The sequence below is a fragment of the Amblyraja radiata genome, chromosome 30 (assembly GCF_010909765.2).
Source record: "Amblyraja radiata isolate CabotCenter1 chromosome 30, sAmbRad1.1.pri, whole genome shotgun sequence".
NCBI classification, from domain to species: domain Eukaryota; kingdom Metazoa; phylum Chordata; class Chondrichthyes; order Rajiformes; family Rajidae; genus Amblyraja; species Amblyraja radiata.
The window spans coordinates 11716074-11860252 of record NC_045985.1 but is presented as its reverse complement, the minus strand read 5'-3'; positions in this window follow the sequence as shown (position 1 = coordinate 11860252).

Sequence of the window (144179 nt, the reverse complement as noted above, 5' to 3'; positions counted from 1 at the left end):
ACAGTGGTGTGCAATGTTGGAGCCCCACAGGGAACGGTTCTGGCCCCGTTCCTCTTCACCCTGTATACAGCAGACTTTAACTATAAGTCTGACACATGCCACGTACAGAAATACTCAGATGATACAGCGATTGTGGCATGTGTAAGGAACGGGCAGGAGGAGGAATACAGGAACTTGACCAGTGCCTTTTGTGCCTGGAGTGAAGAGAACTGTCTCACCCTGAACACAACAAAGACTAAAGAGATGGTGGTTAACTTTGGCAGGTCCAAGCTCCCCCTTCAGACGGTCAACGCTGCAGGGGCTGACATTGAGGTGGTGCAGACATATAAATACCTTGGAGTGCACCTTGACAACAAACTGGACTGGTCTGTCAACTCTGACTCCCTCTACAAAAAAGGCCAGAGCAGACTCTTTTTCCTCAGAAGGCTCAAATCCTTCAATGTGTGTAAGGATATGCTGCACATGTTTTACAACACAGTGGTCGCAAGCGTTATTTTCTACGCTGTTGTCTGCTGGGGCAACAGCATTAGTGCAAAAAACAATAGGAAGCTGGTCAAACTGGTTAAACGAGCTAGCTCAGTGCTGGAGGGGAGAGTAGACTCTGGGATGGAGGTGCTTGAGAGGCGTATGAGGCGCAAGGTGCAGGTCATCCTGAAAAATCCCGGGCATCCCCTCCATAAAATTCTGGAGAGTCAAAAGAGCACTCGGAACAACAACCGGCTCCTCTCCCTGCCCTGTAGAACGGAGCGGTTCAGGAGATCCTTCACCCCTGCAGCCATTAGATTTTATAATTCGGACCGCTAGGCTGTAGGGGGATGCATTTTGCAATTATTAATTTTTAACTGTTAATTATTGGTCTTTTTAAGTATTTATTGCTCTCAGGTAGTGTCCACATTGTATTCTATGTATTTTCTGTCTGCGTTCGTTTTGAATCTGTGGGTTTGTTGGTTGGGAGCTTCTGGACATCTGAATTTCCCTGAGGGAATCAATAAAGTATTTATTATTATTATTATTATCTGATATCTTTGGAACCCAATGGGGTCTTATCAATCGCTTTTTTCCAGCCAAGTAAAGATTGTGCACAGTCATTAGTTGAATAACCCATTTTTGATCAAATTATATGGTAACTGATGGTCTCCTCATGCTTTCAGATCCTAATATAGTCCGCGCTGAATCTCCAAACTAAAACTAAGGTCAACTCGGCCCTGACGACGTAACCACAAAGAAAGGCGGCACAGTGGCGCAGCGTTTGAGTTGTTCTCTCACGACCTTCGAGATACAGCGCGCTAAACAGTCCCTTCGGACCATCGAGTCCGGGTCGATCAGCGATCACCGTATAGGCAGCAACGGCAGTACCGATGGTAACGGCAGCATCCTATCGAACCCTGCCCGCTGGTGCTGTAAGGCAGAAAATCTACCGATACACTACTTTGCTGACCTATCAGATCACTGAACGAATAGAAAGGCAATCATCTATCAATGGTTTGAAGAAGGGTTTCGGCCCGAAACGTTGCCTATTTCCTTCGCTCCATAGATGCTGCTGCACCCGCTGAGTTTCTCCAGCATTTTGTGTACCATCTATCAATGGGTTGGTTTATGTTTCGTATATTTGCCAAATAATATTCACATTTATTCAATTACTAGTGGATGTGGTTCGGCAGTAATAGTTTCATTTAGTGTTTTTGAGTTTCTTAAAATGTTCAAGTAATTTTGAACCAGCCTTTACATATTTTTGATAATCGGTGACCTTTCAAATCTTTGCTCGGGCGTTTTACAGCGGCGAACTGTGAAAATAATCTCAAGGTGATCCTGAGAACTTGTTTCAAGTTGGTTGTAGATTCGAACCTTCCAGGCCAATCAATCCCGCAGTCGGTGAACAAGATACATGCGGCTGGATCCAAAAGAGGATATGACTGCAGTTGACAAATTGGTCAATGAATCTAAACACATGCAGGATGCTGATCTCCAGAGGCTCTGTTGCTTTTCCATTCCAATCTAGTTAACAATATACAAACCTAAACATATATTGTGCATAATGTTGCGCGTTTCAGCGTCTCTTCTTCCTGAGGAGACTGAAGAAGGTCCATCTGTCTCCTCAGATTCTGGTGAACTTCTACCGCTGCTCCATCGAGAGCATCCTTACCAACTGTATCACAGTATGGTACGGCAACTGCTCTATCTCCGACCGGAAAACACTGCAGAGGGTGGTGAAAATTGCCCAACGCATCACCGGTTCCTCGCCCCCCTCCATTGAGTCTGTCCAAAGCAAGCGATGTCTGCGAAGGGCGCTCAGCATCGCCAAGGACTGCTCTCACCCCAACCATGGACTGTTTACCCTCCTACCATCCGGGAGGCTACAGGTCTCTCCGTTGCCGGACTAGCAGGACCAGGAACAGCTTCTTCCCTGCGGCTGTTACTTACTTAACTCCCCCCCCCCCCCCCCCCCACTCCGGACACTCCTTCTCCCAGAAAAATATCACTGCTCCGACTGCATGTACGTATATATATTTATTGCTCATATTCTATGTTCGCTCTTCTGGGGAGATGCTAACTGCGTTTCGTTGTCTCTGTACTGTACACTGCACAATGACAATAAGGTTTGAATCTAAATCTGAATCTGATAAATTGTCTAAGCTGAAATTTCATATAAATTTATGTTCCAGTGAGACAGCTACTCCTTAAAGACATAGGTAAGGAGATGTAGAATCTATGACGATTCTTTAAAAATGCCTGTTTATGTGGAGGACTTTGTTAATTGTTGGTATTATTGCTACAGCTGATTGCTTGCTGGGTGAGGTTCCTCCTGTCAGTTAATTGACAAAGTGTTCAAATTGGTGGGAGGACAATTATCTATTTTCAGGCTTTGCCATTCAACCTGGAAGTATTGCAGCACAGACAATTTCCCGTTCTGGTCATAAGAATTCGTATGTATTGCCTGCACTGTTCTATCATGTTCAGGCGTCAGGGTGTATTCTTTAAGCAGTTAGCGAGGGGATATTTTTAACTCCGACACGAATTCGCTCGCAGTAGAGTTTTGACTGCAATGACGAGGATATAGTAATTACTTTTGAGGCTGCAGTGCGACAGAAAATTCGTTTCCCTTAAAATATTCAGCAGGGTTCTTTTCTATTGATTGGCCATTATAATTGGGTTATAGGTTGTTTTTTTTCGAGGATTTCACCAATTCCTTGACAGGTAGATCAATATTCGCGCGTTTCAGAAATGTATCCTCGTAGTTAGAGTCGAAATATTTCGCACTTGCTCATGCATGCCATTGTATGAACGTCTGGTATTGCTTTGCTAATTGCAGGAATCTCCCCAAGAATAAATTGTACTCTATTCATTTCCTATCTCCGTTCATGCCTTGCCAGAGGCATGTTATACTTTGCCAGAGTCTATATAATCAAAACGACACGTGGTTCAGACTGATAATACGACCAGCTTTTTTTCCGAGAGGACTGCTGAGAACAATTCGATTAATATTTCATGCTGAATCTGTACGTTAAATCAGATTCCGTAGAGTATTATTCTTTAAATATGTGCCATTATAAAACAACTAAATTAACTGTATAAGAGGATTCGGAGTTGAGTATTTGGCGATAGCAACGTTCTTCATTCTTGTAATTATCAATAATTGTCGTTGGGAAAACCATATCTTGGGGTAATGTCAGCCAGAGCGCAGACGAAATCCTATAAATAACCAGAAGTTATGATTCATTAAATGACTACGAAGAAGCTGCAGATGTTGATTTGAACCGAAGATAGAAACAACTGCCGGGGTAACAAATAACGACCATAAAAGGCCCGTTGCATTTTTCATCGTTACTTCTTTGCATATTTTTCATTCATTTCTTCTATATCTCCACACATCACTGTCTATATCTCTCATATTCCTCTCCCCTGATATGTCTCGACCGAAAACATCTCCCATTCCTTCTCTCCAGAGACGCTTTCTGTCCCGCTGTTACTTCTGCATGTTGTGTTTATTTTCGTTACATTTCATGAATTGAATTAAAAGCTCTATTTTGTTTTCATTATAACTTATTCGACCTCTTGTTAGCAAACGCGAATCTGAAGGTAAACCTCTTCCAAAATGTTGTAGTAAAGGCAATAGAGTTTCACAACATTGAGAATAAATGCGATAAAATAGACTGTTTTAATTAACCATCGTAATAGCAGTAAATATGTTTTGTCCAGAAATCAAAAATCTATGTTGATGTGTCGTTACAGAAATTGGCGTCCTAAAGGCAAAGCTGGAAGCTGCTGGTGAGAAATTCAGGTCACAATTATGTTTCTACTCCGCATTCAATTGTTTGTGATGCTTATGAATCTTGACACAGTTTGTTTAGATATACAACAGAATCTTCGAATGATGACACAAGGAATGATCATCAAAGAGGAGTGGGGCTTTGGAAAATAGATCCCTACATGTTTCCAAAGCATTAAACCATTTATTTGTGTAAATAAAGTTCAGGAGCGCTTTACACGATATCCAACCGTACCCATGCCTTTTTCATATAAACATAACTCACCAATGGCTATTCATATAGCAAAGTGACCAGCGGAGCTCGATCAGTGGTTCTTTAATTTTGGAAGGTTTATTATATATTTAGTGCTTTTGATTAATATTGTCTTCAAATATGAATCAGGTCTTTGAGAACTTACCAAATGTTTGGCACAGAAAATAACGAGTGGAAATTCCATTACATTTTGAGCGAGCGGCCACATTTAACCGACACTGTTGCAAGGAAGGTCGGGACTGCTATTCGGACAATCGCATTAATATGACCGACTAATTGAATCCAGAGCATAACTTAAATCAGAAAATATTGGTCCTTGGTTTCAGGGATATACATTCCAGACCGCAAGACAGAAAGTTCAGGTAAGAACACACAGACAATTATTTACTATTCTTGACAATATTAGATGTAATTTGATGTTGTGAGCACAGCGCTCACAGAGCACAGAACATGGGCGGTCACGGTGGCGCAGCGGTAGAGTTTCTGCCTTAATACGAATGCACCGCAGGAGACCCGGGTTCGATCCCGACTATGGGTGCTGTCTGTACGGAGTTTATACGGCTCCCCGCGACCTGAGGGGGCTTTCTCCGAGATCTTCGGTTTCCTCCCTCACTCCAAAGACGGACAGTTTTGTAGGTTAATTGGTAAATGTAAAAATTGTCCCTAGTGTGTGGAGGATAGTGTTAATTTGCGGGGATCCGAGCTCGGCGCAGACCCAGTGGGCCGAAGGGCCTGTTTCCACGCTGTACCTCTAAACTAAACTATACTAAGCTGGGGACTTTGTTCACACGGTACTATGCCCTCCTGTAGATTATACGCATGATTGGATACAACCGAAATAGTATATGAGGCAGTTTCACAGACAGCAGCTCCGTACAATACAGCTGTCCAATAGACAGTGGAAGCGATGTGTACTATTTTGCATCCTGTCGCATTATTTTTTTAAGTTTGTCATTTTGGTAATGCATTTTTTGCATTAATTCATTGAAGTCCATTGGCAACGGATGCAAATGCCTCCCATGATAAATACAGGGAGGTACAGGGATGACAAATACAAGCCGAGTAGGCAAAAGCCGATTTAAATGATAATGCTAAAGAAATAACGATGAATGTATAAACCAATAGAAACATTTACTAGTTACATCAGTGGACAATAGCGCGTTTCTCAGCGAGACCGTAAGCCGTCGTTCAATCAATTTATAATGGATACTCAATGAGCGCTTGAAATTAACTGATAATTTAAACAATTTCAAGAAGAAGCAATAACTGTTGTGCACGCTTCTGCTTTTCCGAATAAGCAGAAGTACAACACGTCTTAATGGTCAGAAAGTGTCGCACGTATTTGGCATGACTGCGGCACAGTAGTGCTCCTGTCTTACAGCATCAGCGACTTGTCTTCGACCCTTGATATCCGGTGCTATCACGCCTTGGAAATTCTACACCTAACCGAAGAGAGAGAGACGTACAGCATCGCCACGTTGTTTTTATTTTTGATATATTTCATGAGAGGGCTTGCGTTAATATATTAATTTAAATCTCTGTGACTGAACTTTAAAGTTAATATTCCCCGGTATGTTTAATTGTCTTAAAATGTGATAGGTATTGCTTGAAGTAAAAAAAGATCACCAACAATGTCACTGTTATGTCCGAAATAGAGAGACTGAAAGAAGCGCTCAAAACTTGTGGTAAGATGTTTGAAGTTCAGGTTCAAAGAATGCGGAAAGATTATCTGACCAGACATCTCAGTGAACAAGGTCAACTAGAACTTTGTTCTCTTCCTTAAATTGGTTTATTTTATTTCCTTATCCCCTTCAACGAGGTGAAGCGCTGATCTGATACCCCAAAATCCAGCTGCGACCTTTCTGACAGTTTCTTACTGATCTGTAAGTATACGGGAAAAAGCAGAAATTCCATCAATCTGTCGATGGGACCACAAATAAGAGGCGATTCATTTTCATCAGGGCCGGATTTACCTATAAGCTAGACAAGCTTAAGCTTAAGGCCTCGAGGTCTAGGGGGGCCTCCGGCCAAGGCAGGATACCTAGACTAAGACTTTGCCTCCATCACAGTGAGGATGTGCTTGGTGAACTCACTGTGGTGGATGTTTAATTTGTGTTTATTGTATGTTTTGTTATAATTGATTCTGTGTATGACTGCAGGCAACATAATTTCGTTCAGACCATAAGGTCTGAATGACAATAAAGGATCGATCTATCGATCTATCGATCTATCGATCTATCGATCTATCTATCTATCTATCTATCTATCTATCTATCTATCTATCTATCTATCTATCTATCTATCTATCTATCTATCTATCTATCTATCTATCTATCTATCTATCTATCTATCTATCTATCTATCTATCTATCTATCTATCTATCTATCTATCTATCTATCTATCTATCTATCTATCTATCTATCTATCCATCCATCCATCCATCCATCCATCCATCCATCCATCCATCCATCCATCCATCCATCCATCCATCCATCCATCCATCCATCCATCCATCCATCCATCCATCCATCCATCCATCCATCCATCCATCCATCTATCTATCTATCTATCTATCTATCTTTCTATCTATCTATCTATCTATCTATCTATCTATCTATCTATCTATCTATCTATCTATCTATCTATCTATCTATCTATCTATCTATCTATCTATCTATCTATCTATCTATCTATCTATCTATCTACCGTTCAACTCTGGGCGGGCCCCCCTCTCTATCTCTCTCTCTCCATCTCCCCCCGCTATGCGGGCTCCGCTCGCTTCTCATCCGCCGGCACGGCAGGCCGCCTTGCACATGCGCACTGCTGCGGCCTGCACGTCCTCCCCTCTGCACATGCGCACAACCACGGCCAGCACATCATCGGTCGCCCTGCGCATGCGCACTGCAACGGCAACTGGTCGGCGCTGGGCACTTTCTCCCTCGCTTTGAATTGTGGGAGATTTGTCAGCCATGGCTGTCCGGTCGCTGCCTCCCCGCTAGCGCTGAAAACCAACGCGGAGGGGGCCTCACGTGAAACAGCTTAGGGCCTCTCTTCATCTAAATCCGGCCCTGATTTTCATCCATTATATTCCAAATCTCATAATTCGCAAATCATGTGTTTGATGGAGTCTACCAAATCAAAAATATAGGCGCATTGCTTTCCCCAAGCGAACTCGAAAATAATCAAAGACATTGTATTTTAACAGAGGATTTGTTGACCAGAAAAGCCATGGGCAAGTACAATTACTGCTGCGACACATGTACGGCAATATTTTAACAGTGGACATATTCTTTCTAAGTCACCTTTGCAAACTGCCCATCCAACTCAATACAGATGAGATATTTAAAAATTGAAAGCGCTGCTGTTAGATGGGATATTGATATGACGACGTTTATATGGACTATGGTTTTTTTTACGTGTATGCTGTTAAATTCCCAAACAATCAAAAACAGTTACCTCTGGTTCTTTATAAGATCGGAGTATGTGAACATTAGATGCTTACTCTCCCAATGAAATTCCATTTCAAATTCGAAATGTCTCCTGAAGTACCTTCCTTCGTTATTGATTAATCTCGATCTTTAGCAGTATACGAACTCTGTTAGCACGCGGGACTGTGAAAAGCAATAAGCATCATTTTATTCTCGGAAAATATATCAAAGGGCAAAACCAGCACGATACTTTTCAATGGCGAACCTCAGGTTCACATCTTGTACTATATTTTAAGCAATATTACATAAATAGGGCAATCTCCATTATTAAGGACCCCTATTATCCATCACACCACATCTTCTCCATTCTGCCATCTGGGAAGAGGTACAGGAGCATCAGCTGCAAAACCAGCAGGATGCTACACAGCTACTTTCCACAGGCAATAAGACTGATTAACGGACTGTGTCCCCTCCCCATATATCGTTCACCAACACATCTAACCTCGCCCATACTTTGACAGCGAGGCACCTGTCAAAGCAAAGCCACTGTTCGGTCTGAATGTCTGTTTTTATTTCATTTTTTAAGCCTATTTTAGATATGTTAATTTTAATTTTAAAGCTATATGTATGTATTCCGTTTTTATTAACTGTACTGACGGGAACTGATTGAGAAACAAGTTTTCGTTTCTTCTGTGTATGCAAGTACTCAGTTAAAATGGCATTAAAGTAAATACTGAATACTGAAAATTGCGCAAGGCGAAAAGGGAATTCGAAACGTTGAATCTAAGATGAAACATTTCTTCCCTCGGCTTAATTTTCGATATTGATAAATTATTCGCCATTGTTCTTCATATTGGTCACTGTTATCGTCAGTTAGCTTGCACAGTTTTGAATACTGCTTTCGACCGTTCCTTTACAGAAATTTTCGTTCTGAAAGAAAACGTAAAAACACTTGGTGAGAAAAGTAATGTATCATAGAACATATAATTATTCATAGAACATATACTCTGGAATTGAGAAGGATGAGAGGGTTCTTAATGAAACATATAAGATTATTCACAGTTTGGACACGCTAGAGGCAGGAGACATGTTCCCGATGTTGGGGGAGTCCAGAACCAGACGCCACAGTCTCAGAATAAGGGGATGGACTTAGAACGGAGATGAGGACACATCTTTTTCACACAGAGAGTTGTGAATCTGTGTAATTCGCTGCCTCAGAAGGCAGTGGAGGCCAACTCAATGGATTCTTTCAAGAGAGAGTTAGATAGGGCTCTTAAAGATAGCGGAGTAGGTAACATGGCGAGAAGGCAGGAACGGGGTACTGATTGTGCATGGTCAGCCATGATCATATTGAATGGTGGTGCTGGCTCGAAGGGACTAATGGCCTCCACCTGCACCTATTGTCTAGTGTCTATTGTCTAGAAAATACAACAGTACTGCACAAGAACATGCCTTTCGGCATCCAATGCCTGTGCCGAACATGATGCCACGATATATACTTATCTGCTTGCACATAATCCAAATATCTTCATCCCCTGCATATCCATGTACATATCCAAACGCCCCTCAAATATCACTATTGTATCTGCCTCAACCACCACCCGGCAGTTTGCTACAGGTGCTCAGCACACATTGTGGGAAATAAATGTGGCTCGCATATCTCCTTTATACGTTATCCCTCTAACTTTAAATCCATGACTTCTTGTGTTTCAGTTTTCCATCCTGGGGGGAAAAAAAGGTTCTGCATGTCTATCCTATCTGTGCATCTCATGGTTTCTTGTAATTCTATGAGGTCTCCCTATATCGTTCAGCAGAGAAGAATGGTCCAAATCTATCCAGTTTAGCCCTGTATCTGTCACCCCCTAATCCACGCATAATCTCCTACAGCACAGGGTCATTGCATTTTGGTGAGTATATCTAAGTTGACGAATTGTCGACCATTACTTAGTGAGGCCTACAGATTCGCTGGGCTAGTTGTTAGGAAGATTGGAAATCGCGAGGCTAGCCACAACATCCATGACACTAATAATGGAGCTCTTTCGCGCTAAAAGCATTAATTAAATTATTTCGCCTTGCCGAATTCCGTATTTTCAGCGGAATGGTTTGCAGATAGATATCTGAACTATTTATGAAACATCCTTCATGAATTTGAATGTTTTATTTTAACAGAAGCAAAGTTGGCTGCAATTTCCTCCGGTAAAGTATTGCAAGTCCAATTTGCTAATTATTCATTTCTCAATGATACAGCTAGACGTGGTACAATCATTCGCGGTTTATAAAAGATATCTTGCAGGCACGGGAAATAATTCGAACGTTCGGGGTTATTTAGTTTAGTTTATTGCAATGTGCGCAGAGGTGGAGCCAAAGGCTGTTAGAGCCAAAAATTACTGTGATAGGAACTTACAACAGCGTAAACATGCAGGTACAGCAGGCAGTGAAGAAAGCTAATGGCATGTTGGCCTTCATAACAAGAGGAATTTAGTATAGGAGCAAAGAGATCCCTCTGCATGTGTACAGAGCCCTAGTGAGACCACAACTGTAGTTTTGTGAGCAGTTTTGGTCTCCAAATTTGAGCAAGGACTTATTTGCTATTGAGGGACGACAGAGTAGGTTCACAAGGTTAATTCTTGAGATGGCGGGATTGTCATATGTGGATAGAATGGCTGCGGCTGGGCTTGTATACGCTGGAATTTAGAAGAATGAGAGGGGATCATATTGAGACATATAAGATTATTCAGGGAGTGGACACGCTAGAGGCAGGAAACATGTTCCAGATGTTGGGGGAGTCCAGTACCAGGGTCCACAGTTTAAGAATAAGGGGCAGGTCACGTTGAACAGAGATTAGGAAAACCTTTTCACCCAAAGAGTTGTGAATCTGCCTCAGAATGCAGTGGAGGCCAATTATTTGGATGCTTTCAACTGAGAGAGCTCGAAAGAGCTCTTAAAGATAGCGGAGTCCGAGGATATGGTGAGAGGGCAGGAACGCGGTACTGAATGTGGATTATCTGCCATGATCACAGTGAATGGCGGCGCTGGCTCGAAGGGCCTCTTCCCGCACCTATTGTCTATTGTCTATTGTCTAATGGTGTACTTCAGTCATGTTGGTGAGATCCCATCAGGAGTATCATGGAATAACCACATTGATAAGATTTGCAATAAGACACAACAACAAAAAATGGTTTTTCCGCCGACTAAGGTCATTCGGAGCAAGTAAACAAATCCTTTTATTATTTTTTACTGTCGCGATAATGAGTGTTTTGTAACACTACTTGGTACAATAGTCTGTCTGCCACTTCTAAATCAAAACTGCTCCATCAAATAAAAATGTGCTCAAAGATTGTAGGTCAACCACTACAAAAATTATATCGATCATCCTACCTTAAAAACATACTAAGGATGGCCATTAACCTTTCCTCTGACACCAACCACGTTCTGAATAGTGAGTACAATGTGTTACCAGCAAAACGGAGATATAGGGTTCCAAAATTTAATAAGGTTGGAATGGGGGGCTCTTTTGTGCCCCAGTCAATCCTTGAACTAAACACGGCGCTTAATCTCAGATCAAACGTACTCTGAAGTTTCGAGTAACCGCAGTCTCGGGTTTGTTTGTGCTTTAATTTAGGTGTGCTGTTCAAATAGTGAAATCTATACTTTATATTCTTTTTGTCACCTTAGACTATGACAAACACAAGGGCGGCGACGGTGAGCTACACAAACCTACACTGTGGTTTACGTAAACATTTGTTTTTTGCCTGAAACAATAAGTTTGTAGCTCTTAAAAAATATATACATGGACAGACACACAACATTCCACTCCATCATTGATCATAGGTAGCTTTGCTGACTTTTCCTGACATTACGCTGCCAAAGTGCCTCTCGGATCTACGGGAAAGTCAGGTCAAAGGTCCAATTGATTCTGGGAATGCAGAGTGAAGGAAATTGAAGTTTTAATTGTTTCGATCAATTCTGCACGTTTACATTTTCGAATAAGCTAATAACAGTTTTCACATATTTTCGTGATTTTCGTGAATTTTAGTTTGAGGTATATTGGAACATTTGCGTCATTGAAAAGATTGTTGAATTCTGTGCCAAATTTCATGGGAAAATCTGCTGTCAGCTTCGCTTTCTGCTGGTGCCAATCAGAGTGATTTGGTGCCTGGAGCTCTGGAGCATGCGGCCGTTGGTCCAGTCATTTTGCGCAACTATCGTTGCCTCTGACGGAGGAGGCCAGTGGAGTGATCATCCATATCTGATCCTGTTGCCTATGTATGAAGAGGACACTGGCGGCGAATAACTCCAGCCGCATGGTCGCTGAGTTCAAGGTTCAATGTTCAAGTTATGAAAGCTTCTGAACTTCTTTTTTGCTGTTCAATTCGACTTTTTATATCTTGAAATGATGACCGGATTCCTAAGTAATCATGTTAACCACGAAATAAGCATATCATTACATTCAGACGTGTTTATATATTGCAGAATCTAAGGGAAAAGAGGCGAAAACTGGTAAATTGCTAAGTTCATTTTCATTTGGAGAGGGTACCCCTGTCCCACTTAGGAAACCTGAACGGAAACCTCTGGAGATTTTGCGCCCCACCCAAGGTTTCCGTGCGGTTCCCGGAGGTTTTTGTCAGTCTCCCTCCCTGCTTCCATTACTTGCAACCTCCGGCAACCACCTGCAACCTCCGCGAACCGCACGGAAACCTTGGGTGGGGCGCAAAGACTCCAGAGGTTTCCGTTCAGGTTTCCTAAGTGGGACAGGGGTAATTTTAATCGCAACCTGTTCCTCAACAATTGAAACAAATGTTGCAATCGTGTTAACGCCGAGTCAAAGGAATACAAAGGGAGACAAGGCGGTTAAACATTATGTCCGGGGAAGGGGATGGCAGTTTTGACTAAATCAATGTCGGGAACTATGTTTGAGTTCATGATTGACATAATTTACTTGGTAACACCGGAATTAGTAATCTAGTTGAGGCTGAAAAGAAATCAGCAAACACTGACACTGTGCATACCTATCAATTGTTCACCGATTCCTATAAATTAAAGCCAAAACGTAGTTCAACGATATCATAGAAACATAGAAACATAGAAAACAGGTGCAGGAGTAGGCCATTCGGCCCTTCGAGCCTGCACCGCCATTCAATATGAACATGGCTGATCATCCAACTCAGCATCCTGTACCTGCCTTCTCTCCACACCCCTTGATACCTTTAGCCACAAGGGCCACATCTAACTCCCTCTTAAATATAGCCAATGAACTGGCCTCAACTACCTTCTGTGGCAGAGAATTCCAGAGATTCACCACGCTCTGTGCGAAAAATGTTTTCCTCATCTAGGTCTAAAAAGATTTCCCCCTTATTCTTAAACTGTGACCCCTTGTTCTGGACTTCCCCAACATCGGGAACAATCTTCCTGCATCTAGCCTGTCCAACCCCTTAAGAATGTTGTAAGTTTCTCTAAGATTCCCCCTCAATCTTCTAAATTCTAGCGAGTACAAACCGAGTCTATCCAGTCTTTCTTCATATGAAAGTCCTGGCATCCAAGGAATCAGTCTGGTGAACCTTCTCTGTACTCCCTCTATGGCAAGAATGTCTTTCCTCAGATTAGGTGACCAAAACTGTACGCAATACTCAGGGGTGTGGTCTCACCAAGACCCTGTACAACTGCAGTAGAACCCCCCTGCTCCTATATTCAAATCATGGAGAAGATGTGTTGCAATGTATGTTCTTATTTCTAAATATGGGGCAGTTATCTTGCAATATTTTGGATTACTTTAAACAGAATGGCAAGGCTTAAACATATTTAGCGTTTCTGTCAGACAAAATAAAATAAGTTCAACTGTGCGTAACTGTTCTACTGCTGTTAACAGGCTTATCGCTGCATCCAAACTAACCTGAAAGTTTCGTTGTAATATCTGTTCCAGAACTGGAGATATTAGAATCAATTCTCAAAGATGTCGGTGAGGTCTATGGCTATGGGTCGGCTTTACTCATTTGTTTATGTTCATGCATAAAATAATACGATGTGTATATCAACTTTTATTTCATATGGCTAGACAATTAAAACAGTCAGTTACATTAAACGTTAGTGAATATTTATTAACACAAGGTAAGCAGGACATATTCATTGTGCATACTGAAAACATATATTTGGTGCGACATTGTATTATCTAGTTATATTTGGTTTGATGACTATGCTTAATATTAACTTAAGTGTCTCCATTTTAAAATGTCACGGTACTACATTGAAAAATGTTTTAGGTCATTGAAAAACAAAGCTATTATCGAAAATGCTCATTCCTCGTTATATGTAGAACCAGAAAAAAAAAAAAGAACTTCGTTATTACAATGAATCCGCAAAATCAACACTTAAGTGCGCCCTTTAAGTCCAGGTTAATCAGGGGGAATTACCGTGCGTGGTCATCGGAAATCGAACCGGCAGCAATTTACTTTACCCTCATAGTTATCGTCTGAGCTATTGAATTCCTCCAGCAGCCTGCTGTTGTTGCCTCATCTAATGAACAGTTGAAAGAGATCTTCAGTAGAATGACCTCAGCGCATTTTTCATTGGTATCCGAGGCCCTCCTGAACCTAGATCAGGGGACCCCATGCCTTAATACTTTACATATGGTTCTCGATTCGGTTGTAAATTTTATAGTAAACCACTGCAAGAATCGATAGGTAGTATCGAAGACCGGAAGCATCGCCTAACAATTTTCTCCAATACCACGTGTCTTCGTTTGAATAAAACAGGGCATTCAACCTATCTCAACGTTGATGTCCATTGTTCTTTTCGTTCTGTTACAATGTATATAATATCTCTTCACACCTTACCAATGTCTGCTTGTATAAAAAAACTATTTGACTAAATTTCAACACATTTACACTGCAGATGGCTTTCGTCAAATCTTATTTCTGATATTTGTTATTGCACATCTTTCCACAGAGGAGCTTCTACGTTTGAAAAATGAAGGTGAAAAATAAATAGCAAATAATTCAATAGTTATTGTCACTTGTTGCTAGACATAGTGAAAAACTTTTTGTTTGCCTGCTATCCAGTCAATGAAATGACTATACGTGATTACTAACAACCCGTCCACAGTGCACAAGGGGTACACCATTTTGTGCAGTATTAGGTCCGATAAGTCGTAACGGAAGGACGGCCAGTTGATTCCCTCAGTCAAAATCAATATGGAACGCTGACGAAAAAATAATGGAACCATTATGAATCTGCCTTCTCGGCCATTTCCCTGGTACTTTATCGCGCCTTCTTAATATACAATATCCTCCGACTGATAAAATGCAGGATATTTCAGAGAGGTCCAAAACTATTGCAAGTTAATGCAATGAAAGCATAAAGATAAGCGAATTATTTGAGAGTCTTGAATGTGGATGGTGAGCAATGGCTTAGCATGTAGTGTTGCAGCGTCACGTCTTGGGATCGATTCTAACCTTCGCTGCCGATTGTGCTAATCCCCACGTGCCTTGGTTTTGTTACACCATATAACCATATAACCATATAACAATTACAGCACGGAAACAGGCCATCTCGACCCTTCTAGTCCGTGCCGAACACGTATTCTCCCCTAGTCCCATATACCTGCGCTCAGACCATAACCATCCATTCCTTTCCCGTCCATAGAACTATCCAATTCATTTTTAAATGATGAAATCGAACCTGCCTCCACCACCTTCACTGGAAGCTCATTCCACACAGCCACCACCCTCTGAGTAAAGAAGTTCCCCCTCATGTTACCCCTAAACTTCTGTCCCTTAATTCTCAAGTCATGTCCCCTTGTTTGAATATTCCCTACTCTTAGTGGGAAAAGCTTATCCACGTCAACTCTGTCTATCCCTCTCATCATTTTAAAAACCTCTATCAAGTCCCCCCTTAACCTTCTGCGCTCCAAAGAATAAAGCCTTAACTTGTTCAACATTTCTGTGTAACTTAGTTGCTGAAACCAAGGCAACATTATAATAAATCTCCTCTGTACTCTCTCTATTTTGTTGACATCCTTCCTATAATCAGGCGACCAAAATTGTACACCATACTCCAGAATTGGCCTCACCAATGCCTTGTACAATTTTAACATTACATCCCAACTTCTATACTCAATGCTCTGATTTATAAAGGCCAGCACACCAAAAGCTTTCTTTACCACCCTATCTACATGAGATTCCACTTTCAGGGAACTGTGCACAGTTATTCCCAGATCCCGCTGTTCAACTGCATTCTTCAATTCCCTACCGTTTACCATGTACGTCCTATTTTGATTTGTCCTGCCAAATACATCCTATTGTTATGTTAGACATCCTAAGGAAGATTAGTTTACTTGGCTAATCTATATCATGCTTGGTGTGGACGGGTACTCTGGGTCTATATGATGACCACGAGAGAAAATAGGTAGTTTAGTTTAGTTTAGAGATACAACGCGGAAACAGGCTTATCGGCCCAACGAGTCCGCACCCGACCAGCGATTCCCGCACATTAACACTATCCTATTACTAGGGACAATATATACATACACCAAACTAATTAACCTGCAGTCCTCTACGTCTTTGGAGTGTGGCAGGAAACCGAAGATCTCGGAGAAGACCCACAGGGTCACGGGGAAAACGTACAAACTCCGTACAGACAGCACCCTTAGAAACATAGAAACATAGAAAATAGGTTCAGGAGGAGGCCATTCGGCCCTTCGAGCCAGCACCGCCATTCATGGTTATCATGGCTGATCGTCCCCTATCAATAACCCATGCCTGCCTTCTCCCCATATGCCTTGACTCTACTAGCCCTTAGAGCTCTATCTAACTCTCTCTTAAATCCATCCAGTGACTTGGCCTCCACTTAGACAGAATCGCCGGCATGGCAAACGCTGTAAGGCATCAACTCTGACGCTGCGCTATCTTGCCACCCATAAATAAATAAATAAATACACGTGGAATTACAACTGAGAACCACGTTGGAATGAATGGTCTCCTTGTGTGACCTTAGAAAAATATTGGGAGTAGTTTCCGCTTAGTTGTTCATACCGACCATGTACAATTTTCGCGACGAAAGCATGAAAGAGATCCTTCTTTTTGTTCGTGCTAAAAAGTGTTGAGAAGATTACTTCACGATATAAGAAAGACGTGACATCCATCTAGAATGAAAATGACATTACACGAAGTACCTGATGCCTTTATTACATTTGGATTGTGATTATTTTTGTTATTTTCTTTAGAATTGTATGTTCCTTATTTTATCATGTTTCTTTCCATTCAGAAATGAAAGTAATCATCAACAAAACTGGTAACCGTCAAGCCTTTAGCACTCTAGTACTTCTGCTTTGTCATTTCCAGTGGTCCAGTAACCGCACATTATTTTGCTCTTTATATATCTGTTGAAAGGGTTGCTAAACGTTTCTTATATTGTTGGCTAATATATCTTCATGATTCATCTTTTTATCCCTCATTTCTCATTCCTCTTTTAGTAGCTTTCTGGTGTTTTATAACCTTCTGGGTTCATACCAACCTTTGATATATTATACGCCTTATCTTTTTGCATGTATGCCATCTTTCACTTCATTTGTCAGCCACGTCGGACTTTTCCCCCCTTGGTATGTTTTTTCCTCTTTGGGATCGAATAAACGGGGACTTCCAAATTACTGTCCAACACTCTTGCTATTTGTGTAGCATCGTCATTCAGGCTAGATACCCTTTCCAATAAACTGTAGTCAGCTCCTCCCTCGTGCCTGTTTCGTTACCTTTACTCAACGGTAATACAGAAACGTCTGATTTCAGCTCCTCCCCCTCAAACTGCAGGATGAATTTTATCATATTGTGATCACTGCCTCCTTCACTTTATACCCCTCATCATTCATGACAGCGGCTTGAACACAACAACACTTACTGACAGAAAGAATTGTCAATACTTTTCACTCCTTCACTGCTCCTGCTATCATGTCTCATCGCATTGCATAGATAACAGAACATCGTTCGTCCATAATGTAATGGTAATACTGTCATGAAATTAGATGATAACAACTGATTCACATCTGAGATTACCTACCCACTTAATTCGAGGAGTTATAAATTAATCGCCGATTTGAGGCACTTTGGATTAACTCCGATTTCCACGTAATTGCATTAAGCTTTTTATCTGTCAAGTCAACTTTATTTGTCATATGCACATACAAGGTGTACAGTGAAATGAAAGTGGCAATGCCTGCCAATTGTGCAAAAACTGCAGAACAGAATGGAACAGAATCAGCATTTACATGTTAGAAAAAAAACAACAATTTTAAAAAGAGACAATAGTAAACAGTACAGAAAATTAGACCCGGGTGAGATCAGAGTTTGCAGTCCTGATGGCCTGTGGGAAGAAACTCCGTCTCATCCTCTCTGGTTTCCCAGCAGAGGCGGAGGCGTTTGCCTCACCGTAGCAGCTGGAACATTCCGTTGCTGGGGTGGTATGGGTCCCCCACAATGTTACTGGCTCTGGATGTGCACCTCCTGGTGTACACGTCCTGCAGAGGGCGAGTGTAGTTCTCATAGTGCGTTCGGCCGAACGCACTACTCACTGCAGAGCCTTCTTGTACTGGGCAGACCAGTTCCCAAACCAGATTGTGATGTTGCCGGCCAAGATGCTTTCTACAGCCCCAAAGTAGAAGCACTGAAGGATCCTTAGAGAGGCTGAATTTCCTCAGCTGCCTGAGGTGGTAAAGGCGCTGCCTTGCCTTACTCACCAGTCTGCTAGCTAATCTCGCAGTAGAAAGAGGAAACGTCTACTTTCTGCAACATGGAATCACTTTACAAGATAAATAGAAATCACAGCAGACCATCACACCTGACACATGAATATAATTGCGTCTAGCATATGTCTTCCCTTGGGAAACAAAAGTGAGGTTGAAAATTGCTGTCGAAACGTTCGTATTTGCGCAAGTAAATGTCTTTAACAGAAGTCTGGGTAAAAGTGACTGTTATCCACATTGGGGGTCGAAATTATGTGTGTATTTTCCGTAGAGAGATAGCTCACTTCCTTTGCACGTCGGGTGATAGGAATGGATTAGTTAATAGTTAAGTTCACACATTTAAACCTGCAACTGTACAATCTTCGCATTTTTTTAATAGAAAGCCTGGCAACAGTTAGACGAAGCAGAAGTAAGTGATTTTAAATAATTTTGATAGTCATAATATAGGTGTCTTGTAGCCCTGCGCGACGTAACGAGCAAATATTCAGAGCAGAGATATGTTTTGTGGTAGAATTATTGGAATTGGTATTTGAGGTTATCCAGTCAAATTATATGGAATAGAAGATAGCACTGTTCGCTCTCCATCTGACGAGTTCCAAACTGTAGCAAGAATAGGAATGATTTCGAAGGTTCATTTAACCTTTCGTCCCGCTGTTGTGTTTGGTTGCACTCAGCTTTCCGTCCAGCCACATGTTCACAATGAACGCCATTGTAGGTCAGCCAAACTTTATGACTGATCATTCAGCATTACGGTAGCCATAAATGATGGTCTGATATGGTTCAATCCCGTTGAAGGGAGAAGACGATTTTAGTGAAAAGATGCATCAAAGTAAATTGTTTCTTTGAACGATATCTTAATGAATATTATATTTTTATATATTATACATTCCTATTGATAAATTATGTGTGTGTTGTTCAAATGTCCCTAAATGTATTTTATTGACAGAAGCATTTAGTAAGCACAAGCTCTTTAATGGATTTAACTGAAGTTTGTGGGCGCACCTTGCTGTTCAGTCGTAGCATTATAGGACCATCGGAACTGAGAAACTGGGAGATCAGTGGGACCCACATGGGGCCTACGCAGAACGTCCCAGCCTTATCAATAGTGTTTTACGTTTATTTGTTGACAATCTCACTTCAATTTTATCTATATCTCTTCGTTGTTGATTTTGATTCCAATTTAGTAATCTTTGCTTTGTCACAGTTATCATGTATCACCCTTAAACGTGTTCTGTTATGACCATCCCATAGCGGGCTGGATAGACTCGGCTTGTACTCGCTGGAATTTAGAAGTTTGAGGGGGGGTTTTACAGAAACTTACAACATTTTTAAGGGATTGGAGAGGCTAGATGCAGGAAGGTTGTTCCCGATGTTGGGGAAGTCCAGAACAAGGGGTCACAGTTTCAGGATAAGGGGAAAGTCTTTTAGGACCGAGATTAGAAAAACATTTTCACACAGTGGTGAATCTCTGGAATTTTCTGCCACAGAAGGTAGTTGAGGCCAGTTAATTGGCTATATTTAAGAGGGAGTTAGATGTGGCCCTTGTGGCTAAGGGGATCTGGGGGTATGGAGAGAATGCAGGTACGGGATACTGAGTTGGATGATCAGCCATGATCACATTGAATGGCGGTGCAGGCTCGAAGGGCCGAATGGCCTACTCCTGCACCTAATTTCTATGTTTCTACTTTTTTATATATCTGACTTCGCTTACCCGCACCAATTGATGTCCAGTATTGATCCAACAGCGAAACTGCCCTAAAGGCTTTTATATGTTGAGTCCAATGTTTCCCAAAGGGACTGTCCTTTACCGACCTAATTGTTTAATCAATACTGGGGTTATTGATAGCCTCTACGATTATTATGAGATAGTGTTGGTATGTGATGGTGGGCGGAAGGGGAAATAGGGAGCAGGATAGGGTTGTGATCTGCAGGTAGGTTGGGGAATGTGGTGACCTGGGTTGAAATGGGGCGTTTGGCACAGACGCGAGTCTTAAAATTGTATGAAGGATTAATTGACCGAGAATGGCTGCCTGCGCTAGATTCCGGCACAAGGCACTTTGTCGGATTACTTCCACTGTCTTTCCTCTGGAGAAATCCTCACATGGATGGTCGAAGCCTGCTTTCGTGCTCGTACCCCTGACCCGCTCTGGGCTAAATATATCGAATCCAAAAACGAGGAGGTAAGTTCTAGATGGAGATTGTACATATAGGTTGTCCGGTATCGTCCGTGCCTTCTGTAGACTGAAAAATCTACTTCATTATCCACAACACCACCTATCTTCTGCATACTTACTAATCCAATTTACCACACCATCATCCAGATCATTGATGTATATGATAAACAACAAAGGACCCAACACAGATCTCTGAGGCGCCCCACTAGTCACCGGCCTCCAACCGGACAAACAGTTATCCACCATTACTCTCTGGTATCTCCTATTCAGCCACTATTAAATCCATCTTGCTACTCCACTATTAATATCCAACAATTGAACCTTCTTAACTAACCTTCCATGTGGAACCTTGTCAAAGGCCTTACTGAAATCCATATAGACAACATCCACCGCTTTACTCTCATCCATTTCCCTAGTAACCTCTTCAAAAATTCAAGAAGATTAGTCAAACATGACCTTCCAGGCTTAAATCCTTGTTGACTGTTCCTAATCAGACCCTGTTTATCCAAATGATTATATATATTATCTCAAAGTATCCTTTCCATTAATTTGCCCACCACTATGGGTGCTGTTTGTACGGAGTTTGTACGTTCTCCCCGTGCCGTGCGTGGGTTTTCTCCGAGATCTTCGTTTTCCACCCACGCTCCAAAGACGTACAGGTTTGTAGGTTAATTGGATTGGTAAACGTAAAAATTGTCCTTATGGGTGTAGGATATTGCTATTGTGCGGAGATCACCGGTCGGCACGGATCCGGTGGACCAAAGGGCCTGTTTCCGCGCTGTGCCTCTAAACTAGACTAAACTAAACTAAATATTGTGGAACATATTTGCATGGAATTTTTATTGAATAATGTAGCACATAACAGGCAAATGGTCTGATTTATAGGCACGTCATTCATGCATTTAATTAAATCATATTTTTTTATTTCTCTAGTTGTTCTCAAATTGGATCCAGCGACTGCAGATCCACGATATTTGATTTCAAGCGATTACCTCAGTGCTCGGTGGGTTGAGAATCCATGGGAGATCACTTCAAGTCAAAAGAAATATACCGGAACGTACCTTATTTGGGGAACAGATGGGTTCATGTCAGGAAAACAGTATTGGGAGATACAGGTGGATGAGGGAACAGTCTGGTCTGTCGGGGTATCGCCGCGGAAAATGACAACCAGAAAATGGGTTCGAGCTTCAAAAGAAGAACAGTATTGGACTGTGTTGCTGTGGAACATAGGGACCAGCGAGGTAGAAGCAAGGACAATGGGTCACTTCGTCACCATCGTTCAACTTCGCAAGATTGGAATTTACTTAAGCTACGAAGAAAGAAAAGTGGCATTTTACGATCTCGCCACAGAAAAACTTGTTCACCAATTCGCCGGTCAATTCGAAGGTGTATTTTATCCTGTGTTTAGGTTTTTCTTTGGAACAACCAGAAATACATCGTTGACAATTATTTAGTATATTTAAAATGTGGCCGGATGGAAGCACACACCGAAGGAAGTTGCAAAAAAGTCCCTTATTAATTCTCGTTGAATTGACCAATGAACGTGACATACAGAGCTGCGAATGAAGAGCTAAAATGGATATTGTTAACGATAGTCCGCATTTGTCCGTTTATGCCTATCTGTCATACCGGTAGTAATATCATTTACCCTCTACCCGTCTGCCTGTCTGCCTCTCTGTTTAACTTTCTTTCTTTCTGTCTGTCTGTCTGTCTGTCTGTCTGTCTGTCTGTCTGTCTGTCTGTCTGTCTGTCTGTCTGTCTGTCTGTCTGTCTGTCTGTCTGTCTGTCTGTCTGTCTATCTAACTAACTATCTATCTGTCGGTCTATCTATCCATCCATCTATCCGTCCGTCCGTCCGTCCGTCCGTCTGGGTGTCTGTCTCTGTCTGTCTCTAACTGTCTGTCTTGTCTGTCTGTCTCTGTCTGTCTGTCTGTCTGTCCGCCTGTCTGTCTATATCTATCCGTATGTCTATGTTTAGAAATATTGGTTCTTCTACAGAAAGGATAGCATTTTTAATGAGAACGGTAGCTGGCCTGAGGAGGATCCCGACCCGAAACGACCCCGACGCATTTCCTCCCGAGATGCCGTCTGCCACACGGAATTCCTCCGGCATTTTGTGCTTTGCTCATGATTCGGGCACATGCAGTCCATGTAGCCGCGAAAGGGAGATGTTTGTTAACTATGGATATGAAGGATACGAAGCTGGGGGGAGGGGAGGGGGGGTGCGGGAGGGGGTTGCGTGTGAGGGGGGGGGGGGGGGGGGGGGGGGGGATTTTGTGTAGTGCATTATCAGCTACTATCCAAATAAACTTGGCTAGCGATAATTTAATCTTGTTTATCGTGCTTCTTTCTTTCAAAACTGTTAACGTGCATGTAATTTGATATCCTGCGCAATAAGTAGGGACTTTAGAAAATCGAAGCTCGTTGCCTTCTTGAAACTCTTCCTTCTGCGTTTTGTATGAGAAGTTAATTTAGTTATAATTAAAAAACAAGCGATGAAAGCTAATCAATAAATGGTAGTGATATTTTTTTAATTTGTTATTTTTGTATAGTTTCCATTCATTGCCACAATTGATTTTTGTATACCTTCCGTTCATTGCCTTCATCCATTCTTACTATAACACAAGGGTTTAATACGCTATAAATAAATATCGAACTAAGCGCTGTAGATTCAGTGAGTATAGTTTGGGTTTTATTTCATTTTTTCAGAGGCATACCGGTTGGGAGACCGTGGGGGGAAACCGGGGGGAGAATATACCAGGCGGATCGGGGGGAGGAGGGACAGGGCGGGGGGTGGACCGGGCGGGCGGGGGAGAGACTGGGGGGGGGGGGGGGGGGGGGGGTGGGGGGGGGGGAGGGGAGGTAAACCTCAAGCGCTATCGAACCGCCACTGGGCCGTCCCTGTCAACCCCATCCCCCACTCAAGTGTCCCATCAGCGCCCGGGGGACGGCCGGAGACTGGTCAACGGCCCCCAGGCCCTGCGCGGAGAAGCGCCAACCCCAGCTCACAACCGCCTCTCCCGCCAGGCCAACAGACAGCCCGGATCGACAACACCAGCGGCCCCAGATCCACAGAACCCACAGATTCTCCACATCCCTCCACGTCTACCTTAAGATTTCACGATATTCCATAAATTCATCAACTGAAGACCAGCGTTAGCTTGGATGTCAAGAAGAAAATATTACTATTAATCACGGAACTTTGAAGTTGAAGAACAAAAACTTCATTTTTATTAAAAGGCATGTGCGACTACTTCAACTATAGTTTCGTTTACGTTAGTATATATTTGTATATAATGCAAATACCTGGGCCACCTGGCATTGTGCGATTCCTTTCAACCATAAGTTGGCCAACATAGAAACATAGAAATTAGGTGCAGGAATAGGTCATTCGGCCCTTCAAGCCAGCACCGCCATTCAATATGATCATGGCTGATCATCCAACTCAGTATCATGTACCTGCCTTCTCTCCATACCCCCTGATCCCTTTAACCACAAGGGCCACATCTAACTCCCTCCTAAATATAGTCAATGAACTGGCCTCATCTTCCTTCTGTGGCGGATAATTCCATAGATTCACCACTCTCTGTGTGAAAAATGTTTTTCTCATCTCGGTCCTAAAAGATTTCCCTCTTATCCTTAAACTGTGACCCCTTGTTCTGGACTTCCCCAACATCGGGAACAATCTTACTGTATCTAGCCTATCCAACCCCTTAATAATTTTGTAAGTTTCTATAAGATCCCCCCTCAATCTTCTAAATTCTAACGAGTACAAGCCGAGTCTATCCAGTCTTTCTTCATATGAAAGTCCTGACATCCCAGGAATCAGTCTGGTGAACCTTCTCTGTACTCCCTCGATGGCAAGTATGTCTTTCCTCAGATTAGGAGACCAAAACTGTACGCAATACTCCAGGTGTGGTTTCACCAAGACCCTGTACAACTGCAGTAGAACCACCCTGCTCCTATACTCAAATCCTTTTGCTATGAATGCTAACATCCCATTCGCTTTCTTCACTGCTTGCTGCACTTGCATGCCTTCTTTCAATGACTGGTGTACCATTACACCCAGGTCTAGTTGCATCTCCCCTTTTCCTAATCGGCCACCATTCAGATAACAGTCTACTTTCCAGTTTTTGCCACCAAAGTGGATAACCTCACATTTATCCACATTATACAGCACCTGCCATGCATTTGCCCCACTCACCCAACCTATCCAACACTGGAGCTATTAATATAACATTTTTCATGATCAATGGCTATGCAACGATTTGACAGATTCATGTATGAAAGCACCACTAGGCACAAATGACCAGAGAGAATTCCGACGAAAATATTTATCACTGGAAGCACATCGGCACTTTGTGTGACAATAATATTCAGTAAACGCAATAATTCAAAAATTATTCTTAATTATGGCAACGGAACAAGAAGAGTGAAAGTTGTCGATACTTCGTTTGGTCTGCATCATTCCCTCTCATGCTCCGCGGCTATGAGTTCACAATATTGAAATCTGAACTGTTATGAGGATTGTTAATGGCTTCTCTGGGCCTCCCTTTCATTCTGAACACAAGGCGTGGGTTCCTCTTGATTCCCATTTTAAGGCATTGGAGTTAAGAACACCTTCACATATAAAACATATACATCTTTGAGTCATGAGCCTTTCGCTTTATGTATTTCTGTGTAATATTTACGAAAATAAACCGAAGCCCAGAATAAAATACATATTTTAAAATAGTGCTATTCTTCATGGCTTCAACAACAAACTGCCATTAGTTAGCACATATTTGTTTATATGCGAATTCATTCAGGATAGTTTCCATTCATTGCAAATTCCCACAATGCTGCTAACGCAGTGAGCATCTTTGTGCGGATAACCAATACACACAGTATGCCGAAAGTAATGTAATATGCCATGACATTTTAAAATATACTAGACCAGGTGCGGATCCGTTGGGCCCGTCCCCCAAGGCAATATTCCACCACCGATCATAGTCCACAACTCCCCAGGCGCGGCTGTGGGGTTTCCATGGTGACACCAGAGATCACCGTTGTGAAGCGAGCCACGGCAACCCTCCCCAAACTGCGCCTCGCCATTCCTCGTCCTACCCCTATCCTGCTACGTTTCCCCCCCGTCCTCCAGCACCCCCCCCCCTTCTCTTCACCCACCATCTTCTTTCCCCTCTCCTCCTCCCCTGCCCCACATACTCACCCATCTCCTCTTTCGTCTCCTTGCCCCTACACTCAGTCACTCCATCCGTCTATAACCCATCTCCCCTCCCTACACCACTCCTATCCCTCTATCTCCCTGCTCGCCCACTCCTCCCTCCCCTTATTCAACCCCCACTCTCCATCATCACCTCCCTCACTGCCCTCCTCTCCTTCTATCCCCCATTCCCTATCTCCCCCACTCCCCCCTCCTCCCCATCTATCCCACCTCCTCCCCCACTCTCCCTCCTCACCTTCCCTATTTCCCCTACTGTAATGATTGAAGTACCACAGGTATTCAGTTTAAGTCATCTTTAATTATAACACATGGTATAGCGGTGCGGCAGGTTGTTCGTTAATCACGACCGCTACCAAGACTTCCTAATATAGGAAGTGGGTGTTAATATAAAGTATACATTAAGGTGGGGTTAATGATGCTACTCTATGATGATTGGTTCACACGTAATAACCAAACTACATCCTTCCCCGTATTTATTTATTTAACGAATGCAAAGTCCTTTAGCCAAGCAGTTGCCTCTTGATCTGCTGTATGAAGGGTGACAAGTCCTCCTTTGAGTCTTTGTTGAGGGCATGCTTCAATGATGTGTTGCATTGTTTGCTGCTCTCCACAAGCACACCGTGGGGTTGGACTGCTGCCCCATTTGTGAAGGCTGGCCAAGCAGGGGCCATGGCCAGTCCTGAATCTATTCAGCGTCGTCCACTGCTTCCTTGGGAGATTGGTGCCAAGGACCGGTAGGGTGGGGTCTGACACCAGATGTTTATTTGGGACGTCCTTGGACTCCCATTCCTTTTTACAAGCTGATTGGATGGTGAAATCAGCTGGTGGTAGGTTCTTCCAAATTGGTCGTCTAGATGGAAGTCGAGCAGTGGGTGGGTTGAAGATTTCCATGTGAATTGGCAGGTGAGGGGAGTTTTTGGTCTTTTGGAGCATCCTTTGAGTGAGGACTACTCGCCGGATGTGTGGAGGGGTTATGTTGGATAGGACAGGGAGCCAGGGGAGTGGTGTTGAGCGGATTGTTCCTGTGATGATCCTCATTGTTGAGTTCAATTGGGTGTCCACATGGTGTGTGTGGAATGACCTGGACCAAACAGGGGCACAATATTCGGCTGAAGAAAATGCAAGGGCTAGTGCTGAAATGCGCAGTGTGGGGGCTGCTGCCCCCCACTTTGAGCCAGCAAGCTTACTGAGGAGATTGTTTCTGGACTTCACCTTAGCTGCTGTGAAGAGTAAAGATGGTTAGGCAAGAATGTCCTTCCTCAAATTAGGAGACCAAGACTGCACACAATACTCCAGGCGTGGTCTCACTAGGGCCTTGAGCAACTGCAGAAGTACCTCTTTCCACCTTTACTCAACTCCTCACGTTATGTAGGCCAACATGCCATTCGATTTCTTCACTGCCTACTGTACCAGCATGTTTACTTTCAGTGACTGGTGTACAAGGACACCGAGGTCCCTTTGCACTTGCAATTTTCCTAATCTCACACCATTGAGATAACTATCTGGCTCCTTCTTCGTGCCGCCACAGTGGAAAACCTCACATTTATCTACAATATACTGCATCTGCCATGCATCTGCACACTCACTCAACCTGTCAAAGTCCCCCTGCAACCACCCAGTATCCTCTTCGCAGTTCACACTGCCACCCAAATTTGTGAGAGTTACTTTTAATTCCATAATTTAAATTACTAATATATAAATTGTAAATAGTTGTGAAACCAGCACCGAGCCTTGCAGCACTCCACTCGCCACTGCCTGCCATTCTGACAGGGACCCGTTTATTCCTACTCTTTGCTTCATGTCTGCCAACCAATTCTCTATCCATGTCAATACCCTACTTCCAATACCATGTGCTCTAATTTTGCCGACTAATCTGCTGTGTGGTACCTTATCGAAGGATTTCAGAAAGTCCAGATACACTACATCCACTGGCTCTCCAACTTCATCCATTTTACTTGTCACATCATCAGAAAAATCCAGAAGATTGGTCAGGCAGGATTTCCCCTTCATAAATCCATGTTGACTTGGACCAATCCTTCTACTGCTATCCAAATGCGCAGCTATTACTTCTTAGACTCCAGCATCTTCGCCATCACCGATGGCAGGCTAACTGGTCTGTAATTCCCCGTTTTCTCTCTCGCTCCTATCTTGAAAAATTGGATAATATTAGCTACCATCCAATCCACAGGAACTGATCCTGAATCTATAGAACATTGTAAAATCATCACCAATGCGTCCACTATTAGTGAAGCCACCTCCTTGAGTTCCAGTCTAGCAGACCCTGTGGATTTATCACCGCTCAGTCCCATCAGCTTACCCAATACTAATACTCGCCTAATGCAAATTTCTTTCAGTTCCTCTGTCTCCCTAGATTCTCTGTCCTTCAGTACATCTGAGAGATTGCTTGTGTCTTCCTTAGTGAAGGAAGAACCAACGTACCTGTTCAACTCTTCGACCATTTCCTTGTTCCCCGTAATAATCTCACCTGTTTCTGCCTTCAAGGAACCCGCATTTGTCTTTGCTAATATTCTTGGCCAGCCTACCCTCGTACTTTATCTTTTCACCCCGTATTGCCGCTTTGGCACCTGCTTTAAATTATTCTACCTCGAGCGAGAGTAAGTTATCTTCTCCAGTATTTCGCCTCACCCCACGGGCAATGTTCCTTCTAATTTTCATGTAGTTCGTGCGCGCAGAAATCTTCTATTGTGCAGTTTTTTATGCTGTTACAAATGTGTGTGCGCACTGAAATCTTGTGCAAATTATATGACCTCATGGGCTTCTGGTGAAGCAGATTTCATACTTTCGTTAAGCCATTCAACTTTAAACCAGCTTGCAGTTCTTTTACGCTTCACACCTTTTGCATCCTTTGAATTTTAAATGGTGAATCAAAATGTATTTCAATAAAAACTCAATAAACCAGCTACAGAATTTCAAATGGTAAACGGTACAATAAAGTCAATATGATTGTGAGATTTGTACGAATAAGAATAAATTATATATTGTATAACACTTTAATTATTGGTTTCTACATGTTATGTAACATTGTAGTGTCTATGACATACAGACTCTTGAATGTTTTTGCAAATGAAACAGTTCTTTAGTTAAACATTGTAACTAGCACCCCTAGCCATCTATTCTCCCCCTCTCTCCTCCATCTCTCCTCCCACTCTCTTCACCATCTCCCCGTCTCTCCTCCACCTGTCCACTCCCCCCTCTCCTCCCCCTCTCTCCTCCCCTCTCTCCTCCCCTCTCTCCTCCACACCCTCTCTTCACCCCCTCTCTCCTCCCCCTCTCCTCCCCTCACTCCTCCCCCTCTCTCTTCTCCCTCTCCCCTACCCCCCTCTCTCCTCCCCTCTCCTCCACACCCACTCTTCTCCACCTCTCCTCTCCTACACTTCCCCTCTCTCCTCCCCCTCCTCCATTAAACCTCTGCCCGCTCTCTCCCACTCTCTCCTCCACCCCGCCTCTCTCTCCATCCTCTCTCCTCCCCCTCTCGCCACCTCTCCGCCTCTCCCCATCTCTCCTCTCCCTCTCTCCTCCACCCACCTCCTCTCTCCTCCTCCCTCTCCACTGCCCCTCTCAACCTCTCCCATCCCCCTCTCTCCTACTCCTCTCGCTCCCCCCTCGCTCCCCCCCTCGCTCCTCCAGCCCCCTCTCTCCTCACCCTCTCTCACCTCCCTCTCTTTTCCAGCTCTCCCAACCTCTCTGCTTCCCCCTCTTTCCTCCACCTCTACACCCTCTCTCCTCCCCCTCTACGACCCCCCTCTCTCCTCCACTTCTCCCCCTCTATCCCCCCTCTCTCCAAACCTCACCCCTTCTCTCCTCCCCTCTCTCTCCACCTCCCCCTTCTCTCCTCCTCCCTCTCCTCTGCCAATTTCTCCCCTCCCCTTCCCCTCTCTCCTACTCCTCTCCCCCCTCGCTCTTCGTCCTCACTCCTCCATCCCCTCTCTCGTCTTCCTCTCTCATCTCCCCCTCTTTTCCCACCCTCTCGTCCTCCCCATTTCCCCTCCCCCTCTTTCCCCCACCTGTACATCCTCTCTCCTCCCCCTCTATCTCTCCTCCTCTCTCCTCCTCCATCTCCCCTCCGCTTCCCCCCCTCTTCCCCCTTCTCACCCTCTCAAATCGCTTCTCCCCTCTCTCCTTTCCTTTCCACATTCCCTCTCTCCCTTTCCCCCACCCCCTCCCTCTCCCTCCTAACCAAGGACCAATCCCGTCAATTTAGCGCTGGGTTCCTGTATAGCAGCGCAGCTATCTTTGAGGATGTCGGCCCCGGCCGAAGATCATGGCCCTGGCCCTCCCCCGGGTGAAGCGCAGGGAAAGATACGGCGCCCACGGACCGGATTCCCCCGATGCCAGAACGGGCTGCAGTTGTCCCAATGCCGGAACGGGCCGCGGACTTTGAAATTCGGAAAAAACCCATCTCCGCTATAAGATTTCTCCGCTATCATTTATAACGGCGATTTTTTTTTCCGATTTAAAAAATACTTTGTGCGTACATAAATGTTCTTTGTGCGCTGGTTTCAAAACTTGTGTGCGCGCTTACACACGCGCAGCTTAGAGAAAACACTGCCCACATGCCTATTGATTGAGCGTGAGTCAGCAGCCAGTTAAGATAAGTTGCCTGGGGGCTCTCCCTGCTTGCACTGATCCTGCCGACTATTACAAATTATGTGGAAGAAATTAATTTAGATGGAAATTAAAGGAAAATGAAAAGCGGGTCTACGCAGGTTTCAATCAAGCGACTTAATTGCATGATATTATGGAGAGGTGACGGCAGTTTACTGCTCACCAGTTCTCTGAGTTCGCAGCAGAATTAGCCGACAGCCACACTGTGCAGTAACTTCTGTTTTTTGTTAGATACAACTGTTCAAAAATACACTATCTACTACATGGGTATCATAAATTACCAACATCCACTCAGGAGTGCTGAGTGGGTGTTGCTAATTTAACATCAACTTGCCTTATGCCCATAACTAAAAGGAGAGCGTTTGCCTTTTAATGATGCTATGGCCGTCGTTGCCTCTTTACTTGTATTGGGAAATCTAGTATTCACCTCCACTGCACTTTATCATAAAAATTAAAACAACACCGTTTGCATCTTAAAAATCATACATTTATTCATTTAACCACCAAATGTACATGGGCTTAACGGGGAGCTATTGATCTAGAAGAGACCAAAGAGACTGTTGAAAGGTTTAATGAGGTTGCATTTAGCGACAAGAAATTCAAGAGACTGCATATTGAGGAAAACAAACTGCTAAAGCGGGCAGAAGCGTCGATTTATGGAAATGGACCGACGATGTATCGGATAGAAACATAGAAACATAGACAATAGGTGCAGGAGTAGGCCATTCTGCCCTTCGAGCCTACACCGCCATTCAATATAATCAGATCAATTCATCCAACTCAGTATATGTACCTGCCTTCTCTCCATACCCCCTGATCCCTATAGCCACAAGGGCCACATCTAACTCCCTCTTAAATATAGCCAATGAACTGTGGCCTCAACTACCTTCTGTGGCAGAGAATTCCACAGATTCACCACCCACTGTGTAAAAAATGATTTTCTCATCTCGGTCCTAAAAGACTCCCCCCCTTATCCTTAAACTGTGACCCCTTGTTCTGGACATCCCCAACATCTGGAATAATCTTCCTGCATCTAGCCTGTCCAACCCCTTAAGAATTTTGTAAGTTTCTAGAAGATCCCTCCTCAATCTTCTAAATTCTAGCGAGTACACGCCGAGTCTATCCAGTCTTTCTTCATATGAAAGTCCTGCCATCCCAGGAATCAGCCTGGTGAACCTTCTCTGCACTCCCTCTATGGCAAGAATGTCTTTCCTCAGATTAGGAGACCAAAACTGTACGCAATACTCCAGGTGTGGTATCACCAAGACCCTGTGCAACTGCAGTAGAACCTCCCTGCTCTTATACTCAAATCCTTTTGCGACGAGGACCGCCTTTGAGACTGCAGACTATTTAACCACAGTATCGCTAAACAAACGTCGCATTCTACTTGTGTCGGTTAAAGTTTCTATCTGGGATAAACAAGAGCTGCATTTGCAAATAAACAACCACTTTTCATAAAAACAATGAAACATTTCTTCTTGAGTAATAGCATTGTTCATTTATAAGCAGAATTACAATTTTCAAGGACACCGTTCAAATTCCATGCAGTTGAGTTATCAGATCATAAATCACCGGCCGCTTATTTCGCGACGCTCATTCAGCATTTGTAAAATAGCAATTGAATTATTTTATTTTTACTGGGCGGAGCAAACAACGCCGCCGAACAATAGTGCATTGTTCAATGATGAATTGTTCAGATGAATTGCTACTGTTCAAATATCATATCGTCATACGTTTCATACTCTCACTGTTACCAATTGCATAACTTGTAACCCTTTCTTGTCGTCGTTACGTGCACGTTACGTTGGCCTTGCACAACTAACATAGCGGTTGACAGTTGGAATAGCGAAAGATAAGCAGTAATAAGTGATATGGTCTCAGTCGCAAGAACAAGAAATAGGTCAGTGCTCTTCAACGCATTGCTCCGGTCACAATTCGGCAGTCGGCCTACGAACTCCAATATTTTAGCTGGAAACGTGCAAAAAACGTAAAGGTAAAAAATATTAAAGTACGGCAGTTCATTCTTGGATATTTGAGCCATTTACCCATTACTATTTACGTATGTCTGTTTGGGTGGCAGTGTGAACTGTGAAGAGGATGTTAGGAGGTTGCAGTGTGACCTGGATAGGTTGAGTGAGTGGTCAGATGCGTGGCAGATGCAGTATAATATAGATAAATGTGAGGTTATCCACTTTGGCGGCAAAAACAACGGGGCAGATTAGGTAAGGTAAGGGGGAGGCACAGCGAGACCTGGGCGTCTTTGTACACCGGTCATTGAACGTTGGCTTACAGGTACAGCAGGCAGTGAAGAAAGCTGATGGAATGTTGGCCTTCATAAGAAGAGGCTTTCAGTATAGGAGTAAAAAGGTTCTTCTGCAGTTGTAAAGGGCTCTGGTGAGACCACATCTGGAGTACGGTGTACAGGTGACCTAATTTGAGGAAGGACATCCTTGTGATTGAGGCAGTGCAGCGTAGGTTTACGAGATTGATCCCTGGGATTGCGGGGCTGTCATATGAGGAAAGATTGAAAAGACTAGGCTTGTATTCATTGGAGTTTAGAAGGATGAGGGGGGGTGTGTGGTCTGATACAAACATATGCAATTATAAAAGGACTGGACAAGCTAGATGCAAGAAAATGTTCCCAATGCTGGGCGAGTCCAGAACCAGGGACCACAGTCTTAGAATAAAGGGGAGGTCATTTAAGACTGAGGTGAGAAAATCTTTTTCACCCAGAGAGTTGTGAAATTTATGGAATTTCTTGCCGCAGAAGGCAGTGGAGGGCAAATCACTGGATGGATTTAAGAGAGAGAGTTAGATAGAGCTCTAGGGGCTAGTGGAGTCAAGGGATATGGGGGGAAGGCAGGCACGGGTTATTGATAGGGGACGCTCAGCCATGATCGCAATGAATGGCGGTGCTGGCTCGAAGGGCCGAATGGCCTACTCCTGCACCTATTTTTCTATGTATCTATATTCTATGTTTCTGTGACTCGTTTACGCCCTGTATCTCTAAATTAAGCTAAACTAACCTAGTAACTGTTATAATGCATCAGATACATACGCGAGTGCTGTGCGATACATACATATATTTATACCTTGCGACAATGGTAAAAACAAATGCAATAGTGCAGTCGAACGTAGTGTTAAAATGTTCAACATTTTATAGTGGGTTATTATACAGGAAGAAGAAACTGGCCATGAATTTAGTTTGCAATTTTTGGATGCCAAGGGTGGTAAAGAAAACATTTGGTGTGCTGGCCTTTATAAATCAGAGCATTGAGTATTGAAGTTGGGATGTAATGTTAAAATTGTACAAGGCATTGGTGAGGCCAATGCTGGAGTATGGTGTACAATTTTGGTCGCCCAATTATAGGAAGGATGTCAACAAAATAGAGAGAGTACAGAAGAGATTTACTAGAATGTTGCCTGGATTTCAGCAACTAAGTTACAGAGAAAGGTTGAACAAGTTAGGTCTTTATTCTTTGGAGCGCAGAAGGTTAAGGGGGGGGGGGGGCTTGATAGAGGTCTTTAAAATGATGGGAGGGATAGACAGAGTTGACGTGGATAAGCTTTTCCCACTGAGAGTAGGGAAGATTCAAACAAGAGGACATGACTTGAGAATTAAGGGACAGACGTTTAGGGGTAACATGAGGGGGAACTTCTTTACTCAGAGAGTGGTAGCTGTGTGGAATGAGCTTCCAGTGAAGGTGGTGGAGGCAGGTTCGATTTTATCATTTACAAATAAATTGGATAGTTATATGGACGGGAAAGGAATGGAGGGTTATGGTCTGAGTGCAGGTAGATGGGACTAGGGGAGAATACGTGTTCGGCACGGACTAGAAGGGCCGAGATGGCTTGTTTCCGTGCTGTAATTGTTATATGGTGATATGGTTATAGGGTTATTTCTGTTAATATTTCTGCTGTTTTCGGCATACGTTTTAACCATGTTTGCATGATTATTTATTGTTTATTTACGCATCCCCCCCCCCCCCCCTTCACCACTCTTACCCATTACATTCACCTTGAGGAGATGCGTAAACTTTGGAATAACGATCCACACGCTCATTCTGTGTGAATGTTCAAATCGGTATCAGCGAGTCGGTTCTGCTCATATCATGTAAATGTTACATCTACAGTATAGTGCATATACAAACCGTAAGGAGATTGTTGCGCATGTAATGGAGAGTGCGGCGAAGGAGAGGCATCATTGAGCGTTTACACTGGGAGGGTTCAATTGTCATGTTTGTTTGAAACAAATTAATGATATTTATCGAAGAAATGAAAAGACCTGCCATCATCACGTTATAATGTATTTATAGAAATTAAAACAATAACAAATATATATTGTTCTTTACTTTGCAGAATGGATAGTTTCAAAGGTAGGTTCTGAAAATATATAAGACATTTGACAAAGAAATTCGCCAACATTAATACGGCTAACTATTGGTTGAAGATCTTCATATGAAGAAAGACTGGATAGACTCGGTTTGTACTCGCTAGAATTTAGAAGATTGAGGGGGGATCTTATAGAAACTTACAAAATTCTTAAGGGGTTTGACAGGCTAGATGCAGGAAGATTGTTCCCGATGTTGGGGAAGTCCAGAACAAGGGGTCACAGTTTAAGGATAAGGGGGAAATCTTTTAGTACCGAGATGAGGAAAACATTTTTCACACAGAGAGTGGTGAATCTCTGGAACTCTCTCCCGCAGAAGGTAGTTGAGGCCAGTTCATTGGCTATATTTAAGAGGGAGTTAGATGTGGCCCTTGTGGCTAAAGGGATCAGGGGGTATGGAGAGAAGGCAGGTACAGGATACTGAGTTGGATGATCAGCAATGATCATGTTGAAGGGCGGTGCAGGCTCGAAGGGCCGAATGGCCTACTCCTGCACCTATTGTCTATGTTTCTATGTTTCACCGATATCAGTTCAGTTTACTTTATTGTCCCTTGCACCAATGCACAGTGAAAAGCGTTTGTTGTGCGCTAACCATTCAGCTGAAAGACAATACATGATTAAAATCGATCAATTTGCAGTGTATATGGATCGATCTCTCCCCCCACCCACCACATAAAACAAGACCCCCAACAAACACTTTGTTTTAACAGGACTAAAAATAAAAATTAAAAAGGGTGAAAGGATGGACTGCAGGCAGAGACAAAACAGATCAGTCACAGACATGTCTGCCATAAATTCGCCGTTTCAAATGTAAAAGGTCGCTTTTACCTGATATGTGAACATATTTACACCGGAATTCCGCACCGCACTTCGGCAATTGGAAAATAAAATTTGTTTGCCATATTAGAGCAGATGATCCTCATCAAGATGGTTGGGGAAAAGTGCGGCAGCATCCTAATCGATTGGCCGGGTGTGCTGAGGAATGATTGATAGAGTTTAACGGAGAGAAATGTGAGGTATTGCACGTGGGAAAGTCCAACATGGGCATGAGCTACACAGTGAATGGTTGGGTTCTGTGTAGTTTTGTGGTGCAGAGGGATCTCAGAGAGCAGTTGCATGGTTCATCGAAGGCGGAGTTTCAGTTAGATTGGGTGGTTCAAAAGCATTTCGGCTGGTTGGTCTTCGTGAGGCAGAGTATTGCTTATATGAATAAGGTAGACACAAAATGCTGGAGTAACTCAGCGGGACAGGCAGCATTTCTGTAGATAAGGAAATGGGGACGTTTCCGGTCGAGTCCCTTGTTCAGTCTGATCTGATTCTTCAGACAGATTGAGTATCTCAGTCAGTTTGCAGTTGTATAAGATGTTGATGAGGCCGCATTTAGAAGATTGTATTCCCTTCTGCGCATCGTGTTATCGGAAAGAAGTTGTCAAGCTGGAAAGGGTACAGAGAAGATTTACGACGAAGAAGGGTCTCGACCCGACAAATCACCCATTCCTTCTCACCAAAGATGCTGCCCTTGCCGATGAGGTACTCCAGCGTATTGTGTCTATTTACGAGATTGTTGCCAGGACTAGAGTGTCTGAGTTAGAGGGAGAGGTTGAGTAGGCTGGGGCTGTATTCTTGGAGCGCAGAAGGAGGGTGGGTGATATTATAGAGGTATACAAGTTCATGAGCGGAACGGATCGGGTAGATACACAGAGTCTCTTACCGAGAGTAGGTGAATCGAGTACCAGTGGACATAGATTTAGGTGAAGGGGGAATTATTCAATAGGAATCTAAGCGGTAACATTTTCACGCAAAGGGTAGTGGGTGTATGGAACTGGCTGCCAGAGGAGGTAATTGAGGCAGGGACTATCCCAACATTTAAGAAATAGTTGGACATGTAAATAGATAGGGCATGTTTGGAGGGTTATAGACCAAATGCGGGCAGGTCGGACAAGTGTAGATGGCAGATCTTGGCCGCCGTAGGCAGCTTAGGCCGAGGCGCCTATTTTCATACTGCATCACTCTAAGGCTGTGACACAATCAAGATTTATGCGAAGTGATTATTTGTGGCAACATATTTATTCATCAGCATGAATTCAATGCTATATTTAGTGTTATATTGCCTTTAGCGAGACACGATTCACATAGACTAATATTATACAAGTAGAACATATTATTTTTAGTCAGTACTTTAGTCAATAACTCATTATATGAACAGAACTGGTTGAAAATGATCAAATGATTTACATCCCGATACAAACCGTATAATAAAAAGATTGGTTGAGAAGTTAAGCGCAGATAAGATTCGATGAGAGTTGTATTGATCATGTAAACAATCATTTCGTATTTGTATTTTGCTGATTATCAATATCGGTTCGCCATTTACTGACACATGTGCTTTCTTTTTGCACGATAAAGTTGAGCAACTGGATAAAAATGCAGGTAAGGTAAAATGATCGCACTATATTTCATTGCGGCAAGTATAGTTAATACAGGACACGAAACACAATGTTATGTGTGATATTAATCTCTGCTCCTCCACTTCAACCGTTCAACAATTTTCAGTTGTATTTTAGTAATAAAGGGCATGCGACTGCAAACCGGAAGCTGGGGACGCGCGGGGGCCGCGCGGAGGTCGAGTGATCCCGTACGAGTTGACGTGAAGATCGAGCGAAGTCCGCGGGAAGTTCGCGCTAGGCGTACGCCGTCAAGACGCTGCGTACGGCGTCAAGACGGTGCGTATGCCCGTGGAGGCGGTGCGTACGGATTCAATGCGGCAGCGGGCCGGCAGGCCGTTGCCGCGCGGAATTTGTGGACAGTGTCAGTTTTTCGGAGCCTCGCGCGATGTCGGGACCAGCTCCGCACAACTTCATACGGCTCCGGCGATCGAAGTGGGACCTGCCCCGCGAGGCCGTACGGCTCAAGCGGCCACGTTAGGTCGCGCTTGCCGCATGCAGTCGCATGCTCGCGGGACAGGCCCTGTTGTCCGACTATTTCTATTCCACTCGTATTCGTAGACTTCCGAATCCTTTGCATATGTCGTGAACAATTTGGACTATTGTTCACAACGGTTGAGCAAATGCAATTGACAACACAATCAATTCACAACCGTTACATGAATAATGGGTGACCTTTGTTGACCACTTTTTATATGGAAATAAATTTGGAAAAAGTATACGACTTTGAATTCATGATGTTTAAGAAGGAACAGCAGATGCTGGAAGATCGAAGGTACACAAAAATGCTGGAGAAACTCAGCGGGTGCAGCAGCAGCTATGGAGCGAAGGAAATAGGCGACGTTTCGGGCCGAAACCCTTCTTCAGACTGATGGGGGGTAGGGGGGGGGGGGGAGAAGGAAGGAAAAAGGGAGGAGGAGGAGCCCGAGGGCGGGGGGATGGGAGGAGACAGCTCGAGGGTTAAGGAAGGGGAGGAGACAGCAAGGGCTAGCTAAACTGGGAGAATTCAACGTTCATGCCATCCGGACGCACGCAACCCAGGCGGAATATGAGGTGCTGTTCCTCCAATTTCCGGTGTTGCTCACTCTGGCAATGGAGGAGACCCTGGACAGAGAGGTCGGATTGTGAATGGGAGAGGGAGTTGAAGTGCTGAGCCACCGGGAGTTCAGGTAGGTTATTGCGGACTGAGAGGAGGTGTTCGGCGAAACGATCGCCCAACCTCCGATGGTCTCCCCGATGTAAATTAGCTGACATCTAGAGCAGCGGATGCAGTAGATGAGGTTGGAGGAGATACAGGTGAACCTTTGTCGCACCTGGAACGACTGCTTGGGTCCTTGAATGTAGTCGAGGGGGGAGGTGAAGGGACAGGTGTTGCATTTCTTGCGGTTGCAACGGAAAGTGCCCGGGGAAGGGGTGGTACGGGAGGGAAGGGAATAATTGACAAGGGAGTTGCGGATGGAGCGGTCTTTGCGGAAGGCAGACATAGGGGGAGATGGGAAGGTGTGGCGAGTGGTGGGGTCACGTTGGAGGTGGCTGAAATGGCGGAGGATTATTTGTTGTATTTGCCGGCTGGTGGGGTGAAAGGTGAGGACTAGGGGGACTCTGCCCTTGTTGCGAGTGCGGGGATGGGGAGAGAGAGCAGTGTTGCGGGGTATGGATGAGACCCTGGTGCGAGCCTCATCTATGGTGGCGGAGGGGAATCCCCGTTCCCTGAAGAACGAGGACATTTCCGATGCCCTGGTGTGGGACGTCTCATCCTGGGAGCAGATGCGGCGTAGGCGGAGGAATTGGGAGTAGGGGATGGAGTCTTTACAGGGGGCAGGGTGGGAAGACGTGTAGTCCAGATAGCCATGTGAGTCAGTTGGTTTGTAATGTATGTCGGTCAGAAGTCTGTCCCCTGCGATGGAGATGGTGAGGTCAAGGAATGGTAGGGAAGTGTCGGAAATGGTCCAGGTGTATTGGAGTGCCGGATGGAAGTTGGTGGTGAAGTGGATGAAGTCAGTCAGTTGTGTGTGGGTGCAAGAGGTGGCCCCAAAGCAGTCGTCAATGTAACGGAGGTGGAGGTCGGGGATGGGGCCCTGGTACGTATTGAACAAGGATTGTTCAACGTACCCGACAAGAGGCAGGCGTAGCTGGGGCCCATGCGTGTGCCCATAGCTACGCCTTGTGTTTGGAGGAAATGGGATGCGTCAAACGTATAGTTGTTGAGGGTGAGGACCAACTCCGCCAGTCACTCTATACCTCCATCCCCCACCAGGATTGCCTCAAAGCCCTCCGGTTCTTCCTCGACCAGAGGAGCAACCTATACCCAGCCACTGACACCCTCCTCCGCAAAGACCGCTCCCTCCGCAACTCCCTTGTCAATTCTTCCCTTCCCTCCCGTACCACCCGCTCCCCGGGCACTTTCCGTTGCAACCGCAAGAAATGCAACACCTGTCCCTTCACCTCCCCCCTCGACTCCATTCAAGGACCCAAGCAGTCGTTCCAGGTGCGACAAAGGTTCACCTGTATCTCCTCCAACCTCATCTACTGCATCCGCTGCTCTAGATGTCAGCTGATTTACATCGGGGAGACTAAGCGGAGGTTGGGCGATCGTTTCGCCGAACCCCTCCGCTCAGTCCGCAATAACCTACCTGAACTCCCGGTGGCTCAGCACTTCAACTCCCCCTCCCATTCCCAATCCGACCTCTTTGTCCTGGGTCTCCTCCATTGCCAGAGTGAGCAACACCGGAAATTGGAGGAACAGCACCTCATATTCCGCCTGGGTTGCTTGCGTCCGGATGGCATGAACGTTGAATTCTCCCAGTTTTGCTAGCCCTTGCTGACTCCTCCCCTTCCTTAACCCTCGAGCTGTCTCCTCCCATCCCCCCGCCCTCGGACTCCTCCTCCTCTCTTGTTCCTTCCTTCTCCCCCCCCCCCCCTACCCCCCATCAGTCTGAAGAAGCGTTTCGGCCCGAAACGTCGCCTATTTCCTTCGCTCCATAGATGCTGCTGCACCCGCTGAGTTTCTCCAGCATTTTTGTGTGCCTTTGCACTCATGATGATCACCAGCATGAAATGAAAGTAGATGGGCGCATTAATACCTCATTGTCTCTCTGTAATGGTTTCAATGAGCATTTATGTTATTGCCGTATGGAATAGAACCGTTATCTAATCACCAAGTATACGTTATTTCCAGGATCAATATATAATCCTGAAGAAGTGTTTCGGCCCGAAACGTTGACATTTTCCTTCGCTATATAGATGCTGCTGCACCCGCTGAGTTTCTCCAGCTTTTTTGTGTACCTTCGATTTTCCAGCATCTGCAGTTCCTTCTTAAACTCAATGTATAATATGTTTACCCCGTGTTATTTAATGAGCATAGGTCTGGAATGCGCGGTGGACCCCTTTTCACCGCCCAGGTTTTCGACATAATAAATATCGCGAAATTACTGTAATTTGCCTCTCAGTCTGATTGCAGGAGTGTGTTTATCAAGGACTACTCGATCTCCTGATTGCCAAACATTTAAATCATATTCCATACTCATACTGACATTACTGTCTTGGGCCTCCCCCATTGCCCGAGTGTGTCCACACGCAAACTTGAGGAGCAGTAACTCATATTCCGCTTGGGTAGTTCAGTGCAGAACTGTATGAACATTGATCTCTCCAATTTTAGTTTATCGCTAAACTACCCCCTCCTCCCCGCCTCTCTCTTAAGCCTCACCTGGAATCTCACCTGTTACTGCACTTCCCTCCAATTCCACCAACATTTATTTCTCAAGCCAAGAATCAAGAATCAAGAGGGTTTTATTACCATATGTCCCGAAACGGAACAATTACATATTTGCTTGCAGCAGCACAACAGATATCTAAATATAGTACACTTTAAACACCATAAATAAACAACAAAAATAAGTTCAGTATATGTATATAAAAAAAGCAAACAATAAATAATATTGCAAAGACAAAAAACAATGTCCCCAAGTCCATTTATCCGGTCATTGTTCTTGATTGTTTCTCCACTTAATGTTTTTAGATTTGGAAAAACTTATCGCGGAGAGCAGTGAGTACAGACTTTTATAAACGAATATATTTTGTAGGAGATAAATATTCACAGAACTGAGAATTAAAGTCCAGCAAATTGTTCTATTTTGTTTTTGGTTTATATTACTTTGTCCAAAGATCAGAGGAAAGAATGGTTTGATTACTTTTTCTTTTACAATTCTTACAGTGAAAAAGATGCTTGCGAAAGACCTAGGTAATGTTTACCCTCGAATACTAAATATATTTCAGATTATACTACGTACATTTTATTTTAAAAAATCAATGGCAGTGTCATATTTGCAACAAAAAAAACTATTCTGGAATGTTCTTAAACGAATAAAGCGAAATGTTCCGCTTCGCATGAAACAAACGCCCTAGTTTATTTCATAATTATATTCGGTATTATTAAAATATCGTTCCGTTTCCGAATGAGCTAATCCATAACGCCCGAATCCATGCATTCCTCGCCCATGTTTATTGTAAATCAACAATTTTCTGAAAAATAACATCAAGCGCCATATATATTTTGCTCAATTTTCTGATTGATTCGATACTCGTCGTCTTAAAAGTTAAAGAAGACACTAGAAATTATCTCGATACATGTGTTCCATTTAATCATTAGTTGTGTGAACATTCAAATGTAAATTATCGAATATTTAAATAATTATACTTCAAAAGTGTGCTTCGTATAGATAGCGTGATCTGACATTGTGTAATATTTTGTTTCATAAGAGATTGAAATTCTGAAGTTAAAGGTTTCGAACGGCGGTAAGGAAACAATCCATTCTATTCAATTAAAATTACGCGACCGTCTCGCTTCTGCGTTAATTCAGAAAAAAGTATTTGCGTTATTTCCTTCATGATCTGATTCCAATATACCTCGTGTCTGACGTAATTGATAATTGGTGTGTTTTCCTAATTATCCTTGGCCTGTCCGAATGTAATCAATAATCACCTAGTGTAGGGTATTGTTATAATATCGTACGGAATAAAATCATTGCCACTTTCAGTTATGCCCCTGTCCCACTTAGGAAACCTGAACGGGAACCTCTGGAGACTTTGCCCAAGGTTTCCGTGCGGTTCCCGGAGGTTGCAGGTGGTTGCCGGGGGTTGCAGGTAGTGGAAGCAGGTAGGGAGACTGACAAAAACCTTCGGGAACCGCATGGAAACCTTGGGCGGGGCACAAAGTCTCCAGAGGTTTCCGTTCAAGTTTCCTGAGAGGGACAGGGGCATTAATGTATTTGCATTTCATCTTCAGCGATCCTTTTAAGATTAATGGCCATTAAAATCAATTTGACTTTACTCTGGAGTTATCATTGTACACATATTCTGTGTATTGATTTAATGTGAGAGGCATCAAGAATTGCAAAGTATTGTAAACTAGTTTAGTTCGCTCTAATTCATAACAATGGTTATAATTATGATTTGTGCAATGTAAGAGCTGGATAGTTATCAGCGTGTTATTTACAATTTTCTTCTTTCAAAATACATTGAGTACCCTGCCATTGAATGTATTTGCAAAACCATTATATATGTACCAATGTACATCAAGAAGTCTGAAAACATGTTTCTCATGAATGACATGTGTTTTAAATTTCCTTCGTATGGGACAAAATTGAATACATACGCTGGAGCTGGGCTAGGAATAATAGTAATATTAAAAGGAAAATTGCACATATTATCATAATTAACATTAGTCGGTCGCTCATCATAATAAAGATGAATACAATTGCAAGTGATGTTTATTCTTATACCCATTCCCCACTTAGAGGTGGACGAATAAACCACATGTCAGAATGAATTTTCGTGGAAGCTATCGCCTCAACCATTGCTTTAGGTATCATCAAGTGCCAATTGAAATGTCGGTTTTAGGCAATATACGGAAGCTTGCACCGCACTTTGAGGCCACGGAAATGCCTTTGATATTTGAAGTATAAACGCATACAGGATGCCGCTAGTTATAACGCGAATCAGTCACTGATATTATTTACCGACCTCCAAGATGTGTCATTGTGTCACAAGCGGGCGTATCGAGGTGCAGGGTGGTTGTGTAATACTTCACTGTGGACGTTTGGACTTGAAGTTGATCTCAACATATTTTGAAAATAAAGACATTGACTAATGATGCTCGTATTAATTTTGAGTACAATGCAAAACAAAATTGGAAATATATAAAGGCAGTTGCTTGATTACCAAATAATACGTATTTGTTTTGGGAAATATAATAAAACCAATGCTATTTGCAGGTGATTCTACGACTTCCATGAAACTGTAGTTTTGGTTAATGTGTAAAATGTTCACATTTCATAATTGTCTATTGTATTGGGAAGTGCATTCTCCCTAAATTATATTATTATATCCCAATTGGCAATAAAACTTCAATTTGCTAGATTTTATTTTCTGCAGTTGTCTATATTCTAGATTGTATTTAATGGTGTCTCAATTTCATACTTTTCACAGATGGGACTACCGATACAGGTAAGATGTAATAAATTATTTAGTTAAACTGCACATGAATGGATCATAAAATGAAGCGCTCCATAGATTTGTTGACATTTTTTATTACAAGGACTAGAAAGAAACTTCAGATTACTGACACGGTATCCATGATAGGGGATAATGGAGAATCACTTGTGATTTAGTCCAGGCTTACGTAACCTCTGCCTATAGCTCAGACCCTCCAGTCCTGGCAACATTTTCAAAAATGTTATCTGTACCCTATAGCTCGTCAAAGTGAAATATATTATATACTAGTCCAAGTGCAGACCAAGTTGGGTCTGCTCCCCCAACGCAGCCGTTGCCTACCCGTAGCCCCCACGGGAGACGTGGTCCTCCAACTTAAGCCGTTCAGGACTCAGCAGTGCGGCTGATTTTAAATGGCGTCTTTGAGGCGAGATGCGGGCGCCAGCAGCCGTTATGGTCGCTGGCCAGCAGGAGGCGACACAATTAGTGAGTGGAGGAGGGGGGGGGGGGGGGGGGGAAGGGGAATTTTATTGAAAATGTGTACATAAACACGACGAAATTTAATCAGGACTGGATACTTGGAATGAAAAATGAAATCTCTACCGAAATGGAAACAATCTAGCCGTTTGTGGGTCTGGTGTTGGCATAGCAATGAATCAAAGGCTGGCACCCACAGGCTGGCAACCACACGTCAGGCAGAAACACAGCCAGCCGGCAGCCACAGAGTTTTAATATTATATAGATTGTGTTTGCTTTGAACTGCCAGATACGCAGTGATGTCATATTCACAAATTGTTACAACAAAATTAGTTTCTTTGCAATCGAACGAAATATTCTCCATATATTTGAAAATATTCTGCCACCCCTTCCTTTCCACTTTAATAATCATAACCATACTCATGTTCAAAATCATATTTTATTAGCCACGTATGTTTTGCAACATACGAGAAATTTGATTTACCATACAGTCATTCCATACAAGACACACCAAATACGTTTTAACATAAACACCCACCACAGTGACCCCTCCATATTTTTCACTGTGATGGAAGGCGAAAAAAAAGTTAAGTCTCTTCCCTTCTTTGTCTCCCGCGGTCGGGGGCCTCGAACCTTCCGTTGAAGGGACGATGTTCGATCCCGTAGCCGGTGGTGGAGTCCTCCGCGTCAAGGCGATCAAGCTCCTACATCGGGGGCATGTCAGCTCCCCGCGCCGGATGATCGACCCCGGGTCAGGGCTGGTCTTCTGTAACTTCGGAGCTTCCCGACATCATCTACCCGAGGCTGCGTGCTCCTCGATGTTCAAATCCGCAGGCCGCGGTTGAAGCGTCGATCCCAGGCAAGGGATTCAGATTCAGATTCAGATTCAGATTCAATTTTAATTGTCATTGTCAGTGTACAGTACAGAGACAACGAAATGCATTTAGCATCTCCCTGGAAGAGCGACATGGCAAATGATTTGAATAAATAATAATAAGTGATAATAAGTGTCCGGGGGGTGGGGGGGTGATTGGCAGTCACCGAGGTACGTTGTTGAGTAGAGTGACAGCCGCCGGGAAGAAGCTGTTCCTGGACCTACTGGTTCGGCAACGGAGAGACCTGTAGCGCCTCCCGGATGGTAGGAGGGTAAACAGTCCATGGTTGGGGTGAGAGCAGTCCTTGGCGATGGTGAGCGCCCTCCGCAGACAACGCTTGCTTTGGACAGACTCAATGGAGGGGAGCGAGGAACCGGTGATGCGTTGGGCAATTTTCACCACCCTCTGCAATGCCTTCCGGTCGGAGACAGAGCAGTTGCCATACCATACTGTGATGCAGTTGGTAAGGATGCTCTCGATGGTGCAGCGGTAGAAGTTCACCAGGATCTGAGGAGACAGATGGACCTTCTCCCTTTGGATCGGCTCCCTTTGGCCAGTCCACGTCCGCGCGGTGGGGCTCAAAGTCAGTCCTCAGCAAAACTTCCAGCTACATTATGTTAGGACGCAGAGCGATCGGAGATCCGACCCGGATAACAATCCCATCTCCGGCAAGGTAAGAGATTGAAAACAAGTTTCCCCCAACACCTTTCGTTCCAAACCATTTATTTCCAGTTCTACCCTGATGCAGATATATTTCTCCAACTACCCCTGCCCCCTATATTATACCGTACGAAATATGAAAGCGCTTGTCAACAGTTGATGTTCTGCACAATTCAAGCACTGAACAGAAACATGAAAACATTTTTACGAATACCGCACACCGCAATATCTTCATATCCCAACGCAGAATCGATATATTTGCAAATATCTTGCAAAATATCAGCAACATCTCTCAGGATAATTTCATATCAAATTATTGTTAGCGTGTTTGTGACTTGTTTATTATACAAATGGTGGTTAATAATATTGATTGGATTTGTGAACAATGTAGTATATGTGTTTTAATTACATTACAGGCAAAGATGACCAGGAGCCAGGTACATTATAATCAATATCCGTGTTTAAATCCTATATATTTGCCTGAATCGCTAGCTCTACGTGTCAATGAATAGTTTATCGAACATTGGTCTGGAGATAATATATGGAAGAGTGGCCACATGGCGTTATTGTGCACTGTTTTATCGGGATTCTGTACAAAACGTGAAACCAACGTGTATAACGTATTTATATTGTTACTTTAAGATGACTTTCATGTCCCAAGGCAATCTCGATGAATTTTCCCGATGCTATTTACTGTCTCTTTGGCTCGTTAATAGACTGCAAAACATTAGGCGGAAAACATTAATCGATAATGTTTTATTATTAAAGTTTAATGTTTTATGTGTCATTCATAATTTTCACTTTATGTCATAGAAACATAGAAACATATAAAATAGGTGCCGGAGTAGGCCATTCCGCCCTTCGAGCCTGCACCGCCATTCAATATTATCATGGCTGATCATCCAACTCAGTATCCTGTACCTGCCTTCTCTCCATACCCCTTGATCCCTTTAGCCACAAGGGCCACATCTAACTCCATCTTAAATATAGCCAATGAAATGGCCTCAACTACATAGATACATAGAAAATAGGTGCAGGAGTAGGCCGTTCGGCCCTTCGAGCCTGCACCACCATTTAATATGATCATGGCTGATCATCCAACTCAGTATCCCGTACCTGCCTTCTCTCCATACCCCCTGATCCCTTTAGCCACAAGGGCCACATCGAACTCCCTCTTAAATATAGCCAATGAACTGGCCTCAACTACCCTCTGAAGCAGATAATTCCAGAGATTCACCACTCTCTGTGTGAAAAAGTTTCTTCTCATCTCGGTCCTAAAGGATGTCCCCCTTATCCTTAAGCTGTGACCCCTTGTCCTGGACTTCCCCAACATCGGGAATTTCTTCCTGCATCTAGCCTGTCCAACCCCATAAGAATTTTGTACGTTTCTATAAGATCCCCTCTCAATCTCCTAAATTCTAGCGAGTATAAGCCAAGTCTATCCAGTCTTTCTTCATATGAAAGTCCTGACATCCCAGGAATCAGTCTGGTGAACCTTCTCTGCACTCCCTCTATGGCTTTAATGTCCTTCCTCAGATTTGGAGACCAAAACTGTACGCAATACTCCAGGTGTGGTCTCACCAAGACCCTGTACAACTGCAGTAGAACCTCCCTGCTCCTATACTCAAATCCTTTTGCTATGAAAGCTAACATACCATTCGCTTTCTTCACTGCCTGCTGCACCTGCATGCTTACTTTCAATGACTGGTGTACCATGACACCCAGTTCTCGCTGCATCTCCCCTTTTCCTAATCGGCCACCATTTAGATAATAGTCTGCTTTCCTGTTTTTGTCACCAAAGTGGATAACCTCACATGTATCCACATTATACTGCATCTGCCAAGCATTTGCCCACTCACCCAGCCTATCCAAGTCACCTTGCAGTCTCCTAGCATCCTCCTCACAGCTAACACTGCCCCCCAGCTTAGTGTCATCCGCAAACTTGGAGATGTTGCCTTCAATTCCCTCATCCAGATCATTAATATAAATTGTAAATAGCTGGGGTCCCAGCACTGAGCCTTGCGGTATCCCACTAGTCACTGCCTGCCATTGTGAAAAGGACCCGTTTACTCCTACTCTTTGCTTCCTGTTTGCCAGCCAGTTCTCTATCCACATCAATACTGAACCCCCAATGCCGTGTGCTTTAAGTTTGTAAACTAATCTCTTATGTGGGACCTTGTCGAAAGCCTTCTGAAAGTCCAGATACAACACATCCACTGGTTCTCCCCTAACCACTCTACTAGTTACATCCTCGAAAAATTCTATAAGATTCGTCAGACATGATTTACCTTTCGTAAATCCATGCTGACTTTGTCCAATGATTTCACCACTTTCCAAATGTGCTGCTATCCCATCTTTAATAACTGACTCTAGCAGTTCCCCACTACCGATGTTAGACTAACTGGTCTGTAATTCCCCGTTGTAAACTACCTTCTGTGGCAGAGAATTCCAGAGATTCGCCACTCTCTGTGTGAAAAATGTTTTACTCATCTCGGTCCTAAAAGATTTCCCCCTTATCCTTAAACTGTGACCCCTTGTTCTGCACTTCCGCAACATCAGGACCAATCTTCCTGTCCAACCCCTTAAGAATTTTGTACGTTTCTATAAGATCCTCCCTCAATCTTCTAAATTCTAGCGAATACAAGCCGAGTCTATCCAGTCTTTCTTCATATGAAAGTCCTGACATCCCAGGAATCAGTCTGGTGAACCTTCTCATTACCCCCTCTATGGCAAGAATAGTTATCCCTCTATGGGAAGAATCTCCAGAACTATGGCATGTTGGCACTTGCGAACGGACCACCAAGGCAAATACTTGGCCAATAAACGTATTCATTCATTCATCAGCAGAATCCCTCAGGGCAATAATATATCAGATTAATTTGAGCGTGTTTGTGACTCGTATATTATAGAAACGGATCTGATAATTATTGGATATATGAACAATGCGGCCACGTGTGTTTTATTTACATTACAGGCAAGGGTGACAAAGACAAAGACAAAGGTAAACTATCAGAAGTACCAATTTTTATATCTAACTTAGTTACTTGCATTACTAGCTATACCGGTCGAAAGTTGTTCATGGAACATAGTTCTAGAGATATAATATTGTTGAAGAGTGAAAACAGAGATTTGCTGGGTACTATTTTATTAGAATTCTGTATGTATTTGAAGCCATCGTGTAAAACGTGTTTCTTTTGTAACGTTAATAAAACTTTAATTTCCCAACGCAAAATCGATACATTTTGCCGATTATATTTACAATCTTTTAGAAGTAGAGAATTTGAGAATCAGTCTGTAAAGAGCCAGAAAGAATTTAATGGAATTTGAGGAAGGATATTCTTGTGATTGAGGCACTGCAGCGTATGTTCACGAGGCTGATCCCTGGGATGGTGGGACTGTCACATGAGGAAAGATTGAAAAGACTTGGCTTGTATTCACTGGAGTTTAGAAGGATGAGGGGGTGTCTTATAGAAACATATAAAATTATAAATGGACTGGACAAGCTAGATGCAGGAAAAATGTTCCCAATGTTGGGCGAGTCCAGAACCAGGGGCCACAGTCTTAGAATAAAGGGGAGTTCATTTAAGACAGAGGTGAGAAACACCTTTTTCTTCCAGAGAGTTGTGAATTTCTGGAATTCCCTGCCACAGAGGGCAGTGGAGGCCAAATCACGGGATGGATTTAAGAGAGAGTTAGATAGAGCTCTAGGGGCCAGTGGAGTCAAGGGGTATGGGGAGAAGGCAGGCACGGGCGATTGATAGGGGACGATCAGCCATGATCACAATGAATGACGGTGCTGGCTCGAAGGGCCGAATGGCCTCCTCCTGCACCTATTATCTACGTAATTGCCCCCCAAAATCCATATATTGGTTACTTGGAGTCCATGGCAACACAGGTTAGCAGAGCATTCAGTTTAACCACTGGGAAACGCATTAGGTAAATCATAATTTATTTTTCGTCTTTTTCACAACAGGAGACGAATCAAAAGATAAAGAACGAGGTAATTGCTTTGGGGCTTTTAAGCTAGCCGCACCTTGCTAGTGATGGACACTGATTTGCGGAAATGCATGTATGTTCACAAGTTCACGAAATATAGGACGAGGATTAGGTCATTTGTCCGATGGAGTCTACTCCGCCTATCAATCAATCTCTTCCTCCTAATACAAATGTCCTGCCTTTTCCCCATAACCCTTGACACCCGTTCTAATTAAGTATATGTGCAGCATCGTTTCTCTAGTGCCAGGCTGGGTCGAATGATCGATCTAATCCGCGAGTCTAGGCATTAGCCCTCAAAAAACAGAAATAACAATTTTGAACGTAAGCATATCCTCATGGTCCTATCTTCTCAACTGAAACCTTCCGTGCATTTGACATTCAAAAACGATCCGAATGTTCAAAAAGTCTAAAGGAGGATTAGTCCTTTATCGCACCCAATCTTTTTCAAATGTTATAAAAATAGCTATTACATGTTTAAGGTTACGCAGTTATAGATTGGATTAAACAATAATTTATGTAAAGGCGCAGTACCATTAAAGTACAATTAGATTGTTTGCTTTACTTCATAAATTGATGAAGTATACCAACGTCGCAATGCTAGTGATGCTTCTAATGCGCATTGATACGTAATCAATGTCAAAGTCAAACTAACCAATGTTGATTGTTCCATTGTTGCTGTTTACAAGCGAGACATGTAGAATTAATACTTTCATTTTTACATAGAAATACTGAAGGGCAATGAAACTAAAGGTGTGTCTTTCTTTTTCAGACCTCGATAAAATGAGGGAGAGTCTGAGCAATGCAGGTGGTTTCGCTAATCAGAGATATTTATACATTAATTCATAGAGAGAGACTCATAGAATCATCGAGTGATGCAGTGTTGAAACAAGCCCTTCGGCCCAACTTGCACATGCCGGCCAACATGTCTCAGCTACACTTTTCGTTTAAAACAATATGAGTTATAATCGACGTTCTTGGTTTTGCTGATTGGTTTTCCCATTTCCCACAAAATGTTACCTGGGCAAATAGAACTCTCTGATCTAATTTCATATACTTGTGTGTCGCAATGTTGCTGATTCGTATCTGGTTGCACCAACCCCATTTTTGCAAATGCTATGATTATGTTCCCTCCATCAGAAAGGCGGAATCAGCCATTCTTCGCGACCTGTATCCATTTCAACCGCTCACCTCCTTTGTAATTAGCGACGGCTTTCGCTTGCTTAGCAGTAGATCGTCTCGCATCTCCGCTGCAACAAACACAGATAATTTGATGACCATATTTGAATTCTGTTCCACTCTGTCTATTTCTTCAAGTTAATACAATGCTCGTCTTCCACATTTTCCCGTATGTTTTAGCTTCATCCAATAGCAGTTATATAATAATAATAATAATAATGGATGGGATTTATATAGCGCCTTTCTAATACTCAAGGCGCTTTACATCGCATTGTTCATTCACTCCTCAGTCACACTCGGTGGTGGTAAGCTACTTCTGTAGCCACAGCTGCCCTGGGGCAGACTGACGGAAGCGTGGCTGCCAATCTGCGCCTACGCCCCCTCCGACCACCACCAATCACTCACACACATTCACACACATTCACACACAGGCAAAGGTGGGTGAAGTGTCTTGCCCAAGGACACAACATATAACCATATCAAGTTCAAGTTCAAGTTCAAGTGAGTTTATTGTCATGTGTCCCTGTATAGGACAATTAAATTCTTGCTTTGCTTAAGCACACAGAAAATAGTAGGCATTTACTACAAAACAGATAAATGTGTCCATATACCATGATATAAATATATACACACATGAATAAATAAACTGATAGTGCAAATAACAGAAAGTGGTTGGTAATAATCAGAGTTTTGTCCGAGCCAGGTTTAATAGCATGATGGCTGAGGGGAAGTAACTATTCCTGAACCTGGTTGTTGCAGTCTTCAGGCTCCTGTACCTTCTACCTGAAGGTAGCAGGGAGATGAGTGTGTGGCCAGGATGGGTGGCCATATAAACATATAATTGGCGAGGGAAATATTGGGAACCAAATAATAGCATGCACGGTGACACGCGCGTGCACTCAAGCGCACCTGTATGTGTTTACTTATGTATGTGTGCCCGAATGCGTGTGTATCTATATATATGTCGAGCAATCGCTTATGTGTGCGTGTTTGGGTTTGCGTGTGCGTGTGCACTCGTCTTCAGTATTGCTGAGTGTATTACAAAAATGAACATATTCATCTTATCCTAAAAAAGGTATGGGTTGCGAATATTACAAAACGTGCAACGTTGTGATGCCCAGTAATTGCAAGTTCTGTGCCAAGAAAACACCTTCAGCAAAAATAAGATCAAAACCATTTCTATGACAACGGGAAGTCAAATCTTGCATTGATTACTATAGCTGCACCAGAAGAAATATGTGGCAAAATATTTCAAACATATTTTTATTTTCTACAACAGAGGAAATAAATGGGTGATATTTACAGAGGTAGGAATTGAACTATCGGAATATTGATATGTAATCCTCAATTATTGACTTTGACGAGAACATTTTCTCATGGGAAGGAAATTAAATTAACTTTGTAATGTTCAAGTGCGAACATACGTTAATGTAGAAATTATTTTATTGTCCTTGGGAACAATTGGATTGTTGTAATATCGTATCACAAGGTTAACTGGATATTTTGAAGGCTATCTCAGACGTAATGAAACCTACTGGGAAATAAAACATTTCCTCGCTGCTGTGTAAACTCGGATGTTTCACATATATAGACGACAGTTTTATTTTGAGATGCATGGACACATTTTAAGCAAGACAGGCAAGTCGTGTGACCGAAGTCAAGTCGGAAGTGCTGTTGTCTTCACTGCCCGTTCACTGGCTACGATATTATATCATAGATTATCGGTACTGGAAAAGCAGATGACTCCAAAGGGTGCTCGATAAGTTTTAAAAAATCGTTACCCATCGATTATTATGAATGAGATATAAGTATTTCCCGCCGAATGTCATCAACTGAATGCGTTTTCTAACAAATTGGAATGATCATTACCATGTTAATAATGTTAGAATTAGTTGTTTGGAGCAACATTAGCAGGTTTGCGGATAACACAATGTGAAGAGGATGTTAGGAGGTTGCAGGGTGACCTGGACAGGTTGAGTGAGTGGGCAGATGCAGCATCTATATAATTACAAGCGTCATCTTGACCACTTCCTGTTTGCACTGTGCTTTGATTTTACAAGAAACGCTACCAGATATGGCTGTGATTTTTTGGCCATCTTACTCAGAGTCCTCCTTCGCTGCGCAGACCCCGATGCTTTTTCCGTTGATGAAAAATATAACACATATTAGTGTTTAAAAATTCTTGAGATTCTCTCTCCTGTCAATCACCGCCATGAAGGCCACGAGGGGGAGGGGACTATAACACCCAGAAACGTGGGCGTGGCTCAGTCTGTATGCACGATGGCGAAGGAGAGGTCACAACTCTCTGTCTGAGCTGGGAAACTACACCACACTGTGAGTATGCAATGTAGCTGTATAAATGATTTGTTAGCCCTCAATGACAATGAAATAAGTTGGTTGGCCGGCCCTGTGCTTGAATACCTCACAGAACGGCCAAGACTATCAATATGAACATCCGAGCTAACGATCAAGCATGAAATCAGCATTGTGCGTGCTTTTTTGAACTCCGTGCGTTTTCAAGACGACGAATTCTACTGACCGCCTGCAAACCATTATTTCATTACAAAACGTGTTAAAATTGAAATCTTCGACCTGGGTTTTTTATTATGAAATAGTGTAAAAACACATGGAATCGCGTGGAACATCTTTGGAACACCGGGCATTATCCCTTTCAACCTTATGCACTTGCCACACCTCTCAATGTCCACATGGATAGTATATCTGCAGCGACGAAATATCACATTTTCAAATGTATCAACACGTATTGAGGACAATAATGGTGTGAATTAGTGAGCAATGAACGCTGGACTGAAAAACAATATGTAAAGAGTAAACGAAATTCAATATTGTTCATGGTAATATTTGAGAGAAAGCAATATAGAGCAACAATAGACTGGCAGACTTACCACTTTCGTTACTTAAAAATTAACAGGTATAGCATACAGCCTTTCTTCGGATCAAATGTATCCATTCCAGTTCATTCTACTCTCACTGAGCGGCTTCCAAATCAAATTTCCCCCAATGAGGAGACCAATATTCCACGTAGTATTCTAGATGTTTCATCACCAATGCCAGATGCAAATGCAATATAACTGCCTCACCCGTGCAACTAATTCTGATCGCAACGAGTCAAGTATTCAATTACATTTCTAATTATTGCTTATCAGAGCAATCAGAGTTTGTGATCTGCTGAACGACATCTAGATTGAGTATCACCATTCACACAACGTGTCCTTTTTGGATGCATTGTCAAAGTAGGAAGATCCGTACTTTAGAATAATTAATCTTATAAAGCCAAATCAATGCCAATCCTTGTGCAATTTGCAAATTTAGCAACAATGCATTCGATGAGTTTATCGAAGCCGTTTGGATCAATGGGCAACAGGTTGAGGATCCAGCATCGATCAACTGGCAACACATGTTCTATCCACACGTCGCGGCGAACACGAGCACTTTACCACTAATCTCTGCGTTATCTCTGCCCCAGTATATTCACATGTCTATGTCAAAACTATTTAACACCATCAGCCCTTATTTTTTTTGCGGAAAGCTTTGCTAATTCACCTTGTCATTTTTACATTAAACTACGATTAAAAGCATAGATCGCTCAGAATACAGGACATGAAGGACCCAGAAGGGGTGAAGAGAATGTATAGCGGTTCAAGACATTGAGTTGCTAACGTACACTGAAAGAGCTTTCATTTTTCTCCTGGTTCAAAGAAACAAAGATACCGTTGACCTTTTACATGGGTGTAGATAATTGTGGCGGAAACCGCTCATGCAAATATGACATAATTCGCAAGGTTCGCCAGAAAGTGCAAGAGATTGAGCCTGGTAGGATTATTTCACAATGAATTACGCTCACATGCTCCTGTTCGTTTCGAATGTACGTAGGTTCCGGACGTTAATCGCCGGGATGGCGGGACTCTCGTGTGAGGAAAGATGGGAAGGACTGGGGTTGTATTCACTGGAAGTTAGAAGGATGAGAGGGTTTCGTATTGGAACGTATACAATTATAAAAGGACTGGACAAGCTAGATGAAGGGAAACAATCTCAATTTTGGGGGAGTGCAGAACCAGGAGCCACAGACTAGAACTGAAAGGAAAAAAAATATGTTCACCCAGAGAGCTGTGAATTTGTGGAATTCTCTGCCGCAGAAGGCAGTAGAGGCCAATTCACTGGATGCATTTAAAGGAGAGTTAGATAGAGCTCAAGGGGCAAGCGAAATCAAGAGTTATGGGGAGAAGGCATGCACGGGTTATTGATTGTGGACGATTCGCCATCACAATGAATGCCGGTGCAGGCTCGAAGGACCAAATGGCCTCCCCTGCACCTATTTTCTATGTTTCCATATCATAACGCATGTTTTTGCAAATCGTGCAAGTGATGAAACTGCAATTCAGCACACATGGTCAATTGATAACACTGTTAGATAGTTCTTAAATAGCAATGCGTGACATCCATGAGGAACAGCACTAAATAACAATATTTATTTTACGATAATTACATTTCTTGAAACTAATAGATGTATTCAATGACGGTAGCTTCGTCGTCGTCCAGACGTCCACATCTCCGCCAGGTGCGTCGAGATGGGGCTCCTAAGGGACCGTGTTAGGAACCTGGAACAGCAACTCGATGACCTCTGTCTGCTCAGGGAGAGCGAGGATGTCATAGATAGGAGTTACAGGGAGGTGGTCACTCCAAGACCACGGGAGACAGAAAACTGGGTCACAGTTAGGAAGGGCAACGGGCAGAGGCAGGGACTGGTGAGTACCCCGGTGGCTGTACACCTTGAAAATACGTACTCATGTTTGAGTAAGGGTGGGGGAGACAGCCTACCTGGGGGCAGCGACAGCGGCCGGGCCTCTGGCATAAAGATCGGTCCTGTTGCTCAGAAGGGTAAGGAAAAGAAGAGGAGGGCAATTGTAATAGGGGACTCTATAGTCAGGGGGTCGGATAGGCGATTCGGTGGACGCAGACAAGAGACCCAGATGGTAGTTTGCCTCCCTGGTGCCAGGGTCATGGATGTGTCTGAACGGGTCCAAGAAATCCTGAAATGGGAGGGAGAGGAGCCTGAAGTTGTGGTACATATAGGTACCAACGACATAGGTAAAAAAAGAGAAATGGTCCTGAAAGAAGAATTTAGGGAGTTAGGTAGACAGTTAAGGAGAAGGACTGCAAAGGTAACAATCTCAGGATTACTGCCTGTGCCACGCGACAGTGAGAGTAGGAATGGAGCGAGGTGGAGGATAAATGAGTGGATGAGGGACTGGTGCAGTGGGTATGGATTCAAGTTTCTGGATCATTGGGACCTCTTTTGGGGAAGGTGCGACCTGTACAGAAAGGACGGGTTGCACTTGAACTCGAGGGGGACCAATATCCTGGCGGGGAGATTTGCAAAGGCTACTGGGGAGACTTTAAACTAGTATGGTTGGGGGGAGGGACTCAAATTGGGAAAGCTAGCAGTCAGTGTGTGAGGCAGGAGGCAGAGAATGGTAGCACTCTGACCCAAAATGTAGGGGAGAGAGAAGAAAAAGACAATAAACAGAGAATAAGAGAGGGTGGGTTTCTTAAATGTGTATATTTTAATGCTAGGAGCATTGTAAGAAAGGTGGATGAACTTAGAGCCTGGATTGACACCTGGAAGTATGATGTTGTGGCGATCAGTGAAACATGGTTGCAGGAGGGCTGTGATTGGAAACTAAATATTCCAGGATTTCGTTGCTTCAGGTGTGATAGAATTGGAGGGGCAAGAGGTGGAGGTGTTGCATTGCTTATCAGGGAAGATATTACAGCAGTGCTTTGGCAGGATAGATTAGAGGGCTCATCTAGGGAGGCTATTTGGGTGGAACTGAGAAATGGGAAAGGGGTAGCAACACTTATAGGGGTGTATTATAGACCGCCAAATGGGGAACGAGAATTGGAAGAGCAAATATGTAAGGAGATTGCAGATATTAGTAGTAAGCACAAGGTAGTGATTGTGGGAGATTTCAATTTTCCACACATAGACTGGGAAACACATTCTGTAAATGGGCTGGATGGGTTGGAGTTTGTAAAATGTGTGCAGGATAGTTTTTGCAGCAATACATAGAAGTACCTACTAGAGAAGGGGCGGTGATGGACCTCCTGTTAGGAAATGAGACGGGTCAGGTGGCAGAGGTATGCGTTGGGGAACAGTTCGGGACCAGTGATCACAATACCATTAGTTTCAATAATATAATTATGGAGAGGGTCAGAACTGGACCTAGGGTTGAGATTTTTGATTGGAGAAAGGCTAACTTTGAGGAGATGCGAAAGGATTTAAAAGGAGTAAATTGGGACATTTTGTTTTATGGGAAAGATGTGGAAGAGAAATGGAGTACATTTAAAGGTGAAATTTTAAGAGTACAGAATATTTATGTCCCTGTTCGGTTGAAAGGAAATAGTAAAAATCGGAAAGAGCCATGGTTTTCAAGGGAAATTAGACACTTGGTTCGGAAAAAGAGGGAGATCTACAATAATTATAGGCAGCATGGAGTAAATGAGGTGCTTGAGGAGTATAAATAATGTAAAAAGAATCTTAAGAAAGAAATTAGAAAAGCTAAAAGAAGATACGAGGTTGCTTTGGCAAGTAAGGTGAAAGTAAACCCAAAGGGTTTCTACAGCTATATTAATAGCAAAAGGATAACGAGGGATAAAATTGGTCCATTAGAGAGTCAGAGTGGACAGCTATCTGCAGAGCCAAACGAGATGGGGAGATATTGAACAATTTCTTTTCTTCGGTATTCACCAAGGAGAAGGATATTGAATTATGTGAGGTAAGGGAAACAAGTAGAGTAGCTATGGAAACTATGAGATTCAAAGAAGAGGAAGTACTGACACTTTTGAAAAATATAAAAGTGGATAAGTCTCCAGGTCCGGACAGGATATTCCCTAGGACATTGAGGGAAGTTAGTATAGAAATAGCAGGGGCTATGACAGAAATATTTCAAATGTCATTAGAAACGGGAATAGTGCCGGAGGATTGGCGTACTGCGCATGTTGTTCCATTGTTTAAAAAGGGGTCTAAGAGTAAACCTAGCAATTATAGACCTGTTAGTTTGACGTCAGTGGTGGGCAAATTAATGGAAAGGATACTTAGAGATAATATATATAAGCATCTGGATAAACAGGGTCTGATTAGGAACAGTCAACGTGGATTTGTGCCTGGAAGGTCATGTTTGACTAATCTTCTTGAATTTTTTGAAGAGGTTACTCGGGAAATTGATGAGGGTAAAGCAGTGGATGTTGTATATATGGACTTCAGTAAGGCCTTTGACAAGGTTCCTCATGGAAGGTTGGTTAAGAAGGTTCAATGGTTGGGTATTAATGGTGGAGTAGCAAGATGGATTCAACAGTGGCTGAATGGGAGATGCCAGAGAGTAATGGTGGATGGTTGTTTGTCAGGTTGGAGGCCAGTGACTAGTGGGGTGCCACAGGGATCTGTGTTGGGTCCACTATTGTTTGTCATGTACATCAATGATCTGGATGATGGTGTGGTAAATTGGATTAGTAAGTATGCACATGATACTAAGATAGGTGGGGTTGTGGATAATGAAGTAGATTTTCAAAGTCTACAGAGAGATGTATGCCAGTTGGAAGAGTGGTGTGAAAGATGGCAGATGGAGTTTAATGCTGATAAGTGTGAGGTGCTACATCTTGGCAGGACAAATCAAAATAGGACGTACATGGTAAATGGTAGGGAATTGAAGAATGCAGGTGAACAGAGGGATCTGGGAATAACTGTGCACAGTTCCCTGAAAGTGGAATCTCATGTAGATAGGGTGGTAAAGAAAGCTTTTGGTGTGCTGGCCTTTATAAATCAGAGCATTGAGTATAGAAGTTGGGATGTAATGTTAAAATTGTACAAGGCATTGGTGAGGCCAATTCTGGAGTATGGGGTACAATTTTGGTCGCCTAATTATAGGAAGGATGTCAACAAAATAGAGAGAGTACAGAGGAGATTTACTAGAATGTTGCCTGGGTTTCAGCAACTAAGTTACAGAGAAAGGTTGAACAAGTTAGGGCTTTATTCTTTGGAGCGCAGAAGGTTAAGGGGGGACTTGATAGAGGTCTTTAAAATGATGAGAGGGATAGACAGAGTTGAAGTGGATAAGCTTTTCCCACTGAGAGTAGGGAAGTTTCAAACAAGGGGACATGACTTGAGAATTAAGGGACAGAAGTTTAGGGGTAACATGAGGGGGAACTTCTTTACTCAGAGAGTGGCGGCTGTGTGGAATGAGCTTCCAGTGAAGGTGGTGGAGGCAGGTTCGTTTTATCATTTAAAAATAAATTGGATAGTTATATGGACGGGAAATGAATGGAGGGTTATGGTCTGAGCGCAGGTATATGGGACTAGGGGAGAATACGTGTTCGGCACGGACTAGAAGGGTCGAGATGGCCTGTTTCCGTGCTGTAATTGTTATATGGTTATATTATATGGTAAAGTAATTTATTAACTGCTTATTAATGTTTAAATGCGATAAACTAAAATGTAGGATAAGTATTGCATCGTGTAGTGTGTTTTATATGTGTGTCCGTGTGTGCGTGTGTGCGTCACTATAATGTGCTATATGCACAAACAGTTTAATATGCACAAGTGTACATATAATTCATATCTGGTTATGTAATTCAGAATTACAAAAACTTCTTCAAGGTACCAGTAAGCGAATATATTGAAATTATATGCGTTAGCAATACCCACAGTATTGCTTTGGCAATTTATTGAAAGTCGATCTACGATACATTACTGGCGTCATGTCATAGAGTAAGTTATTTACATGATATGTCATATATTTCAATTTTCCTGGTATGGATACAACTATATTTCTTAATCCACATTCGTAAAATCCTGCCAATAGCTAATGCATAACGTCATAGGAGTATTAGGGGTATATTACAAGAGTCAATGCATACACTTGTTGCTTGCAGTTTTCTACATTCATCTTGCTTGCTCTGAAAACGTGTTTTTCTCTCGCACATCATCTGAAAGCAACCTAACCCGCCTGGCATTTCACCGTTTGTTCTCGGCAGCTTCAGAATTAGCTGCTTCTGTGATCACATTCATCTTGATTTTCATTGAACCCGTCGGTCCTCTGTCACCTTCGCATTAAATTGCTGGTTAATCGCATTTTGGTTCGAATGTAAATTTCCCATAGAAGGGGAATTTGCAAACGCACAGATTTACAAAACTACAAATTGTGGGATTGTAAAATCGTGCTCGGTGATCTTACAGAGATCTAGACTGAAAGTACCATAGGTAGATTTGAACGCGGCGTAAATTCATATAAATAGGGATTATTTTCGCTGTTTTCGTCTGTGTATGTCAATATCTTTTGTCATGTCCAACCTGTGTATGTCAGTTCTCTTTTGTGCTGTTGAATGCGTACATGCCAACTGCCTCATATAAATATCATGGGGCGGCGGGAAGAGCTGCTGCCTGAGGACGCACCAGAGACCCGGGTTCGATCCAGACCTCGGGTGACTTCTGCGTGCAGTTTGCACATTCCCCCTGTGACCGCATAGGTTTCCTCCGGGTGCTCCAGTTTACTCCCACATCACGATGGTGTGCGGGTTTGTAGGTTAATTGGCCTGTGTAAAGTGTACGCTGTGTGTAGCAAGTGGATAAGATCATGGGGCGACATAGAGCTGGTGCTATGGTGATCCATGGTGGCGTGGACTCAGCGGGCCGAAAGGCTTGTTTCCAACCTGTCCTTTAGAATTAAAGCAAAACGAAATTTCCCATCGCCCGGAAGATATTGATGATCAGCTTATCACCTGGGCTCAAAATACTTGTTAGCTGCACGTTGAGAAGCAACCAGAGGAGCAAACCTTTCTACATCCTTCACCATGTATTGATCCCAAACGATGCAGACTGTGTCAATGAAGATGAGAGAATGAGAAAGGCTGGAAATTCACCCAGTAGCCGACTTTTCTTCATTGTGTGCTCTAAATTAACAGGAGTCTATTGGTAGATACTGATAGTTGAATGATCAGGGCTGGTCACTCCCGTAAATACAGAGAGGTCCCTTTCGCAACACGACGTTTGAACGGCCATTCGGGAGACCCCTGTCGCCGTGACCCGGCTCTTTTCCCATCGCAAACAATGTCTGAATTCGGCAACGACTTGCCCGTTCCAGTGTCAATGATATGGATGGCCTTTAGAGGATATGGGCTTCCATAAGAATGCAGACGTATTCCATGTACTGCTCAATTTATAGACTTCTACTAATTAAACTGATTGACTTGGAATACAATACATGGAAATGTTTAAATGCAATATAATCGTTCTTAGTCATACCCTTATCTCCCTGAAAAAAACATTTAGTTTCACGTTGAGAATCATGCATTTGCTTACAACCCTACCTATGTTTACAATCATAGTGCCCTTGCACTATTGCAGAATATAATACAAATCGGTATATACATTTGAAATGATGTTAATTTATATGAAAGCATGTTTACAATTAGATTGTTATTTTTTCTTTTACCAGTGAAACAACTTCTTCAAAAAGATAAAGGTAAAAGAGAGCAGTTAAATTCACCTACAGATTCGTAGATGACAATTAACGATGTTAACGTGCATTTAATGTGTACTCTTGTGATTACCGGCTCATAACGTTACAGCGAACTTTAATTGGGTTATAAATGTACAAATGTGTAAACTGGCAAATAGAACAGTGAAGAAAGTCTACGTCGACTGCTTGAACTTTTTGGGAGGTTCTTACATACACGAACAATAAATCCATGGCCTTTTAATGTCCTTTGTGGACACCTGCATTAATGGAAGGAACTTTGTTCAGAAAACCAAGTTCTTGTTTCAATCTACATAATTAATGCAGAAATTGATACTCATGGACTAAAGCTAAGGCATGTCCTTGGCATTATGACAACAACGTAACACGCGCGATTTCTCTATACTCTGTTAAAATTATCGTCCAAATAAAACCGTCAATCTCGCAAGCAAACGGTTCAGGCTGACGACCGGTGTCCTCTAGTTTATATTTTGTTGAACCGTTGGCATGTGCCTTTCTCCAGTAATATTGATTGCGCGAAGATAGCACATTGTAAAGGGCAAACAGCATCAAACCGATTCTATTTTAAAAATATATGTTTTTATTAGAAGTCATGCACAGTAGTATAAACCAAGAATAATATAATACATTTCATGTACAACTTCGTGTTTTAAAATTTAATAATAAAAAAGTAGTCGAAGCAAGAAAGAGAGAGAAAAAGAAAGTTAGGTAAGGTGGTGAAAGTGATAGTTCGTGGAAAAAGTACAAGAAAAAGAGAGAAAGAAAAAGAAAAAAAAAGGAATAAATAAAATAAAAATAAAATAAAAGGGATATACCTGCTTCGTATCTTTGCGCACCCCTCATCCGGTTCTGAAACAGTTAATTTCCAGGGTTATGTTGCACCATATGCTTGTAATACGTCGATAAAGGGAGACCAAATCTTTAAGAAAACAGATTCTATTTTTAACCGATCTTTTCATTTATAATTTACCGCACAATTGGTGCATTGGTCATTCACTCTACTGAGAGACTATATCCTTTGTTGTTATTCTTGATATTTGTACCGAAGTAGGCGAAAATCGTTGTGTTGTATGCCACATAGAGAGATGAGATATACTATACATCAATACAATCTCGTCAACCTAAGCAACAAAAGAAAGAGCAGAGGGGAAATGCAGTGCACAATATATTATTCGTAGCACAACAGTTCCATGGACCAAATCGAATTCCACAGTGGGTTAGATGTGAATCGGTCAGCATCCCAATCTGCTGTGCTCAGGTTAGATCAATTTCTGTGACCATTTTTAGCAAAACTAATCAGTATGAATAGATCAGTTAGTGTGATTACTCCGATTTGCCCCAGTGTTTATCAATAAAGACGAGGTCAAGAAAGAAAACGATTTGTGTCACGAAGAAAACTATCTTGATAGGTTATGTGTGCTTGGACACACAGATAACTCACCTGCCGTTCTTATTCTTCTATTTTCCAGAACTTGATGCATTGAAGGAAAGCTTGCAAGAATGTGGTGAGAATTTTTCTGGAAATGTTTACAACTCGAAGTAAAGAAGCAAGCAACGGTACTTCACCGAAACAGGTTTCACATAGGTTCAAAGACTATTTATGTCGGGAATGAAATGGAATGGCTTATCTTAATTTATGTCATTTGGGAATTCGAAGAATTTACAATGTAGTGCCCACATCGTCATAATGTAATGTGAAAACCAACAATTTATTTGGTTAACATTACATCGGATTTTATGGATGTCATCGTTAAAGCAAATGCAGCGATCATTCCTATTGATAGCTATTCCATTCAGGGCAAAGCACGAGTATACATTCGGCAGACATTTAGAATCAGAAAAGTTGCTCAGTGTATTGAAATTAAATTTGATATTGAAGCTTTCTTGTTTTCACAACAATGCCCAATATCCGACAAATATATTATAAAATGGGCCAGGCACGTTCGAACGAGTAAGATATATCTGCAGAGACAGTCAAACGAAAGGTATAAGTGTTCCAAGGCGTATCGAGCCATACAGGCATACAGTGTGCAATCAGGCCCTTCGCCCCAACTTGCTCACACCAACCAACATGGCCCATCGACACAAGTCCCACGTGCTTGTGTTTGGCCCATATCCATCTAAACCTGCCGTATGCAATTACCTGTCTAATTGCTGTTGAAACGCTGCGACGGTCCCTCCCTCAACTACCTCCTCTGGCAGCTCATTCCCTAAACCCACCGAACTTATCCCTGAGATTCTAATAATTCCCATTGCACCTTAAACCTATGCTCTCTGGTACACATAACCTCCCTCTGGGCAAGAGACTGTGATGCTCCGGTCTAAACCTCTCGTGATTTTATACATCCCAATAAGACCACCCCTCATCCTCCTGCGCTCCGGAGTATAGAGTCCCGGCCTACTCAACCTCTCCCTATACCCACGCAATCGAGTCGTGGCAACATCCTTGTAAATCTTCTGAGCACCATTTCCGACTTGATAACATCTTTCCTCTAACACGGTGCCCAGAACAGAACACAATACACTAAATGCGGTCTTTCTCAGTTCCCACGGTGTCATCAGATATATCTGATTCCGCCTGGGAGATTTGTCTACCTTGAAACGCGTCATGGTGTTCAGCTCTTCCTCGACCGTATGACACACTGCTCTCAAGACACTTCCATTGACTGACGCACATTCTCTCCTGTCTTTCTCCACGGTAATAACAGAGGATAAATACTCATTGATTACGTTGCCCATCTCCCGTGACTCCGCGCAGAGTTGACGTCGTTGAATCCTGAGGGGTCCTACTCTCTCTCCCCCTCTGGTTACCATTTTCCCCTTTTTGTACTGACAGAATATCGTGTGATTATCCTTAATGCCATCTGCCAATACTATCTCATGTCACATGTCCTTCCTTTTGCTACCCGTTATTAGTTTGCACCTCAGTTCCCCCAAAGTATTCCAAGGATACACTTGATCCCATCTGCCGATACCTGTCCCATGCCCCCTTACTCTTGTCATCCAAGCTTCCTTACGTTTTCCTGCCTTGCCCTTCACTCTAACTGTTCAGGATAAATACAAGAAATAATAAGGGTCAGAAGAGCCAACAGGCATGATCGTGCCTCAGAATTGGACAGTGGTAGTTTAGCTGGAGCGAAAGGAATGCACTATGCATTCATCCCAATTTTCATTTTATTTTTTATATAAAAAAATTAGACGGGAAGGGAAAAAATGATGATAGAACATCAAATTTTCTTTGAAATACTTGCTGAACGATATTATTAAAAAGTGTTTCTCTTTCAGAAAGCAATCTACGAAGAAAGGAACTTGGTAATGTATTAAAATGCATGCCTTTTGACAAATACATACATTGTATTCTTGGGTAGTGTAAACAGAAAATATTACCAAATGGTTTTGGCATGCAATTGAATTTGTTTTTCAAATGGGTGGATTCTCTCCAAAATTTAACAGTATTTTTTTACTAATAAGATAAACATCGAGACCGAGGAGTAACGAGATATCGGAGGACGTAGTTGAGGCAGGTGCCATCGAAACGTTTAAGAAACATTCAGACAGGTATATGGATAGGACAGGTTTAGAGGGCCAAATGTAGGCAGGTGGGATGAGTATACATGGGACATGTTGGCCAGTTTAGGCACGTTAGGCCGAGGGGTCCGTATGCACATTGTCAGACGCTATGACGTAATACGAACCCGCCATGCCAGCAGTAACACCAATCGTCAATTATATATTGCACATGGACGTGGTTGTTGGATAGATATTTACACTGCAGTTACTTGCCAAGCTTACTTTCACTAGGACTCCCAAATCCCGAGGCCCCATTCATCCACAAAGCACACGGTGTGGAACAAAATTACGTGTTAGTTGTCTATGCATGACGTCCGTTAACCCGACATTCCTGGGAATCATGACCATCAGGGAATTTCTTTAAGTCGCAAAAAACATGGGAAAACGAGAGAAAGAACGAATGTCTGGTTTCAGATGCAGGTCAAAACAAGAATAAATGACAGATCGTGGCTGCGCCAACGGATACATAATGGATGAACGTGAGAACGTAACAACATGAGGGGAATGAGATGATGAGAACATATTATCTAGCCAAACAAAAACTTGACAGAACTGTGCGACGCAAGATACTGCACCCTTGCACAGCTCGGCAGATCTCGTCGTAGGTTGGGAATTTATAACAAAAAATACAGTTCAAAATGATTCCCTAAAAAGAGAACCATTCCATACATATCCCTCATGTTGTTGCGGTAAGGTGCGTTCACCCACCATTCACCCAACCACGATCCGTCATTCAATCTTGTTTCACGTTGACCACGTCTCATCGGAGCTGACAAAGAGAGAAAACACATCGTTCAAAATATTTTTGATTCTGTTACCCCTGGCACTTCTGTTTTCTTTTTGGGTCACATTATATCATCTGCAATTCTGTTTAGTTGAATTTGTTCAGCTGAATTGTTGAACATCTCATGAAAGCCTCAGTATGGAATGCACGTACAACTATGACGTCTGATGCTGTGATGTTCCAAACGGGAATGGTTGAAAATATGTATGAGGTGTTTAACATAGAACATATATAATTATGTTTTTAATGTTACAGAGGTGGATGATCTCAAAAGACGTGTGAGGGATCAATGTGAGTATATCCGCATTTAAATTAAGTTTCAAAAATTAAATTTCTGCTGAAACACAACTATGTTCGTAGTATTTCTGTTTCCGTTTTGCTTATGTAAATAACTTGCTTGTAAATTTCAATCCACATTCTCCCCAGTTCTTGTAATTGATCTTCATCATGTATTTTGATTACATTAGTAACCAAGTTGGACAGAATGGATCTAATAGGGGAGCTTATGATACTTCCTCGTTTACATGTATTTCCTTTACGAGTGTATCAATTTATATTCTTTAATGCACATTTACTTTGATTTAATAAATCTAGGCAATTTTTCTTCCTGTTCACAGCTGATAAAGAGAAAGGTACACTTATTTTTATCCAGCTTGTTTGAGTAGTACTTTTATAATGCATTTTGTATTTCATTCGAGCCAGCCAGCACCGCCATTCAATAGGGTTATGGCTGACCATCCACAATCAGTACCCCGTTCCTGCCTTCTCGCCATATCCCCTGACTCCGCTATCTTTACGAGCTCCATCCAATTCTCTCTTGAAAGCATCCAGAGAATTGGCCTCCACTGCCTATTGAGGTAGATAATTCCACAGATTCACAACTCTCTGGGTGAAAACATTTTACCTCATCTCCATGCTAAATGGCCTACCTCTTATTTTTAAACTGTGGCCCCTGATTATGGACCCCTCCCCCCGCCCACCCCCCGCACCCCCCCCCCCCTCCCTCATCGGGAACATGCCTCTTGCGTGTACAATCCCTTAATCGTCATATATCTCAATAAGATCCCCTCTTATCATTCTAAATTCCAGAGTATTCAAACCCAGACGCTCCACTCTGTCAAGTCAAGTCAAGTCAAGTCAAGTCACTTTTATTTCTATAGCACATTTAAAAAACAACTCTCGTTGACCAAAGTGCTTTACATTGGTGGCGATACTAACGTTATACAGCAGTCGTTCTTAGATTAAGTACATACATAAATACATACACATATCCCTCCCTCAGAAGACGTCAAGAAAGTCTTGAGAGTAAAGATGAGTTTTAAGTTTCGACTTAAAAGAGTCGATGGAGGGGGCAGTTCTGATGGGAAGAGGGATGCTGTGCCACAGTCTGTGAGCTGCAACCGCAAAGGCGCGGTCGCCCCTGAGCGTATACCTAGACCGCGGGATGTTCAGTAACCCCAAGGCGGCCGATCTGAGGGACCTGGACGTGGTTTGGTGGGTAAGCAGACTTTAGATGTGGGTGGGGGAAAGCCCGTTAAGAGCTTTGTAAACATACAGAAGGATCTTGACATTTATTCGGAACCGCACATATGACAGTCCCGCCATCCGGGAAATGAAACTTTTGAAACTACGCTGCACTCCCTCAATAGCAATAATGTCCTTCCTCAAATTTGGAGACCACATCTGCACATAATACCCCTGGCGTAGTCTCACTAGGGCCTTGTAAAACTGCAAAGGGACACTATTGTTCCTTTACTCACTTCTCTTGTTATGAAGGCCAACATGCCATTATCATTCTTCACTGACTGCTGTACCTGCATGTTTACTTTCAGTGACTAATGTACAAGGACCCCCAGATCTCGTTGTACTTCCCATTTTCCCAACTTGACACCATTCCGATAATAATCTGCCTTCCTTGCCTCACAAGTATCCGCATTAAACTGCATCAGCCATATTGTACAAAGCTGCGGTCCCAGCACCGTGTCGCCTGCCATTCTGAAAGGGACCCGTTATTCCCCACTCGTTGTTTCCTGTCTGTCTTCCAATTGTCTAGCCATGTCTGTACCCTACCCCCAATACCATGTGCTCTAATTTTGCACACTAATCTCCTTTGTGGGACCTTATCAAATTATATTTATATCATTACAGAGCACTTGGATGACGACGGTAAGCATCAGTTTTACTCTGTAGTGTGGATATCATCGAAATGATCCCACATTCTTGAATCAACAGTGAAATTTAATCGCCGATGACCTGTTCATTTTGAACATGTATATATATGCCTTGCAATCCGTGCCCTGACATTTCTCCGTGCCAGGAGAAAGCGATGATGGATTGATACTGACAATAAACACGGTAAAGTAAATTAATTTATGGAAAGTAGACCTGTCAGGAACTTAGATACAATGTGTTACTGACCTCCATATATACAAATAACCAACTATACTATGACAACATTACCATCAAGCAAGGTAGGAATCTATGTCGCTTAGGTCCTCAGCGACAGGGTAGTACATACGCGGAGCGAAGAATCACATTGTGATGTCGACGTCGATATGTTGGTGATATCATTAGTCGAAAGCCATGATTGACTGTTGGAGGTACAGTCTAGGGTGAGTGACCTCGTAGCGTGGAAATAGTGAATGTAACGTACATTCAACAGTGTTACAGATGTCAGAATTTTTGCATCTCCTCTTGGTGAAAACGGCTACAATATAATTTGCATGTATATGCATCCACAGATTATCACGAGACTTTAATTAAGAGAAGTGCCAATGTATTATCTATTGCGTCAAAACAAACTTAATAATTTAATTATTTCATCGTAATCATTTAATATACATTTAATTTAATCATTTAATTTATTGAAGGACACGAATGCACATTATGTTTCCCGAAACATTCCACTTTATTGCTTCCACGTTGCTTGGAAGCAGGAAGTACCATGTATTACCTGAGCGAACGCAGGATTAACTAACCATGATTCGCGAGAGAAAGGATGCAATATGACTATGTATCGGCATATCACGAATCATTTCACAACTTCGCCGTGGTACAAGTAAATATCAGCGAGAATAAGCAGAGAAGATCAACTCTCTCGCAGATATTGTGCGATGTTTTTCTTCTGTGTTATCTAGTTTGCGATGAAATTCCGAACGGTTTTGCCATGCATAGTTCTGAGAAATACTAATGCTGTTGCCTTATGATTTAACCACAGACGCTAAGTTGCGTGAAACAAAAACAGGTATGTTTTGCTTCGTGTTTGGGCAAAGTTTGCCGAAGTAAAGGCTTGTTTCCATCCTGTATCACTTTATTTAATTAATCGTTGTATCAGAATATTGAGTCCGCTCGAATAAAAGCGAAATAGGGAATAGTTGCAATGATACCGATGAACAGGTAGGACACATATTTTCTGCACATGTTATTAATTTAAATCGGAACGGTCAATATGCAGTCCATCTTGCATTATACCTTATCGATATATTATTAGCTAAATGATTAGTTGAATTCAATGTAGTGATGCAGCATGCAAACAGGTCTCAGGCCCACCGAATCCACGACCTCGAGCTATCATTTATTCTATTTATTCTCATAATTTCGCATCCACTCCTTACATATTAGGGGATATTTACGCAGGCCAAGTATCCTGCAAACTCTTTGGGTCGTATGCGTCGCAGGGAGAACGTGCAACATTCAAATAGACAAGGCCCGAGTTCAGAGTCGAACTCGTATCGCGGACTCTGTGAGGCAGCAGTTCGACTAGCTGCCACAGAAGGAAAATAAATTATTCCTAAATTCAAGAAAATGAGAAGAGGTTATTTTATACATTCATTATGCCTAGTCAATATTAAATATTTGGCTTCTATGACACACAGTTAGGCACGGAATCCCGGAATGCTTCGTGAACAGTTTGGAGTTAATATAGAGGACTCCACCCAGAGCGAATGAAATACTTTATGTTGAGGGTTATGAAAGTGTTAATGTCGTATGACGATGAAAAAAATACCGGATAATATTCGATTTTGTATTTCGGGAAGAAAGTAGGATTTTTGAGCAGAAATCCCACTTTAATAACTATTGATTTTTTTTTAATTTTAATTTTAGCCGTCCAAGAAATTCTGTAATTAAATAGGTTAACCCGATACTATACTTTCGACGTGCAATTCAACATAACATGCTGCGAAAATTAAAGTACTTTACCAAAGGGACACGCGAATATCATTCTCTCCCGATATCGGTTCAAATTTGGTATTAAATAATGCTGTTTATCCTGCCAACCCGCGTAAAACGTCAGGGTTCAAACTACGCCCAGCACAATGATATATCGCAGTTCTAAGTCGGGCAAGTCATGACTGAATACTATGGAAAATATGATTACACCTATTGTTTAATATTTATTTCTAGAATTGGAGCAAATAGAAGAAATTCGCAAAGATGTCGGTAAGTCTGAAGAAGGGTTTCGGCCCGAAACGTTGCCTATTTCCTTCGCTCCATAGATGCTGCTGCACCCGCTGGGTTTTTCCAGCATTTTTGTGCACCTTCGATTTTCCAGCATCTGCAGTTCCTTCTTAAACAAGATATGTTATGAATTGTTTTTGGAGGTGGGTGGGAGGAACGAACCAAACATTTAATTTTGAGAATATATGATGCACAATTTTGACTCCAGGCAATCAAGTAAAACAGGTGACTCCGCTGCTGACACGTCAAATTTACCTTAAATCATGTTGCATAAACCACCACAGCATTTACGCTACATTAGACCATTGCGAAAATTAATTTTACCACTGTTGAAAGTTGAAAGGTGAAAGTGAGTAAGACCAACAAGGCTATATATAAGTTCGATTGGTGATCTGCTGGTACTAGCCGGCTTATACCACAGCTCTCACTGCAAACGTATCGTTAAACTCAATTAATGCAATGTATTTTTCCATTTTAATACAGTAGAAAAATGTTCTAAGTATTTTGTAAACTATTTCCACGACATAATATGACACGATACAAAAATGTGCCACTACAACTGTTACTTTCAACTTCACGACTTGAAAAATACAACGGCCAATATGTATAATGATGGTCTGTACATAATAAATATGTATTCTATATTTCCATTTGACTTATCTTCTCCCAATAAATCCAAAAGCAAAGTAAACATTTCTACAACCATATTTCGCGATGTTCTGCTTCTCTGCTCATTTCACTTGTTTATCTCACAACAGCTCTCGCAAAATCCCAAGTTTTATTTTCTAATTATGGCTGTACACTTCCGGGGAAAGAGCAGTACTAGATTGTTTATTCACGAAATTCATTCTACCATCATTCATTCCTATTTATCATTTCGCTAACCGTGCGTTAAAAGCAGACACGTTGAACGGAAAGTTTATGTATTCTTACAATATGTTGAAGTTTGTTCATTTTTTTCGCAGAGAAACTTTTAAAACTAAAGGATGAAGGTATGAGAGCATGCATTGTGGAAGTAAACTGGATATTTACTTTCTTTTGTTAATATTCGAAATTAATCCTAGTGGATTGCAAATTCATTTTTTACTCCTCATTTGATTGATATTACCAATTCTATTGAAAGCAATTTAATAGTAACAGGTTCTTTATTGTCATTATAACATGTAAACATGTACAACGAAATTAAAAATGCCAACCAGTCAGTGCACCATTCACACATTATCTAAAAGCTAACGATACGTAAAAGAGAAATATCTGAAATAAACAACTAAAATAAATAACATGAAAAAACCAAGCATACACACAACCATACATTCTTCTGTCGATTGCTCAATCCTTTTGGTATGTAGCGCACCTGCGCTCATTTGGTGGCTATATTAAGTGTAGTTATTGCTGTGGGGTAAAAACTGTTTGTTTTTTGAAGAGACGCATCGTAAACTTGGTACAAGTATTCTACCGGTCTTTTACACCATGCCATATACTTGAAAGCTATCAGCGCGATTTTATTCGTGGGGGACGTATATAACAATGAAAAAAAAACACAAATTATTTTACCCGTGTAGTGACTTGAAAGGTTTTACATGTGGTGGTTGGAGAGCAAGCTTTACTGTTCTCTGGAAACACGATCGTAATCACTTCTCAGGGAGGTCCTTCAAGTGACCAATCTAATCATCGTTCAATTTAATCTATGGGTGAAAATAGACTTTATCGTGCGTATTTGGCTCGGGTTGCATTTGGTCATTTGTCATACTCGTGGCTTTGTTTCGTTGGTGAGCAGCAAATGCACAACAAATCACAATTCACAATTAGTAAAAAGCGAAATTGGCAGGTTCGGGATTAGATATATATTAGACACGTATGTAGAGGTACAGTGTAAAGCTTTGTTTTGCATGCTGTCCAATTAGACCAGTTAATACTACACATAAATATAATCGTCAAACTAAAGCACAATAGATAGAGCAAAGGGAACATACATCATGCATAATACAGTTCTCAACCTATTGCCGCTGCAGTTCCACGGATACAGTCCAATGCCCGCAATGAGGTAGACAATTGTACCATACCTTGGCTTATGTAAGGGCTGTACAGAGGCCAGATAACAGAGAGGAATTAGATGTGTCTGAATCTGGTGGTGCGATTTTTCACGGTTCCATTCCTTCTGCCGAACGGAAGAAGGAACAAGAAGGAATGACCATGGAATGGTTCAACTGTTTGCTTTGGTTGACGTATTTTCCGAGGCAGCTTGAAGTGTATGTGAAGTCGATGTGGAGATTCTGGTCTGTTTGATAGACTGGGTTGGATTTACAAGTCCGCAATTTATTGTGATCTTGGGGAGATTTGTTCCCTAACACAGCTGTGACGCAACCCGGCAGTATGTCCCATCTGCAGAAGTTTGATAGTCATTGGATACCTGCCGAATTTCCTCAGTCTCCTCAGGAAGTAGATGTATTAGTGTGCCTTTTTTCCTTGTCGCACCATTGTGGTTGGCCCACGACAGATTTCCTGCCGTTGGTATACTAATGCCAAGGATCTCCCAGCTCTCGACTATGTCCATGTAAACACTATTGATGCTCATAGGGACATTTACTCCACCATTTTTCCTGCAGTCGACAACTAGTTCCTTCGTCTTACTGACATTGACAGAGAGGATATATTCCTGGCACATTTTACAGTTATCTATCTCCTTCATGTGTTCTTTGTCATTGTCCGTGGTCCATCCCCGCACAGTGGTGTTGTCCGCAGTCTTGTAGATGCATTTGTAGCTGCAGTGGTGGGTGTATAAGGAGGACGAGTTGTCACCTATCCGTACTCATTGTGCTCTGTGCATCAGAAAGTCGAGGATCGAGAGGACGGGGTAGTGAGGGGGGAGTTTGTGGGGGTTGGGGCGTTGCTGATTCCTAGATCCTGAAGTTTGGAGATGAGTGTGGAGATGAATTTAGATGCGGTCGTGGTGTTTAAGGCGGAGATGTGTTCGATAAACGTTGGAATCTTTGTTGCCTAGATGTTTCAGAGATGTGTTTACAAAATATCACCGAAATCCTAAAGCCATTTTGAGTGTAATTTTGAGCTGACATTTCAGAAAATGCTATATTCATGCCATAAAACAAAACTTAGGGCGCCAATTTTGTTTTTTGAGAGAAACTTCAATGTACAACTTAACTCAAGACTTTGAGAATAAAATGCCGCTGACAGTTCTCCACCCCTTACAAAAGAGGGTTTTGGTTGGTCGTTTAATCTATCTACAATGTAATTCATACGCCCCTTCTTCTGGCTAAAACGTATTCGAAGTAATGTGGTTTGTCCATCAGAATCTCCAGATCTATCATGCTAATAATGTTCACAACGAAAATACAGATATTTTGAATATTGGATTCTGATTGTGGGAGAGTGAGAGAGAGAAAGAGAAAGAGAGAGAGAGTGATGGTTCGTAATTACTTTGTTATATGTTATGTTTCCTCAGAAATCGAATATCTTCGCAAACAAGCGGGTAATATATATATAGATGATTTGCTTCTGGGATTCTGGTTACGTGTAATGTTTCTGTGACAACAATAAATGTTGTCGAGCCATTTCAAAAGTAAAATTAACATATTGATCAACTGTCAAGAGACAGACATACTGAATTGGCTCATCGATCCGGATCTGAGTGAAATACAAACAAACCACTCCGCCAGGTCATCCCTTACAACTTATTCTCCTTATATTCTCATCATCTGCCGCGCACCGTCGCATTTTACCACTTCACAATTAATAATAGTCAGTTAAGTTACGAACACATCTCTGAGGTAAAGGAAGAATGGTTTAGCATGCTGGGCTGATAGTGTTCGCAAAATTCTAACGAGTACTAGAATAACTGAGTCCGCGTAAATTTCATTTTATTACACTCAGGGCCTGTCCCACTGTACGAGGTGATGCAAGAGTTCTCCCGAGTTCTCCCCTGATTCGAGCTCGTGTAATGTACGTAGCGGGTACATAGGAGTTCGTGGATGTCTCGTAGCGGTTCGTACGAATAACGGTAGTTACTCGGGAAATCCGGTAAACTCGTGACTTTTTTTCAACATTGTGAAAAATGTCCACGAGTAAAGAAATACTCGTGATGAAAAAAATTGTTACTTTTTACTCGTACGAGCCCCGAAGTACCCGCTACGTACATTACACGAGCTCGAACCAGGGGAGAATTCGGGAGAACTCTTGAATTGCCTCGTACAGTGGGACAGGCCCTTTTGTCCTCATGATTCGAGACGTTCAGAGGACTCGGACTGCCCGCGGATAACAAAAAGCGTAGGCTTTTAAGGCCACTGACAATTACACGAAGACGAGACGGCGTGCAGTGATGAACTTCTCCCTTTTCCTGTAGTGTGAAATAATTCCAGAAATAATCCCTGAAGCAATTCCATAACCATAACATTTTCCATTTATTATATACGACTTGCCATAGTTAGAAATATTGCAATATTGGCGGCAAAACAAAATAAAACATGCACATTTTTACCCGAGCATTTCACTAGGTGCAAATCACGTGATTTCAGGAAAACTCTGCACTGGATGTACCAAATCCACATACCCACCCGTTTACACCATTTCAAAGGTCCAAAGGGCCAAAGGAATTTTATTGCCACGTGTACCAATTAAGGTACAGTGAAACTCGATTTACCATATAGTCATACTAAAAAAAGCAACAAGACACATAACTCCATAAAAGTTAACATAAACATCCACCACAGCGGATTCCCTACATTCCTCGCTGTGATGGAAGGCTGTAAAGTCTAATCGCCTCCACTCTTTATGTGATCAGAATGTTTGTCTTGTGGATGCATCTGACGTCCTAAAATATATAAGAATTGTATTCTGGTTTTCAGCAATAGTTCGTCCCACTACATCCACGGTCGAAAAAGGTAAGAAAAGCACTTGAAATTACTGGACATATTTCGGAGCTGGCTAAGAGGCTTATTAGGGCAACGTATAGACTATAGCCCATGAGTGGATAATTACACGTCGATTATAGATTCTTCTCTATTGTATGATATTACAAATCACGAATTAATGCAACATACAAAGAGTGATTGCAAACAATTGAAGCATTGTCAATGACCTGTTACTTTACGTGTATATTAGCATAATGTTGGGTGTTTTTCAAAATCTGTCACGCTGCTACTTTCTCCCTGGCAAGTATATGTTTTAAACAGTCAGAAACTGCACACGTAATAACTTGAAACTAGTTATGATTATGTTACATATCTATTTGCAAAGTTCGATACGAAAACTAACAGAAGAAATAGGTGATCCTTGCAACCGTGTTTTGCTTTAATCATTATTGGCATTAAAGGATGCAAATTCGATCAAACAGTGCGATATCATGTGATACATATTCAAAATGTGGTAATAGTTATAAGTAACACGCCGCTATAAGTACCGATGTTTGTTCGATGTATTTGTGCTTTAAAATCTGTAAACAAAACTGATGGATTGAGCTCAGAAATAAAATAAACCATCATCTCTGATAGACAGAGATGCTGCTTATTTTTAACACCTGACTTCTAACAAGAACGTTTACATTCGAGAATAAAATGTAGTAAGATATGCACGACAAGCACACGTGCTATTCAATTCGATCAAGAGCTGGAGTTACCAGGACCTTCCCCCGACATCTCTTGTTTCCCTTCCCCTCGCCGTTCAGCCAGAAGAAGGGTCTCGAGCGGAAATGTCACCCATTCCTTCTCTTCCGGTATTCTGGCTGTCCAGCTGAGTTACACCAGCATTGTGTGTCTATCTTCGAATTTGATGGATGTATGTTATTCCCAATGGAACGAACGAGGCCAAGGAATAACATTATGGGCGTCTATAAAACCATAAGGGGCATGAGTAGAGTGGATAGGTCAGATAGAGTCATTTTACTCCCGGGGTGGGAACACTAGAACGAGAAGGAACATGTATACGGTGGGAGGGGCGATATTTAACAGAGATCTGTGCGGTAGGAGTCTCACGGACAATGTTGCGATTATCGATAACGACCTATCGTGGGAGACTAGTGACGGATGAATTCACAATACTTAACGGCATTTTCCTTATGTATAGAGGAAATACGTATAGGGCATACACCGACTGAAAGCATACGTCGATAGATATCACGGTCGTTATAGGCGATAACGTCGAAAAATCCCCTAATTGTGCAGCATGATTCTACGATTAGAAGTCTAGCATATTTCTGATAGTAATGTCCCTAACGTTTACTCCCTTCAATGCCAGGATATACTTACGTAACAATCATTGTGTCATTCACATCGAGAACTATTAATTCAACAATTTTCAGGATTCTTTCAACGAATAAATATGTTTCTGAAGATTGTTCCCAATGTTGAGGAAGTCCAGGACAAGGGGCCACAGTTTAAGCTTAAGGGGGAAATCTTTTAGGACCGAGATGAGATGTGGCCCTTGTGGCTAAAGTTATCAGGGTGTATGGAGAGAAGGCAGGTACAGGATACTGAGTTGGATGATCAGCAGTACAGTAGGTTGTTAGTTCATCGCTACTACTAGTATAACTACGTAATAGAAACATAGAAACATAGAAAAATAGGTGCAGGAGTAGGCCATTCGGCCCTTCGAGCCTGCACCGTCATTCAATATGATCATGGCTGATCATCCAACTCAGTATCCAGTACCTGGCTTCTCTCCATACCCCCTGATCCCTTTAGCCACAAGGGCCACATCTAACTCCCTCTTAAATATAGCCAATGAACTGGCCTCAACTACCTTCTGTGGCAGAGAATTCCAGAGATTCACCACTCTCTGTGTGAATTTTTTTCTCTCGTCTCGGTCCTAAAAGACTTCCACTTTATCCTTAAACTGTGACCCCTTGTTCTGGACTTCCCCAACATCGGGAACAACCTTCCTGCATCTAGCCTGTCCAACACCTTAAGAATTGTGTAGGTCTCTATAAGATCCCCCTCAATCTTCTAAATTATAGCGAGTACAAGCCGAGTCTATCCAGTCTTTCTTCATATGAAAGTCCTGCCATCCCAGGAGTCAGTCTGGTGAACCTTCTCTGTACTCCCTCTATGGCAATGTAGGAAATGGGTGTTAATATAAAGTGTACAGTAAGGTGGAGTTAGCGATGCTATATTACTGTCATTGGTTTACATGCAATAACCAATCTACAGAAACTATGATATATTTCCCAAACAGATAGACTACTGAGGCAAAAAGATGACGGTAAGTGTGTGACCTTAGTTTACTTGCTACCAGCAATAATTTGTTTTATCGTAAACCCGTAAAATGGTTCCCTTTCAGAGACCCATTTGCTGCTGATTTTTAGATGAATTGTAACGATCTTTTTTTCTCTATTCTTATGGATTTTTCATGCTAAAATATTATGAACCTGTCCCCTCGAAATATATTGCGTCTATTCGTTTTCGTTGTTATGGTAACACATTCACTTGGTACGTGAAGTATAGTTGAGTAGAGTTATAACACTGGCAGCTACCTAACTGCGCAAAAATAGTATTTTCATTCCCTGAAGAAAAATAATCTACTTCTCCTATATATTGACATGTCAATCATCAGCAAAGCGAGGAAAGTTGCCATGAACACCTTTCTAAAAATAAAGACACTTTTATCATTGGCGAACTATGTTTCGGCATGAACATTCAAATAGAATCCCTCGTCAAGGCCTTTAATTAAACAAAACTAAATTCACTGAATGCCACCAAGCGAAGGCTATCGTTATCATGTGAGCGAATGGCCGAGTGCGATAATACGCATCTCTGGTCAAAGTGCATTCAAATGGCATCCAGGTGCAAGGAATGAATGGGCAGAAATAAAATAATCTTGGAATCGGTGAACATTTATCTCAGCCCCAGAAAAAACATACTCTTTGCCCGTTGAACGGTGGGCTCTGAACCGGGATGTTCCCTGTGTACGGCGGGAACCTAAGCCTGTTGGAGTGATGCCGGCATCGCTACCTTGTGTCCCTTTTGATGACTCCATCTTCAATTGCGAGTTCGTAAATTAGTGCAGACTTTCACGTTACATTTGACCTCTCAAAGTGGAACAGCTCACACACTTGGATTAAACTGCCTATTCAACTTCTCCTCGAATGCCTGTTTCATACATATATCCCACTGCATCCCTTGACACCCGTCTTAACTGTCCGCCCCTCCGACAATTGTTGTGCCGTCTGCATACCCAAAAATCCAACTTCCAAGTCGGTTGTATACAAACCACAAAAATACAGTAATCTCAACACTGATGGACGAAGAACTCCCCTGCCTAAAACTAATGATACTAACTTCTACTTTACATTTTCTTTTCAGAAATACTTGAGTTAAAAAAACTCCTTAAAGAAGCAGGTGAGAGCTTCACTTTAAACTATTAGTTTCATAAATTTCAGCTGAATTGTCACTTACCAGCTCCTACAGAAGACAATTGCTTCTTTCCTCCGAATGGCAGTCATTCTATGAAAACATAACAATGTTCTAATCGTTTCCCCCAGCTCGAAACAATTATCTACAATCTTGTTTGCCCGACCTTTCTCGATGCCACACTACAATTGCAGTGACAGAAACTGACAACGCATGTTAGCAGTTAGATATCAACAGATGGTAGATGCTGACAACGTGACTCGGATGTGTGGCAGGTTGGCTTAGATACGCAACTGCTTTCAGCGAAACATAGAGAAAATAGGTACATTCTGACCTTTGAGCCAGCACCGCCATTCCATATGATCATGGTTGATCATCCAGAATCAGGACAATGTTCCTACTATCTCCCCATATCTCTTGATTCCGTTAGTCCCAAGAGCTATATCTAACTCTCCCTTTAATACATCCAGTGAATTGGCCTCCACTGCAGATAATTCCACAGGTTCACAACCCTCTGGCTGAAATAAGTTTTTCCTCATCTCAGTCCTGAAAAGGCCTTACCCTTATTCTTAAACTGTGACCCCTGGTTCTGGACTACCCAAACATGGGGAATATTTTTCCTTCGTCGAGCCTGTCTAATCCCTTAAGAATGTTATATGTTTCTATCAGATACCCGCTCATCCTTCAAAATTCCAGTGACTACAAGCCCAGTCGATCCATTCATTCATTATATGTCAGTCCCGCCATCCCGGGAATTGACCCAGTGAACCTACGCTGCACTCCCTCAATAACAAGTCTGTCCTCATTCAAATTAGGATAAATAAACTGCACACAATACTCCAGGTGGTGTCTCACCTGGGCCCTGTACAACATCAGCAGGACCTTCTGGCTCCTATGCTCAAATCCTCTCGCAATGAATGCCAACATGCCATTAGCTTTATTCAGTGCCGGCTGTCAGATGCTTACGGGCAGTTGTTTTGAAGCGACGGTTGAGTGGGGGAAATTACAAGCGTTCGTGTTGTTAAGTAAATGTAAAATAATTAAGTGAAACACCATTGTGTTCGCAAATCATAGCGTAAAAACTGCCAATTAAGTAAATATTTGCGTTCCTGTACTATCTCAATTAACTGAACGGTCCAACGGAGAGAGGTAGAATTCTGTCACCAGCACCAGACATTTTTGAGGCAGCGAAGATATTTAGGCTGTAGCGTCCCGCTTTACGTCTGACTCCCAGTAGAAAATTGTTGGGTTTGGCAATTAGAAGGAAGTGACTGTTGTATATTACAGAATTGTGGGCTGCATGGCAGTGTGGAGCCCGTCTTGATCAGTAAAACGGCGACATACAGGTTACTCGCTCTACTCTCTCCTGTCATGTGGTTCTATTTTTGAAACGGACAAAATAAAAATAAAAACATACAGCCAATTCTTTGCAATTTTTGCCAGACGGCTCCAATAAATGCCAAGTAATTGTGATCCTCGGTATTCAATGCGGTTCCGGTCACAATCAACAGGTAAAACGTGCATGGGAGCTCAGCCATGAAATTAAGTTTTATTTGTGTCAGAATCCACTGCAGAAATGTATTGATCGTTGCCATTATTTTTTTTAGAAGCGAAAGTCTGCGTAACAGATGGTAAGCTAAATAATGTTTGAAAATGATTACCCTAAATTTTACATTTACCATAATGATTTAAATTAGATTAAGGGTCCGTGTTGAACACTTCTTCCAAGTTATTGGAGGCGAAATTGGGACTTATCTCTTAATGCTTTAAATTCGTTACAATCATTCAATATTCGAAACAGCAGTTAAAATTACTTGAGATAATTTTAAAGCAGGTATGTTTAATAAAGTTGTTAGCATAACGATTCACCGCAATTAAAAATGTATAATTTGCGGTAAGTCACAAAGACGATGAATAGCATTTACAAACAAAATATTGTTTTGTTGCTCCAGTCTAACCAGAAAAATGGGCAACCCAATTTAACATACGGTCATCGATGCAAGACGTTGAAATTGCAGGATGGGTTTGGCTTGGCATCCAGCAATGCATTTGAGTTCCGGTGTTGACATGGTTATTTGGGCTTGCAGCATTATTTGTTAGTTTGGAATATCTGCCGCCAACGCAATCTTGTAAACAACACCATCCAGAAATGAATAGTTGATCTGTCATATGTGCTCCCTAGGTATGCAAAATGACTGTGATAGTTTGCTGTTTACCACTAATTAACGCATTCACTCCCTTGGTGATGAATGTACAACTGTCGTGTTTATTTATGTATGACGCATTAATTATGTAGTATTTAAATTATAGTGCAACTGAATAACTAATGCAAATCACCTACCTCATATGAATCACTATAGCACGTGGCATTACCCAAAGAAATATAGCTAACAAATACGTAAACTTAATTTACAATGTTATAATAAAATTATTAGAGTAATACAATGTGGAAACACGACGTTCGGCCCAGCTGGCGCACACCGGCCAACATGTCCCAGCTGCACTAGTCCCACCTGCCTGCCCTTGGTCCATATCCCAACAAACTTGTCCTATCCATGTCCCTGTCTATCCTTTTTCTTAAACGATGGGATAGTCCCAGCCTCATCTACATCCTCTGGCAGCTTGTTACAAACACCCACCACCCTTTGTGTGAAAAAGGTACCGCTCAGATTCCTATTAAACCCTTTCCCCTTCAACTTAAACCCATGTCCTCTGGTGCTCGATTCTGTGCATCTACCCGTTCAATTCATCTCATGGTGTATTTCATCTCTATAAAACCACCCTCATCTTCCAGCGCTCCAAGGAATAGAGCTCCAGCCTACTCAACCTCTCCCATAAGCCCACTCCCTACAGTCCTGGCAACATCCTCGTAAATATTTCAAGCTTGACAATATCTGTTCAATAACATGGTGTCCAGAACTGAACACAATATTCTAAATGCGGTCTCACCAACGTCTTATACAACTGCAACATGGCCTCACAACTTCTATACTCAATACTCTGACTGATGAAACCTTGTGTGCCAAAACCCCTTTTGACCATCTTATCGACCTGCTATTCGACCTTCAAGGAACCGTGCATCTGCATTCCTGCATCACTCTGCTCCACAACACGCCCCAACGGCCTACCTTTGTATATCCTGCCCTTGTTAGACTTCAGAAAATGCAACGCTTCACAATTTTATTTTATTTTTTAATTGCAGAAGAGCAGCAGAAACATAAAGACAAAGGTAATTAAAACAGTTTGTTTATATATTTTTCCTGCTGCCTTTATTAACATTACCCGCAAAATGGGCAGATAAATGTGAGCTCATTGTTTTCTATTTATCCATGTTTGGCTGCAAAACGTAATAAAGGTCTGCTGAAATTTGACCAGGATTGGAATCCGACAACAGGGCGATTTGGTGCAAATCAGTGCAGAGCAGAAATGATTAGAATTAGCTCTTTCAATGCCACAACTATATTAATGACAGACGTTACATCAGTCGCGGACGGCAGAAGGGTTGCGGACCGAAACGTTACGGATCCATGTCATCTGAGAATGCTTCCTGCAACATGTTGTGTATTTCCTTGGTAAAGCAGCATTTTCCTATATCACCAGCACGATCAACTCTCCGCCATTTACTGCTACTTTATCATACCCACGCTGCTTTCTAATTGTTGCAAGCCACGTTCCCTGATTGTTGCTCTGTTTATAATCGGAGCTGTTTTCTCCCTCTTACATTTTGCCTGAACTGACGCTCTGAACAATTGTTCTGCAACATTCTGCCACCAATCCTGGTTAAGTTACTGCCACGATGCCGTGATAATTCTGAGATGGTTAATATTAATTTCCACTGCTTCCCTTGTTTTGTTTTTGCTTCGAATGCTGCATGTATTGAGATAACGACCCCCTGATTTTTGTGTTTCCTGCAGTCAACAATGCCTCAACTCCAATTGTAATTATGTTTGCATGATTGTATATTCTGTCACTTTCTTCAAGAATTTCCTTACCGAAATGTCCATTACCGATGCTCCTAACAGCTATGATGCTAAGAATGAAAACAAAAGAAGCCATCTGTACAACTGAAGTGATGTTGAGTTAATAACTGGACGACAATTTCTCGAAAAATTGGATTATGGCATTGGATTTTAGTGTCACGAAGATTTAATTATAATGGTGTATCTGATTGTTTTGCAGACAAAGAATTACTAGAAGCCTTCAAGAAGGATGTTGGTGAGAATGTAGGAAAAGTTACATGAAATGTCAGAGAAAATAATCGAAAACACATTGTCCAACCCGAATGCCATTCAACAGACTTGTTATCCTGCTGTCGTGATGTTAAGGGAAAAAGCAAATATAGAAACTAACTTTTGCATTAATATACATGGACATAAATGCAGCAGGTATTTGTACGGGAAATATGTTTATCGAGAAAGCCTTGGTGTTATGATGAAAGGGAGTATGAAACCTTCTTGCTTTTTCATTTTAAAACGTGTTCTCCTAATGTATTTACAAATGCACCTTTGATCAACACCGCACTACATATTGAGCAGGCGGACTGTTGACATGTAGGTGGATTAAACCGGCGCAAAATGTTGGATCCATCGATAGACAGAGACAAGCAGGCAGATGTGCAGAGAGAGAAGAAGATATCTGGATTCATAAATGTTGGACATAACACGGCAACAGAGTGTGCCGAAATTAACCGAATACGATTGTATCAGTTGAGATTGATGTAGAGTCGACGTTAAATATACATTCGGATCAAACCTTCGCATGATTGATTTCATTCAAATGGATTCATTTCATGAATATTCCTGTGGATGGGCCCTCGGGTCAGCTTCAGCTGATTTTTCTGGAACACCATGACTCTTAACTGTGGCTTTGTCTTCATTTAATAACTGGATCGCTTCCATTTTAATTTCTGCAATACTCTCAACAACAAATTATTTTATTGTATCATACTTCAGTTGTAAGACTTCAATTTTCACAGCTGCCTTTTATGGAAGAATAAGCAAAGTGAGCAGTTTCGATGGCTTCACATCGAAATTAGTATTATTTGCGTACGTCGCATTATTGGTTAGTTTGGAATAGCTGGCATCAACCCAATCTTTTAAATATCTCCATCCAGAAATCAATATGTTATCTTTCATATGTGCTCACTTGGTTTATAAATAAGTTAACATACTTCAATTTGTGATGGTTCGCTTCTAACTTGTTACCACATATTAACGCATTTACTCGCATGTGCAACTGACGTGTTTGAATATGATGTATTAATTAATTATTATTTAAATTATAGTGCAAAAGAATAACTAATGTGAATCACATGATGTATACGATACAACACGTGGCATTTGCCCCAAAAATTTAGTTGATAAATCCGTAAACTTGATTTGATAATGTTATCATAAAATTACTACTCTTGATTTTTTTTTTAATTGCAGAAGAACAGCTGAGACAAAAAGACAAAAGTAATTAAAACAGCATGTTTATATATTTTTCGATTGTCATTATGAACATAGGCCTGGAATGGTTCAGCAAAATCACTCGGAAGAATTATAAAATGACCTGCGAAATAAGTAGGAGGGAAATGCGAGGTGTTTGTAACAGTAAAATCTAGTTATCTATGTTTGGGTGTAAGACGGACTAAAATCTCGCGGAGATTTGTTCAGGATTGGAATCAGCTACTAAAAGTCGATTCGATAGAAATTGTTGCTGAGCCGAAGTGATTCAGCATTCAATACTACAACTATATTAACGGCAGAAGTTACACCAGGAGCAGACTGATGAAGAGTCGCGACCCGAAACGTTATCAAACCATGTTCTCTGAGGATGCTTGCTGACCCGATGAGTTGCTGCAGCATTTTATGTATATCTTTGGTAAACCGGCATCTGGCTATATCACCGGTATTTTCTGGGGCGCAAGGTCAACGATCCGCCATTTCCTGTTAATTTACCTTACCCCTGCTAGTTTCTGATTGTTGGAAGCCACGTTCCTCGATTGCTGCACTCTTTGTAATAGGAGCAATTACCCCCCCCCACCCCCCTCATGCATTTTGCCTGCCCAGCCGATTAGAACCGTTGTTCTGCAACATTATGTCAGGAATCCTAGTTCAGTTACTGCCACGACGTCGTAATAATTCGGAGGCAGTTAATATTAATTTGCACTGGTCCTCTTGTTTACTTTTGCAAATTGTGTTGCATGTATTCAGATAGCGAGCTCCTGTTTTCCTGTTTCCTCCATATAACAATGAACCAACCCTAAATTGAACTGTGTGTGCATGATTGTATACCCTGTCACTTACTTAAAGAATTCCCTGACCGAAATGTCCATTACCGATGCTCCTAACATAGGAAAACATTTACACCAGCATATGATAGATATGATAGACACAACACTATGTACTGAAGTATAGATTATGGGTACGCGGAGTGTTTGTATTTAACAGAGACCTAACCGGGTTGGAACAATATTTTACCAGTAGATTTACAGCTGCATTTTCATATTTTAAACAATTCTATAAATAATATTATTACAGTCAAAGTGCCATCGCGACACTGACATTGTTTTCCACGGGAATATGTATGATGAATAACTTGATTATCAGCGGGATATTTCCAGACCACAGTAAAACATCATATCATATATCTTCTGTCTTTGCCCCTCTCTCTCTGTCTCTCCCCATTCTCCCTCTGCCCTCACTCTGTACCTCCCCCTCCCTCTCTAGATGCGCCTGTGAGTTGGGGGCTATGCGTCAGTGGATATGGCGGTTATGGGGTAAAAGGAGCAAATTAATAATATTAATATAATATCAAGAGGGGTAGTTAGCGTGCGTGCGGGGGGGGGGGTAGTTAGTGTATGTGTGGGGGTGGTTAGTGTGTGTGACGCCGCATGCCCTCCCCCCCCCACCCCCCGCAACGGCGCGTTGGAGGAACAGGTCTAGTGTATATATAAAAACCTGCATTTCCTCCGTTGTGCACAGTCAGAGTAACAATTGATTTATGTTTTAATGGCCATGTTTATTGATCCAAGGCAAGACTGAATAAGAAGTCACATTACTTTTTTTCGTTTAACCCACGAGGTTTTATTTTAATTATTTAAAAGTTTAATTTGCAACGTTATGTTCTTGTTTTCCATACAGTGATTAAGGATTTGATAAGCAAGAAAGGTAAGAAAGAATCAGCCATCTTGAAGTAGATTTCTATCCATGGTATCTATAACTGCAGTTGATTCGTATTCAAAAGAAAAAACATTACCTTTGATGGTTACGCTGCATTGTAAATGGTTCATCGCTAGGATGCACTTCGCTCGTCTCATATGAGCATTGAATGGTTAAACGACTCATCGCACGAACTTCACGGGAATTACAGCAGAGTTGATGTAATCGAGACTAAATAATACAGACAGTGTCTAGTGATATGTGCTGCTATGCATATTACAGACTAAAATTGAAATGCAATGTTTCAGTATACCTTTGAGTTTCCTTCATAGTCCCAAGCGTAAAGAACCCTTCACGTGAAGACGCGAAGTCTATGTTTAAGTAAATAGGTACAAGAAATAGGTACAATGGTACATATGGTAAATAGGTACAATGTTTAAGTAAATTGGTTTAAGTAAATAGGTAAAAGGTACAAGGCTTTGGCGTTGTGAATATTGGACCAATTATTTGAAATTCATTCACGAAAGGTGCGGTTGATAAAAGGAAGCCATTGCACGCCGTATGCACAGACTTTCATGCCATGCCTTTGCTGGCCGAAGTGAACATTGCTGATGAAACGCCAGCAACGCAAATCTGGAATCCACAAGCAGGATGGACTGGGAGCATGTCGATGGATCTGGCATTGTGTTCGGTTCCTGCACTGATCATAGCAAAAGGATTTGAGTATAAGAGCAGGGAGGTTCTACTGCAGTTGTACAGGGTCTTGGTGAGATCACACCTGGAGTATTGCGTACAGTTTTGGTCTCCTAATCTGAGGAAAGACATTCTTGCTATAGAGGGAGTACAGAGAAGGTTCACCAGACTGATTCCTGGGATGGCAGGACTTTCATATGAAGAAAGACTGGATAGACTCGGCTTGTACACGCTCGAATTTAGAAGATTGAGGGGGGTTCTTATAGAAACTTACAAAATTATTAAGGGGTTGGACATGCTAGATGCAGGAAGATTATTCCCGATGTTGGGGCAGTCCAGAACAAGGGGGTCACAGTTTAAGGATAAGAGGGAAGTCTTTTAGGACCGAGATGAGAATTCATTTTTTACACAGAGAGTGGTGAATCTGTGGAATTCTCTGCCACAGAAGGTAGTTGAGGCTAGTTCATTGATTATATTTAAGAGGGAGTTAGATGTGGCCCTTGTGGCTAAATGGATCAAGGGGTATGGAGAGAAGGCGGGTATGGGATACTGAGTTGGATGATCAGCCATGATCATATAGAATGGCGGTGCAGGCTCGAAGGACCGAATGGCCTACTCCTGCACCTATTTTCTATGTTTCTATGTTTCTATGTAATCTAGATTTTTAGCGCCATGGAATTCCCAAGATATGCTTAGGGACACAAAATCGCCCCCAAAATGAGTAACTCTACCGTCAGCGTCAAGAACTCCTGTCCATTCCAAAGAGCATCCCGACGGCCTTAAGATACCTTGGTCGGTCAAATGGCTTTTCCACTGTTTCGCCAGGGGTTCGCAATAACGTAGATATGATAATATGAAATGATATGATAAAGAACGATATTCGCAAAATACCAACTATAATTTCAAATTCAATAAATTAATTTAACTATCATTAATAAACACGGTCATAAAATGGAGACACTCGTCTCTACACGGCAAACTTAAATGAAATGAAAATAAATGAAATGCCTTTATTTGTCGTTGTAAGCACTGCATACAACGAAATTGTTGTTGCCACTCCATTGGTGCATAATATACAAACATAAAAACACAGGACACAATGTAAAAACAATGTTAAAAACTAGGTATCAAGATAAGTAATTAATCAGTACTGTACATGGTGATAGTGAAGTTCAAGGTGTGTAGCACCATGGAAGAGTGCAGCATAAACAATACTCAGTGTTTTTTTCATATTGATTGCGAAGATTGCTTTGTGGAAGAAATTGTCTCTGAGTCTGGAGGTGCGTGTTTTGGCTGACCTGTTACGCCTACCAGAGGGCAACAGTTCAAAAAGGTGGTGACCGGGGTATGTGGAGTCTTTAGACGTTTGTCCTTGAAGGATTAGCAGTCCCACGAGAATGGCAGCATTTCGCAAAGTGGTTCTGCTTTTTACAATAATTGCAGCTTTCATTAAGCTATGCAGAATTGGCGACCGTTTGCATAAAAATAGTTACAAATCTAACATCGCGCAGCAGACATTTTAGGGGCATTTCGGGAGGGTGATCAGTAAGGTTGACGTTGTGTTGCTGTCGTGGGTTGAAAAATACAGGATCAGCATGGGGAGCAGTAATCTCTGAAATTCGACATGAATGAATCGCTTGGCCAAGAGTTAGTTCGGCGTTGCGATGGAGCTCAGCTCTCAGTTTGCTATCGATCACGCCCCCAACAAGCTTATCTCTAATAAGTTCATTTGTCAACTCACCATAGCGACAACATGTGTTTCAAGTCGCTGATAAATCGTTCAATAGGTTCATCAGCATGCTGCAAACGAGCATAGAACTTCGTCCGTTCAATTATGTGGTTTGACGGCAGATCACACAGTTCTCTCAATTTTCTGAGTAGGACCTCGGGGTCATCTAAAGTCTCGGCAGGGACCTGCCCGTTGCCATCCACAACACCAAGAGCAAAGTCAAAGTTTTCGGCACGATTCATTGCCTCCGGACCGGCTAGTTTAAGCAGTAGTGATGCTTTCAAGTCAGCAGGGTCATTCCGATGAACAGCGTGGATATAATGAGTGTAGTCACGTTCGAAGAGACGCCATCGCTTAGCGATGTCTGAATCAAAGATCAGATAGCTCGGTCTCCGGCACGAGTTAGCCATGACGGAGTGAACAAAGTGATAACATAAAAATGATAAAAATAAAAGACACCCGGTAAACTTGGCGAAGTGAGTTTGAGCCACGATCTGACACCATGTACATACAACAATTAAACGCACGTAAAGATACAACACATCTTTCTTAAGCACTTACAGCATAGGATCTGCAGTACCTTACAGCTTCGACCTGCTACATCTACTGCCCTACGAGGGCGGATTCTTATTATTATGAAGTATGTATTAGGCGGGGCTACTACAAACAAGCACTATGATTGTCTAGCATGTAATAGCCGATCTACAATTACTATTTCCTTTGCCACGCAATAAAACATGATACCACATTGATATTATTTCAGTCGATTCAAGCGGTTTGCGTACGTCGACACGCCGCTTTGTTTCTGCATATTTATCTTTTTATCGGAGGAACACGTAACATATACGTGTGCTGCACATTGTAATTGAAAATAACTTGTGAAGAACTTAATGAATAACGAATTAATGGAAATTCCTCATAAGTCTATTGTTCATTACTTTCTAGATAGTTCGACAACTGATAAAGAATCAGGTATGCATTTGCGTGAACTTCAATATTTAGAGACATAGAAACATAGAAACATAGAAAATAGGTGCAGGAGGGGGCCATTCGGCCCTTCGAGCCAGCACCGCCGTTCATTGTGATCATGGCTGATCGTCCCCTATCAATAACCCGTGCCTGGCTTCTCCCCTTATCCCTTGACTCCACTAGCCCCTAGAGCTCTACCTAACTCTCTCTGAAATCCATCCAGTGACTTGGCCTCCACTGCCCTCTGTGGCAGGGAATTCCATAAATTCACAACTCTCTAGGTGAAAAAAAATCTCACCTCAGTCTTGAATGACCTCCCCTTTATTCTAAGACTGTGGCCCCTGGTTCTGGACTCGCCCAACATTTGGAACATTTTTCCTGCATCGAGCTTGTCCAGTCCTTTTATAATTTAAGATAAACGAACCCAAAGTCCTTGAATAGTTCTGACGTGAAAAAGGACTACTCGATAAATAATATTTTGTTTTTGGATAACGGCCCTTTCTTCCACTTACTTCTCAATACGCTTATCAATTACTACTCTTATTATCTCAATGTACGGAAGCAATTTTCGGATTTTAGACACATTTACTGTCGAAAAGTTGATCCCGCAATCTAATCGTGTCTTGATTCGAACACCGTAATTCCGGATCACTGAGTCATTTGATAAAGCGAAAGTGACCTATGTAGTTTTACAGGTGTAGTGGTTGTCTTTTATACATCTATTAATTTTAATCACCTTTGCTTGTAAAATGGCAGGTAGCATGGTATCAGCTTCTACTGATAAATGTTTTCCTTGATACACCAGAAGAATTTTGGTGTACCTATGATAGCCTGTACTAATCTTAACTTCCATCACTTTGAATAATCTCATCTGGACAGCGGCAACTTGTTTTAATCCACTGAATAAGCACAACACGTATTTTACATTGCATCAAACATATCACAGAGTTATCGAGTAATTCCATGGCTGAAAATCATGCAATATTTGTCTTCACGAGATCCTCTAAATATTCAGTATACGTAAATCTACATAAATATTACTCATTTTGGTCTGTTTTCCTTCCCACAGAAGTTACAACGCTGCGCGAATGTGGTAAGGACAAACAGGGCACATGGTATTACGAAGTTAGACACACAATGTTGGAGTAACTCCGGGGAACAGGCATCATCTCTAGTGAAAGGGAATGGATGGCGTTTCGGGTCGAGACACTTGTCCAGACTCAGATTCAGGGAAATGGAGATATATAAATAAGGAAGTGTAATTTGTGAGAACGAGAACTCAAGGGGTGTGAAGATCAAGGAAAATGTAGAATAGAGCATTGTTAGCTAGGAAAATGTAACAACAAAGCAAACGGAGATAAAATGTATTCAGAGACAGTCAGACTGGTCGGAGAACTGGGAAGATGAAGGGATGAAGAGAGAGGGAAAGCAAGGGCAACTTGAAGTTAGATAACTCAATATTCAGACCGCTGGGGTGTAAGCTGTCCAAGCGAAATGTGAGGTGCTGTTCCTTCAATTTGCGCTAGACCCCACTCTAAGAATGGAAGAGGCCCAGGACAAAAAGGTCAGTGCGGGAATGGGAAGGGGAGTTAAGTATTTCGCAACTGGGAGATCACGTAGATGTAGGCGGACTGAGTGGTGTTCAGCAAAACGCTGCCGCGCCTGCGTTTGGTCTCCTTAATATATAGGTCCACAACTGGAACAGCGGATACAGTAGATAAGTTTGGAGGAGGTGTAAGTGAATATCTGCCTCACCTGAAAAGACTGTCGGGGTCCTTGGCCGGAATCGACGGATGAGGTGAAGGGATAGGTGTTGCAATTCCTGCTGTTGAAGGGAAAAGTACCTGGGGAGGGGTTGGTTACTGTGGGAATGGACGAGTGAATCGATGAGTTGCAGTGGGAACGTTCTCTGTAGAAAGCGGAAAGGGCTGGATATGGGAAGATGTGGCGAGTGGTGGGATCCCGTCGGAGGTGACCAAAATGGCGGAAGATTATGTGCTGTATGCGCCGGCTGAAGGGGGTGAAAGGAGAGGAATATCCCTGTTGCGACTGTGGGAGGGGGGGGGGGGAGGGGAGATGCGGGATCACGAGGATACGCGAGTGAGGGTCTCATTTCTGATGGAAGAGGACATTTCGGATGTCCTGCTATGGATCACCTCATCTTGGGAGCAGATGTGGCGTAGACGGAGGGATTGGGAGTAGAGGATAGAGTATCTGCAGGCGGTAAAGTTGGGACAAGTGTAGTCTAGATCAGTGATTCCCAACCTGGGGCCATATGGCAAATTTCAGGGGGGCCACAGAATTTTTGGGGGATTTAGGGGACCACAGGTTCAATGAAGGGGCTGCAGAGCTACCACCCCGTTGCCTCCTAAATTTCAGTTGTAATAAATTTAAATCTATGTAGTTGAAATATTTTTGATGTTTGTGGAATAGAATAAAAGAGAATATATGTGCAATTAATAGACACTGATATTTTTATGGAAGGTATTATTATATTGAAGTACCTTTTTCCGCTAATAATGTCAGGGGGGGAGGGGGGGCACAGACAAACTAAAATATCCCAAGGGGGCCATGAGCTAAAAACGTTGGGAATCACTGGTCTAGATAGCTGCGGGAGTCAGTGGGTTTACAATAGACATCAGTCGATAGTCCATTCCCTGTGATTGAGACGGTGAGATCAAGATGCAGTAGTGAAATATCAGAGATGGTATTACCTCTCAGTATGCAAATGAGTTGGGCAATGCCCAGTCTACAAACGAAACATTACAGATGTAATTTTTGATTATATCTCACGTAATATGTTGAGTCATTTAGTGATTTTTGAAGAAACAATAAATGTTCCGAAATGAAAACAAAACTGATCATCACCCTCTCTCGCACACAGGTGTAATAAATGCACAATTAAATGAGACTGGAAGTGTATATTATTGATTCTGTGGTAATTAGTTGCATCAAAAAGGTATATGTACACAGTCATCAACGTAAGCACTTTAAATTTTCCTGAAGTTTCTACATAGATACAGGCCGATAATCAAATTTCACAACACCTAGTTTATTCTCGTTTATTCTTATTGCAACAGTGACATGGTGTTTTCTTTGCAGAAAAACTGTTGGATGACCTTAGGAAAGGTGAGCAACTTCGAATTAATAAAATCATAGCTATTTGGAACAAAGCATATACTTCACATATCATTGATGAATTGAAAGCCCAGATACACTGATATTGTGACGCGGTTGCTGGCCCCCACCGCTGCTTTACGGTGTCTTCCATGCCACTGCAGGGCGCGTCTGTTCCGGAGCGCCATATAGATGGTGCGGTGTGGCATTTTTGATATCTTCTGGCATTCTATTGGCTGATTGAACATCCAAACACTTGATCTGTTTGACCGACTCCAAATCACAGGGGCAAATGTGTGCGTCCAGGCAGCTGGAGGTTTCAAAGGGACTGGTATATTTCATGTCGACCAATGCCACTCCCAGATAAAGTCACCCCCAAGCTCCACTTTACCAACCTCGTATCTTGCCATTTTCAAACTTCAACCAAGTCGTCTACTCAGACTGATACTATGGTCTCCGAGTATTTTTCTTATTCTTGCCTCTAGCGACAGAAAGTATAACTTCATCGGTGTGTTGTCTGAATAAGAAGTTTTACTGTGTGCTCATCCTCCCGGCCTACTGCAACTGAGTTAATGACGGTATGGTGGCACACCAGTAGCATTACTGCCTCCTTGCCCCACTTAGGAAACCTGAACGGAAACCTCTGGAGGCCTTGCGCCCCACTCAAGGTTTCCGTGCGGTTCCCGGGGGTTGCAGGTGGTTGCCGGAGGTTGCAGGTAGTGGAAGCAGGTAGGGAGACTGACAAAAACCTCCGGGAACCGCACGGAAACCGTGGGTGGGGCACAAAGTCTCCAGAGGTTTCCGTTCAGGTTTCCTAAGTGGGACAGGGGCATTACAGCACTTCCAGCGGCTGAGACATGGGTTCGATCCCAGCTACGGGTACTGTCTGTACTGAATGTGTACGTTCTCCCCGTGACCGCGCTGGGTTTCTCCAAGATCTTCAATTTCGGCACACACTACAAAGGCACAAGGCGCTAGCCATGCCGCATTGGAATACTGTGAGCAAATTCGGGCCTCATGTCTGAGGAAGGATGTGCTGGTTCTGGAGAGGGTCCAGATTAGGTTGACAAGCATAATTCCATGAGTTAATGTGTTAGCATACGATAAGCGTTTGACAGCACTGGGCCCCTTATAACCATATAACCATATAACAATTACAGCACGGAAACAGGCCATCTCGGCCCTACAAGTCCGCGCCGAACAATTTTTTTTTTTTTTTTTTTTTTTTTTTCCCTTAGTCCTACCTGCCTGCACTCATACCATAACCCTCCATTCCCTTCTCATCCATATGCCTATCCAATTTATTCTTAAATGATACCAACGAACCTGCCGCCACCACTTCCACTGGAAGCTCATTCCACACCGCTACCACTCTCTGAGTAAAGAAGTTCCCCCTCATGTTACCCCTAAACTTCGGTCCCTTAATTCTGAAGTCATGTCCTCTGGTTTGAATCTTCCCTATTCTCAAAGGGAAAAGCTTGATCACATCAACTCTGTCTATCCCTCTCATCATTTTAAAGACCTCTATCAAGTCCCCCCTTAACCTTCTGCGCTCCAGAGAATAAAGACCTAACTTATTCAACCTATCTCTGTAACTTAGTTGTTGAAACCCAGGCAACATTCTAGTAAATCTCCTCTGTACTCTCTCTATTTTGTTGACATCCTTCCTATAATTGGGCGACCAAAATTGTACACCATACTCCAGAATTGGTCTCACCAATGCATTGTACAATTTTAACATTACATCCCAGCTTCTATACTCAATGCTCTGATTTATAAAGGCTAGCATACCAAAAGCTTTCTTTACCACCCTATCTATATGAGATTCCACCTTCAAGGAACTATAGGCCAAGTCCGTGGATTTTCCGCGCTGGATGTCTGAACTAAACAAACATAAACTGATGATTCACTCTGCTGCAACCGCTAACCCCGAGTAATCATCGATGAAAAACTGGCAACAGCTTCACGGGAAAAGGGGCTCAGTAGTCCTTCAGCGCCAAATAACATACATTGCGATTCAAGTAAAGATGTTATTTTATAAACACGAACGTATTCTACAAAGCTGATATTTTAGAAATATTCAAATCTGGAAATGGCAACCGCTTGAAACAAAATTTCGTTTAAGAAGGGTCTCAACCCGAAACGTCACCCATTCCTTCTCTCCAGAGATGCTGCCTGTCCCGTTGCATTACTCCAGAATTTTCTGTCTACATTCGTTTGATCTAGTTTTCACATGTATCTGCATTTTAAACTTTCACACCTATGATATTTAAGCAATTTTTAATTTTTAATTGATCCATACGGAACTATTAATTTCAAATTGCTTAATGTTCAACAAGTTAATAAAGACACACTCAGGGCTGCCTGGAAACTAAACATTGTCACTGCCATAGATCACAGGTATTCGTGCTGATCCACACGTGCGCAATATTCGTAAATACACTAATCGGTTGCGAGTCACGTCGCGATACAACGAACATTACAACAAAATCGAATTAAATGTGAACTACAATTTGGATCATTTTCGTTAGGTGCTGTTGTTGCACAGCCATGTTTTCGGTGGCAGATTTATTTTCCAATGCTGAACGACGTATGCCAACCCTGTAGAAATGATATTAGTTAATACCAATGCGATACAATATGATTGAAAAAAAAGGTGCATTAATTTAATTTTTTTTTGCAGAACTGCGTAGCGTGAAACAAAGTTTGAAGGAAAAGGGTAAGCGATAAAAGCTGAGCATACTTTAAAATGGTGACGTTGTGCTGTTATGATTTGAATGCAATGCTAAAAATCAAAGATAGTTTATCATCTATATTTCCTCATCCATTTTTCATTAATACTGTCTGGAAGGCATTTCAATCTCAGGACCCCAAGTTCAGGTGCAGCAATCAACTCATGTTTTGAGTAATGCGTGCTTCCCGTTGGGAGGGGGGGGGGGTCAGATAACCATTGAATCATTACTGAAGAAGGGTTTCGGCCCGAAACATTGCCTATCTCCTTCGCTCCATAGATGCTGCTGCACCCACTGAGTTTCTCCAGCATTTTTGTGTATCTTCGATTTTCCAGCATCTGCAGTTCCTTCTTAAACCATTGAAATTCATTGACTACAAGCAGCTTAGACAACATTCCTGCACTTCTGCATTTCCAGCCAATTTGGCATGAAACTGCAATTGATGACTAAAATACCGATCATGGAAAACACCATATACTGCGCTTCCTTTACTTTGTTTCTGGAAATGATTCGGCTGATTTAGTTTGTTCGAGCTAATTGCTCGTATTGGCATTATGTAATTACTCTCCATTATATTTAAAAAACGATTTAATGTTACTGACAGTGACATATTTTATAACGTCCTCACAGCACTGGCAGCTGGAAATAAGTCAGCCCAGAGTTTCCCCAGCAATCATCCCATGCAGCCGCGTTCCGGGGTTGGGTGGGGGGGGGGGGGGGGGGGGGGGGGGCCTTATTATTTAGTGTTGGTGCAGTCCAACCTGCGCTGCTTCTGCCTGCTCTACTTCAGTTCAGTAAATTAGATCATCGAAAATCAGATCCGTTGATGACGGGGATCGACGAATTTGGACGCCGTCTCGGTAGAGATCGTGCCTGAGAAGAGAAAAACCTGTTAATGCCCCTGTCCCACTTAGGAATCCTGAACGGAAACCTCTGGAGACTTTGCGCCCCACCCAAGGTTTCCGTGTGGTTCCCGGAGGTTCCCGGAGGTTTTTGTCAGTCTCCCTACCTGCTTCCTACTTGTAACCTCCGGCAACCACCTGCAACCTCCGGGAACCGCACGGAAACCTTGGGTGGGGCGCAACGTCTCCAGAGGTTTCCTAAGTGGGACAGGGGCATCAGCTCCCGCATCGGGGCGGTCGAAATTCCAGCGGCTCGGAGTTCCCGAAGTCGGACCCTAACCAGGGACCGCGAACTCCACTATGTAAAATTCCGCAGCTCCCTCAGCTTGGAGCATCGTAGGCCAACCCCTGGCAAAGGGACCGCCCGCTCAGAGATGTTAAAATCCGTAGATGGTTTTGGATCAATGCCGAGAGTATTAAGACTGAACATATTACTATTATATATCCCTTGCTAATAGACATTTAAGTTACCATGTTTTCATTTCGCAGAGGACGAACTCAAAAATAAAGGAACAGGTACCACATTTAATTAAATTAAGATGATCTTCTAAAAGCTTAATCGATGTTGGTTAATATTTGGTATGATTCTTTGATTACATTTTTTGCTGAAATGATGCAATATCGTCGCATATTTCCTATGCAATATGTAATTGGCATGTTGAAATATCTTTCCTAACAGAAATGGGCAAGCATGTGCAACTCGATGGTGAGTGACGAAATATTCCTGACAACCAAATCATAATAGTATGCATTTTCTTTCACTATTTATAACACAGAAATTAATAACGTGGTCCAGTAGAATGAAAATACAGTGTTATGAACGGGGTGAAGAAGTCGCGCAACATCGGTAGCAATGTCTGGATTATTCCACGTTTGACATACTTCTTATGTACTTCCTACCTGCACCTTGAGACCCTCGCGGCAAATTACTTTAAACCCTCACGATTTGCAACAGAAAATCTCCCTTGAGTTCAGATGCATCCATTCCCTCTTGCTTAAGGTCGCCTTAGCAAAATCTCAATGATCCAAAAGCGATTCCCCCATTCCCCGCGCTGGTTCCTCTGCGACGCAATCGTCTGTCTCTTCGTCCCATGTCTACCTTTATATGTATGTCAAACGAGGAGTAATCCAGAGATTACTACCGCTGTTGCGCTATTTCTTCACCCCGTTCATAACACTGTATGTTGTGACTTGACGACCAAATGGACTTCATGTTATTCAACATGGGACGGATGGTTGTTTAAGCGGGAAGGTAAGATCCGGTACGATCATGTGAATTGGGCGCCTCATTTGGTCAATGGAACGAAGCAGCGGGTGATGGTTGAAGGTTAATATTTAGACTGGAGATTTGTGGCTCGTCTTGTGCTACAGTGACCACTGCTGAATCAATTGTTATTCGTCATTTATGTCGGCGGCTTGGATGCGAATTTATTAGGCATCAATATTTAGTGTGCAGATGATGCTCAATTAGGAATTGTAGACAGTGAAGACCATCTTGGTCAGCGACGTAAGTGAAGCGATGAATGACAAGTATTGTTGAATTCAGATAGTATGAGTTGTTGACCCAGGGAACTGTAGATGCTGGCATCCTGCCTGGAAAGAAATCCACCCGAATCGTCACCTATCTGAGTCTCCTAATCTGAGGAAAGACATTCTTGCCATAGAGGGAGTGCAGAGAATGTTCACCAGACTGATTCCTGGGATGTCAGGACTTTCATATGAAGAAAGACTGGATAGATTCGACTTGTACTCACTAGAATTTAGAAGTTTGAGGGGGGATCTTATAGAAACTTACTAAATTCTTAAGGGGTTGGACAGGCTAGATGCTGGAAGATTGTTCCCGATGTTGTGGAAGTCCAGAACAAGTGGTCACAGTTTAAGGATAAGGGGGAAATCTTTGAGGACCGAGATGAGAAAAACATTTTTCACTCAGAGAGTGGTGAATCTCTGGAATTCTCTACCACAGATGGTAGTTGAGGTCAGTTCATTGGTTATATTTAAGAGGGAGTTAGATGTGGCCCTTGTGGCTAAAGGTATCAGGGGGTATGGAGAGAAGGCAGGTACGGGATACTGAGTTGGATGATCAGCCACGATCATATTGAATGGCGGTGCAGGCTCGAAGGGCCGAATGGCCTACTCCTGCACCTAATTTCTATGTTTCTATGTTTCTATGTTTCTATCCATGTCCTTCATATTTGCGGCTTCACCCGCTGAGTTATTCCAGTACTTTGTGTTCTACGAGAGGTTGAGGTGATGTATTGACGGAAGTCAACCCCAGGTTAAGGTGTTGACAATGAACGGCAGTGCCCCGCGTAGAACAACGGGGCCAAGGTAGACAAACACACAGCTCTCTTGACGTGGCGTGACAGGTGGACGGGTTCTGAAGAAGGCTTTTGGCGCGCCAGCCTTCATCAGATTGGGCGATGAATACGGGAGTTGGGACGTTATGTTGCAGCTTTAGAAGATGTTGGTCAGGCGCTTCTAAACAATGATTTAATTAGTGAGCATGTTGCAAAAATATAGGATCTGCGCTTCCTTTCCGTTGTTGAAACCAAGTTACCTTCTCCATTTGACCTTACAGATGCAAAGTTACGTGAATTGAAAGCAGGTAAAACTATTAATCAACATTTATTTGATCATCATCAGTTTGGAATATCTTTCAAGAACAAGAAAGGAAAGGCACTTTATTTTATTATTTTCAACATGAAGTAACGACCATGTCAATTTCCAGTGCGTCAGTCGAATTATCCCGAATTTGCCTTGTTTGTTTCTAGTTACTGACATATTGCCTCAGAAATGTTTCTTCTTAGTTAAATTCTCTGCCCGATCTGTTATCTGCCGGTAGCAAGCAAAGGCTCCAGGATATAACCTTCTGTGGTCTATCTCCTGCAGTGATGACTGTTTATGCAGTCCATGAAGCTGGATCAGCAATATTATACACTGTACGATCTTGCTGATGTTAAACGTATGTCACTGTATTCGGATGGAGAGACTCACTCAGTTCAATGCACAGTAATATATTGCCGATGTAACGTTCTATGACGATGGGCAAAGGTCATATCTGCGATATTGTACATTTATTTGAAGCCGATCAACTTGGATTTTGAGCACGTTTTAATACGTTTTAATATGTAATTACTTGGATACGCTTCGCACCTCACAAAATGTGCAGTTCAATAGCAGCAGAATATCCGTGCCTGCCGTGGATAATTCTGAGCTGATAATCAGTTATATTTCCCATGTTTTCTTTAATATCTAGATGGAATAGAAATTTCCTTGTACAGAAAATGCATATATTTACATTAACATTTTCAAAACCAAAAGGTAGTAAATGATCTCTATGCACAGTATCGTGTGCGGACGTGACGCCGACGGACGAGAAGCCGAAGCAAAGAAGTCGAATGGCCGCTTTGTCAATACCCCACCTACCCGAATGGCGGCGTCGCCTACAAGCCAACGTCCTGTCCGTTATGTGACGTTTCTGTTGAGCGGCATTCGGTTCTTTGGCTTTTAGGCGACGCTGCCTTTCGGGTAGGTGGCGTTTCGACAAGGCGGCCATTCGGCGAGTTTCCTTTTGGGCGACGCAGGTTTTCGATAAGTTGGCATTTAGGCGACCCGCCCTTTCGGTTAATTTGCATTTAGGCGTCCTATCCTTTCGGTTTGTTGGCATTTTGGCTTCGTAACCTTTCGGTTATTTGGCGATTCGGCCTCGTTTCCATTCGGTACTTTGGCTTCGAATTCTTCGCTTCGGTTTCTCGTCCGTCGGCGCAACGTCCGGGTACCGCACAATATATTCAGTGATATTAAACGTCAATTTATCTTTGTGTCCAAATATGGAGATGACAAAAGTATTACCTGCATAATATTTTCTTTATTACATCAATGGAAATGCTCCATATTCTGATTGACGGGCCGAGATAATTAGAAACCGCTGAAATAATAAACGTGTAATTGAAACCTTAGATTTATTTAACTGTACAATATTTATTAAAACGATTTAGAATTATTTAATGTATGATATTTTCGTAGAGCATCAGACCTTACTAATCATTCGCCAAGACCTAGGTAAGAATTTTATTTTGGCATTTGTGCGTACATTCTCACCTTAATTGGTATATTTTATTATCAATTAATTGGCATTTCTTTTCACTTCATGATGCGGATAAAAGGTACTTATTCCTGCCACAGCACGTTTAGTTTATACCATTGTTATGTTGGAAAATCAGTACTGAAATCAAGAGTCAAGAGTCATGAGTGTTTTATTGTCATATCGACCAAAACGTAGCAATGCAAATCCTACTTGCTACGCCACAACATATATGTAAACGCAGTACTCTGTAACCACGCCAATAAACACTCAAAATAAGTTGACAAAAATAATATTAAAAAAGAATAATACCAATGGAAAAACCAGAACAATACTTGCAAGTCTCTGTAGTTCAGAGCTTAGTTGTAGTCTATATTGTTCAATTGCCTGACGGTGGTTACACACCTAAATCGTCAGGTTCGTACAGGTTTACTCCAATAATAGAGGAGGTGAAAGCATCGTCAGCTCTGTCCTGAGATTTAGATTATCCAACATGAGTAATGGCATTCATATTTAAACGAGATGCAAAAGCTGCCCGTTGGACTATTCACGTGTTTTAAGCCCCTGTCCCACTTAGGAAACCCGAACGGAAACCTCTGGAGACGTTGCGCCCAACCTAAGGTTTCCGTGCGGTCCCTGGAGGGTGCAGGAGGTTGCCGGAGGTTGCGGGTAGTGGAAGCAGTTCGGGAGACTGACAAAAACCTCCGGGAACCGCACGGAAACCTTGGGTGGGGCGAAAAGTCTCCAGAGGTTTCCGTTCAGGTTTCCTAAGTGGGACAGGGGCATCAGGCTAACTGAACCTTGTGAATTTCTATATCTTCCGTTAATAAAACGCATTTTTTAATTCAACCTCATTTAGTCTCATTATGGGAGTTTGGACTAGTTGGCAGTTATCTGCCATTCGCCTAATCGTTTATGGTGTATTTAACAAATGTATTGTCTCGCTTCTTCCCATTTTAAGAACAACTGCTACGCGCAAGAGATAAAGGTAATGTCAAAGATCATTTGCGTTTTGTTATATGTGTTCCGTGAATTCAAAATTATTTTATATGGACGACGGGCATTGCACCCTATCATAAATTAAGTACATAAAACAAAAAGCATTTTGCAGTATTACGTTTTACTTTATTATGCGAGGACCTACTAAAGATATATATAAGAAAGTCTACAAACGCCGATCAATTTCGGATATAATTAGCAGCGTTCATGTTATCTTGGATAGAGTGGCGGAGAGGATGTTCCCACTATTGGGACAGTCTAGATCTAGAGGTCATAGCCGCAGAATTAAAGGACGTTCCTTTGGGAAGGGGATGAAGATGGATTTCTTAGTCGCCAAATGGTGGCGAATCTGTGGAAGTATTTGCAACAAAACGCTGTGGCTATTTTTAAGGCAGAAATAGATTCGTGATCAGTAGGGGATTAGAATTAATTTTTTGGCAGTCATGTGCTGTCAATGACCAATGTTTGAACATTTCTTTGAGCATTGGCTAAACACGTTTTCGTCGCCGTAGCTCGCAGGAAAATTGCAGCACTTGAAACCCGTTGCCTGGTTATTTTTGATAATTAGAGCCCCGGTATTCAATTAAAAAATTTTTTTTTTAAATGCCACCATTTATGACCATGGATCCAGATTGTATTTTCCACGTTGTAAACAAGCTTCTCGTAATTTATTTACAGCCGTCACTATATTATTATTATGTTTATTTCGTTTTAGTTTTGGAAATACAACGTGGAATCAGGCCCTTCGGCCCTCGAGTCCGGGTCGACCAACGATCACCCGCACACTGGTTCTATCCTACACACTAGGGACAATATTCATGAGCCAATTGACCTGAACCCCTGTACGTATTTGAACTGTGGGACGAAATCAGTGCACCGGAAGAAAACCCACGCGGTCACGCGATAAACGTTCAAATAACTTACAGTCAGGGTTGAATCCGCTGGCTTCCGCTGTAAGGCCTCAACTCTTCCGCTAAACCAATATTTATGTTTACGCTTGTACAGCCGCATAAGGAGTGATCAGGAATTTGCAAGGAGTTACGATTCTGTTGTTAGATAGATACATTTTTAGTTTGGCTAATATGATACTCCGCTGAAATATGCGAACACACGCTCTACAAATCATGCCGTGCTACCTTACACTTAGAGCAGTAATAGACAAAGACAAAGGGGAATAGAAGCACAATGGTCACCCGTGTGAAACTGGACATTGTAATCTCTGCAGTATGTGACTTAAACAATTAAAAGTGAAAATAACGAAAAACCGTTCGCATCTCACTTATGAAATTTTATAATGATTCGTTACTTTTGTGAATATAACTGTTCATTAATCTTCCCTTGGACAGAGAACGAGGAACTTCGTAAAACTGGCGGTGAGCATTAATGTTAGAGCAGAAATTATTATATAATCATATTCTAATTTGGCATAATACGTATGTCGAGAAACACAGAATACTGCAATTCAAGCCATCTTTTCTGTTGCAGTCCATTGGAATAAGAACTTTATTACTCAAAGAGCCCTACTTTTTGAATTATATCACTCAGCCACTATCGATAAATGGGTTACACAGAAAAGTGTCAGAAACCTTCTTTGATTCAATGAAACGTCATCGGGACAGAAGAATGTCGTTTTAATTCACGCTAGAAAATAGGTGTTTCAAATATAATTTGCAAAACCTTATGTTCACTGGACGGTAATACTTTGTTCAAGAACCTCACCATGACAGCTAATGGAAAAAGTTCAGACTGTGAACATGTAGATGTACCAGCAGAACATATCTGCACATACCCTATAATGACATAATAGGAATTTTCAATAATGTTTTGTTGAGGAGCAACCTGGATAGCCATTGACCTAGCCGTGCTGTATATGACACGCGTATCAAGGAGATCATGCTTCCTAACATTATGCCCGATTAACCTGCTTGTGCGACGGCAGTTCTGTGGCGAAGCTGCAGTGCAAAGGTTTCTTGGTTCCTACCTCTTTGGTTGGAATGCGGAATTCAGATACTACATTTGAGACCAGTCGCCTGTATGATGGGTGTGTTTATCTGTTGTTAGGTCTACAAATGAATTCCAATGATGTTAAGTTGAGAGTCCAGATAAACTTGGCATTCAGTAAAATAAACGCAAACTGCTGAAGGAACCCAGCGAGGGGGGTTAGCGAATATATTCAAACGGGACGCTATTTAGACCAGTGAGGACAATTATCAGAAGGTGCTTCCGCATATTATACCAGCAATTTATCTTGCTATATATTCTGGCATTTGCAGTGTCTTGTGATCACATTCCGTTAGTTACAAGTCCACCGTGGTCTGCATTTGAAAGACTATTATTTGAAGTCGACAAAGAACTGTGAGCCGATTAATACCGAAGGTGTCTGTCCTCCTAAATGCTTCGCCACAGCATGTTATTTTAGACATTTTTAAATGTGTTTGTATGCAATAAACATTCATTATCTGCAATAATATCGTCAGGGTTCTTCTTCAAATTCATTTTAGCACGTCTGAAAATGTTTTCGCGATTAGGGAACAATCATGCGGTCAACATGGTTGACCCGGCTTGAGGTATTATGTGCACTCTGCTGACTCAATGGAGTGAGAATCCAGAAATCTGAAGTGCAAATGGAATTAGGAGTGCTGGTGCACCATGCCCACAAAGTCAATTATGCAAGTTGCATTAGTTGTAAGGAAAGTAAACTCAATGCGAGCATTTATTTCATGAACGCTTGTATATAAAACAGGGATGTCATGTTAATGCTCCCTCAAGCGCTGGTAATGTCACAATTGGAATGTTGTGAGCAATTTTGGCACCGTATCTGAGGAAGTGTGTGCTGGCTATGGGGAGGATTCAGGTGGGATTACAAGAATTATCCAAGGAATGAATAGGTCAACCTATGATGAACGTTTGTATGCACTTGCCCTGTCCTCCCTGGAGTTTAGAAGAATGATGGGGGGCCTCGTTGAATAGTGAAAGGATTTGATACAGTGGATGTGGTTAGGATGGTTCCACTGGTGGGGGAGTCTAGGCCTAAAGGTCATAGCCTCAGAATTAAAGGACGTTCTTTGAGGAAGGAGATAAGGAGAGATTTCCTTAGTGGTGAATCTGTGGATTTTTTTTTGCCACAGAAACTCGTGGATGCCAAGTCAGTGGATATTTTTAAGGCAGAGATGGACATATTCATGATTAGTACATGAATCAGAGGTTATGATGGAGAGGCAGGGGTTAGGTGGGGAAGCTAGATTAGCCATGATCATATTGAATAGCAGTGCTGGCTCGAAGGGCCGAATGGCCGAATGGCCTACTCTTGCACCTATTGTCTATTGTCAGCCATGTTTGAATGGCGGAATCGACTTTATGGGTCTTCTTCTTATCGATTCCTCACGTGACACGAGAAGTTGTTCAGCCAGAGCTTATTCTTCTTCGTGCGTATGGCGTGCACAGCCTAAACTTGTAGGACAACTTGTTCTATTTGATCTTATTTGATTGCGCACGCCGGGATGATTGCATTCGTCGAAACAGGGTAGACCACGTGAAGGTTGAAATCTTCCACCCCAGCCAGACCTGAACACACTTTTCGGCATCTGTATACAATGTTGTCCGTCTTCTCGCTTCTTGTGCTTCTTGTGCGTGGTGGTGGAAAGATTGGTGGATACAGGGCCGCGACGAGAACGCTCTTTGCTTGACCCCACTTGATGGGTTGAATGGCCTAATTCTACTCATATCCCTTATGACCTTACGACCCCTGCTTGTATTTGTCCAACTTGGCTTTGAGGAACGAAGATCGAAGAGCGTCGTGAAATACATGTTATGTGCGTCTACTGCAGCAGGCTTTGTTGAAGCTCGAAGGCTGGGGGAGGGATGACCCCGTCTTTCAAAGCTACAGTCATTTGAACTAACGCTCTCAATGCAGGTTTTTACTCCTGGTGAAGTGAATGTTCGTAACATTCTGTGAAAATATGAAATTGCAAGAATGTGTAGTATTATCGCATATCAGGAACCATAGCTTGTGGGACAAGCGTGTCAGTATAGCTGTGAGCCGTTTGGTGTGTGCTTGCCGATGATGATGTTCAAGCAATATATGCTGGTAGTTGAACCATTATTTACCATTTGCCTCATGTCCTATATAACAAACGGTCAGAGGAATTTCTAAACGTAAGTGTTTTCCTTTGCACACAGGCGCGGAACTAAAGAAAAAATTGAGCGAAGTTGGTGAGTAACACAAAGGATAGGTAACATAGACATTGATTGTGGGGTCGAAATGTCTCTAATATCTCTGTAAATATTTCCCAATTCTTAGTTTCTTCTCAAGTTTATTCTTTTTGCGACAGTGATTTTTTTGTTCCGTTGCAGAAAAGTTGTTGGATGAAAAGGATATAGGTGAGTAATTTCGAGATAAGATAATTGCTTTTTTGAACAAAGGACATACTTCATGTGTCATGACTAGATTGAAACCCCGGGCACACTGTTATTGTGACGCTGTTGGTGGCCTCCACCGCTGCTTTATGGATATCCTCCATCCTCTGTTCCGTACGCTCGTCTCCTGAAGAGTCGTATAGATGGTTGCAGTGTGGCATTTCTGATATATTTGTCTGACCGAGGACCCAAAGACTTGACCTGTTTGCCCGATTCCTAATTCGTGGGGTAAATGTGTGCGTCCAGGTAGTTGGAGACCGCAAACGCAATGGCAAGATTAATGTCGCCCAATGCCACTCCCAGATAGATACCCTCCAAGCTCCAATGTGCCAACCCCTTATCTTGCCATTTCCTAACTTCAACCAAGTCGTCTACCGAGCCTGATATTACAGTCTCAGAGCCATCTTTCTCACTCTTCCCCCCTAGCCACAGAACAGATTTAGTCTTCATCGGTGTTTGAATAGGAAGTTTTATTGTGTGCTCATCCTCCCGGCCGACTAGAACTGAGTTAAACGCGGCGCGTTGGGGCAGCGGTAGAGTTGCTGCCTTACAGCACTTCTAGCGCCCGAGTCAAGGGGTCGATCGCAAATGTGAATAAGCGGGAGGGATTTAGGCATGGGATGATGACAAACTTTTTCACCCAGACACTTGTGAATCTGTTGAATTCTCTGCCACAAGAGGCAGCGGAGTCGAATTCACTGGGTGTTTTCAAGACCAGTAAGATTTAGCTTTTGGGGCTCAAGGAATTCATCCATATGGTTAAAAACCTGGAACGGGATTTTGTATGATCAGCCATGAACATATTGAATGGCGGTGCTGGCTCTATGGGCCGAATGGACTACTCTTGCACCTATTTTCTTTGTATCTATGTTTCTACTACGGGTGCTGTTTGCACGTTCTCCCCGTGACCGTGTGGGGTTTTTCCGAGATCTTCGGTTTCCTCCCACACTCCAAAGACCTAGGTTAATTGTCTTGGTATAAATGTAAATTGTAATGTAAAATGTAAAATGCAAATGTAAGTGTATCTGGGACAGTGCTATCGTGCGGAGTGGTTTTCGCACAACAGACACGTAATGCCGAGGCTCTATAAGGCGATGGTCAGGCCGCATTTGGAGCGTCGTGAGCAAATTTGGGCCCCATATCTGAGGAAGGATGTGCGGGATCTGGAGAGTTCCAGAGTAGGATTACAAGAATTATTCAAGGAATGAGTGAGTTAGTTTACGATGAGAGTTTGACAGCACTGGGCCTCTACTCGTTGAAGTTTAGAAAGTTGAGGGGGACCTCATTGAAACATAGAATAATGAAAGGTACAGATCGAGTCGATGTGGAAAGGATGTGAGAGAGTCCATGGCCAGCAGTCATAGTGTCAGCATTAAAGGGCGCTCTTTTCGAAAGGAGGTGAGGAGGAACATATTTAGTCAGAAGGTAGTTAATCTGTGGAACATTACCACAGAGGACTGTGGAGGCCATGGCAGTGGATACTAAGGCAGAGAATGACAAATTCTTTATTAAACGGGTGTCCAGTGATATCGGTGGCAGATGTTCGATACCAATCACTTACTTTCAATGCGATTTACTTCGGATTGGGGAAAAAACAAGCACGTGAATTTATTTTATTTTCAGAACTACAAACCGTGAAACAACGTTTGAAGGAAAAGGGTAAGCGATAAAGCTGAGCTTACTTTAACATCTTGACGTTTTGCAGTTATGATTTAGATTGCAACAGCCAGAGACCAGAAATAGTATATCATCTACATTTCATTGCCAAACTTATATTAATACTCTCTGGAATGGATTTAAATCTCAGGTCCTCATCATCAGGTGCTGTAATCAACACATGTTTTGAGTAATGCACGCTTTTCGTTGGGGGGTAATCAGATCACCATTGAACTTAATTGACAACAAACAATTTAGACAAAATTCCTTCACCTCTGTATTTCTTGCCAAATTGGCATGACTTTGCAATTCATTATTAAAATACCGACCACAGAAAATACCATATACTGTGTTTCCTTTACTTTGTTTATTGAAATTATTTGGGTGGTTTAGTTTGTTTGATTTAATTGCTCCCATTGAAATGATGTAATTTATTTTCATCATATTTTAAAAACTATTGAAGGTTACAGACAGTGGCATGTATTGTAATATCCTCACATCACTGGCAGCTGGAAGTAAGTCAGCCCAGAATTTCCACAGCAATCAACCCATTCAGTCGCGTTTCGGGCGTTGGGGTATTATTTCGTTCTTGCAGGCCTGAAATTTTGGCACAGTCCAACCTATATTGCTTCTGCCTGCTCTACTTCAGTCCAGTAAAATAGGCCATTCCAACTCAGTTCGAAGAATGGTCTCGACCCGAAACGACACCCATTCATTCTCACCAGAGATGCTGCCTGTCCCGCTGAGTTACTCCAGCATTTTGTGTCCACTATCCAAAGTCAGAACATTTCATGACGTGCATCGAAGTATATCGATGCTACATCGTCTGGCTGGGTAGGGATCGTCATTAAGAACAGAAAGGCCAGTTAACTGACACCACACCAATGACATAAGACATTTTGGCTAATTTGGGAGCGCAAGTGAAGGAATTATCATATTCTGTTGACACTGTGAATTTAAAACATTCCGGTTGGAAAGGAAAATGCTGGCATTAAGAATGAAGGATAAATTGGCAAATTGCAATTTACACACTTTCCTTACACACAAGGATATTAACGAATGGTAGCGTTTTCAAACAGTAATGGAGACATTTTATTAAGATCAATTAACTTAATTTAATTGCGACTGAAATCAGTCATTTGAAAGTTGTGCACAAGTATCTGTTAATTGCCTTGTTTATGTCCCTGCTTGGGTGAACTGATGGGTGTTAGGAATGTTCTGCGAGATTATGTCTTTGCGTTATTTACAATGCACCTGGTATCGATGCTGGTGTGAAATAGATACAGCAGTATTCAACTCAAATCAGTAGCGATGTAACCCATAGGAAGTAAGTATTCTGATTGTTATTATTTTATATCGTTCAACATCGTTCCAAGAAAAAGTGTTGGATGAGCACCGAAATGTTAATTTAATTGTGGACAATGGCCGAAAAAGTAGAGTATTTTACAGCAGTTGGTGTAATGTGAGAGTGAGTGAGTGAGTGAGTGAGTGAGTGAGTGAGTGAGTGAGTGAGTGAGTGAGTGAGTGAGTGAGTGAGTGAGTGAGTGAGTGAGTGAGTGAGTGAGTGAGTGAGTGAGCGAGCGAGTGAGTGAGCGAGTGAGCGAGTGAGCGAGTGAGTGAGTGAGCGAGTGAGTGAGCGAGTGAGCGAGTGAGTGAGTGAGTGAGTGAGTGAGTGAGTGAGTGAGTGAGTGAGTGAGTGAGTGAGTGAGTGAGTGAGTGAGTGAGTGAGTGAGTGAGTGAGTGAGTGAGCATGTGTATGCGTATTTGTGTGGGATAGAGAGCAAGTAAGGTCCGAGGATAAAATGCTCCTCCAATCTCAAACACATTAAAGAATTAGCAACATCTAGCCACTCTATATTGGAACAATGCCGAGAGTATTAAGACATAACATACTACTGTGATATATCGAAATGCTAATAGCCATTGAAGATTCCATATTTTCATTTCACAGAGGACGAACTGAAAAATAGAGAAACAGGTATCACATTTAATTAATGTAAGATGATCTTCTAAAAGGTTGATCTGTGTTGTTTAATGATTTGGTATGTTTATTAGATTACATGTTGTGCTGAAACGAAGGAAAGACATTCTTGCCATAGAGGGAGTACAGAGAAGGTTCACCAGACTGCTTCCTGGGATGTCTGGACTTTCATATGAAGAAAGACTGGATAGACTCCGCTTGTACTCGCTAGAATTTGGAAGATTGAGGGGGGATCTTATAGAAACTTACAAAATCCTTAAGGGGTTGGACAGGCAAGATGCAGGAAGATTCTTCCCGATGTTGGGGAAGTCCAGAACAAGGGGTCACAGTTTAGGGATAAGGGGGAAATCTTTTAGGACCGAGATGAGGAAAACATTTTTCACACAGAGAGTGGTGAATCTCTGGAATTCTCTGCCACAGAAGGTAGTTGAGGCCAGTTCATTGGCTATATTTAAGAGGGAGTTAGATGTGGCCCTTGTGGCTAAAGGGATCAGGGGGTATGGAGAGAAGGCAGGTACAGGATACTGCGTTGGATGATCAGCCATGATCATATTGAATGGCGGTGCAGGCTCGAAGGGCCGAATGGCCTACTACTGCACCTATTTTCTATGTTTCTATGTTTCTATGTAATGTCGTTGCATATTTCCGATGCTATATGTAATTGGAATGTTGAAATATTTGTTCATAACAGATATGGGAAAACATGTGCAACTCGATGGTGAGTGACGAATTATTACTGACATCCAAAACATAACACTATGTAATTGTGTTCACTTTTTATAACACAAAAAAAATAACGGGGTCCAATAGAATGGAAATAGAGTGTTATGAACGGGGATAAGAAGCAGCGCCACATAGGTATGAATCTATAAATTACTCCTCGTGCCGCATACTTGTAAAGGAAGAAAGGGAACGGAAACACAGATGAATGAGAACCAGTGCGGGGAACGGTGAATCGCTTTTGGATCATTGGTACATTTTCCGGGTGTTGTCGAACAGCGGGGCCAAAGTATATAGACAAACATAGCTCGCTTGACGTGGCGTAACAGATAGACGGGTACTGAAGAAGGCTTTTGGCACGCCAGCCTTCATCAGCTAGGGACATGATTACGGGAGTTGCGACGTTATGTTGCAGCTGTAGAAGATGTTGGTCAGGCGCTTCTAAACAATGATCTAATGAACATGTTGTAAAAACATATGAACTGTACTTCGTTTCTGTTGTTGACTCCAACTTACCTTCACTATTTGACCTTACAGACCAAAAGTTACGTGAATTGAAAGCAGGTAAAACTATCAAGCAACATTTACTTGATAATGTTCAGTTTGAAATAAATTTCATGATAAAGAAAAGAAAGGCAATTTATTTTAATTATTTTCAACGTAAAGTAACAACTGATATCAATTGCCAGTGCCTCTGTCGTATTTGCATCGTTACTGAAATGTTGCCTCTGAAATGATTCTTCTTAGTTAAATGTTCTGTCTGATCTCTTCTCGGCCGGTAACACACGAAGGCTCCAGGATAAAACCTTTTGTGGTCTATCTCCTGCAGGGCTGCCTGTTGACGCAGTCCATGAACATTGCTCGGCAATATCATGCTGTGTATGCTCTTGTTGATGTTCAACTTATGTCACTCCATTCGGATGGAGAGACTCACAGGAGTATCACAGTTCAATGCTCAGCAATCTATTGCCGATGTCATTTTCAAGATGAAACTATGGCGATGCGCAGGGTCGTTATATCTGCGATGCGATACATTTATTTGGATTTTGGATTTTGAGCACGTTTTAATACGTTTTAACGTGTTATCACGGTTTTGCTTCGCACCATGCAGAACGTGATGTTCAACAGCAGCAGAATGTCCATGCCTGCCGTGGATTTTTCTAAGCTGATAATCTGATATATTTCCCATGTTTCCTTAATTATATAAAAGGAATAAAAATTTCCTAGTGCATATATTTACAGTCCATCATCGGCTCTGACCTTCCTTCCATCGAGGGGATTTGTCGCAGTCGCTGTCTCAAAAAGGCTGGCAGAATCATCAAAGACCCACACCATCCTGGCCACACACTCATCTCCCTGCTACCTTCAGGTAGAAGGTACAGGAGCCTGAAGACTGCAACAACCAGGTTCAGGAATAGCTACTTCCCCACAGCCATCAGGCTATTAAACCTGGCTCGGACAAAATTCTGATTATTAATAACCCATTATTTGTTATTTGTACTTTATCAGTTTATTTATTCATGTGTGTATGTATTTATATTACGGTATATGGACACACTGATCTGTTTTGTAGTAAATGCCTACTATGTTCTGTTGTGCTGAAGCAAAGCAAGAATTTCATTGTCCTATCAAGGACACATGACAATAAACTCACTTGAACTAATAAATTATCTCTATGCACAATATGTTCAGTGATATCAACCGTCAATGCCTATATGTTTCCTATTATGGACATGATAGAATGTAATATCTGCATAATATTTTCTTCATTACATCAATCGGAATACTCCATATTCTGGTTGACGGACAGAAATAATTGGAAACCGCTGTAATAATAGACGTATAATTGAAACCTTAGATTTATTTAACGGTACAATATTTATTAAAACGAATTGAAATGATTAAATGTTTGATATTTCCGTAGAGCATCAGACCTTACAAATTATTCGCCAAGACCTAGGTAAGAATTTGATTGTGGCATTTTAGCGTACATTCTCAATTTAAATTTCTCACGCCCAAAACATAACAATGCAAATCTTACATCCACAACCACAACAGATATGCAAACGCACTACACTGCATGCACCATAATACACACTCAAAATAAGTTCAGTAAATTATTTTATTTTTTTTAAACAATAACAATAAAAAGACCAGAACAATACCTGCAAGTCTTTGTCGTTCGGAGCTTAGTTGGAGTCTGTAGTGTTCAATTACCTGATGATGGTTACTCACCTAAATCGTCAGGTTCGTACAAGTTTACCCCAATAATAGAGGAGGTGTAAGCAACGTCAGCTCTGTCCAGAGATTTACATTATCCAACATGAGTAATGGCATTGATATTTAGACGAGATGCAAGAGCTATCCGCTGGTCTATTCACGTGCATTTAGGCCAACTGAACTATGTCTGTATCTCCCGTTAAAAAAATTTACAGCGTGCCCCATTGAACTTCAGTTAGTCTCTTTATGGGGCTTTGGCATGGTTGGAAGTTATCTGCCATTCGCATGACAGTTTATGTTTTTTTAACAAATGTATTGTCTCGCTTTATCCAATTTTAAGAAAAACTGCTACGTGCAAGAGATAAAGGTAATGTCAAAGATTATTTGCGTTTTTTAATTTGTGTTCAGTGAATTCAAAATCGTTTTAAATGGACGACGGAGATTGCTCCCTATCATAAATTAAGTACATAAAACAAAAGCATTTTGCAGTATTACGTGTTACATTATTCTGCGAGGACTTACTAAAGATATATAGTATATATATATATATATATATACGTTCTTTTAGGAAGGGGATGAGGAGGGATTTCCTTGGTCAGAATGTGGTGAATCTGTGGAATTATTTGACACAGAAGGCTGTGGAGGCCAGGTCAATGGATAATTTAAAGGCAGAGATAGCTTCTTGATTAGAATTGGTGCCAGGGATGTGGATTAGGAGGGAGAGATAGATCAGACATGATTGAATGGCGGAATAGACTTGATGGCTTAATTCAGCTACCACATGAAATATGACGGGGGAATAAATGCGGGTAGAAACATAGAAACATAGACAATTCTCCAGCATTTTGTGTACCTCCCATTTAATATCTCTTGTCTGTTCTTTTGACAGTCCATCATATTTCTACATTAATCCCTCAAAGAAACATAGAAACATAGAAAATGGGTGCAGGAGTAGGCCATTCGGCCCTTCGAGCCTGCACCGCCATTCAATATTATCATGGCTGATCATCCAACTCAGTGTCCTGTAGCCTTCTCTCCATACCCCCTGATACCTTTAGCCACAAGGGCCACATCTAACCCCCTCTTAAATATAGCCAATGAACTGGCCTCAACTACCTTCTGTGGCAGAGAATTCCACAGATTCACCACTCTGTGTGTGAAAAATGTTTTTCTCATCTCGGTCCCCCTTATCCTTAAACTGTGACCCCTTGTTCTGGACTTCCCCAACATCGGGAACAATCTTCCTGCATCTTGCCTGTCCTACCCCTTAAGAATGTTGTAAGTTTCTATAAGATCCCCCCTCAATCTTCTAAATTCTTCTAAGCAAGGACAGCAATCACGCTGAGGAAACCTGGGTGAAACATGGAATTGCAGATAGGGAAAGTCAGAAGGCGTTTTGAACACATGATGAAATAAACAATACAACGCACTAAATTGTGCGTTGGGATGGGAAAGTTAACAAGGCTTTCATGAGTATGTATATTTTTGCAATCATTTGCTGTCAATGGCAACATTTGAACAGTTATTTCCGTATTGGTAAACATATTTTTCGTTACCATCGCTCGCCGGAAAGTGCAGCACTTGAAATCCGCTGTTTCATTATTTTTGATTAATTGAGTCCCCGGTATTCAATTAACAATGACGAAAAATTGTGCTGCAATTGATGACAATTGACCCAGATTGTAGTTTTAACATTGTAAGCAAGCTACTCGTAATTTACTTTTAGCAGTGACTTTATTATGTTTATTTAGTTTTATTTTTAGAAATACAGCGTGAAATCAGGCCATTCGGCCTTCGGGACGACCAACGATCACCCATACACTAGTTCTATCCTACACATTGGGTACATTATACACAAGCCGATTAACCTACACAAATGTGCGAGGAAACCAGAGCATCCGGAGAAAACCCACGCGGTCACGGGGTTCACGTACACATACCGTACAGACAGCACCCGTAGTCAGGATTGAATCCGTTCGTCTTGTGCTGGAAGACCGCAACTCTTCCGCGGCACCAATATTTATTTTTGCAATTTTAAGGTCTCGTAGAGGGTGATCAGGAATTTGCACCGTGTTACGATGCTGTTGTTAGATAGATACATTTTTAGTTTCGCTACTTTCATACTCTGCTGAAATAGGCGAACACACGTTCTACCAATAATGAATGCTATGCTATCTTATACTTGAGGCTGAAATAAGCAGACACAAAGAGGAATGGCCACCCGTGTGAAACTGAACTTAATATAATCTCCGTTGTATGTGACTCAAACAATTGCACGTTAAAATAGCGAAGAACAGTTCGCATCTCACTCATGAAATATTATAAAGATTCGTTACTTCCGTGAATATATTTTTTTCATTGTTCTTCCCTTGGACAGAGAACGAAGATCTTCGTAAAAATAGTGGTGAGCATTAATGTTAGAGCAATTATTTTTGAATCACAAACTGGTTTGGTGTAATACGTATATCGAGCAACACCGAATACTGCCATATTTTCTGTTGCTGTCCACTGGGATGGCAACTTTATTACTCAAAGAGCCTACTATGTGAATTGTGTCACTAGGTCACTATCGGTTTATGGGTTGCACAAAAAAGTGTCAGTAACCACCTTCGATTCCAAGAAACGTCATCGGGACAGCAGAATGGGGTATTCAATCTTGATGAAAAAACAGGCATTACAAACATTATTTACAAAACTGTATGAGGACGTTTCCACTAGTGGGAGAGTCTACGATTAGAGATCAATAAGCAGAAATGTCTTTAGTCAGAGGGTGGTGAATCTGTGTAATTCTTTGCCACAGAAGGCTATGGATGCCAAGTCAGTGGATCCTTTAAACGCAGGGATAGATAGATTATTGATTACAACACGCATCAGAGTTTATGGTGAGAAGGCAGGAGAATGGGGTAAGGAGGGAGAGATAGATCAGTCATGATTGAATGGTGGTATAGACGTTGGCCGAATGGCTTAATTCTACCCCTCTCCTTTATGAACTTATTTCCCCGGTTTCATTTGTGGACTACGACTCTATGGAACTGGAATCGAATGACGTCGTGAAGTAAATGTTCATGTCTGCGGCAGCAGGCATTGTGGCAGCTCGAAGGCTGGGGAGATGGATGGCCCCATATTTCAATGCTGCAGTCATTTGGACTAACACATTCATTGCAGGTTTTCTTTCCCGGTAAAGTGTTTTTTTTCCCGAACTTTAAATGGAAATATGAAATTGCAAAGATGTGCAATATTATCGCATATCACGAAACATAGATGGTGGAACAAGCGAGCCAATATAGTTTTGAGTGGTCTATGGTGCGCTTAACAATGATGATGCTCCTGGAATATATGGTTGCAGTCGGACCATTATTTACCATTTGCCTCATGACCCATATAGCAATCGGTCAGAAGATGGTTCGGGCTTAAACATCGGGAGAAAAATGGAGAGCAGGGGAGAGAAAAGACTTTGCCTTCCATCACAGTGAGGAGGAGGTTCACTGTGAGGGATGTTTGTCTGAATTGGTTGTGTGTCTAGAATGAATCGTTTTTTTGTTTGTATGGCTGTAGAAACAGAGTTTCGTTTGACCCTCACTGAGGTTCAAATGACAATAAATATTGTATGGTATTGTATTTTAAAAGTAATTATTTATCTTTGCACACAGGTGTGGAGGAACTAAAGAAAAAATTGAGCGAAGTTGGTGAGTAACAGAACCAAGTTAGCATAGACATTGATTGCGGGGTCGAAATGTCTATAATATCTCTGCAAATATTTCATATCCATGTACCGTTTTCAAGTCGTTTAAAAGTTATTGCACCTACCGACACTGCTTAATATGGTAGCTCGTTCCAAATACCCACCACCGTATCTGTGATAATGTTTCCGCTCAGATTCCTATTTTATCTTTTCTCATCTGAGTTTAAGGCATGCACTTTAATTCTAGGTTCTTCTATTCTATGATAAACCCGTGTACATTCGATCTAACGTGCACTGCAACCTGTTATGCCCCTCCAAGAGATTGCCGCTCAGTCTCCGGCGTTCCATGGTATACCCACCCAGCTGGACTAACTACTCACTGTAGCTCAGACCCCAGAACCCTGGAAACGTCCTCCGAAATCTTTCCGACATTCGTTCGTTCCTGCTAAGGCGCTGTGCACACAGCCGGTAGCCAACAGCTTGTCCTTTTCTTCTTTTCACACTTTTAATTTCAAATTTTCGCGTACCTTGTTGTGTGTTGTGACTGTTGGCAGACCGATTTCCCTCCGGGGATGAACAAAGTTTTATCGTATCGTATCGTACAAGAAAACGAACAGGCAAGGATTATAGTTTCAGCAGACTATGAGAATGAGAATTAGTCAAGGTACCCATGTTACCAATTGGGGCATCAGTGCGAAGTTATGGTGTGCTATTCCGTTCTACACATTTTAGCCAAGTCCTACAAATGATTTAAAAGCACTGGCAAAAATGAAAGATAGCTATTCGTTGATGGTGCCTCGTATTCTTGCAGCGATATTTGAACTTTACGCTATAATCTGTTAAATCCGTTTCAATAATTTGTTGTAAATCTGGAGGTAAACTAATTCAAATATATTCATTTTTGAAGGATGTTAACGAGTTGGAAAATTTGCAAAGATTGCTATTGATAGAAAATTTCAACAAAAAACATTTTTCTGCAAGAACAATAGTCGACTGTGAGCTGAATTCAGTACTGAAGCGGGGGATGAAATCTCTCTAATCAAACCAATCAGTAAAACTGTGTTTTCTTCTAATTAAAAACAATCAGCGATCTTAGTAGCTTTATAACTTTCCGGAAAGTTTGACATCACAACCGGTGCCGAGTTAAGGATTATTTGGCAGGGCGTGTAATTCACAATGGTGCTGGCATTGAAGGATGTAGTGCTGGAAACAGCAGATACAGTATACTCGTTGCGTAGCTCAACAGTTTCCTACATTTGTAATGCTCACATATTAAGATGATAATTTTCAATTCCAGAGACGGAGCTGGCAGCAAAAGAAGAAGGTAAGTTTGTTTCCACCATGATAATTTTATACTTCCTGACTTTCGAAAATGAACGTTAGCGATAGCCCCCAAAATAAACACAATGTAATTATTTAAATATTAATGATATAGGCCCCTACTTTGTAAATAACTACCGTTTCCTTAATGTGTGAATATTACTTTTTAAACAATGCTTGTAAACTGTCCTCTGTCAAGTTAAGTCGTTAATCATAATTTGACTGAAGTAAAATTTCAGCTGGTGATGATGAGTTAGTGCATTTCATTTTAATGAAACGACGTTCTCATAATTACTCTTTAGAACTGAAAATAATCAAAGAATCCACGCACGGCAAAGGTAGGTATATGGTTTTGTATGGCATGTCAATACTTTCGGAAGACTCATATACATCCAAAAAGCGCAACTGGTTGTTGAGGACGTGCGTCTGAATATGATGAAGTTGAAGCCTCTTTGTCATTTGTGCAGTGCGCCTCATCTAGTGCAATTAACGAGTTGACAGTGTGGGAATTACTTTGAAAGCGAACGCGATCGGTGCGGACTCGTAGGGCCGAATGGGGTGCTTCCGCGCTGCGCACCTCAATGTCCCAGAAATTGTATTTATTAGTACAACAGTTGTTCTTGGCAGGATAGACATGAATGGAAAAGCAGATCCGTTGTCCTGCATTCGAACCTACAAATATAACGCTGGGTGGATGCGATATGCTTAAGCAAGCTTGATCCCAAATTAACTTGGTGACAGGAGGCAGGTATGGAGATGGATCAGTGGTTTTCTGAGGAATAATCTGTCACAATTGCTGAACCGCGACGTGTGTGAGAATATCGGTGGCCAGGCTTGTAGGTTCGATGTTTGTCGCACGCAGTTATTATTTCTAAGCTCCGATCTATTATATCTAAGAATTTTCGAAATATTTCCGATCTCCCTTTCTAAGCATTTTAGACGGTTTACCATTGAAATATTTTTGGTATAGCTTAAGTTTGAAATGTTCTTTCTATCTTAAAAACTTAAGAATAACTGACAGGTCACTGGCAATGGTCAGTTACTTTGTGAATATGTTTTTTGTTGTAGAAGCGTGTGGGCTGGGTGAGTACAGAAGCTTTATTTATTGGTTTGCCAACAGAACCATATTATGATATTAGCAATGACTTGAATGTCCCCGAGCATGGGGTACAATTTTAGTAACAGATCATGACTCGGATGGTCGCATTACGACGTCATAAGTTTTGAAGCATGCTTCTGAATGCATGTTGAGGTCAATAAATGTCACTTAGGTTTTCCTATCATATTATATGCCACGGCGTTGGTGCAGCGTTTTTCTGGATAGATGAAAAGTATACTTGCCTAACTGAATCAATCTGAATAGTCAGCATGATCAAATCAGATACCGAGGAATTTATGTCATTAAATACATTTTTTTGTAATAAATAGTATGTTCCGAAATTCGGTGTCGTGGACACAATGGCCCATTCCCTAAATTAGAAAACATTGCATTCAATTATGTCCCTGTTTCTTGTCTAACTTCAAAACCAAAAACTATCGTATATTACACGCGTTTAAAGTGAAAGCACAGGAACACCAAGGCAGTCCATTGCGTGCTTGACGCAGGGTTTACTTTTGAAACTTTAATATGTTTTCCTGGTTCTTATTTCATGATAACCACAGCAATTATTTAAACCGTCCGTCGATGAGTACTTTAAACAATAAGTGGAGAGGATAAGCGAAAGAGACCTGAGATGAACAACTGGAGATAGGTCACTTTCCTTATTTTGTTCCATGCATCGATATGTTTTGGCACGATTGATAAAAAACATATACTATAAATAAAAACCATACGATTTAAAAAAACAATACCCATTTAATATATCTTGTCTGTTCATTTGACATGCAATCATATTTCTACATTAGTCCCTCATTACTGCATGCATCACATATCGGCCATTCTATTAAACATAGAAACACAGAAACATGGAAAATAGGTGCAAGAGTAGGCCATTCGGCCATTCGAGCCTGCACCGCCATTCAATATGATCATGGCTGAACATCCAACTCGGTATCCTGTACCTGCCTTCTCTCCATACCCCCTGATCCCTTTAGCCACAAGGGCCACATCTAACTCTCTCTTAAATATAGCCAATGAACTGGCCTCAACTACCTTCTGTAGCAGAGAATTCCACAGATTCGCCACTCTCTGGGTGAAAAATATGTTTTTCATCTCGGTCCTTATACTTAAACTGTGACCCCTTGTTCTGGACTTCCTCAACATCGGGAACAATCATCCTGCATCTAGCCTGTCCAACCCCTTAAGAATGTTGTGAGTTTCTATAAGATCCCCCCTCAATCTTCTAAATTCTAGCGAGTACAAGCCGAGTCTATCCAGTCTTTCTTCATATGAAAGTCCTGACATCCCAGTAATCAGTCTGGTGAACCTTCTCTGTACTCCCTCTATGGCAAGAACTGCAATGTAATTACTGCATGCATCACATATCGGCCATTCTACTAAATGAAAAGGTACATCGTTTTTCTGAAAAAAGACAACCTGCTAACGAAGTACCAATGCCTCGTGGGAGGAACTCAATCATACAACTGCACGTTCTTCGCAAATGTAAGGAAGTGCATATTCTCCAAATGCATTAAACGGCTAGTCGACATATATGTCGCGTTCGATTGAAGTTAATGGCACCGACCTACTTATCGTCGGTATTCTGTCTAAGAAGCAGGTGGTAGAAAGGAATAGCAAGCAGTCCGCGATAGGCCTGGTATGATCAGTTTGATGCTACCGCCGAACCGTTTATGTCCCTCCAAATATTGAGTCGCATCAGCGACAATAATCAGATCAATTCGCCGTTGGAAGCAATTGCTTACATCATATAAAGGCACATATAAAATGAGATTCTGACACCAACGTGTTTTGCGTATTTTATGTGAGCGCCAGAAATTATTATCTAATGTATGCTATGCCAAAATTCTCAAGGACTAATAAAGAAAATAGTTCGGTTCATGTACGGGACGATTAGTTTCCAGAACAGCCTGCGCAGAATGAGCGGGGCCGGAATAAAATAGCAACATGGCACAAAGCTAGGCAACAGACCCAATCCTGCACTTGGACCTATAAAAGCTATTACCAGCTTTAATATCTCATATCTGTCAAACTATCAAAATGAAGCGCAATCATAGATAACTCCCATAGTCCATAGAAATAATTAATTTGGAATCGGCCTTACATAGAAGATTTGAGGCTAATACCAGGGATCCTTTAATACTAAATGGAATTAATACTAATACTTAGTAGGAAGAAAATCGCTGGTGTATTTATGGAATGCAATGAATAAATTAATTTGCAAGATTCATTTTCAGGCTATCACCAAACGTAAAACTAGATATTTCGTTACTGAATGGTAATTCATCTTTTTATCATGATCTAATACCATTTTGTAGAATTCAGATATTTCTGAGTTCAAATGATGTTGCCAATGTTTCTCAAATTGTCGGTGAGTTACTGTATTTTAAGGTGGGAATTATCTTCGGTCATAAAAAGGCAATTCATTTCCCAAAAAATTATGGCTTATCCATCAATTTCCTATTTTCCATGCCTTCCGTCCATTCATGCATTTATCTCGCCTTACACTTCACAATCGATAAATTAGTGATTTGTTCCGCTTAGGTAAACCGATGGAAAAGGCCTCTTGTTAATTGGAATGAGATTTCATCTTCTCAGTAATCTCTAACAGATAAATAAACATGAATTACCGATCACATCGGCAATTGGGGAACAGCAGGACGTTTATATTTTAACTGTGGTTATTCGCCAATGGCTTTAACGGAGGGGGACATATCAAGTCAATTTGATGAGTATGGTTAGATGTACACTGCACTGCAGCGTTTGGCATTGTATCTAATACAAACCTCGCCATCCTACAACTTTGCTGATTCGCTGTAAACAAAGCTCAACTGGTGTTTGTGTGTCTCTTTGTTTCCGGGCTCAGATGTTTTAAATGTAATAATGTGCCTCATTTTTTTTAAAGAAATAAAGAAACTCAAGGATGATCTAGAGGAGAAAGGTACGTATGCTTTCATGGATATAACCAGAATGCCGTTTACATGTGTTTCATCCATATGCTGGCGTTATTAGCTAATGAAGTGCTTGCAGATACAATGAAGCTTGCATTTATTAAGCACAAGTGGTATACGAGAAAAAAAACCCGCTTCTTTCCAAGATCCTGGTGCTGATTTTCAATGTTGTTTATGGCTTATTATTCTTCGGAAAATGATAAATGGGCCGGATGCTGGGAGTACTTGACATTTCGACACCAAACGGGAAGATCTGTACCGGACGAAAACACAATTGAAAAATTGAAAATTAACCTTGCCATTTTGGTGGTCCTTTCCATGAGAACTTGTTCCATTTTTTCTGAATGTTATTAAAGATCTACACAGACAACCCAGAACAAAGTGCCTACTTCTAAATCTCTTAAATATGTTATGTTTGGTGCTCGTTAATATTTCATAGTTCGATTCCATAACACAGTGCATATTAATTCTGAAGGACCACTTGGAAACATAGAAACATAGAAAATAGGTGCAGGAGTGGGCCATTCGGCCGCCATTCAATATGATCATGGCTGATCATCCAACTCAGCATCCTGTACCTGCATTCTCTCCACACCCCCTGATACCTTTAAACACAAGGGCCACATCTAACTCCCTCTTAAATATAGGCAAAGAACTGGTCTCAACTACCTTATGTGGCAGAGAATTCCACAGATTCATCACTCTCTGTTTAAAAAATGATTTTCTCCTCATAGAAACATAGAAACATAGAAAATAGGTGCAGGAGTAGGCCATTCGGCCCTTCGAGCCTGCACCGCCATTCAATATGATCATGGCTGATCATCCAACTCAGTATCCTGTACCTGCCTTCTCTCCACACGCCCTGATACCTTTAAACATAAGGGCCACATCTAACTCCCTCTTAAATATAGCCAATGAACTAGCCTCAACTACCTTCTGTGGCAGAGAATTCGAGAGATTGGTCTCTGTCTCGGTCCTAAAAGATTTCCCCTTATCCTTAAACTATGACCCCTTGTTCCGGACTTCCCCAACATCGGGAATAATCTTCCTGCAGCTAGCCTGTCCATCCCCTTAAGAATGTTGTAAGTTTCTATAAGACCCCCCCCCCCCCCCCCCCCCCCCCACTTCTAAATTCTAGCGAGTACAAGCCGAGTCTATCCAGTCTTTCTTCATATGAAAGTCCTGCCATCCCAGGAATCAGTCTGGTGAACCTTCTCTGTACTCCCTATATGGCAAGAATGTATTTCCTCAGATTAGGAGACCAAACTTCGTTTATTTGGTTGGGCCTGTCTACCCATGTTAGAAAACCTAATGTTTTCAACTCAGCAAAGCAATTTCCGTGTCAGCCAATCATCATTTTCTGAAGTAAATTGTATCATTAGCACCAATGGCTATAAGCTTTCTTATATTTTTTATTGCAGAAACATCTTTGAGTGTGAAAATTAAAGGTGAGCAGTCTCCCGTACATTACCTGTCTGCTGCTGGTCGTATTATTTGTTTGCAAAATCGAATTGGCTGCTACTAACCGAGAAGCACACTGCTATCCCAATGGAAGTAATGCGTTTTTCTTTTGCATTGAAGATCAAGTCGGCATTAATTTGATGCTCCCTTTCTTGTGACTCCTATATCCCACGGGAAAGTTACAATATAATTCGGTATTACATCCACGATTTCAGGCTTTAACCAACCGAGGGAAACTTAATAACATTATGGCCAAATACAGTGAAATGCTCTAACTGGCATGAACATGTCATAATATGGACATGTACACCCCATATGATAACCGTTTGTGTTTTACATGGTGGTCTACGTCTTGAACAACAACTATACCGGCTGCTTGACATTTTCTCAGTTGCTTTTTTCATCAACGAAGATACGGTTTTCGAAATTCCACTAAATATAATGGTTTCCCTGGAATTAATGGATATCCATGCTATGAACACACTCATTTTCATGTCTTGAAGAACGCAGTGTAGATGGCAACGTCACAGCGGCACTTGATCTTAAGAAATGTATTTGATTGCGTTAAGGCAATATCGACCGTTTAACACCCGCGCGATTTCGTTGCCAAAGTAAACCAAACACAACTGTGTGCACATGATTAACATATCTCCACTATATGCATGTCCACGTGTCACTAATCACTCGCTACCACCACAATTACATTTAGTCCGATAAGGCATTCCAGGCCATCCCGTTCTCGTCGAAACACTTGACCGCGGTTTTTCTTTAAACGTCCCCCCTCTTCTTTAAAGATGCACCCTCTCAAAGTAAATATTTGTAGCATGGGAAAAGTATTGTCGACTATCGACTCGCATAATTTGATGAACTTCTATGAAATCTCGCCAGGCAGCTTTGCAATAATTCGGAACGGTTTAGTTAAGGGTAGTTACAACATCAATAAACAATGTTAAACATTATAGGTGAATTAATAAGTCAAGTGACCATCTCCATATTACACGCAGTATCCGAGTCGCTATTCTGACGAATCTCTAGGGCAGTTAGCATTGTCAAATGAAGAGATTCTTTGCATGTGTATACCTCCCTCAGTGTAAAATTTTGAGCAGCAGATCAGTTTGATCATAGATGAAGAGGAAAGTACCACCCGCCCCCGCCCCCCTCATCCGTCCAACCCTTCAGGTGATCGCAGCCCACACAGAGGATATAGGCACAAGATGAAGCGGAAAATATTTAACTGGAATCGGAAAGGTAAGTTTTTCACACAGAAGGTGGTGGGTATATGGAACAAGGTGCCAAAGGAGGTAGTTGAGGCTAGGACTGTCCCACCTTTTAAGAAACAGTTGGACAGGTGCATGGATAGGACAAGCTTGCAGGGTTATGGACCCAGAGCAGGTAAGTGGGACTTGAGTAGCTGGAACATTGTTGGCCGGTGTGGGCGGGCCGAATGACATTTTTCCACACTGTATCACCCAGTCCATGATACTACTACTCGAAGGCTTTGTTTGCGAAATGTATTTCTCGTATATTGAAGGAACCTACTCCTTTCTCTTAGATGTTACAGTTATTTATTTAATTACTTTATTTCCATTAATTTTATAATGCATTACATAACCGGAACATTAAATACAAAATTGCAAAATAAACGGTTCTTCAACAGAGTTTATTCTTTCTTTCAGAATTGGAGCACATAAAAGAGGAGCTAGAGAAAACAGGTGAGAATAACCACATAACCATATAACCATATAACAATTACAGCACGGAAACAGGCCATCTCGGCCCTTCTAGTCCGTGCCGAACACTTATTCTCCCCTAGTCCCATATACCTGCACTCAGACCATAACCCTCCATTCCTTTCCCGTCCATATAACTATCCAATTTATTTTTAAATGATAAAATCGAACCTGCCTCCACCACCTCCACTGGAAGCTCATTCCACACAGCTACCACTCTCTGAGTAAAGAAGTTCCCCCTCATGTTACCACTAAACACCTGTCCCTTAATTCTCAAGTCATGTCCTCTTGTTTGAATCTTCCCTACTCTCAGTGGGAAAAGCTTATCCAGTCAACTTTGTCTATCCCTCTCATCGTTTTAAAGACCTCTATCAAGTCCCCCCTTAACCTTCTGCGAATAGACTGGTGCGAATAGATTGGTGCCTTTGATAACTGCCTATCGAAAACAAATCGTTGGCAAAATACATGCTACAAAAACAGTCCCTAAGTTGTCAATTAATAATTATAGTTCTGGAAAGGATTCACCCCGCAAGACGTCTAGCTTTCCACTCAACGCTGCTGTATATCCACCAGGATTATATACGTAAAGCAACTGCTGCTTTTGGTTTTCGATGGGTTTGTCATTAAAAGGATAAAGCAAGTTAGAGTCAGCAAATTATGACAATGCGTTTACTAATTGTGTTAAATCTATTCTATGTTTATAGCTCAGAAATTGAAGAGGAATGACGCAGGTACGAAAGATTCTGAGAGTGGCGAAAAGATTCGTCACGATTTGAGTATAGTAGCAATTTTCTGCACGTTCATTGCTTTCAATATTCATGGTTCGACAGTAATTCTGGCTTAATTATCTTTAGAAATTGCAGAACATCTGAAAAACGATGGTGAGTAAAGATAATCAGTTATACGGAAAAGAAAATATTTGAAAGTGCCTGTCAACATAAGTAGAGGGAGAGAGGAGGCCCCGAGTTATGAAACTTTGCAGAGTTCATATTTTTTTAAACCACCAGATCTACTAATTGGCGTTCGCATGTCTACGTACCACCAAGGTTAAACGAGTATTTCACTTATTTTTTACTGGTGGTTTCAAAGCTAGTTGAAGGTCGCGATATGAAAGCCGCCAGGAGATACGGGCAGGATGAAAAAGCAACAATTCCAGCATTGCCATTAAACCCGCCAACAATGGCGGTGTCGCTGTAGTCTGGTACGCTGACCTGAGTCTGAAAAATGATGCCGAATCTAAACGTAATCATGCATATTCTGCATGGATGTATCGTGTCCCACTGAGTTACTGCAGCATTTTGTATCTTTCCATTCGTTTCTTCCCGTTTCCGCTCTCTACAAGAAGTAAAAATTGATTAGTATGACAGTCAATCTGATGTCTCGCAGTTACAACAAAGCACAAGGTAACGTGTCCCTTGGTTGTCCAAGGGACACTTCCAACATGTTGACTTTTATAACTTTACTAGACTAAGTGGGACCCGTTGGGCCCCAGCATCCCTCGGGAAGGCTGGTCATCCAGCACAATATTCCACCTCTCCACCAATTCCAATATTGCTGGCCAGTGGTGGGGGGGGGGGGGGGGGGGGGGGGGCTTTCTGTTGCGCTAGTATGGGTGTTATGGGCCGACTGGACTGGTTGACAGAGGGCTAGTATGAACATTGTGGGCCGAATGGATTCTTGGACTTGCAGCTCAGTCACTCAGACCTGGCTGGCAAGCTGCTGAGAAACTGCCAGAAATTCTGCCCAAAACAGGTGACAGGCTCTGTGAGAGAGATGGGGAGATGGTGGACTGAATGGATTATTGGGCTGGCAGTTCAGTCACTTACGGCTAGTGGGCTGGCAGTTCACTTACACACAGCTGGTGGGCTGGCAGTGCAGTCACTCGCGGCTGGTGGGCTGGCAGTGCAGTCACTCACGGCTGGTGGGCTGTCACTTCAATCACTTACAGCTGGTGGGCTGCCAGTTCACTTACTCACGGCTCGTGGGCTGGCAGTGCAGTCACTCACGACTGGTGGGCTGCGAGTTCAGTCACTGACAGCTGGTGGGCTGGCAGTTCACTTACACACGGCTGGTGGGCTGACAGTAAAGTCACTCACGCCTGGTGCGCTGGCAGTTCACTGAGTTACCCCACCTCCCTTCACCCCCTCATCTGCTCCTTGCCACCCCCTCCCCCCACGCATTAAGTCCATCTCCCCACAACCTCCCCTCATGCACTCTTAGTGGCCCTCCCACAGAGCATCCATTCCTGTCTATTAGATTCCCATTGTGAAGAAGAACACGCGGGCATGAAAAGTGGAAAAAGGATTTATTAAAGTTTAAAATGTGAAATACTCTTAAAATATGAGAACAATTTAAATGTTAAAGATGAGAAGTCTACGTTCTTTTTGTTGTGTCTCTTGTTGCTGCTCACTGCGTCTTTATGCCTCTTTGCTGTTGATGAAAAAAAAGACAATTTAAATATAGAGAGATTGAGCGGTCAAATTTAAACAAAGAAATTCTGAGAATTTATCTCAGAAGTCATCGAAACAAGTATTCAACGAAACACGCATTTAATGACAACATGCTTGGTCGATGTTCCATCCTTCAGGAAAACATTGACATTTCCCTTCATTTTTCCTCGGCTACGAGACATATAGTTTTCTATGCTGAAATACAGGTGTGTCGAGGTAGATCGACACCTTATGCATTGTTTGTCCTTGTGCTTTATGGATCGTCATAGCAAAACTTGATTGAATGGGGAATTGAGTCTGCTGAAGGGGAATGTCTTCACCTTCTGTTAAATTGAGTGCATACACTGCTCTCTGCTCAGCATTCAGCAGAGGCCCATTCTCCTCAACAAATTGCTGTTGTTCAGTTCTACCGTATTGCAATTCCTGCAGCAATTCTGGATTGTCATAATCAAGGTGCATCCCTCCATTCTTGGTTGTGGCAAATTAAAGAATTCCATTGTTTTGTTGTAATTCTCAATCCTCTGGACTCACTGAAGAATATGTGCTAAACATTTTTTGAGGCGGGGGCTGTCGGGGTGGGGTGGGGGTTGGCAAATGTCCTGCAGCCGAAGGGTTTGACGGCTTCAGGCGGGGGCTCTCGTGGGCTGATGAGGGAGGGCGTCGTCCTGCAGCGGGGGATGGGGGCAGCTTCAGGACGGGGAGCATCCTATATAGCCAGGCGGGGGAGCAGCGTCTTGAGGTGGGGGATGTCAGTGGGGTGGGGCGGTGAGCGACCTACTCATGGCGTCTGGACTCACTCACTGACACACACACATACACATACACACACACACACACACACACACACACACACACACACACACACACACCGAGACTCACACACATACACAGACACACACACACACACACACACATACACACACAGGCTCACACGCATTTACACAGACGCAGCCACACACACAGACAAACACAGACTCTCACATACACACACATATATGGAGGTTGCATGGCAGTCGGGTCGGACGACCCGTGACCCATACTGTTGCCACGCTACGCCAACTGGAGTACACGCGATGAACTGCAGGTAAGCACTTACCATTATTTCCAGCGTAGCGGACCCGTTTAAACCCGCCGAATTTGTCAGTTTTTGCGCTGTAACTAATTAGGGAAATCGGGATAAGCGTGCGAGACATTCATCCTACTTCAGAATTCCAAAAGTGAGCAGAAATTACGGTAGATAGAAGAGGGAGCTGAAGGGACAACAACAGCGAACCCTAACCCTAAGTGTTTGCCGAACATTGGCCGTGCAGATATAGAGATTGAAAATATTGCGAATTATCGCATTTGCTCACTTCATTTGGTCAACAGTAAGGCACTATTTGTCTTTTTTCTTGATTCCAATGGCATCTAAAAGGTTTCAGAAGTGATAAATCTGACTGTAAAAATGCTTTAATCGCCCGTGGATTTTTACATAAAAAAGAAAACGTCTCTAGAGCAAAATGTATTATTTTAAAAATCGCAAACCATACGTGCGTTTTAAATAAACAATTATTTACAGCCCTAAAATTCACCATTTTGGCGATTTTTAACAGGTAGGAATGTACGGGTTTCGTGTATTAACAACATATACCGGAAGCTGCGATGTCCTCCAGATGGATTGAGAGGCTCCGTGCGTCAAGCCCTCTGGCCCGTTGACGTTACGTGCAACCCCCCTATACACACACAGACACTCTCAGACACACACTCTCTCACACACAGAGACTCACTCACGCGCACACACAGGCACCCACACAGACACACCCACAGACACACACACAGGCACACACAGAGACTCACACACACACACACACAGACTCACACAGACTCACTCACATACACTCACAGACTCACTCTCACACACACACAGACACAGACACACACACAGCCACACACACAGACACAGACACACACAGACACACACACAGACTCACACACACAGTCTCACTCACACACACACACAGACTCACACACGCACACAGACTCACACACGCACACAGACACAGACTCACTCACACACACAGACTCAGACTCTCTCTCACACACACACACACACGCACACACACACACACACACACTCACACACACACACTCACTCACACACAACCAATACTAAAATGTCAAGTAACATCAGAACGTGGTAAGCATACAGTATGTAAACCGAATGATTCAAACGTTTAAAACACCCTGTAGAGGCTGCTGCTGCTGAAGCAAAAACGTCCATAACGTCCAACAAAAACACTCACCATAGACAGAGCAGCAAGCTCTCTTGAATTATTCAATGACATATTCACTATGCCTTCTGCAGTCAGCGCCAACTTTTCATGAAACGGAAATGACGCACTCAGCGCCATCTTGCCGATAACCGGAAATGACGTCATCGGCGCAATCTTGCCACTAAACGGAAGTCATGGAATGAGCACCAATTTTGCAATTAAACGCAGCCCTGATCTAATAAAATGTTTTTTCACGCTTTATCCATCCAAAAACTGTTGCAACCATTTTAAAAGCCAAGACAAACAATTGGCAAACACTTTACAACCAATACATTTTCTGAAAACATTTTAAAAGCCAAGACAATTTGGCAAACACTTTACAATCAATACATTTTCTGAAAACATATTTTTAAAAGCCAAGACAAACCATTTTTGCAAACACTCTACAACCACATCGAGGGGACTCACCGTCGAGTAGACGTGCGTTCAGTGTTATTCGCAGCTCAGAGAGCCGTAATTCTCTCGCCTCCTCCATCTCACAGTGACTGAGTGAGAGACGACACTTCCGGGTTTCAGAGTCCCGGCCCCCTACCGCCAGCGGGGGCAGCAGAGAGTATGGCGACGTTTTTTCAAACATTAATAATTCTCTGATTTTTCATCGATGGGAAAAATCCTCCGGCCCAATCCGGCGGAGGGGGACTCAGAGCGAGGTGGCCAAAACTTTCGGCCGTAAGTGGCGGCATTTGTTCAGAAATCACGAAACAGGAAGTCAGAAAGTGGTCAAGTTCTTAGTTTTAGTAATATAGATTTTACTTGCAAGCTAACGTAAGAGATCTTGGAATCTCATAATCAAGAATAAAGATATTTCCTAAGGTTATACTTCTCAACATTGTCGTTTATATCAATATAAAAATCTGCAGGGTGTTCATGAGAAGCAGTGATTTAGCTAAACTTCGTGCTATTTTCAGGGTTTTTTTGCTTTGGATTTTTATACCATGCCACTTTTAATTTTTCAGAATTGCGTTTAAAAGAATCGAAATCAGGTTAGTGCATCCGCGTAATATTTACGATCTGAGAATCGAGTTTTCCCCCAACAAATTCAGTGACATAATTTCGGTCCTTTTTGTGAAGGGCGCTTGATTCTATATATTTTGTTCACTATCGTCGAGGGCAATTTCTTGGGCAATGGAAATTCACAGAAGTAAATTTTGCGTGCATGCGCGCACCCATGATGGGCGTTTTTTAAGTAAATTATTGACATTGCTTCTCGTTGTTTCCCCGTTTATCGGGTTACATACTGGGACATAGGGCAAATTTGGCCTTGTAATGCTCTGCGAAAAAATGCTGACAAATGTATTAACGGTACCTGGGTGATGCTCTAACAAGCTTTATAACTTTGGCAAGTGGGAACTCCGTGCAACGTTGCACGAACAGAGATAATTAGAAAATATGTTTGTCTTGGGTGCTGTGTGTGGCTACGTGAGACAACTTTACGTGTCGAAAAAATATGGAAAGCTGAAAAGATATTTACTTTCTAATTTCAGAATTAGACAAATTGGAAATCATTCGCAAGGACGTCGGTAAGCAGCGAAACCTACTTTATTTTTAAAATACACATGGATTTTCATTAATTACGCAAAACTCTAAACGAAATAAAGCATGTCCTGCGTTTGCAACACACGTTTGCAACACACACACACGTCCACTCGCACACTCGCACGCACGCACGTCGATCATATTGACAACTTCTCCAGGTCACTGGATTTTTAAAGATCTGGTCGCTTTGGATTTCTTTTGCTCATCCCGTTGGTGCATACTGATATAGTAGGTGACGACTTGAGTTTTTTGAAAGTATTTCTTAAATTCCTTAATACGATACCATGAGTATTGACATTATTATTCAAAGGCATGCATTCCATATAACCAGAAGGTGTTGCAATTCATGGGATGGTACGGAAGGTTATCCTGCATGAAATTAACCAGGACTACTTTGAAGCAGGCTTAGCGTCAACTATGTCCTGTGATTATTCGTGTGAAGCACAATGGAACGTTAAACCATTCAATATGTCATCAATTTAATAACAGTATATGACTAATGTTCACGTAAGGTACGTAATCTAATATTCTATTTTGATTTTCAGAGTCATTGGTTAAGCAAAAGGATGAAGGTAAAGCATTTCCTGATTTCTCTGCGTCCCTTTAGATATTGCCGTTACAAAATAGTTATGATAAACAGTGACAGTAAAACAGTATATCATTGATCATAATGTCCAGGTAGCGTGAGTACATGCTGAATATTAAAACTTAAGTTCTTCGCGCAAATACAGTTTCCGTAAAACACTGGTTAACACTTACGTTTCACAACAAAACTATTCCACGCCGCTATTTCAAATTAACATATTTGCAAGCTGAAGTTGAAACGACACGACTTGTTTAATCGTGAGGGTAATAGCTAAAATACGACGATTACTGAGCAACAATCAAGGGTGAATAGCAGTCAAGTAAGATCCAATTTGGATTGATGGGCAAAAATAATCAGGTAGGGTGTACATTTGTATGTATCTCCCTGTTGCACGCAATAGGAAGTTTCTTATAGAAACTTACAAAATTCTTAATGGGTTAGACAGGCTAGATGCAGGAAGATTGTTCCCGATGTTGGGGAAGTCCAGAACAAGGCATCACAGTTTAAGGATAAGGGGGAAATCTTTTAGGACCGAGATGAGAAAAACATTTTTCACACAGAGAGTGGTGAATCTCTGGAATTTTCTGCCACAGAAGGTAGTTGAGGCCAGTTCATTGGCTATATTTAAGAGGGAGTTAGACGTGGCCCTTGTGGCTAAAGGGATCAGGTGGTATGGAGAGAAGGCAGGTACAGGATACTGAGTTGAATGATCAGCCATGAACATATTGAATGGCGGTGCAGGCTCGAAGAGCCGAATGGCCTTCTCCTGCACCTATTTTCTATGTTTCTATGTAATACGTGTTCTTTGAGACGATTGAGTCACATTAGGCCGAGGTTGATACTGGGGTTACACCTAAACAAGAAAATGCAGGAAGTAACTGATGACCCTGGTGAAATAACTTTCGAGGTACTCAGCAATTTCTAACTTTGAAATGTGCCTTTGTGTTACAGAACTTGAAAGGCTACGAAGTATTATTAGTAAGTCATGGCATTTAATGATAAGTTTGCGTTCTGGCGTTGTATTGAAATTCACCATGAATTTATCAAGAATGATATTCAGCTAACCCTCCCATATATTTCACACGAAAACGCTCATGTAAAACAGAAACCGGCAAGGATAAGGTAACTGGAGACGAGTCTCGATTTTGGCTGCGTATTCATTAAGGTGATTAATTTATTTCATTTTTGTTATAGTTATGTGCTTAATTTTCCATTTTCCTATATATATATATATATTGACATTGTAAAAATAATGTAACGCGACGACAGGGAAACAACTTGGAACATAATTTAGACATAAAGTGTGAAGATTTTAATATTGGTAAACACGCCGAAGTATATTATAATGGGTGAGAGATTGGGTAATTTGGAAATTGAATATGACCTGGGTCTCGTGCACAAATCATTCAATGCCTTGTGTAGTTATGTAATTGTGCACCAATTGCAGAACTCACTGACTTCATCCATTTCACCACTAACGTCCATCCGGCACTGAAATTCACCAGGACCATTTCCGACATCTGCTTGCCCTTTCTAGACGTCACTATCTCCTTCGCAGGTTACAGACTACTGACCGACATCTATTACAAACCCACTGACTTCCATGGCAATCTGGACTACACTACTTCCCACTCTGCCTCCTGTAAGGACTCTATCTCCTACTCCGAATTCCTCCGTCTACACCGCGTGTGCACCCAGGATGAGATGTTCCAAACCAGGGAATCGGAGATATCCTCATTCTTTAGGGAAAGGGGGTTCGCCTCTTCGACTATAGATGAGGCTCTTCCCAGGGTCTCCTCTATATCCCGTAGTTCGCTCTCACTACCCATTCCCCCACTCGTAAAAAGGATAGAGTCCCCCTTGTCCTCACCTTCCACCCCACCATTTTCGCCACCTCCAAGGGGAACCCACCCTGGCCACATCTACCCATTTCGGATTTCCGCAGAGACCGCTCCCTCCGTAACTCCCAGGTCAATTCGCCCCCCCCCCCCTCCCCCCCCCCCCCCCCCCTCCCGGTACTTTCCCTCGCAACCGCAGGAAATGCTACACGTAGCTTTACCTCCCCTCTCTACTCGATCCAAGGACCCAATCAGTATTTCCAGGTGAGGCAGAGGTTCATCTGCACGTCCTCCAACCTAATCTATTGCATCCGCTGCTCCAGGTGTCAACAGCTCTACATCGGTGAGACCAAATGCGGTGTTGGCGATCGCTTCGCCCAACACCTCCGCTCGGATCGCATTAACCAACCTTATCTCCCGGTGGCCCAGCACTTCAAATCCCCCTCCCATTCAGAATCCGACCTTTCTGTCCTGAGCCTCCTCCATGGCCAGAGTGAGCCCACCGCAAATTGGAGGTGCAGCACCTCATAATTCGCTTGGGTAGTTTATAACCCTGCGGTATGAACATCGACCTCCAATTTTAGATAGTCCTTGGTTTCTCCTTCCTTCCCCTCCGCTTCCCAGCTCTCCCCCGGCCTACTGTCTCCGTCTCTTCCTTTCTTCTCCCCCCCCCCCCCCCCCCCCCCCCCACCCCACCCCCACATCAGTCTGAAGAAGGGTCTCGAGCCGAAACGTAACTATTCCTTCGCTCCATAGATGCTGGCACACCCGCTGAGTTTTTCTAGCATTTTTGTCTACCTAGCAAGACAAGTAATATTCTGGCCTTTATTATGGCAGGATTTCAGCACGAAACTAAATGTATCTTTAATGGGGCACTGGTAAGACTACGATGGGTATAAACGGGACATATTTGCCCTCCCCACCAAATATGTGAAAAAAACGTTCCTACAGGGGTTTACAGATTCGTTAAACTTCCTTTTTCCCGATGTGCTGGAATGAGATTACATCCCCGGAAGTTCAAATCTATTACGGGGATGGATAGGCTTGAAGGAATATTAATGATTCCCTTGAGGAAAGTGTCATGACCAACGATTTATGTCTTGGAAAAGGGGTTTGTATCTTTGACTGAGATTGGAAGAAATGTCTTAAGACATAAGGCAGCGAATCATTGGATTTAATTATCGCGGAGAAATCTAGCAATAGCTGTGCAAATCTAAAAACAGCATTACCGCGTCTGTACGTATGGTACAAGTACACAGAGGTAAACAGATAATATAAAAATGAACTTTAAAAGTATTTATTCACCCGATAAATTTACCGAACTGCAAAGACTGGTTTGCACTTGGAGGTTAGCATCTTAAATTAAAGGTTAATAATCACATCAGAAACATGAGTTGAATTAATAGTTTGGGCAAACTGTAGAATTGCTAAGAATTATAAAAATATTATTCAAGTTATTTCTCGAAGAGCATCTATTTCTCATTGACGTTTAAAACTCTCATGTCTTTGCCACAACAGAGGACCGAGAAAAATCGAATGCAGGTAAAATGTTTTATTTTATATGGTTACATTATATATTTTTACCAGCTATTGCATCACAAATGCTCCATGCAAGAACGCAAGAAATTGCAGAGTTGTGGACGTAGCCCAGGCCATCACACAGCCCACCAGCCTCCCTTCCATTCACTCCATCTGTACATCACGCTGCCTCGGCAAGGCCAGCAGCATAATCATGTGTCAGTTTAACCTTGCTCAATCCCTCTTTCCAGCTCTACCATCAGCCACGAGATACAGAAGTTCTGAAACGCATACCTCCAGATTCAGGACATTTCTTTTCAGCTGTTAGTAGGCAATTGAACGGTCTCCTTTTCAGATGGAATTCGGTCCTGACCTCCCACCTATCCCTTTGCAGACCCTGGAACTTTCTTCAATCGGCTAAATTGAGATTGATCCCAGGGATGGCAGGACTGTCATGTGAGGAAAGATTGAAAAGACTTGGCTTGTATTAACTGGAGTTTAGAAAGATGAGGGGGTATCTTATAAAAACATCTAACATTATAAAATGACTGACAAGCTAGATGCAGGAAAAATGTTCCCAATGTTGGGTGAGTCCAGAACCAGGGGCCACGCGGTCTTAGAATAAAGGGAAGGTCATTTAAGACTGAAGTGAGAAAAAACGTTTTCACCCAGAGAGTTGTGAATTTATGGAAATCCCTGCCACAGAGGGCAGTGGAGGCCAAGTCACTGGATGGATTTAAGAGAAAGTTAGATAGAGCTCTAGGGGCTAGTGGAGTCAAGGGATATGGGGAGAAGGCCAGGGATGGTAGTCCAGAACCAGGGGGGCACAGTTTAAGAATAAGGGGGAAGCCATTTAGAACGGAGGCGAGGAATACTTCTACACACAGAGAGTAGTGAGTATGTGGAATTCTGTGCCTCCGCGGAGGCCGGTTCACTGGATACTTTCAAGAGAGAGCTAGATAGGGCACTTAAAGATAGCGGAATCAGGGGACATGGGGAGAAGGCAGGATCCGCCATGATCACATTGAATGGATGGTGCTAGCTCGAAGGGCCGAATGGCCTGCACCTGCACCTATTTTATATCGTCTATTGTCTATTGCCTATTGTCTATATCCCTGTGTGTTTTGATGTTACCTTATTCCAGCTAACAATGTCCCCTTTTCACACCGCACACTTTCTTATCTATGTATCTCCCTCTCCCCTGACATAATTCTGAATAAGTGTCTCGACCAGAAATTCTCACTCATTCCTTCTGCGCAGAGATGCTGCATATCCCGTTGAGTTAGTTACTCTGGCATTATGTATATTCGGAGTAAACCAGCATCTGCAGTTTCTTCCCACAGACTGCATCCCGGGTCGGTCAAGAGTAGCCAGAGTAACAAAATGGATGAACAGTCCAAACTGTAGGCTGGTTCGGTAAGATTTGGTTCCAAGGAGAAGGAAACCAAATGCTGAAATACTACACAAAATGCTCCAATTTCACATTGTCGTGTTCTGCCAAGTCGTTTCAAAGGATTTTATTTTCAAAAAATTTACATCAAAATTAGCCATTGCCTGCTGCCTAATTTTAGTTATTTATAATTGCAGGTCGCATGTAATCCTATTGTCCTTTACGCTACAGCAGTATCGGAGCTCAAGAGAAAACAGTCTGTTTACTTGAACTGGATTTATTTGCTTTATTTTAAATATGCTCGTAACACTCTTTTATTATATACAGTTTGCCATTACAGTATAAATACCGCTTTCCATTATTAAAACAAGCTGTTCATCTTTTTCCAAGTGTTTTTGAACGACACACAGAACCATGTTTTAGAAAATTCCGCTTTACGAAGAAACATGATCTATGTGTTAAGTGGAATTGTCGCTGGTCAATGAAACAATGCAGTTCTTGTCAGAGAAATGTTAGATGTCTAAAATAAGAAGTTGATTATTGTTAATGAAAAAAAAACGAAACTTCCAGCTAGAGAGCGTGGAATAACAATTTAATTTTAGGCTGGCTATGGCATTAAAGTCTCATCGTCTTGTACTTTATTTATTGAACCAGAATGTGACCGTAAAAATCTGGATATTTGTGAAACGTGCATTACACATATTGTTCGGCTGAATAGAGATGTGTTGGCCTTGGAAATGATAAGCACATGCGAAGTGTTCCCAACGCGGCTTTATAGCGGTATCGCCGAATTGTTCCCATTTTATTTATTATGCATGAGAACATGATAACAAAAAACACTGGTTGGTAAAGGAAGACAAAAATGGGAAAATATTTCTTCGAAATTACTCACTAATTCCCGAATGAAGCGGCGGGCTGGGAATGTGAAGAGTGTGGAGTGGGAGATTGAGTTCACTCTATCATAAGATGACGAACTCTCACCTACTCCGGAAAGGGATCAACGTTTTTGAAATGCACACTGCATTTCTCTCTGCGATAATGCCTCCTCACGTGTCCGTTGTATTTTCAGTATTCCTCCACATGTTCATCAATGCCATTCCTTACCAAAGTTTTTGATAGCGTGTATCTATAGGGCAGAACTAGAAAGGTTCTGTGCATCTTAAATTATTTTTGAATTCCTTGAAAGTAATTTGAATCAGTTAAATTCGGAAAATTGCCTCTACTTCGGATGGACCTTCTACATTAACTTTCCTCAAATGACGAAACACGGCATTCGATCATGCGAATCATTAACCACAAATGGGTAAAATTTGACCTAATTTCGAAGTAGAACTGAACAAACCGCCATCAAATCCGCCTCGTTACTTTATGGAAATTTAGCCGCAACGGGAATATGATCAAACAATGGAAGCAAAATGTCACCATCACGTCTATGGTTACAGGTAGCCACCTAAACTACACAATTCATTGTGGATCATTTATAAAGATGTTTGATGAATTCCTGAGTGGAGGCTGGGAGCACATCATATAAAATTTTAGTTAACATATACGATTATCTGTTTAGCTACAACGTTTATAAACCTTCAATTTATGCTCAAGTCGTCATATCCTTCTCAAATAATATAATTGTTCTCATGACGTGAGATCCATGCAGCCGCTTAGCGTTGCAATTGCATGGTTTAATGCTGTTGTATTCATTTACTTCGTTATATGTATGTGTGTTTAATTAATGACACTATTAATATTTCACTTCATATGTTATTCGGTTGGTTTGGATATTAATAAAAATCATAACACGAATTGCATTCCTTTTATTAATTGACAAGAAGACACCTAATGGAATCATTTCAATTACGTTAGTGGAATGTGAAAAATTATAGCAGTGGCAGACACTATTTACCAGCGGAATGGAGGCCTGGGATTTGCTTTGACTTATCGAATATCCGCCGTTTTACCTTTAATGTTACATATAATCAGGTTAGGTAAGGGGGAGGTACAGCGAGACCTGGGTGTCCTTGTACACCGGTCATGGGATGGAATTCCCTGCCACAGAGGGCAGTGGAGGCCAAATCACTGGATGGATTTAAGAGAGAGTTAGATAGAGCTCTAGGGTGCTAGTGGAGTCAAGGGATATGGGGAGAAGGCAGGCACGGGTTATTGATACGGGACGATCATCAACCAATGAATGGCGGTGCTGGCTCGAAGGGCCGAATGGCCTCCTCCTGCACCTATTTTCTATGTTTCTATGTTTCTCTATGTCGGGCAGATATATTCCAGTGGTTATAATTTCATCGAAGATAGCTGAAGCTGCCTCGAGGCGATGTTCAGCTTAAGATCTTGAGTTTGAATACGATATCGCTATTCACGGAAATGCGTAATGCCTTCGTCAACCCCTGAAGAATTTCGAAGTTTATACACTTCACAGCATTACACATTATACAACCATACAGCGAATAAATAATTCACCAAGCTCTTAAAGACCGAATTAAGCAAAAACACACACAAACGTATCACAGCAATGCAGTACTTCCATTAACCCGTTTTTAATTCGAGGAACTTTGAACATCCCACCCCACGCGTTCGGCTGTTTACATTAAATTGATTATAACTTCTCTGCCGTGATATTCCAGACGTCTCACCATTTGCACGTGCAAAGTACACATATTATCACATATGGTCCAAAATGTTCCATGCGTTATACGCAACAGCCTATGATATACAAGTTAAATGTCATCTTGGACCATTCTGAACATGTGTAACATAATACGTTCCAACTAATTCGGTTGAAAAATAGCGATTATCGATTAATCAGAATCACTTGGTCGCTTTCAGGTTCCGTGTAATACATGGCGTATTTTACACATGAAATTTTAGAATGATTGTGATTAGACCCTCTCTAAAGGTGCTCTAATTATCATCCACTGAGGAGGACGGCTCTTTGGAAACGTTATTCGCAAGAGCCCCGTGATATTTTGTCGCTACAACTGGTCCCATGTTCAGGATTTTTTTAATACGTATGAGGTGTGGAGTGTTTAGGAAAGAACTGCAGATGTTGGTTTAAACCGAAGATGGATACCAAATGCTGAAGTGACTCAGATGGACAGGCAGCGTGCCAGTTGTGAGATGGGAAGACCAGCTGTTGTGGGGGAGGGGTTTGAGAAAGTAATTTCGGAGAATTGAACGGATAATCGCTGTTGGACCTGGAGTAATGCCTCTGTCCCACTTAGGAAACCTGAACGGAAACCTCTGGAGATTTTGCGCCCCACCCAAGGTTTACGTGCGGTTCCCGGAGGTTGCAGGTGGTTGCCGGAGGTTGCAGGTCGGAGTAGCAGGTAGGGAGACTGACAAAAACCTCCGGGAACCGCACGGAAACCTTGGGTGGGGCACAAAGTCTCCATAAGTTTCTGTTCAGGTTTCCTAAGTGGGACAGGGGCATTAGGGTCAACCACTGGTCGGCAAGTTATAGCATGGTATGTTAACTTGGCAAATAACCTGATTAATTCATTGAGAGCGAGTATTCACTAGGATAATGTGAGTTAGGATGTCTCTCAGCTATAGAATGAGCGAACGTGTGGAAGAAAATACTGCAGCGAGCCAAATGATCGACAGGAGATGTCAACATCTCAGTATCTGTGGTTTAGAACGACCTTCTGCAAATACTCTGACAAATACGAATAAACAATGGAATTTATGGGCATTATAGCTTCGAATACACCCATTCTCCAGAGGAATGCATGGTAATAGAAAGAGAAGGGTTAGCATGGGCCTAGTGTTGATTTAAGAACAGATCCTGCAACAGTGAAAAAACTGCCTAAGTGGGTAAAGGTAAAAACAGGCGAATTGCAAACCACAGCAACCTAACAGTGATAGCAAAGGGGCAGGCGGGGCAGGGAGTGGGCATGAATACGGAGAATGATTCAGGGTTGAATAAACGTCGCAGCCAACGTAGGTAAATCAATGCTCTGATTTCAAATACATTTCAAAGCGCACAAGGTGTGATAAATCCGATATTACGTCAATTCCATGTCGGTTGATAATCAATCAATCAGTTTTATTCGTCACATTGCACATAACGTGCAAGTGAAATGAATTTGTCAGCAGCGGTACAATGAGAAAGAACACACAAAAGCACAATAACATTTTAACACAAACATCCACCACAGCATTCATCACTGTGGTGGAAGGCACTCCATTTTCCCCGGTGGTCGGGACCTCAACCCTCCGCAGTCGCCGCTGCGGGCGTCCAGATGATAAAAGTCAAGGTAAGTCCTGAATCGGTGCCTCCCCCACCGGAGACCGCGGCTTCAGATTGGTGTAGGCCGCAGGCCAGCGGTCGGTGATTTAAGTTCGCGCTGCAGCCAAAGCACCGCAGACTGCAGGGCAGCAGTCGAAGTCGAAGCTCCCCTCCAGGGATCCCCAGCGAGGAACCCCGCTCCCGATGGTAAATCCATGCCGCGCCCGCGGTAAAAGTAGGCCGCGGGCCGGCAGTCGGAGTGGAAGCTTCTTCCTCTCCCGGGTCCCCAACGTGAGATCCCGGGCTGTAGACGCCACGCCAGCTGGGGCTGTGCAGACCGCGGCTTCAGGCTGCCGGCTGCCGCGAGCCAGCGAAACGGAGCGCTCCCCTCCGGCGAGCCGCAGCGTGGGTTCGCCTGCTGCACACCGAGAGTCCATGCTGCGCCCGCCGCTGAATCCCCGGGCGCGTCTCCAGGAAAGGCCGCACCGATCTTCGTAGTTAGGCCACGGGAGAGGCGACCTGGAAAAAGTCGCCTCTCCGTGGAGGAGGGGACCGAAGCGGTTTCCCCCTCACCCCCCCCCCCCCCCCCCCCCCCCCCCCACACACACATACCACCCCCAACACAAAACACACAAATAAAAATGAAAAACATACATTTAAACACAAAAAAAATTTAAATTAAAAGTGAATAAAACTGACATGCTGCTGGCAGGGCGCCGGCTTGCAGCGCCCCCACCGACTATACGTTTTCTTAAACAGTCTGATCAAGAAAATTGACGTGCTCCTAAAATGCTAAAAGAGGGAAAACGGTATATTTAGGTTGAACGTCCATCATGCCTTGGAAAGCAAGCCATAAGGATAAGAAGGGGGAATACGTTTCTGCTAAACCGAGATGGAGTCATTTTACAGGTAGCACCGGTAACTGGAATGCCCCATATTGTTTTGGTAAATATAAATTTAATGGAAACGCGAATAATATTCTTAAAAACGCCAGTATCACGGATCTGGTCAGATCAAATACGTGGAACGCAAACGATTGCTGGCGTCTGAGGTGGGACATCCATCACCAAAACTTGTCGGTGCCCCGCGAATTGAGGTGTTTGGTGGAGATTAAGTATCTGGAGTGAAGGGAACCTGAGGTAGACTCAACGAAGAGGAGGAGCAGGATATGTTTGCCGATGGAAAACGGTGGTAATTGTCAGATTTGATCCGATTAAGGTGTTTGGGGAGGGAGGAGGCTGGTTGTGATTGTTGCGGAGTTCCATCCATGTTTCTTCGGGGCGAGAAAGCGCGTCTTCACTAATTTGTACTGCTTCGCTCAAGATCCATTGGGAAAAACAAGCTCTTAATGAGACAGCCAGGTCGCGTATGTGGAGGGGAAATATTCCATCTGATGTTGTTAACCCTGCTGGTGAAAAATGTGGTAAATTCTTCGCACTTAGCAGGGGACCCAGTTAAGCAGGTGCTGGAGGCAGGACATATGATAGAGGTGATGGTACTAAAAAGGACTTTGGAGTTAAGAGCATTTTTGGAAATAAGGGCGGAAAAGTATTTTGTTCTTGCAGATTTTACTGCTTCCTGGTAATGACTTCTTCCTGATAATGACTTCTTCACAGCACTTGGATTGGACTTCCTACTGATCACAGAAACCGGGCTAAATCCTGGTGCGCTTGCCCCACTCGTGGAACTCTGGCCTGATACCTGTAACTTTGTCAGCTCGCCTAGTCTCTCCTAGTCTCTCCGGCCACTGTGTTTTAAGAAGCATTTCAACTGCCGCCTTCTGAACGCTGTTCAGTTCTCCAGTTTTGAACATCAACTAATCACAGTCGGTCTAATATGTCCTAGTTTAATTGATCTTGTGTCTCGCCCACGAAAAATGCATAAGAACTTTCTCACAATTTGCTGATTTCATCGCTAGCTTGTTGCCCAAATTTGACCGGGTCCTGATTCTTGGTGACTTTAACATTCATGTCTGCCGTCCCACAAAGTGAGTGAATTTATGAACCTGGTTGAGTCCTTCAATCTGACTCTACTCGCCGCTAGACTCACGCACACGCTTGGCCATACACTAGACCTAGTGCTTTCGTCTGGTATCCCAATTTGTAATACATAAATTATTGATGCCTGTCTGTCTGATCATAGTGCAATTATATTCGATGCATCTCTGCCTTTCTCTCCCTCAAAATCCCATCTCTCTGCTCGCTATTCCCACCACGTAAACTCTTCGACTGCCAGTAAGTTCTCCGAGGCTCTCATAGCCGCCCCCGACATCTGCACTATTGAGGCGCCTGCCCTCCACCTCAGCACTGACGACCTAATTTCTTTATTGAACACCACTTGCTCTTCCATCCTGGATTCTGTTGCTCCTCTTAAAATGAGAAAGCCTAAGCCTAAAGTCTGGCCGTGGCTCAATGACACCACCAGAGCCCTAAGAAGAGAGTGCAGAAAATCAGAACGGTAGTACAAATCTGATAAGCTTCAAATTAAGGTGCGAAGCCTCATTTGTACATTCCTTCCACTGATGCGGCCCGGCGCATTAAGTTCCTGCGGTATCTGCAGTTTCTTACCAATCGAGCATTTTAGACGAGCTTAATAACGCAGTTTGCCTACCCACGGAAGGATAGCCAACGGGTATGGCTTCCTTACTTCGCAAGGCACGCAAGGCGAGAATCAAGCTTTCACGCGAGAACAGTAAAACACTGCAATCAAGGCCACTGGAATTTCAAAATGCCTTGGAGATTTACAAGGGCGGAGGGAGGGTAGGAAAGGTTTCACTATAAGTCTTCGCGGGTTTAAGAAGGCATCTAGTTTGTAGATTGGCAAAATATCTATTTTCCTTTGTTGGTTCCAAATAAAACAAGCGCTTTGACTGGAGATAAAATCAGAGATTACCAAACTGAAGTGAAGGTACCTTGCCATGTTTACAAGTAACGGAGGTCTGCAGCCATACTGAAAGCGTGATACGGAGGGGAATTGCAGAAAACTTCTTGTAATTATTAGGATACCATTAAAGGTAACATTGAAGGTTTGGTGTAATGGTGTGGGAAGGGGGATCTCGAGGTAATGTTGAGCGCAATTTATTTAATTTAGACGTACACGTCTTGCTGAATATAAAACTGATTAGAACAAATATGACACATCTGTGATGTTTGAATCAATAGGTATCGATCGCAAATGCGACCTTGCTGTCTGGACGTGCTAAAGCGTGGCGAACAAAGGCCATGGCATGTTCTCTGTGGCAAATCTAATACAAAGAGCACTGCATCTTTGTATACACAGGCAGAAAATGATGGCGGAAAGGGGTATCTACTTCTCTCTGTAAAATAGTCTTGGAGAAATAATATCTCCGTAACAAAAATGTTTTGTGGTATCGTGTCAAGCATACTTAGCTGTTAAATATTTAAGGTTTGATGCAGAATGTCGAATACAAACGACTAAATTTGTGTGCCTGCACCAAAATAGAAACGCATATTTTATTTTTCCATCCAGAAAATCATAAACGAAAGAAACCATACCTGGAAGAATTCCAAATTTTGGATGGTTGAACTGATCAGTTAAACTATCAGTTGAACTATCAACATAGTTAAATACACTGTGAATTAATATAAAGACGGGAGGAGATCAAGTAGATAGTCAATTAATATTATTGAGCTTTCCCATCGCTTTAACCTAACATATTTTTATGCGTAATGTGGTTTCAATGTTTTTCTTGGAAACATTTGTACAAAAAACGTGACAAATTTACAGCTTTGTGAACAGC